This window comes from Bactrocera oleae, chromosome 5, assembly GCF_042242935.1.
Source record: "Bactrocera oleae isolate idBacOlea1 chromosome 5, idBacOlea1, whole genome shotgun sequence".
NCBI lineage: Eukaryota > Metazoa > Arthropoda > Insecta > Diptera > Tephritidae > Bactrocera > Bactrocera oleae.
The window spans coordinates 67,870,145-68,014,323 of NC_091539.1; the positions used below are offsets into that span (position 1 = coordinate 67,870,145).

Here is a 144,179-nt window from a genome sequence, read left to right on the forward strand (position 1 = left end):
TTTGGTCTGCTTATCGCTGTTTTCAGAAGAAAATTTCACCCAAACGACTGAAACGAGCGAAATTCTCACACGACCTTCTTGTAAATATTATTTATCATTGTCAGGTAATAATCGAAGTAAGAAAATTTTTGATAATAATTTCCGTTTTTAAGCCACTCTAAAGCGTAAACTTTTAGAAAATACGATTTTTTTTTGAAAATCGCCATTTTATCAAACATCGAAAGTTTTACCAGTCCTTCGATCATTAAGAGATTACATGGATTTCACGGCTTCAAAAAACAAAATTTTTTTTATTGTCATATTTAATTCTATAGTATCTCTAGAATATTGTCCTAATTCCTAAAGTTGATAGCAGTAATAGTTTTAGGGGCACATAGTCATTTAAAAGTTAAACGCGTTTTTCTCGAAACTGTGATTTCATAGTCGGTTGTCAAGATTCCTCATGAACTACTCCACCGATCTTTATTATGTCTTGCACGAAGGATTTTTTTTTTCAATTACAACTGTTAAAAAAAAAACAAAAAAAAGTCGAGAAATTTTCACCAAAATTTGCATTTTTTTTGTAAAAACGTCTGCCAAAAATACAATTATCACTTTATTTGTTTTTTCTCCGTCCAATACCTAGTTAATGGTCTTAGTTCAAACACGTATTTTTTTCTTTTTGATGATGCTGTCAGAAATTCTGCTGTCAACGCGGAAGCACCTTTTTTCCGAGCGATTAACGGAAATGACGCCTTAATGACCAAGTTTTGAGTATTTTCCTTTGAAAATTTCACCAAATCTTTATCAAATTATATGTTTGGAATAGTAAAAAGTTTGAATAAAAAGTTTAATTTTTTATATGAAAAAAAAATTATATATAATATAAAAATATAAATAATAAAAATATTTAACTTTTATATAAAATTTGTTTTATTGAAAATAGGGCGTTGTTCTCTCAACGAAACCTATGTAACCCCTTATTTGCATATTTTATCTATTGAAATAATTATTTTTGGATTTTAGCTGAAAAATCGTTCTCACTGCTAGACACCATTTTTCATATGTCCTCCTGGAGATCGTCTAAAGGTTCCAGAAAATCTTAAATATTTCAGATTAAATTATCGATTATTAAATACATTAAATCATACAAATATACATTTTTATTTATTTATAAATAAAATGTTTTTTCAAAAAAAATTCAGAAAACGCGTTTTTTCTGACTTGCAATTAGTTATAACGCCTTAAATACGAAGCTAAATACCAAAACTTCATACAAACCGTTATACATTTTCCCGAAACCAAGAAAATACTGTGCTTTTGCTTTAAATAAGTTTTTCATTTATTTTTGTTGATAAATTTTACACGATAATTCATTTCAAATGTTCGCTTTCACATTTTTTAATGCTTAGTATGCGCAAAACATGTGTTTGAGTTCATTTTCACTAATTTTCTTGTCTTAATTCAATACAAATTGCATTTAGTTCCATAAAGTTGATACTGTGCTTACTTAATTAAACTAAACGAATGCAATATAAAATTGTCCAGCTTAAATACATTAAATACATAAAAAATGCAAATACAAAACGATAACAGCAATTACCGTTAGTCGAAGAAATAAAGTGAAGGGCAGCATATATATGCCTTTAAAGCTAGATATTAATTTATAAAGTAGAAAATATTTCACAAAACTAAAAATTAAGACTTACTTAATAAAGTATACCAGGAGTATTATGTATTAGTATACATAGTACATAAACTGTTTATTATAGAATATATGAAAAATATACATATATTTATAAAGCTAAATGTTATCAACCAATGAGTGAAGACGAACATGACTGGAGTAGAGAGAGTCTGCTGTGTGAGCTAGTGAACGTGGTGAGTTAGCGTAAATGTTGGAATGGTGGGTAATGTTGTTGTTGTTGTTTTGCTGCTGTCATCGAGCAGCCGTTGCCGCTACACAACTAAATGCGACTTAATTAACGATTAATATTAATATTAAAAATATATACGAGTATATTTATAACGACTAAACGAAAATGTAGTTTTATTGCTATGCTTGTGGGTGTGTGTATGTGTATGAGTGTGTGTGTCTGTCGCTTAAGTAATAACCATCACCGTTGATTGCACAATTAACCCGATTATTTCAAATAAATTATGATTTGCGTAAACTGTGCGCGCGCATGGGAGCGACAGAGAAAGAGAGACGGATTGCTTGGAAAAACAAATTTTCGAAACAAGATTTTGAAAATTTTCCTCTTTTTGAGAAAACAAAAAAATTTTTTTTTGGAACTGAATTTTAAACTTTTTCGCTGCTCAGCTCATCTCTTTCGCTTTTAATATCCAGCTCGCCGTTTACTGTGCGCTCTCTTCTGCACTGCTGTCAGCGCGCTCTTGTTGTTGCTGCTCATAAACGAAATTTCTAGTAAATAAAATAGCGTATATTTGACTCAATTTTTTTTTTGTTTTTAGCGTAGATAAAGCCTTTATTAATTATACTCAGTATATTAATATGTGTGCATAAGTGCGTGTATGTGTGTATGTTTAATTACCTTAAACAGCTTGTGTGTTGGCTGTGTTCTCTTTTCAACTTAAAATTAATGCATTACTAAAAAAGAAAATTAAACAAAAACAAAAATTAAAAAAATGTTCTAAGCAAAAAATTATGCTAACACGCTTCTTATATAAATTTATATATATGCATGTATGTATGTGTGTATGTATGTTTGTATGTATAAGTAAGTAGTAATTAAACAAGAGATTCAAATCAGTACAAATTGGTGGTTTCACTTATTTTCGTTTACTTTCGCAAATCGCTTAGGCGCTAAATTACAAAACTAAAAGTTTGCTTTTTTTTATTAATTAAATAATATTTATATATTAAAGCTTAGCTTAACACAATTGCAAAATTTGTATGCTACTTTAACGCAATTGCCTCATTTATGAGCAGCAAAAAGCAGTGCGCCGAATATTCTCATTTTTTTTTTTTTTGCTTAGCTTGGACTTAGAACTAATAAATCTAAATGTGCGCCATCAACTGCAGAAATTTACAAAGAAATTAAGCACAGCTAACGGTTTTTGTTGCTTAATATATCTTTTTTTTAATTGTAATTACGCCTCTTTACACTTGTTGTTGTTGCTGTTTATGTTCATTAATTCATTTATTTGCAATAAATTAACTTCAAATTGAAATAAAAAAAATTTTAAAGTAAAAAAAACAAAATAACAATATTCTTTATAACTAAAGCGAACGGTATTTTTGTAATATAATATGAAAAATGTGAAGGAAAAATGTACATGATACTTTATAAGGCTAATAAACTGGGTGTTCAACTTGCAATTAGTAAAGAAAAGAAATTTTAATTCAAAATCTATTAAAGTTCGAAAATGTTTTCATTGCTTTGCCATGAGATAACTAAATGGTTTATAAGAAATAACTGCAAATGCGTAATTTACCGCAACTGCACTAACACTAAGCTAAATTAGCGGTTTAAATTTCTTTACGAAGCATAATTTCGTGTTGTGCTTAGCTCTTAGTAGATTCTAGTAATATAATATATATATACACTTTTATGTTTATGCTTAAGGCAGCGGCAAATGCTTTATGCGCGCCAAAATTACTTGTACAAACTTTACAACGTAAAAATCCCAATATATTACAAACTTAAAGGTAATGAGAATTAGTTACGCAATGTTAGCAACTTAAATATGACTTCAATTTATCTAATAAATATACATGAGCTAAAAGTGTGCGCTAAAAAGTAAACATTTTGCCTAACCGTATGTCTTTCTCTTTCAATAAATATGCGAAAATTCTTAATGTATATGTATATGTATGTATGTTTGCAATGCAGACGCATTGTGTTCACTCCAGCGCAAGTCAACAATGCAGAGAAGCCGTCACGCAGCAAGTTTGCAATGCAAACATGTTTTGTAGTAAATTTAAAGTATATGAAAAAAAAATTCACAATAAAAAATGTAGCCAAAAGAACTTAAATGAAATACGCGCTTTCAATAATGTTATAGTACAAGTGGTAAAAGGTAAGCAAAATATATAATAATCTCCGTTTATGGGCAGTTTTTCGAAAACTCAAATGTGTCAATTGATCTAACTACGTTATAAGTATGTATGCATGTGGTGAACCACTTGGCAGAGCACTACACTTAATTATGCACCGGCATTGGCAGTTGACCCAGCAAGTTGTTGGCGAATTGCGAGTTTGTGAACTTAAAGTGACGCTTGTCGTAGAACTTCAGCAAAGCGGGCGAGTATGGATGATTCTCTTTCAAGTGGATGTAATGCACTTCGGGCTCACAAGTCGTGTGACCGCACTCCTCACAAACATACATCTACAAAAGAAAAAACAAAGAAAATAAATCAATTAATTCGAAAAACAAAAATAATAAATAATTAAAAACATAATAATAAAATATACAAAAAAAAAATAATAATAAAATATACAACAAAATAATATACTAAAAAAAATTTATTAGAAAAATACAAAAATTAAATAAAATAAATTAGGAAAATACAAAAAACAAAAAATTTAAATAAATAAAAGTTAGAAAATAAAACAAAAAAAAATAGCAATAAAAAAAATTAAATAGAACATACAAAAACAAAAAAAAAACAACACAAAATTCCAAAAATAAGTTAGAAAACACAAACCAAATTTAAGAAAATACCAAAAAAAAAATTATAATAAAATAAATAACAATAAGAAAATTAATAAGAATAAAATAATTAATAATAATAAGAAAATTAACAATAAAAAAATTAATAATAAAAAAAAATTAAATAAAATAAGAAAACAAATAAATACATAAAATAAGAAAAAAGAAAAATAAAACATACAAAAAAGAACCAATTAGAAAAATACAGAAGAAAATAAATTAAGAATAATCCAAAAAAAAAATAAATAATTAATTAACAAAATAAAATAATTAATTAAGAAAATAAAAACTTAAAATAAAATAAATTTGGAAAATACAAAGTAAAAATAAAAATAATAAGCTTATATGTATACAAAAAAAATATACAAAGATTACAAAAAAAAAAATAAAATAAAATACAAAGAATAATACAAAAAAAAAAAAATAAACTAAAAAACTTCAAAAACAATATACAAAAAAAAAATTAAATTATATACAAAAAACAAATAAATTTAAGAAAATAGAAACATAAAATAAAACCAATTGGGAAAATAGAAAAGAAAATAAAGAGTTAAGAAAATCTAATAAAATAAAATAAATTAAGAATATACAAAGTAAAAAAAAAAAAATAATAAAACTTATATACAAAAAATAAACAAATAATTTTATATACAAAAATAAAATAAAATAAAAAAACAAATTAAGAAAATACAAAAAATTTAGAAAGTACATAAATTGTCAATAACATCTCACTTTTACCTTAGCGCGGCGCTCCTTGTAGGCGTACTGATGCTGTACGCTATGAACCTTGAGGCAGTGCGACTCCAACGAGCAGCGCTGCGTGAAGCTCTTCTCGCACAAGTTGCACTTGTACGGACGCACGCCGGTGTGGGTGCGCGTGTGACGCTTCAAATCGAAGGTATCGTTGAAGCCCTTGCCACAGAAGGTGCACAGATAGCGTTTGATTTCCGAGTGACACTTCATGTGGCGATTCAGCAGGCGTTGCAGCGAGAACGCTTTCAGACAAATGCGACAAACGAATTTGGAGCCGTCGCCGGCACAGCTGCCGCCACCGCCGCCGCCGCTTTCCGAACCGTCAGTGCTGATGTTGCCGCTCTTCTTCAAATCGTCCACGCAATCGATGCTGCGTATGCGGTGGTGACCTGAGTGTGTGTTCTCCACAGCAAGCGGATTCTTAATGCCATGACCGCCGTTGACGAACTCCAGCTGCACCTCTGGTGGCAGACCCAACTATAAATAAGCAGGGAGGGGGGAAGAAAATTAAATTTTATGTAAAAACAAAAAGGTACAACATTTTGAAGAGTTACAAAACAAGTTCGTTGGGCGCACAAAACAGCTAACATAGTCAACGTTATTCATATAAACAACTACAACTAGCAGGATGCCTTGCAATTAGCTATGTACAAGTCTTCAAGCAGAAGATATACGAAATAGGTAGGTATTTACATGTAGCGGTTATTTACAACAGCCTAGAGCCTACAACCGCGTGCGGAGCAGAGGATTAGATACAAGCTAGGCTCACAAAATATGACGTAAGCAGCGCTATGTGCGTGAAGTCCGCGCGTATGCAATCCCTTGCTGCCGCACAGGTTATACACTACGTATGTGTTGGTACGTGCATGAAAAACCGTTATAGCATTCAAACAAAACGTAAACAATCAAACGATAGAACAAAGTGTTATGTTGATTTCTGCTTTTGCTTTGACTTTGATGCTTACCCTCTGCTGTAGCATTTTGCTTTCATGCAGCATAGCGACAGTGGGCGATGGTGGCAGTATGCCAGCGGCAGCTACACTACGCAGTGACGCTGACGCCACCATCGATGCGGAGCCACAAGATGAGCTTGTGCTCAATTTACTTGAGCCCATAACGCAAGAACTTGCATTGGAACTGCCGGTCGAATGTGTGGGACTTACGCTTTGTATCAGCGGCTTTGTGTCGAGCATGGCCGTGCTGGCGTCTAGCAGACCGGAAGTGGAGGCGCCCGACGAATTGCTCGCTGCCGACGACATGCCGTGATGCGCTGACAGATGTGCCGCATTCGGTGAGGGCAGCGACAAATTACTGTTATCGCTGCTATGATGATGATGATGATGTTGCATATGGTGAGGCGGCACAATGTGATGCGGTTGCTGGTGATGATGCTGCGTTGGACCGTATGGATGAGGGTGTTGTTGGTAGGCATGTTGTTGTTGTGGTTGCTGGGCCAACAACATTGGACCACCGTGTTGCAACATGGAGTTGGATTGATGTTGCTGCTGCTGCTGCTGTTGGTGATAAGAATGCGTTTGTGCATGTTGGTGTTGTTGTTGTTGCTGTTGCTGTAATTGCAACAAATCACGTGTTGCATGTTGATAGGATGGTGGTGGTTGTTGCTGTTGATGATTTACATTATGCTGCTCGTTGCTCATATGTTGCTGGTTGCCGTTCAGATGTTGCTGACGCTCAAATGGATATGATTGCATGTTACCATTTTGGTTGCTGCCAATGTGATTGCGCGAAATGTTGTTGGTTATTTGTTGTATAAGACTCTCGTGGAATGTATCGAGATGGTTTGCATTGTTGGTGTCCACAGGCGTTATGGACACCGAGTCGGGCGTGAGCGATGGTGTTGAAACCAGCTCGAAATCCTGTCGTGGACTGGTGGAGTTCTCATCGTCCGCACATTCACGTTGCAAAAAAGAACTGAGATCGACAGCGTCCGAGAGTTGTTCCAGTAAATGATCTGTCTGTGAGCTCAGCATAAGTGTGGCGGTGAATTGTAATGGATCTACCGAGCCGTTGGGACCTTGCGAATTTGCCAAATCGGACATGATGGCATCTTCATAGGCTGCAGCATTAAAATTTCCCGAATTCCCCATAGTAGCCTGGATAATGTTCTGCGCGAAAGCACCGATGTCAATTTTGGCTTCGTCATACTCAATATCCGGTTCATCCTTCAGTATAATGCCGTACGCTGATGGGTTATTGCCATATTGCGGATGTCCATGATGGTGATGATGATGATGATGTTGAGTAGAGGGAGAAGAGTTATTATTATATTTATTATTATGCGCATGCGCAGAATAATTTGTGTTACCCTGGCCATTGGCAAATGTTGTGATCTCCAAACCACCGTTACCACTATCGTTCACACCACTACCCACACCTCCTGCACTGTTCCCATTCGTTGGACTACAGTCTAAATAGTTATTTGTATGTTGCTGACCGCCGCCATTTCCACCTGCTGCAGACATTAAGTAAGCAGCTGCCGCCGCATTTTGTATAAGGAAATTTGAATTTCCATTAAAATTCGCCGATGTTGATGATGATGAATTCATTGTGTTGCCACTTTTTAAACTCTCGTAGAATGGAGGAAGAGCACCAGATGGTGGTGAATTTGGACCGTAATTACTGCGACCGTCACGACCGCCGCCCATACCACCTCCAGCACCACCGCTGCCACCTAACGCACCACCAAAGCCTGTAGGTGAACCTGCACCTCCGCTTGGGCTTTGATTGTTGCCGTTGCCTGAATTATTTCCACCGAAGCCGCTAGAGCCTTGGAAACCTTGACCGGCTCCTGTAGACGATGTACGTCCGTGTCCAGCTGCTGCAGCTAAGATACCGGGTATACTACGTACCAGACGAGGATTAAGTCTCGCTTGGGCAAGCACAGCACGTGCTGCTAATATTGCGCTACGTCTACGAGCTTCACGCAATTTTCGTTCACGTTCTAAACGTTTTGTATTCAACGAATCTGTTTGCTCTTCGTCACTATCGATTGAAGCCGAACGTCGTTTCGGCACGTGATAGTCAATAGGCTCTTGCTGTTCGGGTCCGAGATGTTCAAGAAAGCCGGGTGGCAGTAAAACTTCGTGTTGATTTGCTCGTTGAGGTGGTGTTGGCGCAGGTTTTGGAGTGCGCTGTATAACACTGCACCGTACTGCTGGTTCTGGTGGCGGGGGTGGACTAGGACGCTTCTCTAATGGTGGCGGAGTACTTCGTAAGCGCAATGAAAGTGGTTTATCTTCAGGAACCAATGGTTTTTCATCAACAATTAGTTTGGAGCCTTCCGCATCCGAATCAGAATCACTGGAACTATCTTCTATGGGAGCTGCTGTTAAACGACGATTTACAACTTCAACCGGATATTCTTTACGTTGGGCTTGTGTTAATACAACACCACTATAGGGTTTATTACCACCTAAAATCGAAGAGTAGAAACGTGGCTTATCTATTTGCACCACGTCTTCAGTTTGCTCTGCAGTGTCAATAGATAATTTTAGGTTTTGGATTTTTTCACTTTTTGGTGTTTGAATGTAAGAATCCGCCTGCGAATCCTTTTTACAGTCTTCAGTTTCTTTACCAAAACCCTCCTGGCCCAGCGGTCTGCACGGCGAGGGTGTCTTGTGTGGAGGTGATTGTGGTTGGGGATATGTGATCGATGTGTGGGGTGGTGGTAATGTAGTAGTTTCGGTGGCTGTTGCTTCTGCTGTCAAAGTTGGAACTGCTGGTGATAACCGTTCGGTCCGTGCACTTGCAATACCTCCAACTGGAAAAGAGAGAAAAGTTTTATAAATAAAAATTGCATAATTAATAAAATTTCTCTAAAATTTGAGGTGTTAACTGTACAAAATTTCCTAGAATTAACGGAAACACTATAGCACTGCTTTCCTGGAAATAACGGGAAATTAGAATACTTTCTTTAATGCAATTTTGAAAATATCTAACTTTTTGCGGTCTTTTTGACTTTGAAATGACCTTGTTAACTTAATAACGGTTTTGTATTAATTATATAAGAATTTGTTCAGATATTTATAAACTTTTTAGTTAACTGCGCACTAAACCAACTGGAATTTCAAATAACTGTTTATATGTCTAGACTATGGAAATTGTTGCCACATAACTGTTTCCTATACTGATCAAATTATTTGGACGACTTGCCAGATTTGCGGGTTTAGTGGATTGTTATGAAATTGAGGACTTTGTGAGGATCGACGCACTATTACATTTTTATTGAGATTATCGTTTGTCAGAAAATAAATAAAATAACTGAAAATTATAAAAAAAAAAAAAAAATTGTATGAACAAAAAACATCAAACCGTTAGTCACAACAGTGAAAAACAAAACCAAATGAGCAAATTTTGTTCACTGTTAGTATATTTAATTGATATTTACATAGTTATATGCACTTGTCTCACATGGTATGTCCTCCCGGCAAGTGTCTTTCGAACAAACAAATGTGGTCAAAGACGCACCGTTGAATACAACGTCATAATTTGTTAATATAACACAAAATGGAGTATTTGTCAACATTGTCACTTAAATATTTTCAATTTATATGCACTAGGTATAATTTTGAAACAATTCGAGAGCAATAAAACTTGGAAAATTGCTTTATTAGTACACATTTCGAGCTACGGCCGACTGAAATCACGTTATCACTGGTTAAGTAAACAAACGGATTCGAAAACGGCATCAAGAACTGTTGGTTCAACATGTGCAGCGCACATTTTGAATTGTATTGTACGAGATTACTATAACTGAATAAATTCCGTATGAATGAATTGTAATAGATGAGTTGTACAATCAGCTGTGACGGAGAAAGCACCGGTAGTGAGAGCTTTTTCCAGAGTTGCCGTTTCAAGTTACTCAAAACTTAGTTAAAAATGCGTATAGGTTTTTTTATGGAAAAGTTTATAGATGATTAAAGTAAATATTGTGCTGCTTTAACATTGCTTTTTTTTTAACTTCGCTAGCAATAACGTGCCTTATTTTCGTTAAGTAATACATATTTGTCAATAATATTTAAAAGTTAATAGCGGTAAATTATATTATATTAGTTTTTTGCTTTTGAAGATGAAATGTTGTTAAAAATTAAGGGAAAAGTATAGTTTAGGTCCCCCAACTAAGGAGGCCTCAATAATGAATTTTTTTTTTAAATCGTCTTATTTTTACGCGTAGATTACGAATCCGTGAGCGGAAAGTGAATATTTTTAATATTTCAATTTTTATACCCTGAACAGGGTATATTAAGTTTGCTACGAAGTTTGTAACACCCAGAAGGAAACGTCGGAGACCCTATGAAATATATATATAAATGATCAGCATGATGGGCTGAGTTGATTTAGCCATGTCCGTCTGTCCGTCCGTCCGTCTGTATATATGCAAACTAGTCCCTCAGTTTTAAAGCTATCGATCTGAAATCTTGTATCTGCCCTTTTCTCACTAAGAAGCTACTCATTTGTCGGAACGGCCGATATCGGACCACTATAGCATATAGCTGCCAAACAAACTGAACAATCGGAAGCAAGTCCTTGTATGGGAAACTTTTTTATTTGAAGTAATATCATCACGAAATTTGGCATGAGTTATTTTCTAAGATAATAATGTAATTCCCGAAGAAATTGTTTTGATCGGATGACTATAGCATATAGCTGCCATACAAACTGAACGATCGGAATCAAGTGCTTGTATGGAAAACTCTTTCATTTGACGAGGTATCTTGACAAAATTTGGCATGAGTTATTTTCTAAAGCAAAAATATAATCTCCGAAAAAATTGTTTAGATCGGATCGCTATATCATATAGCTATCATATAAACTGCACGATCGGAGTAAAGTGCCTGCATGGAAAAAAATTTTATTTTTAATTGCCGATTCACGAAATTAGATCTGAATCAAGTTATTGTAAGGAACCTTTGTATCTGTGAAGGGTATTATAGCTTCGGTGCAACCGAAGTTAACGTTTTTATAGCAGTAAATTATATTATATTATTAACAAAAAAATAAAAAGAAAACGTTTTAATAATTACACATACTCTGCATTGTGATGAAAACTATCATCGAGGTTAAGAGCAGCGAAAAGGAGTTTGACGCGATTGTATTATGAACACCCTGGTTTTGGACCGACCAGGGTTATTTTTTTGAAGCGCAGCCGAAGGCCGCCATTGTGGAAAGGAGTTCGACGATCTCCGATATTCGTCCATACCATCAGATCGCGGCACAAAAGAAATTGTGACTGTTACATTTCTTCAGTATATTTTTCTCATAAGAAAATGTTTAACACGCTGAACTCGTAATTACAGCTAAGTGATCTGAATTCTACAGAATTTTGACTTGAATATGTGATATATGCAAAGTGTGTTAAATAAAATTTGAAAAATATACATAAATTATTGAAAAAATTCACTTTCCGCTCACGGATTTGGAATCTACGTGTAAAACTAAGACGATTAAAAAAATAAAAATCATTTTTGATGCCTTCTTAGTTGGGGGACCTAAACTATACATTAACCAAAATAAATGGGGCCCTACGAATATTATTTAAGTGACAAACCTTGCATGAACCATTGTGGGTGAATTGAAACCGCGATCTATGAGTATTAACAAATGCTTATATAAAAGGCCATACATATTTAATAACATGTTAATTGATTTATTTGCTTGCGCCCTGGATCTACCTACTCATTGTCAAACGAATATACATGTAGGGAATGTTTCGCCAAGAGAAACACTTACTAACTTATATACATACATATACATATAATATGTGAGTACGGGAGGTATTGGACCGGGTCACTAAATAAAAAAATGCATAGAAGCTCATGAAGGAGAACCGCAATAAGTTATACAAGTAGAGAAGAACGTGCAAAAAATAATAGCAAATGCAAAAATAGTTGTAAGAACAACAAATGGTGTAATAGTGGATATAATACCAATAAATAATGCATAAAAGCAAAGGCAAGGTTGCAAACTGGTATTGGTGTAATGTGAAACCGTCGCGCTGTGGGAGGAGCTGGTGTGGTATAACAGCAACAACACCAAAACGCTGTTGTTTGCTGTTGTTGTTATTGTGCTTGTACTTGCACCTAGTTATTTTTTTGCTGCTTGTATATTTGAGATCAAGATCAAGGTTTTTTCCCTCAGCCTCATGCAATACCTTGCGTCTTGTGTGCCTGGCTTGTACTGTTTTTTTTTTTTTTTGCAGCCGCTTAAACAACCAGTTGTTCGCGTTAGTACAATGCAATGCAAAGCAACTAACTAAAAAAACTTCTAAACAGTGCAAGTAGCTGCAGACAACGGCAAAATTATAGCTGTTCAGAAATGCTTACAACGTTTGGCCCAGCTGGGATGTGAGAAACAATTCCGTTCGGAGACAAGGATACTCTTACATACATACAGACAAACGTGGATACATGCATAAATTCAATAAGGGGTCCAGGCGATCGTTAGCAAAGCAAATGTTGCAACGTTAAGAGACAAATATAAGCAAAGTGCGCAGTGAAGAAGACTGCACGAAAGATGTTTCCTTCCCGACAAGTTTACGAAAAAATCAAAGCCAAAGTCAGAGTCAATGGCAGAACGAAAAGTTGAGAGTCGTTTGGCGTCGTGATCACGCAATGCTATGCTGAAGCTATTTTCGTACAAAACATAGTACCTATGTACCTATATAAATACCTATATGTATATATGTATGTATATGTATTTTTGGGTATGCGAAGCATTCAAGTGCCAGCCTACCAAAGTTTTTTAAAACCACGTTAAAACGTGTGTATGTGCAGAGAATAAAAAACAAACGCTATTGGTAGAAGCGAAAGGGGCAGCAGATGAAACATATATAAAGTAATGAAAAGAATCACGCGAAACAAAGTTTGCAACTATTACGTCTGCTTGGCTGGGCACGTTTTGCCTGGCCGTTGACTATGACCACGACGGCGCGGCATAGTATGTATGAACAGCCAAAGATAGAGAATGTATCTAGAGGATAAAACTTTTATATATGTACATATGTATGTATAAGTTACGTAGCATAATTACGTGAGTGTGCGCGCATGTGTTTAGTAGTTGAATTTAAAATAGTTGCCTTAAGAATGCCAAAGCCCATGATTACATTGGACTAAGTGCCAGCAGAAGAGCAACCAGTGGTATGAGCTTGCCAACACAATGTAGCGTACACATCGGCGTACTTACGTACATGCATAATAACTAACGTACGTAAAAGATATGTATGTACATATTTATGTGCTTTGTGTGCAGTAAAACCAGTTTTTCATATAAATATGTATGTTCATATTTGTATGTAATTGCAAGCGCACAAGAACCTCACCATTTAAGCCAGCTGAGTTTAGGTGTTGGAAGACTGCGCTAGAGTTGTTGAAAATTAATTATATAGTAAATGGCACGTAAAGTGTTATAATTTCGTTATAAAGGAAGATGCGACAAATGCGCTGGAAATACTGACGAAATCAAAATAATAATAATAATAAAATAAAAGATAAATGCGATGTTTTGGTGAAAAAATTCAAAAATCTACTACAATTTAAATTATGGCATACTAAATATCGCCATAAATAAAAGTACTGTTGATTGCAGCATTTTAATTTGCTTAGCTCATTGGTAGCATAATTTTTTGTTGGAAATTAATTGCCTTCATAACATTTTGAATTAATTCTAATTACAAATTCTAGGCATATCCGTGCTATGGCAGTAATCTTACAGGGCTGTACGTTGACTGGCTGTTTGTTGGGTGCTGTGACAAGTATATAAATACATTAGCGGGCGAAACGCTTTAAAGTGTATGAGCAAATGTTCTCATAAGAACACATACATGATGTACATGTTTTGAAATATATATGAACAGCACTTGCATACTCGTATGTGAGATTCTTGAATGAATTTATTCAAGCCAAGTCCGAAGTGCTTACAAATAAATTTTTCAATAATATTGCATTACTGTGTATGTATATATAAATGCCTCTGTATACTGTAAATATATTTATACCCTAAACAGGGGTTTTTAAGTTTGATCAGCGGCACGAACTGCGTAGATTTTGTCATGTTCGTCTGTCTGCAAGTACACGACTGGTTCCTCAGTTTTAGAGATATCGATTGGAAATTTTGCACATGTCTTTTTCTTCCCAAGAATGTGCACGTTTGTCGGAAACGCCTATATCGGACCACTATAACATATAGCTGCCATACAAAGTGATCGTTCAAAATACAGTACTTGTATGGAAAACTTTTTTATTTGATAAGATATATTTACAAAATTGTACATGGATTAATGTCCAATGTAACGGTAAAATCTCCCAAAATTTTGTTCAGTTCGGATCACTATAGCATATAGCTGCCATGCAAACTATTGGATCAAAATCAAGTTCTTCTATGAAAACAGTTTTTAATTTGTGCAGGGTATTATAGCTTGGTTGCAAAGTTAACGTTTTTTCTTGTTTTTACTATAGTAACATATAGTAGCAAAAATATGCACGTCAGAGCATTGCTCTTTTAGCTTCATGACGCTAAGTAATTTAAATTGAATTGCAAATGTCAATATATCTACACACGTATATAAATTAATTACAAAATGTGCTTACATACAATGTAATAAGTATGTATGTATGCATAAATCTTATTGCTATTTATCTAGCCTTAGAGCTGTTAATATACATATTGAAGTAACTAATAAGGCTACTGCGCTGTCTGCAAGGTAAGTAAACAGATATATATATATATATATTTATATATAACTTCTTTATTGAAAATAATTGACAGCGAGTAGCGGTAAGTAGCATTACATATACATACATATGTATATATATAGTATAAAAAATTAAGTTAATAATAAAAAAATCAGAAAAGCGATATTTTTTTATTAAATGCAAATATATATAATAAGTATTGCCTGCCAGTTTTTTTTATATGCACAAGCTTAAGAGTATATATTTGTAAGTACATATATTAATTACATTTGGCAGTGAGCTTCCCATTACGGCTAGTGTGTAGTATACATTGAACGTTTCCGCTGGGATTTTGACTCGTTACTGCTTGTGTACATAGCATTTAATTCTAATTCTTCCAAGTAATTGCTCGTTAGTTATTATAAACAGGAAGTCCTTTTCGCGCTTGCTGCAAAATTGACAAGACAGCGAAAAGCTTAAGCAGCCGAATGATGTATTTGTTTAGCGGTTATGTGTGTGGCTGGTTAAACAAACATCAAAGTTAAACTTGTACACATAAGTAAACTGTAAAACAAAAAATAATGACGGCAAACCCGTCTTACGGCTTACGTGACGGCTATACGACCGCTCATATCATTATCATATGCACACACATTTAACGAGCTAGGAATGCGCAAAGCGGTTGTGTACATTTTCTGCTACATTAGATTGATTTCTGCAAATCATAACCACGTTTCTGCAATTATGCCAAATCATTTATCACAATTTAATAATACCGCTGCCAGCTGCCAAGAAGTTTGACAACAAGTAAATTCAAAAAAAAAAAAACCTAAAATTGTAATGTTGAATTTCAACAGAACTGCCAAATAATGGCGAAACGGTACAATAATGTTTTGCTTTTTTTAATTATTTGTTATCTTTTTTTTTTGTAACTTTTTGCCTTTTTATGCGTTAATTTTGAAATTTTTTTAATAGCTGTAAAAGCAATTAAATGTAGCAAAGAGAATAAAAGTTCATTTTATTGGAAATAAGATTATACGAATAATCAAATATATTTGCGCAGTAACAACAACCACAAAAACATACACATTTATAAATTTAAGATTCCTTGCATCAGCAATTATGTTTTGGTTAATATATTTTTAAGCAAAAACAGCTTTTGTCTAAAGTCAAAACTAACTGCATTAAATGTGAGTTAGTCTTAAGGTTCTGCCGCTCATATAATTAAGTAAATTTGTACATATATTATTTACATTTATTATATAAACTTATGCATATATTATTTATATATATATTATATAAACTTATACATATATTATATTATTTACATTTATTATAAAAACTTAAATAATTACTAAAATAAAAACCATAATCAATAAATTTGCTTGGCAAGCTGAGTAGCAACAAAAAAAAAATTATTATTCACGCATGTAATTACAGCTAAAGTTGGCAATAAATAACCGTTGCGCGCATACACTTTGCGCGCATCTGAACTTGCAAAAAAAAAAACGGTATCATTTGCATGGCGAAAAAACAAGTTTAAACTTAAATAACTGAAACGCGTGATAATGGGGTAATTACTACAATCAAGCCTTAAGGTCAGCGTTTTGTTTTATGTAGTTAAAGCGCCGTAAATCACAGCCTTAGCGTTAACGAATCTGTAACGGCAACAGCGGCGGCATTGCGCAAATGTAGCACATGCACTGAACTACCAGCACGTGAAGCAGCACATGGCGTATGAGCAATGCGCTAAGCTAGAGTTTGATATGCAGAAATATAAACACTTAAAATTACTTATAAACACTCAAAACTACACAAAAAAAAAAATTAAAATTAAAACTAAATAAAAAAACATACAAACACTTCAAAATAAACACAAACATTTATAAATACATAATTGTGCATTTAATTTGGTTTTTTATTGCAACTCACGCCAATTTCGAACTGTAGTAAGTACACTTTTTGTTATTGTTGGCATGTGTACTCATAAAAAATTTATTAGGAGAAGCATAATTGAAAATTTTCTAGTCAAAAATCATATAATCAAATCCAATCCAACAACAACAGCAGCTGTTCAATTGTTGTGCGAGAAGAAGAAGCACGAACTAAATTGCGTTCGAAATTGTATTTATTGGATTTTATCATTTGTAATTAAAAGTAATAAATGCCAGTTATGTGTAGATATGACACACGCACACACTTACACACACACACACCTGCAAATGGGTGTGTTCAATGCAACAGCTTACAGTGTTAAGGTCAAGGTCGCTTGTAATGTGCAATTAAACGCGTTTCGTTTATTTATTTATGCACAGCAAGTGATTACATTACATTACGACTGTTGCTGTTGTTGTGCATTACTTTTATACATTACATTTATGCTATTGTTTCTAAGTGTTTGAGGAAAATTAAAACTCAACAAAAGATATGGGAAATATATAACAAAGCAAACGACAAGTGTTAATACTGAATTACAAATATATATATATATATACATACATACACGTATATATATACACATACACATATAAATAATTAAAGTCAGTAAAAATAGTAGCTTTTTCGCTTACATTCAAAAAACGTGTCTTTTTAAAGCACATATACACACACTTTTAGCAATCAGTGTATATATATACACACATATATATAGCGATATGTATGCACATATGTATTGTAATTGCCTTACAATTGTTTGCCAGTAAATAATATTTGCTTTGCGGCTTAACCTTCGATGAGGTTTCGTTTTCACATAACGCTATGGCTCAGCTGTCTGTCTCGCTAGCTGACAATCACACACACACATACACACACATATGTATATATACATACATATGTGGCTGTTAGCTGCTAGCTGAAGCGCGCTGCCATTGTCTATCAAGTGTTATACAGAGATAATGGCAAATAAAAATAGCAAGTGGAAACAAAAACAGTGTAAGTGAAGCTTGTAAAGCAAAGCTTTTCAATGTTGTAAAATGAGTGTTTGCGGGCGTCACTTAGTTGTGGGAAAAAATAGTCACGTTATAGTTTCGGCGCATAGTTTTTATTATCGAACGACAGACAGACACCCATAAGTACATATGGATGTATTGTACATTTTTATTTAATAACTGGCTTGGGAGTTCAAACAGTTTTCGAGCGAACATGTGTTTACTTGCATGTATGTATTTGTAAAGGTTAACAGCTACGCGCTTCTAATAACAAATTAATGAGAAATATTTGTTTTATTTGTGGCTGTTTGACAGAAAGTGGGTGGGTCTAACATTGGAGTGAGAAATATGGAAATACATGTATGTTGCTGGAGAAGGAGCAAAAGTTTATGAATTAATGAAATTAAATAAAAAACAAAAAAAAAATTTTGTCAAATTAAACTTAAAATAAAAATATTTTCATTGAAATTTTCAAAAAAATTCTCAAATTAAATTTTCAAAAAAGATTTCAAATTAAATTTTGAAAAAAAAGTTTTGAAATAACATTTTAAAAATGTTTTTGACAAAATAATAAAAACACGTTACAATAACTTTCCATTATGACAACGTTTGACCTCATGTTGTATTCGCCTAAATGTAGGCTTACTTTACGAAATATATGTAGCTTAAAACAGTTATTTCTCAGTGTGGAAAATGTGAATTTATTTATGAATAAAAGCTTAAAAGTTATAAAAAACTATTTATATTGTTTTACATTTTTATTACAAAAAAATTATACTTTTATAAAAAAAATATAAATATATAAGTTTACTCAGCTCAAAATTCTCCCAAGCTAGCTGTGCATTTCACAGTCGCCATTGAAGCCCTTTTGCTAGCCAGATTTGTATATTTACTGGCAGTTAAACCAGAAAATCAACACGCCCAGTAAACTCGTCTCACACACACACACACACACATACACATGTTTTAATAACAATTTTCAATTATCGTTGCATGTGCGATTTTGAATTTCCTCTAACTGTCAGTTGAGCGCATACTAACCGGTGTACATATGTATTATATGTGGTTGTAAGAATACAATTGCGGCATTTGCACCTGTCGACTACTTGGAGTACAGCAGCAGCAGCAGCAGCAGCAGCAATCACAGCAACGACATCGCTTTCCAGCCACCTAAAGGCGACATAAATCTTGGCAGCATCTAAGCGCTGGACTTTTGGCATGGATACGCAGGCGCAGCAGCTGTTGCCGACGCGCCGCAACTTACTTGCGCGCACACACACACACACGTACAAACCATTAGCGATCAATAAAAATTGAAAAATATTGAAAAAATTGTTTGTTGTGCTGCAAGAAATGTGAAGCAACAGGCTGTGGTACGCATGCTCCCCCTTTTTTAGCGCAAGGCCTAAGCGGCTAACGTAGCAATAACAAATGTGTCCGCTGAGCAATGCGGACTGCCTCTATATTTAAGCATATCAGCATATTTAACGTGCCGCATGCATGTGTCTGTATGTATGTGCGTGTGTACACGAATTCCGCGCATAATTTTTCCCTCCAAAAGGGAATTTAGCACGCATACATTTAAATATTCTAGTCTCGACTATTCCGCGCGCTCATTTGGCAAAACACAAAAAAAAAAAAATATGGCGTTAAAACGGTGGCAACAAGCAACGGTGCAACAACAGCCGCAGTAGTTGCAACCGTTCGCTTCGTAGAATTCCTTTGAACGGTCTTTCGCTTTTTCCAACAGCGCTCGTTGCCTTTACGGCTTTGCTTTCTTATGAAAATCTGTGCTCGACACATAGCTGAGGGTATATAAGGGCATGTGATGTGACGGCCAGAAGTATAGAGAAATGCTGACAGCGCGCTGTGAGGCAGATGAAAGGAAATGGCAAATAAGAAAATCAAAAGAGCTGCACAAAATATTGAAAACAAACAGTCGGCGGAGAATGAACGAGCGCGGGGAGCTCGCAAAGACACTTTGGTAGCGCAATGGTGGAGAGATGGGTAGTTGTTGTTAGCGCATGCAGCAGAACATAGCGCTGGTTGGTGACTGGAAGCGCACTCGTATATCATGCCAAAGTGGTGAGTGCACTCACACACACACACACACGCACACACTTTTCACTAAAGAGTTGCCAAGACAGTTGCGAGGGCCTTGGCATAGCTGTACACCGCGTAAAACTATTGCCGACGCGCCAGCGAGCAACCACAGCTTCGGCTAAGCACTCGTTGATGGCGATGCGGTTTTGTGACCGTGAATTGTTTGCTGCAATTGCGCTCTTGTTGTTGCTGTTGCTTAGATTGCTGCTGCTGTTGACTAGATTGTTGCATTGCTTACCACGCACAGCAATGCTGGCTGTGGCTGTCTGTCCGCTTGCATATTTGCTTAGCTGTTTGGTCACTCGGTTAGTTAGGCGGTTGCCTGGTCGGCTTTGAAAAGGGAAGTTGCAAATTACCACTGCCACAAAAGGAGTTGTTGTTGCTCGCTTATGTGCAGTCCACTGTGTGTAATGCATACTGACGGCAGAGATAATGGAGTTGCTTGGCTTGCTGGTTAGTGGCATGCTTGATTGTTAGAACAGTAATAAGAAGAAGAAGCAGCGGCAGGGAGAAGCGGTGCAGGAAATGCAAATGCTAATCACGGCGCGCTGAAAAGGGCATTGCAGCATTTTGGCATTATAAAGGCGTTTCAACGTTCAACACTTGCCACAGAAGGTGGCAATTCTTGTTTCCTGCTGCCCTGCTGTCCAATCAAGTTTTTGTTGTTGTCTTGCATTTTCACGATTTATTGCTGCTTTTGACCGGTAAAAGCTGTGCTTAGTAAGTGGCAGTTAGTAAAAGATACGAACAGCGAACTTGCAACGAAATGTTGCAAGTAGTTGTTAGCGCGCAGCGAGCAGGGTTGTGGAAAAGTGGCAAAATTTGTATTTACTAAGGAATTTAGCATTTTGGGTGCACTTTTACTTTTAAATGTACTTTTAAAATTCGAAAAACTTGCTGTAATTAAGCATAATTAATAGTTAAAAGATAATAATAATTAAGATTAATTATTTAATAAAGAGTTATTAAAAAAAAATTGGTTAAAAATAATTATTTTATTAAAATTATTTAAAAAAAATTATAAATAAATAGTTAATTCAATTTATATAAAAAAATAATTAAAATTATTTAAAAATATTAGTTAAAATCATATAAAAAATTAATTAAAATTAAAGAAAATTGTTTTAAAAATTTATTAAACTATTTTTAATAATCGCAATTCATTTTTTAATAAAAATTAAAACTAATTAATATAAGAAAATTTAATCTATTTAAAATTATTACAAAAAAGTTTTTATAAACAAAGTTAATTATAACTGTCAAAAATATTAATTAATGTAATTAATAAAATTAATTAAAATCATTGAAAAAAGTTAGCTTAAAAACAATTTATATAAAAAAGTGAGTTAAAACCTTTTAAAAGAATGAATTGAAATTATTTAAAAAATTTAATGAAAATTATCTAAAAAAATTAATTAAAATTATTTTAAAAAATTAAGCGCAATTATTCGCAAGTAATTTTTTAATTAAATAAAAATTAAAACTAATTAATATAAGAAACAAATTATTTTATTAAAATTATTATAAAACAAGTATTTGAAACAAAATTAACTAAAACTATTAAAAAAATATGAATTAATGTAATTAAAAAAACTAATTAAAATCCTTAAAAAAAATTAGTCAAAAAATTAAAATATTTTTTTGGACCTTATACTCAAAATTTGAAACTTTTCAATGCATATTACCCCCGAGTTCATCTCTTTTGACCCACGTTGTATTTATGCACTCATTCGTGGAAGCTGAACAATAAAGCGGTCATCCAACTGGCGGGCAAACGTTGCTTCTAAGAATTTTAAAATCTAAAATTCGCAATCTTACCACTATACTGCTAAAATTCCATAGCTAAAGGGCAAAAGCTCAATTGGTGCTGTGCCATTGACTCAAAGGGGACAAAATTGTGCCTACGCACGCACTCGCCAAGTTGAGCCTATTTCCCGTGCTAACAAGCGTTCGGTGCACAAAACAAATTAATAGTTACTATAAACATATAACTCAAACGCCGTGGACTACTTAATATACTATATAATTTTTTCTTTATAGTAAAGCTACTACAATACATTTGTTTACTGGATTTCATGCAAATCACATGTAGACTGTTAAGCTCTAACGCTTAAACACTTTGTTGCTTTTGTTGGTATGTAATAATGTTTGGTCTTAAGGTTAATTATTGTTGTTGGTCTTTTGGCAGTTCTGTGTATTTTTATGTGCCGAAAAAAAATTAATTCACTGGAAATCGTATTAAGCTCGGACTAACGGTCATTTTAAGCTGATTAAACAAAATTTTATGTGAGTATGTAGAAAGAAATTTTTAAAAATTTTATTATTTAGTATTCTTATTTTAAATATAAAATTATTTATTTAGTTTACTAGACTTCCAAAACGACGACTTCATATCTATAGTTATAAGCATTTTACAAAAAAAGAAAATTAAAAATAAAAACTAAACAAACATGTAACCCAATAACTTACAAACAAAGCTAATTGCATAGTAGACACATAGATTAGCCACCTTGAGCCGCGCCAGCAGTTAAAAAGATACTTTGCTCATTAAACAAAAAAATAATAGATAAATGAAAATAAAAAGTACATACCGCGTCTACTTAGATGTAAACTTATACTTAAATATCAGTGCGCACATATATGTACACATACAATTATATATATATATTTATATATTTGTATATATACATAAATTATATTTATTTATTTGTATTTACATTTAGTATACGGAAGCTTTAGTGTTGCGTTTGTTTGCATGTAATTTTGTCAATTCAAATTGATTGCCAAGTGTGCGGCAGCGACATTTAACACCTTCAACTGCTACTTCCGTAATTGCAAATAAAGTTATTTAAAATTCAGTTCAGTAATTTTGTAAAAACAAATACACACACAGCTGCATAAATGTAGAGTGTTGATTGCTGTATAAATATAATTTGCGGTTTGTTGTTGTTAATTAGACGAATGTGAATGAAAGTGCTTTGTACTAAAATAACTGAATTTAGTGGGATTATTATTAGCAAAAACACATTAAATTTCCATAAAGAATTATTTTCAGAGAACACTGATACTCGTGAAAGAAGATTAGAAGATTTTTAGAAAAATTGTGGAAGCTTACATCGAAGTTTTAGTAGCTTAGGAAGTGTTCATATAACCTTAGGAGCATTAAAAAAGTTTTAGGCACAATAGTAAAAGCTTTTAAAGTCTTCATACAACCTTATGAGCTTTAATGAAAGTTTGGGAACTTCCGTACCTTTTATGTACTTTCGTAAAATGTTTAAAAGCTTTCATATAATTTTAAGGGCTTTTATACAAATTTTGGGGACTTTCGTAAATGTTTAAAACTTTTCACAGTTGCTTTAAGGACTTTCCCAACCGATTTATAAGCTTTCATGAAAGCGTTTAGTATTTATATGGTAAGCTTGTGTTTGCTAAGTTTGGGCAGCTTTTGGAAGAGCTATTCGAAAACTTTCATAATATTGTTTTTATAAATTTTGATTTATATTCGAATTTTTTTTTAATTCTCAGCTTGAACTTCAATCGTAAACTTTTATATATTTAGGAGTTTCATTAAATGTTTTAGGTACTTTCGTAAATGTTTTAGAACGTTTTATAGCAGATTTATGGTCTTTCTAATAGTTAAAGGAGCTTTCATAAAAGCTTTCAGTATTAATATGGTTACCTTATATATGCTAAAAAGTTTGAGGAGCTTTCGTAAAAGTTTTGGAACATTTTATAGCAGCTTTAAGGACTTTCTGGCAGCTATAGGAGCTTTCATAAAAGCTTTAATGCTAAAAAGTTTGAACAGCTTTTGGAAAAGGGTTTTCAAAAACTTTTAAATGTTGTTTTTATAAATTTAGCTTCAAATTTTTTTTTTTTTTTTTTAAATCATTAGCATGAACTTTAACTGTGTTAAACTTAAAATCATTTCTTAATAAAATAACAAAAAAATATAGGTGCGTACATATATAATATTATCCGTTGTATTGATTGTGTCAATGAACTTACTTTTTTGTTATTATTACTATTTTTGCAAATTTATTCAACATGCGCCACACAGAAAAATGATAAACATGAAATGAAGCAACAAAGGCAATTAGATACATGCATATAAACATTTGTGTAGATATGTATACAAGTATTTCTAGATAAGCGACTAGTCATTGCGTATTTCACTTTTGTAAGAATAGTAAAAAAAATAATAAAAAAATTTAACTATTTCATTAATTTTTATTGAAAAACGTAGTGGGAAAAAATTAATGTAAAATTTGTTTTTAATAATATTTTTTTATTGTAGTTTTATTTTTACATATAACTGCAACGTTTTTCAACTTTAACTGCTTGGTCGGTCATTAGACCCTTTACACATATTTATGTATACATATGTAAAATAGCCTTTATTTTGCTAATGGACATCCGTCTTCGCAGTAACAATAAACGAACATAATCGACGAATAATCAACTGCGTAAACAAATAATCTAAAAAGCATTGAACCCCAATTTCTTGTGAACTGCTCCAAGCCAGCCAACTGTGCGTCTATCGTAGTGCCGCGATCGCATCCCAACAGACACACAAACCTAAGAGCGAACTCTTTTGCCAGCCAAATAATGCTGGAGACTAAACAGTTCACGCTGCGTTGGTGGATGAACTCTAAAATTTGCGAAGACAGCGCTCACCAATAAATGCGAAATAGAAGTGGAGAAATGAAGCAAATAAACATCCGTGAAAAAAGTAGACGAGTTATCTGCAATTGCGTCGTAAATACAGCCGACAAAAACAAATTCACTCACCCACTAATAGCGAGGGAACACCATGTGGGCTACGAGCCTACAAGGCGCACAGGAAGACTGAAGAGCAATGAAAGTCCCAAAGAAGAAGAGCTGGAGCAAAAGTAGAAGTGCCAACTTGGTATAAAAGAAGATGTAAACAAGCCTTTACCATCTAGGGCGCACTCAGCTTTCCAAATAAATATTTATTTATTTACACCTACATACGTAGGTGTGTAAACATGTGGAGCGGTAAAAGAATTATAAGAAGAGGCATGTACCCCCGTTGTTGAGCCACTAATTTGCATACTTGCAAGTGTTGTCGCCTACGCATGTCAATAGCCTGTATATGATTGGCGTTGTGACAGCGCTGTGGTGAAGAAGTGAAGCTATTGTGGTGAGTGGCGAGGTGAGATGAGGTGAGAGTGGCTGTTGTTGCTTGAGTGAGTTTTGTTATTGTTGGAAGGTGTTAATTTTGTGCTATTTTTAAAATTTGCATTTTGTTGTAGTAAATATACATTTCATTATTTATGTGTATTTGCATGTATTATCATGTTTTCTAAAAGCGAAAACTAGAAAAATTGTTAACACAACTGGTTTTGTTTTGAAACTATTTAACTGCACATAAATACTCACTCATATATGGTATACATATGTATGTAGGTCTAAAAGAATGCTAGTGTAAATGAACTGTAAAATATGCTCTGTTTTCGCAACGTTTGATCTTTTTGGCTTAGTACATAGAAAATATTGACATATGTTCTAATCTATAAAAGTTGCTGTAAGAAACAGCGAATTTGAGATATTTTGTTGTTGCAAGGTAAATTGATAATGTTTTCAATCTAAAAACCGGATTATAATAACATTTTTTAAATATTCCAGTATATTTTTTGTTATGCGAAGTGTTTAAAAAGCAGGAACATAATTTTTAAAAGGTTCAAAATTTTTTTGCTTGCATATTTTCAGTTAAAATTTTTTTATTATACTTGTTGTTGGCTGCTTGAAACACAGTTACTTTAATTTTCGTCATTTTATATTTTGTATACAATAACATCCTAAATGTAGGCAATAGTTCATAATTGGCATGTGCAACTGTAATATATTTAAAAACCTTTGCCTACAGTCAGGCGCTTGTTCTTATTTTTAGCAAAGTCGCACACCCAATATAGCATTAAGCACTGTTTAGAGAGAATATTATGTGTGGTTGTTAATTTTCCATAGAAACTGTATGTAAAAAATCTATAGTTACAAATGTATGTATATACAATACATTTCTGGAAAAAATTTATAACAAAGCCCCAACAATCGTAAACCTTGACATACCTATAAATGACGTTATAATCCCAATCATTATGCATGCTCGTACAGCGAGAGATGAGTTCACAGGCATGCAATTATTATAACAACCTCAAAAAATTTACATTTAACACAAGCACACACAAACAACAACATCGAGCTATGCACACACACACATGCATATAAATTGTATAATAATAATAAAAACAATAACAAAAGCAATAATCTAGCAGCAGATTATATCAGAAATGAGATATTCTGAATGAATCTATAATAATGTCAGTGATATGCACGCATGCGCACCTGTGTGTGAGTGTGTGCGCTTGAAGCGTAGCAAACGTATCGTAAAAATTGTGTAATCATAATTTTCTACGCGAACAACAGTAACAAATTAACTGCGAAAAGCACAAACAAACAGCAACAAAGTGTGACTACTGTATATAGTAACTCTACATAGCAACAACAGCAGCAACAAAACCGCATATAATTTGTGTGGAATAGAACTTTTGCTATGCGCGTAATGGAATTTCAATTGGAAGGCGAATATTTATGAGATCTTACAAACATATATGAGAGTAGTAGGGGAGTAGTGGTTACAAAATGGCTTTGAAAAAGACAGCAGCTTTGGGCAGTGAACTTAACAGTAATTTATTTAGGCATATTGTTTGACAAAAATATAATTTTTTTTGGAAAAATTCTTGCAAAATATTTTTAAAATTCTAATTATGCAAAGATTTTCTACATTTTCAATCAAATATTTTATAGTTTTACTTCGAATGCTTGCCAAATCAATTTTAACTCAAAGCATACACACTCTTCCAATAAAAAATAAATAAAGGAAAATAGAAAAAAAATAACAAAAAAAAAATTATAAAAAAAAAATTGGAAAAAAAATTAACAACAAAAACTAAACACATTTCGTGCAGCACCACATTTTTCTAGAAGCATGCTAAGCGCTAAAGTTTCAATTGTAAATGCCGAACACGTTTAATTGAAGCGGCAATGACAGCGACGACTCCAACAATGGCCGCAAAAGCCGTCAACTGTGTAGTTAGCCGTTGTAGTTGTTGGCTATTCATTGGCCAAAAGTGGTTGCCAACTATTTGCGGCCGTTAGTTGTATTGTTTTGTAAGTGATACACGAAGTGGACGTGCGGTGTGGGCTGTGTGTGTGTACATATGTATGTATAAAAAATATAACTATTTGAAAAAATATCAAAATATATGAAAATATCAAAATGGAGTGCAAAAACTTAATTAGTGGCTAAAATGCGGTTTGCTACAATTCTTCTAAAAAAAATATTTTTTGAACGCACCATATTGTATGGAGTTCTCAGTGTCGTTCGCCCTGTTGCGTGCGTAGCAATAACAAAAAAATCATTAACCCGCAAAACATTTGCATTTCGTGATAATTTCGGGCAATGAATGCTGGTAAAATAGTAAAAATTACAAAAAAGTTTACTGAAAAAATAAAAATATAAAAAACTTTTAGATGCGCATGCACATACTTTTGCTATGTATGTAAGCTTGTATGCGGTGTCAAAAAAACAAAAAAAAAAAAATAACTACCGTATAGCAGCATTGTTAATAGAGTCATTCATTGTAGCTGACTAAAGCAAATGGCAAATACTATGGCCATGAGAGGCGCCGAAAAAGGGTGGTTGACTGATTGGGAGCACGTTTTTCTTGAAAAGAGTCGATGGCATGAGAACATGGATTTTGTACATTAAATAATGAAATTTGTTTTTAGTTTAATATTATTTTTTTTCTTTTATTTAATTGATTATGTTTTTCATGAATTTATATATAAATATTTATTTTTAATTTCTTATAAATTAGCTTTTTGTAATTTTTAATAATTTACTCCGATTTGATTATATATATTATTATGCTCTTATCTACAGTTATTTGCTTAACGCTTCACTACTTTTACACTTTTTATACACTTTCAATAGCCTCACATACACATGTACGCACACACATACATTTAACCATGTGCTCATCATTTTGTCATCGCCGCCACCTCAAGCTAATTTGCGTCTAATACAACAACAACAAAAAAAAACTGTGGTCATTTTATTTTCGCAATAAAACATCATTAACTGTTAATAATAAGCAAAAGCAAATTTACTGCTTTCGATTTTAACTCAAACGCTTGCCTAATATGCATAGATATTTGTATTTGCATAAATTATGAAGTTACGTTATATTTTCGGTTTCATGTTTGTACAGCTGAGATTTATTTTTCATCCGTATACGCTTATGAAATGGCATGGAGCAGATTTAATTTGTTTATCTTTTTTCAATTTTAATTTTTCGTACTTTGTTTGTTTGCTGAAATGTGTTCGCATATGTTTCTTTATTATATGGAAAACACTTTTGCTTTTAGTATTTAAACAGTTTGAGGTTATGTAGAGCGTGACACATATTTGTTGTGTCAATGAAGTGAGTAATAATTGCTGTTATCGATTTGTTGTAAACAAATATTTATTCATTAATTGCAAGAATTTTATTGAATTCATTTAGAAAGCATAACCTAAAAAACGGTCCGATTATTTTCGATGTAAATGCTGCTTTTAAGTATGAATTATTGCTGCAGAGTACTCATTTTTGAGATGAGCTACTGATAGTAATTTCATTTTTAGATTAGAGAACCTATTTTGTATTACGAAAAAATTAGATTACATAGAAAATATATAATATTACAGAAAATTTAAATAAAAAAAAATTGGAATTTATTTCTATAATTTTTTTATATTTATATATGTATCTTATAATCGGATTCAATCTGAAAAAAAAAATTTAGTTTCCAAAATAGAAAATATTAAAATTGTATATGCAATTTTTCTTTAATATTAAAAAATTTTTATTTTTTATTTGTACCATTTAAATTGTTTTTTTATATATTTTTTTTGATATTTTGAAGCTTAAAGTTTTTTTTTAATTTTTACCATTTATTTTTGAATTTTTACCATTTAAATTAAGGAGCTTTACTAAAATGAAAAAATTATATAAAATAAAAGTTTCCTCAAATATTTAACATTTCGTAATATTTATCGATTTAAATTAAAAAAAAAATGTAACCACTTCATTAATTAAGTTTGTTTTTTTATTTTTTAACACTATTTTTTTTTGTTCCTTTAAAGAATTTTATTCACGGAAGAGAGAATTAAATTTATTTCAAAATTATTTAGTAATTATTCTATTAATATTTTTCCTTTTTTAATTTATTAATATATTATTTTAAATTTTGATTTTTAAAATTTTATTGCTATATTTTTTGTATGTTTTTAAATTTATTTTAATTTTTTAAATGTTATTTTATTTTTTAAATTTAATTTGTATATTTTTTCAAAATTTATTTTAATATTTTTGTTATTTTTTTCGTAATTATTAAAGAAAAAATAAATTTTAATCAACTTTTGATTTTATTATTTAGATTACTGCTCAATAATAAATTTTGTTCCATGAACCCTGGCTCATTTCTGGGAAATTAAGCCTTTTACACAACTTAAATAAAAAATTCATTATAAAAGGTAGACTTGCAAATTGCCTCATTAAATAAGCTTCCTAAAAAAATAATATAAAAAAAATTAGAATTAGACCCATTAAATAAACTATTAAACTTCTAATACACAACCAGCGCCAAAATTGCACACAAAGCCATTAAAACAGCTACACGATAAATACACACAAAATTCTAGTTAATAAAGTTGGCAGGCTCAAATTACGCGAGACGACACAACACATCCTGCAGCTGTTTTCAACATGCCACAATTTATGGCAACAGGCAACAAACGAAACAAATTTGGCAAAAGCAAGCAAAAGGTGCAGCGAAACAAATTTCAAAAACAAAAATAAATTTAAGAAACAAAATTAAAAAATTAGATGAAAAAGGCGCGCTTAGATTATATATTAGCTGCCGGCGATTAGAGGGTTAGAGACAAATTTATTTAAACGCAGCCGCCTGAAAATTTATAGACTCAACTGAAACTACCTTTTCAAAACTAAAGTGGAGCAAGCAAAAAAGAAAGTAAAAAAAATGCCTAAATATAAATTAAAATGTTCCTACTAGAGGGGTAAGCTTGGCTTAAAAACTTGTAGGCAGCAGCAAATGAAAGCTGAAATAATCATGTGTGGCTTTGGGGCGTTTGCGCTTGCAGCGAACATCTTATTACCACTAAAGGGTTAAATGATGGAGGCAATATAATTTTATGCACTTGAAACTATTGTTAGAATTGCTAAATGACTTTTAAGGCAGGCACATGTGTTTAAGCTGCGCGCGCAGTGGAATATATGCACACACATACACATGTGCCTTAATGTGAATGCGAAGCGCATTAGGTCATTTGGTTTTTGGCACACTCAAAAAGTGCACGAGAAAGCAACAAATTGGAAAAAAATTGATTTTTTAAGAAATGAAAGGAAATTGTAAAATAAATTGCAAACGAAAAGGAAAGCAAAGGGTTGCCTAACGCCGACTGCTGGCTCGCCAACACGACCTACATATATAGCCATGTGTCTAACTTGCACCTGTTTCGCCGAAGAAGAAGAAGAGCAGCAAGTGGAGGCGAGTGAGAGAATATGCTTTACTCAAAGGCTCAGTTTGCCACGGAGTTAGACTGCATATTGCTTTGACGGCGGATGCATACATCAATTTGGCGTCGCTGCACGTCAATACAAGTAGAGAAAGAAGAAGAAAAGGAGCAAAAAGTGAAAGAAGCAACGTTTGGCATTTAGCATTTGGTGTTTGTGCATATTTTCGGCCAACAAGGAAAAAACGAAATAGACCAACTGTGGCTCAAAATTGGTAGAGCAGCCACAAACTGCCGCGTTTGATAAAGGTTTCCTGCAAATTTCTACTTTTTTTTGGCATTTTTTGTGCTGCGAACACGCATATTTAAATAAATTACCCAAAATGTTTGCATTTTTCGATGTGGTTAGAAAATGAAAAAGCATGTGTTGTGGCGTGTTAAAGTACGCAGAAGCAAAAGCGAGGCTACCAAGGACTTAGAAGCTTTTATTCTTATTTTGCTTGACTAAGGAATTAGCGGCTGTGCCGTAAAAAGCGAAAAAAATTGCGGAAAAAGGTGCATTTCGTACAAATTGACAGTTGAAAGGACTTTGAGGTGCCTTCAGGTGTGCGTGGATTGCAACACGACACAATTGGTGTTTGAAATTCGCAACGCAGTTGTCAGCCGAGAATAGATGAGCTGTCAACTAATCTGTTGTGCGTGAAGGCAGGGTTTTTTTTGCACAGCGACTTAGTTGCAACAGGTGACTTCAGTTCGCGCTAAAAAAAATTTTCTTCGAAAATGTGAAGGAAAAAATATTTTTGGAAATAATTCCAGGCCACACTTGTCGTCTGATGATAAATGAACTGCTAATCTAGTTTCACTGCACAAAGCTGCATAAATTAGTGTTAGTTGCAGTCGGCCGAGATGGCTGTCAGTATATTAGGAGCCATGCAGAAATAATGCGAAAGGAGATTGAGTTGTCAATGGCAGCTGAAAAGTCAGATTAGAGTAAACTTTAAACTCTTTGTAAAAAAAAAAATATAAATATAAAAATTAATTATAAACTTTTTGCTAATTATTTTCTAGAAATTTTAGAATAAAAAAATACTAAAATTATATCGACATTTTTTATTTAAAAAAATTAATCGATATAACTGAATTAGTAAAAATTAATCGATAAAATTTTTTTACAAATCAATTTATATACAAAAAAATTAAAAAATTTCAATTTATATTGATAAATAAATTCATATATAAATAAAATTAAAAAAAATGCATTACAATTAATTTTTTACTAATTTATTTATTTATATAATGTAAAAAATTGTGTACAAAATTTGGATATAAATCATTTTATCGAATAATGCATATCGATTAATTTTTTTATTAAAAATATCGATACTTATAATTTCCAAAAATTTGAAAAATTGTGAAATCTTGTAAACTTTCAGCATTTGCTAAAAGTATGATTCATCAGCAAATAACTTCCTGTCCACTAATTGCCTAGGCACAAAAGACTTAAGCAGCAAACTTCAATAAACTAGACAAGTAATTTCCGCCCGAGTGCAATAAATTAATTAGAAAATTAATGTAGCCGACTGCTGTTTACGCGGGTAAAATATGTGAATAATATCATTGGAATTTTTTTTACAAAGTTTTTATTAGCATAGCATGACTTTTAGCAAAATTACCGCCTTTTTTGTTCTTGTATACTAAGTGCATAGTTTAAGTGACGTAAGTCAATATAATGTACATATGTAACGTATGAAAAACAAATTTGCGTAGTTATAAGTCAGTGATGTAGTGTGAAGGGTGTTTAAGGGGAGGTATGTCTAAAATTTTTATAAAAATTTAAATATATATAAAATAAAATTTTTTTTAAATAAAATATTTATAAATTTATGATAAAAATAAAAATTTATAAAAATATATAAAATTAACATATGAATTAAATTTTTTTATTTTTAATAGAAAATGTTAAGCATAGTTTAAAGTTAAATTAAATTTTAGTTAAATTTAAATTTAAATTTTAGTTAAATTCAATTTATTATAGTTTTTTTTTGAAAAATTTTAACTTCAAACAAAAAAAATTTGAATTACAACTTGAATATATGAATTAGTTTTTGTTTTTAATTTTCGTAGCAGTAATATCTAAATGTTACTTTAAAAGTTTTTTAAATTTTTACATTTGCTATAATTTGTTTAATTTATTAATTAAATAAAACTATGGTTATGATTTAAAAAATTTTATAGTTATAATTAAAAATTTAATTAAAAAAATTCGCTTATTTTATTATAATTAATTGACTTTTTAGTTAAATTTTTTTTATAATAATTAAATACGTTAATATAAGTAAGTTTTTTTATATAGTTAATTAATTATGATTTAATTTTGTTAATTTAATTATAATCCTATAAATTTTACGTAATTTTTCAAATTAAGTTTTCGTTATAATAATTAAATATTTTTATATAAATAAGTATAATTTTATGTTTCTGTTTATTTATTTATTAATTCATTAATTAAGATTTTAATGTGAAAAAAATCTGAAATTCTAAAAAAAAATTCAAAATTAATAAGCCGTTAATTTTATTAGTACCGCCTTGGCCTATTTTGTTAATTGCGTTTTTCTTTAAAGTTTAGTTTAAAATTGTACACTGAAATTTTCCACCCACGCCCTTCTACATTTCTAATTTTGTATTCACACACAGTACAAAAAGTCGTGCAAATTCTTTTCAAATTATTACAGCTACACGACAGGGAATTTAATTCATAAAAGCTTCTCAGAATTTTGCATGCCAGCGTGTAAACAACAATGATGATTCACAGAAGCACGCCACAGCAACGCAACTAGCCATAAGTTTGCACTTGTAAACAACAAATGCAACAATAAGCGAAATTCGACTTCACTACAGTTGCCATAAAATCAACAGCTGGGCACAATTAGATTCCTTTACTTTACAAAAACAATACGCTTTGTAATCTTCATAATACATTTACGAGGAATAGCGCGCACGCTGATCCAGCTGAGCTTATATAATAAGCGGTGAGCGGGAAGAACGCTACAAAAAACAAATGACGAGCGCTTGACAATAACAGTAAAAGTAGCAACCGCAGCTTGGAATATCACACTAATGAAGTGAGTATTAATTTTTAGCAGTTAAAAGTGCTCATATCGCTTACAAAACACGTTAAATGGCAGAGAGGATGCTGCCTGCAAGCTGAAAATGCATGCAAAGAGAAAAGGGGAAGGGCGGAACATACGCTTGGTGCGCACGTTTACGTGTAGTTAAGACACAGCTCACGTGTTGGCGGCGAGCTTTGAGCCAAATGAGCTGCATTAGATATATTTGTGCATATGTATGTAAGAAACGACAACAGCAGCAACAGCAGTGACTATTAGAAACTGCTTCGTGTGAGCTAAAAAGTGTAAAATAACACAACAACAACAATAACAGCTGTGCAAGCAATCGCATATGCAAATATACTGCAGTCACAACTAAGCATATGTGTGTTTTTTTTTTTTTTTTTGTTTTTTTTTTTTTTTTAAGTAGGGGGAAGTATCGAAAGCCGAAGTGCGGACCTTTAATCCGCTAAACCTAACCTACTCCCAACTCAAGACTCTCCTACGGAACCACCTGATTAAGTATTACTTCGTGAGAGTGATAAGACATTTACGTCTCCTCTATAGTACGGACTGACGAACGCCTAATCTGTTCCATATGTCTTAGTTTTGTCATGATTGAAGCTGCCGCTTCGCTGACAGCTTTCCAATTCTCACTTGACTGACACATAAGTGTCGTCAAGTTTTCCACCATAAAACTACCACCGAGTGAAGTTTTAAGTTTTTCCCTTGTACTCGAAAAGCGAGGGCAATAAAAGAATACATGCTCAGAGTCTTCTATGCACTCTGTACACATCGGACAGTTCGGACTAACATCATGATGGAATCTGTACAGGTAGCTTCTAAAGCACCCATGTCTGCTTAATATTTGGGTAAGGTGGAAATCCAGGTCCCCATGTCGTCTGTCTATCCACGGGTGGATGTCCGGTATAAGTCTGTGGGTCCACCGTCCTTTGAGTGAGGTTTGCCACCGCTGCTGCCATATTGATAAGCTTTTGACTCTCTCTGCTCTTTTGGCTTCTAAAGACGACTCTGGTAACTCGTATACTCGCGCGAATTCGTCACCCTGGATGTCAATGGGCATCATACTGGCTATTACTTCCGCAGCCTCGCTGGATATCGTTCGGAAAGCACTGATTACTCTAAGTGCCGACAGCCGGTGCACTGAGTTTATTAGTTTGGCATATGCTTTAACGTTTAGCGCCTGGATCCATATTGGGGCCGCATATAATACAACCGATCTCATTACCTTTGCGAGTAAAAATCGCCGGCTGGAACGCACGCAGCCTTTATTTGCCATCATTCTTGATAAGGCGTTGAGGATTTTGCTTGCTTTACCAGAGGTGTATTCTAAGTGCTCCTTAAATTTAAGCTTAGAGTCTATTATTACTCCCAGATACTTTAGTTGTGGCTGTGATTGAATCTCACACTCCCCTATGGTGAGAGATATTCGTTCCTCCACTTTCCTAGTACTTATTAGCAGGACTTCTGTCTTGTGCTCGGCCAGAACTAAACTCCTTGAGGAGAACCATTGCCGCAGACTATTGACGCATTCATTGCATTTGCTCCGGAGGTCATCAAGATGTTTAGACACTGCTACCACTATAAGATCATCAGCGTATGCGACTAATTTAACGGCTTCTTGTTGGTTTATTCTTAGCACCCCATCATACATCACGTTCCATAGAAGGGGGCCTAAAACCGAGCCTTGCGGTACTCCACTCGTAATAGTGTAGGTCTTGGTGCCTTCATCAGTGTCAAATATTAGTTGCCTGTTTTCAAAATAACTTGTAATAATGTTTACCAGATATTGAGGAGCGCGTATCTCATGCAGAGCTTTGATTATGTTTGCCCATTTTGCTGAGTTGAAGGCATTCTTCACATCCAGGGTGATCAGGGCGCAGTATTTTTTAGTCCCGCCTTTCCATCTTTTTCCACTTACTGCGCATTTCGCGGTGCCAACGACATCGTTTAGTGCGTCAATAGTGGACCTCTTTTTTATAAAGCCGTATTGTCTTTCTGATAATCCGCCGGCTTTCTGGATTGCTAACTCCAAGCGGTTTCTTACTATGCTTTCGAACACTTTGCCAATCGTGTCAAGCATGCACAGAGGTCGATATGAGGAGGCTTCCTCCGGAGGCTGATTTGGTTTAGGTAGTAGAACCAATTGCTGAACTTTCCATGGGTCGGGGAATATTTCTTCTTTTAAGCATGCATTGTACATTTTTACGAACACATTTGGTTTTAAACTTATGGCTTCCTTTAAGGCTCTATTTGGTATGCCGTCTATACCAGGCGCCTTGCTGATTTTAATTTTTCCCGCTATGGCCAATAATTCTTCTTCACTAACTAGTAGCGGTGGCTCTACAACTTCGGTTCGTGGTTTACCATAGGTAATCGGATGATGTTTAGGGAATAATGTTTCCACGATATTCTTCATAAAAGATGCGCTTTTGGGTTGTTGTGTCTTATTCTTGAATTTTGACATGCATATTTTGTACGCCGTACCCCAGGGGTCGACGTTTGCTTCCTCACAGATCTTTTCAAAACTGTTCCTTTTGCTGCGGGCAATGGCCGACTTTAGAAGCTTCTTTTGTCTTTTAAAAATTTCCCTGAGAGCGTTTGAATTTCCCCCGCCTTGGTTACGCTGTAGACGGCGTCTAGCTGCATTACAGAGCTTTCTGAGCGTTGCTATTTCTTCATTCCACCAATAGACGGGCTTTCGTTTGTTGTGGTGTACTGTTCTGCGCATAGTTGCGTCGCATGCTGTGACCAGTTCTTTCCGCACTGCGGACACCAAGTCGGTGGCGTCCCCGCCTGGTGTTTTTGCAGAGCTCCAGACTATCTCAAAAAGGTCGGCATCAAACTCCTTTTGTTTCCAGCTTCGTTTTTGGCAGCTGCCCTTGCTGCGGGGTTCCGTCTCTCCGGAAAACGAAACATCAGCAATAATAGCCATGTGGTCACTATTTGTGAATATATCCGACACCGTCCACTTAATATGCCTGCTTAGAGCATCGTTTGCAAACATGAGATCGATTATGGAGCCTTTGTTTCCTTTTTGAAAGGTGTTTTGCGTTCCGCTGTTCATTATAGTAAGGTTCGTTTGACTTAGGAATTCCAGTAGCAAACGACCACGATGGTTTGTGTGCCTGCTACCCCAAGCAGTTGACCACGCATTGAAGTCGCCTGCGATTATGACTGGCGATTTGCCTCTGGTTTCTAGAGCAAGCTCCAGGAGGAAGTCTTCGAAGTCTTTGATTGAGATGCTGGGAGGAGCATAGCAGCTAACAAAGTATATGCCACGTATATTTGCCCATGTGTAACAGTTATGATCTTTGGAACAAGATATAAAAGGTTGACCTTTACAAGACCATATTGCAGCCTTGCCGGATATGTCTGTGGCCCATGTGCTTTCCGAACGCCGGGAGTATTGCTCGCTAAGTAAGGCGACATCAATGTTATTTTCAAATACTGTCTGTTCGAGCAGATCTTGTGCTGCAGCGCAATGGTTTAAATTCAGCTGTAATATCCTCATTTCCCTAACGCCTTTAACATTTCCAGGTACTTGGGGCAAGTCGTACTCAAAACTGTGTGTGCTCCTTTGCAAAACATGCAACTAGGATCATTGGTGCATGACTTCGCTACATGTCCACCGGCTCCACAACGTGTGCATAGAGACGATCTGTCTATTGGGTTGCAGCATTTGCGTGCCATGTGCCCTAGGTGGAAGCACCTATAGCAACGGGGAATAGGGGAGTATTCCCGGAGGCGGCAGACGGACCACCCTACTTTAATTTTGCCTACTTTAAGCGCAGTCTTGGCATCCTGCGCGCGCAGGCATATGATAGCTATTTGGGTTCCGCTTCGGGTCTTTCGCATACTTTTAATATTAATTTTCCCCAAATTTTGTATTCCGCACTCCTTTTGTAGTGCCTCGCATATCTCTTCGGGTGTAGTTACCTCATCCAAATCCTTGCACATAATCGAGACGTTGTGAGTTTTGGGCTGTATCACGGCCATTTCCCCGACCACTCCCTCTAAAGCGCTTTGGAATGAGTCTGCTCTCTTTTCTGCTTTACTCTTTAATTCTAAAAGCAAGTCTCCTTTCAAGGTTTTCCTAATGTAAGTGACACTTGAACCCAATTCTTCTAATCCGCTGTCACTTTTTATTTTGCGGAGAATTTCAGCGTATGATACAACATCCTTTTTGGTAAGTATGATGGCGTCTGGCCTCGATCTGATTTTCTTTTCGATCGGTCTTCTCTTCTTAACGACGTCCACCCATGTTTCGCCTCCGCCAGGTATAATCGTGGTTTCTCTGGGAATTAATTCCGCAGCCTCGTTGCTGGTGGGTTGCGCCGCTTTATTTGTATTTTTCGGCTTTTTTGTGGGTGGTAAAAAGCCTAAAGCCTCACGCATTCTTTTCTGGGTATTTACATCTTTACCCATAGGGGATACCTGAGATGCTTTCCCTACCATAATTCTTTTGGGTGGGTTCCCACCTTTCTCAGCCTTCGCATGTAGTGTTACTATGCTGCTAACTAGGTCGCGCATTGCCTGGTTTATATGCCTTTGGCCCGCCATCATGCTCTCCACTTCTTTTATTTTACTACCCAACTGGTTAAAAATTCGGGTAGCTCCACTACTTGGTAGTTCCTCAGAGAGTGTGCCACCTCTAATTGTATGGATGGCATTTTCGCATTCTTTTGTTGATCCAGCAGCGGTGGATAACTCATTCTTTCCATTAGGAGGAGTTCTCATAATTTTTGAATTCCTTCTAAATGGATTCTCTGGAGTGTTCCCACTACTGTTCTCAGAGGCCATACCTCACTGAGAAAAATAGTTGGAAACTCTTGGCAGTATGTACGTTCAGTCAGTGCCACTAAAAACCTTGCGTATATTTTTGTGGTTGGCAATGCCAAATTCAAAGGGAATACGAAAGAGGAGAAACAAACAGGAGAACAGCTGAGCGATCAAAACAAAACGGTAGAACAAATCAAGAACACGTTTTGTTTGGATTGCTGTTCAGGGGAAATATAACAAATTTTCAGCAAAAATTGCAACTATATGCAGGTAAGTGCAAATGGATTTTTATTTAAAAATACAAGTTGTACTTATCTTTCTTTATATATTATGTGTCCTTTTGGATAGATTCGGTTTACGAAATTCACCGGGAAGCAACTGAACTTATTTGGTGTGGAAAAATAGGGATTCAAAGAAATACCCCAGGACCGCACCTAAAACACTACCACTTCACTTGAATATCGCACTATTTCAAGCATATGTGTGTGTATCGGTGTGTGTGTGTGTGTGTATCGGTAATTATTTGCGCAAGCAATTGTTGTTTCTAGCAACTTAACAGTTCCCACATTGCAATAACACTTGCTGCTGCAAATTGCAGAAAAACGAATTGCCACTACATATATACACATAAACACACATATGTGCTTGTTTGTTTGTATGCAAGAATATTTTGACGCTTGCGCTGCAGTTTAAATTAATTGTCTACAAGCGCTTGGCATTAGATTTTTGCCATGCAAGTTAATTTTTTATGCAAAAATTCCATGCGCTTTTTGTTATTATTGTTAATTGCGCGTTTGATGCAAAGAAAAAACTACAAAGTTTTTTTTTTTTTAAAATCGCATGCCACAAAAAAATAAAAATAAAACAGTTGCATGCTATAAAAATTAAAAAAAAAAATCACAAAATTAACATTTATCCTAAGCATGTTCTATATACATCTATATAAATATGTGTGTGTGCGCTCTGTAATTATGACGTTGCTGCCATTAGAAGCTGCAGTTATTGACCTTGCTGCTGCTGCAACACATTGTTCACATTTAATTGCCAACCATGAAAGCGCGCTCAAGCACTTGGCATTCGCAGGCAAAATGTAAATTTTACAATTCATATAAAGTTCATGGCAAATAAAAATAAAAATAAAAGAAGACAATAAAAACTAAAGACTTTGATTGATATGCCTCCGCTGAACCGCTGTTGCAATTAGCGATGGTGCTGGCAGCGACGCGCTGTTGATAACGTCGTCAAAACATTTAATGTTTGTTTGAAAGTGTGTAAAGCGTCGCCGAAAAATAATCAACAGATGCACGCTGATAAGCATAATTGAAAAGGTGTTGAAGGCAGCGAGTGCCGAGCAACTGCTGTATATACTTGTATGTATGTATGTAGGAGGGCGCTACCGAAATATGCATAAATTAATTTGCCGTAAAATTAATGTTAAATTAAAGTTGTGCGACTTGCGAAATTTGCGGGCTGTCCGGTTAATGTGAAAAAATCTCATCAGCTTGCGCCTGGGAAAAATTTTGCGATAAGAAATTAAACGCCCAGTGATATACGCTAAATGTAAGTGCCAGCGTTTAGCATGTAATTAAAGCGAGACGCAATTTTTCATTTATTTAATCATTTGTTGTTGTGGGTGTTGATGTGCGAATGATTGAGTGTGTTTAAGAATTTTAATTTTAGTAGCAGGAAAACGTATTCAAGGTTTGAGAAGGCTAAGGTGGCGTTTACACTGTGTTTAATATTAATCAGAACCCACTTGTGCTAAAAACAATGATAAATGAGCAGATAAATTACTAAAATATAATTTTATTACATTTTTTTCACTTGCTAAAATGATTTATATTTTTTATATATAATTCAGTTTTAACAAAATGCTTTAATTAGATTTGTAGAGCTTAAAGGGAAGTCTTCTGTTTTACTTGATTCTCTGCTTGTACTATTGCCTACATTTAGGCGCTAATGTGTTTATCCAAGATGCACACCAGCCGTGGTGTTTTGAAAATCATTGAAGTGTTTATGAATGTTAACGAAATTTTCTCGAAAAATATTAAAAAACTAAGTGCTACAATATAATTTGAATATGTATACATTTTTAAATTGTTTTGTTGGTTTGAGTGGTTTAAAAACAATCTAGATTTTAGAACAAATATAATTGAGAGTAAGAATCTCTTCTTACCTTTCTCCTTTCAATTAAATGAAGCTCTCAATTTCAATTTTATATGTCTCTGACTATGTAAAGTTGCCTACATTTAGATGCTAATATGTTTATCCAAGACGCACACCAAGCTTGTTGGTTAAGAAATTAACAAAGCGGTCCGAATTTAAATTCTTTGTTCGAATACAGAAAACATTATTTTCTTATCGAAAATTATTGCCTTATTTCTCTCCAAAAATATTAAAAAAAATTAATTGATATATTTTCTGACTATTTCTTATGCTGTAGTCTTGGGTTTTTTAGTACTTAGCCAAGAAATCAGTTATTAAGAGATGGAAATTTTTTCGTTTTAATTTGAACAAATGAATTTCTTTCGTAAAATATTTAAAACAGCTTAGAACTTTTTTTGAAAAATAATTATATATATATATAATTTTTTACATTATTTTTGTAAAACATATATTTAAAATATATTTTGAGGCACTAAAAAATGTTTGTATATACTTGTATTCACAAATATAGGTTTTGACAAAAAATCACTTGATCACAAAAAAATTTAAAAATTTGTAAAAAAATAAAAAAAAAATTTATCAAAAAACAAAAAATGTAAACTTTTTTTCATTAAAAATAACACCTAATAGTTTTTTTGCTCGAAATTCCAAAACCTAACCTCCAAACCGACCCACCACATACGAGTAGCGGCAAATTTCGAACAAATTAAAGTTGATAGCTGTCATTTCGATTTTGGGCAACAAAAGCCGAAAATCATATCAGCATGTTAAATATAGCAAAAGCAATAAAAACTACAACACTAACCAAAAAACCAAGCAGGCCACAGCGGCCATGTAACCATTCTGCGCACAAAGAGCTAAAAGTAAACTAAAAATAAATTCTATGCATTTATTTGCTAATTTGCTTGTAAGCCTGACAAAAATGTCAAAAACGTCAGCACATTTGCTGTCCGGCATATTGCAGCCGTTGGCGCCAAAAAATCTCAACAAATTTGGGCAAAAGCGCGCCAAAGCGTAAAGCTGTAAACGTCAGCTAGCATTGAGCGTGCACATGGCGAGTGGCAGCCAGAAAAGACTAGCGAATATTGGTCATGACAATGCAAGCGCTGAGTGGAGGCTGAAAAAAAGCACAAACAACGCCAAACAACGGCGGCAGAGTGTGCGCCAAATGTGTGTGTGTCTTTAACATTAACCTCGAAAGCGCGCGCGCCAACTTGACGTCATACCAAGCGGCAATTAGAAAAACTCCAAACACACACGAATACTCATACACATATGTATTTAAAAATGTTTGTGTGCATGTGTGTGTGGTGGCAAAGTCCCACAAATGCTTTGGCTTGGTCAAAGTCATTTAGCCGCGCTGCTTTTGGCTTGGTGCTCGCGACGGTCCAGTCACCAGCGGCTGTCAAGACAGATAGCGGGAGAGACGCGGCTGTCACAGAGCGTTTGAGTTTGAAGTAAAAATCGCAATTGCAAAGAAAAGCGACTAATTCATGTCGGACAAGAAAATTACACAAATTCAAGGTCAATAAATAGCAAATAGCAATAAATGCTATGTAACTGCGCACTGACATACACACACACACACACCCACCTGCCACAATGAGACAATATTCATGAGCGTTTCAGTGTGTGAGACTTGTGCTGCACTATTTGCTTCAATGATTGCGACCAATTAAGTGCAGCAAAAATTTATCGTTATTTCACAGGCACATACACATAACACACACATACAAGAGCAGATTTAGTATTTCTTTAATTAAATATACGATTAAATTTATTAATTCACAGCGTTTGCTCTTAGCTACCAACACTTTATTTGTAAATGTGTGTGTGTGTGTTTTTTTGCGTTTTTAATTTAGTTTTTCGATTTTTCTCGCACCTCGCGCTGCGTCGGCAGTATGGCCCCCTGCTGCATGTGGCCTCGCTGGCAACCGCATTGGTAATCTATGCTTTGGTTGACACTGCGCTAATATTTGCAATCACACACACGCATGCACATGCCACACATACAAGCGCATGCGCGTGTATTCTTAGCGACCATCAGCGGCGCATAATTGCAGGCTGCAGTTTTGTGTTTCATACTTAATGTATCTAGCACGCTCGGCTAGTAAGCGAGTATTCGATTCTGAAATTGGTCTTGACATGGCTTTGGCTTTTGGTTTTGGTTTGTTGTAGTTCGCTTATTGCCAATGTAAAGTAGTTGGCGCTTAACCTTGTGCTGCTTTGTGTGACTTTGCTTGTAGCAAAAATGATAATGCTTAGAAGTATTCTATGGACTTGGTGCGGAGACTATGTCATGTAAAAGTTAACGCTTTTATTCGGAAATGTGCGTATAAAGTTAAGTGTGCGGAATCGAAAAGAAATGCTAAACAATAATCATACTAAAAAGAGTGATCAATTTACTAAAATTATTTATGAAGATGCAGCCAACAAAAAATTGTTGTAAACTTAAAAAATGTATTCTTTTACAATTATAAGTACATAATAATTTTAATTAATAGCTACAAATATGGAATTTTATTTAGAGGCCTAGTAAATTTGAGCTGCGCTAAAATGCTTAATTTTGCAATTTTGCAGCCTTTTATAAAATTTTTCGCATTTCGTACTTTTATTGTTGCTAAAAATGGAAAATTTTTATTAAAACATATTTTTGTATAAAAATATGTCATATTAAATGCTGCTAATGAATATAGCACAGGTTAAATTAGATCATTTTATTGATTTGTAGGTTTAAAAAATATATATTTTTTAAATTTGGTAATTACATAAGGTTTTCCGAATAAAATATTTTTTTACCTTAAAGTGTGTATGGTGTTTTAATTTTATTTTCCAATTTTTCCAATAACAAAAAAAATTTTTAGTACTATAAATAATTCGAAAATTTTTAGGAGAGATTATTAATAAATTTTTAGAATTTTTTTTTTAATTTTGGAACTTCTTTGCAAAAATTTCTACTCGAGTGTATTTTCGAAAACATTTTTTTTTTGAGTGAATGTTTTAGAACTTTTTTAGTACATTTTAGAAAAAATAGTTAAAAAGTTTTAGAATTTTTTTCAAAACTATTTATTGAATGTATTTTCGAAAACATTTTTTATTACTGAATTTTTTAGAACTTTTTAGTACCTATTTTAAGTACACTTTCGAAAAAATTGTTTAAAAGATTTTTGGAATTTTTTTCAAAACTATTTATTGAATGTATTTTCGATTTTGTTTTTAGTACTGAATGTTTTAGAACCTGTTTAGTACTGAATAAAAATTATAATCTTTATCGTTTTTACGTCCATATTAATTTTAATAAAAAAAAAAAATATATATGTATATAAATAAAGCGTCCGTTGCATTTAACAATATACACAGCGGATGTTGGGGCAAACTGCAGATAGGCAGATGAGGCAAAAGCAGAAACCAATACACGCACGTACAAGCCAAGCATATCTAATGCGTTAGCAAGCGGCAATTATATGTATGTGAGCTGCATAACTTTTAGCCTAAGCTAATACTAACTTCAATAAAAAACACATTTCCATACACCTTTACACACATAAAACACACACACATCCGTAAATGCAAATACAAACACATTGTTTGCTTATTTCATTGACTTATTTTTGTATGAACAACTGCATTTGCTTATCTGTCAGCTGCAAATTAGCATCGCCATCGCCAACACCATAGCCGGCATAGAACGCTCGCCGCGCTCGCACAGCCATTACTCATATATACTTTTAGCTGTGTACCATAGTTGTAAGCTAATATAAGTGCGGCGCGGCGCGGCGTTTGGGCGGCGACTAATCGCCGGGCGATTGGGGCAGTGGACGCCGAGAAGGTTGCTTCCACATGCAACAATGCATTTCATTAGAACTCAACGCGACTACTAATATGTATTTTTAGCCACACACATATGTGTTTATGTGTATGTGTGTGTAGGCGCGTGCATGCTAAGCGACTAAACTGGCCTTTTGTGGTGACATGTGCGCGCGCGTGCGCCAACCAAATGCAACCGCAACGGCAGCGTTCCAAAAGTCATTCATATGCAAAAGCGCACGCATACGAGTATGGTAATGCGCTTGTTGGTGTGTAGCGCGCGTTAGCTATGCGCGCGTGTGTGGTTGTGTGCGTGCATGCAATACCCTGCCGCTGTGCAAAAATCTCTAGAGAGTTAGCGCGCGCTTAACATTGGCTGCGCCGCCGCGGCACTTTTTTCGCTGCACTTTTTATTTCACTGCTATGCTATTGTCTTTTATTTGACAGTTTTATTTTCTAAGCGTTTTTTGCTTTTGTCGCAACTATTTTTGTAGCGCTTTTCAGTGTTATTGTTAATATTGATTTTTTCTCGAGTTTTTATTTTGCAACTAAATTGCAAATAATATAAAATTTAGGTCAACGCATATATTGTGAATTTGCTGATATGCATGTGCGCCTCGGTTAGTGTGTGTGTGTGCACTTAGCGCTCAGTTAGCGGCGATTGCAACTAAGTAAATATGTGCAAATGACTGTGTCGCTTACTGTGTGTGTGTTGGTGTGTTTGTACAACCATTTCACATATGCCTGTTAGATGTTGCATGTTTTGTCGCGATTCTTATTGCATGGCAGCGCTCATTATTGCCTCGCTTTTGTTGTATTGTTGTAACAATTGCTCTTTGTTGGCATGGTGGCAAAGCAGCAGCAACAACAATGAGTAAAATAGAGCAAAATTCCAAATGTCTTTTGCCGTTATAGTTTTTTGAAAATTTATTTTGCAAATAATTGTTTTATTTTTTGTTGTTGCTGTTACTTAATGTGCAATAGCGGCCGTTATTGCCACATTGCGGCAATTTGTTTTGGCTTTTTAAATGATTTTTGTTTTACACAATTTTTTTACTGCAAAAATATTAGCATTTTTATTGTCAACACATTGTACGCCGTGTTGTTGTAAAATATTTGCGTAAAAAGTTTGCAGTTGTGCTTTTGTTGTTACTTATGTCGCTTTGCAGGACATTTCCGACTGAGCGCACTCGGTTTGGTAGGCTTGGCCGCATTAATTTAAACAGTTTATATGGAATATTGCTGTAGGTGTGTTTGCTACTCTGTTCTAGGGGTTTTTCAGTGCGGCAAAGCGTGCGTAAGTATGCCATTTGAGTGATTTGTTTTTGTCAAGATTTCAGACAGGCTCTGAGTTTGTATGCGTGACTCATTTTCAGATAAGAAATATTTTTATGGAATAAAACAATATTATTTGTGTTAAAATAAATAAAATAAATCGAACAAATTTTTTAGTATTGAATGTTTAAGAGGATTTTTGGTTTTCGAATGAATGGTTTTTGAACTTAATTTGAAATTATTTTGTTGCATCATTTGTTGGAGTGTATTTTGGTTACTAATTGTTAGAACAAAATGTTTTAAAACATCTTTAGTATACACTTTTAGTACACATAATTTTTGCAAACAATTTTCTTTGAAATATGTTTTTGCTAATGATATATAGTGCTAAAAATTTTTAGTACAGATTTCTAGTACACTTTTAGAACACAAATATTTTGAAGCTGTGTGTTGAGCTACCTTCAAAAATTTGATAATTTTAAAAGTCGTTGAAAACAAACGCATTTTTGCAGGAAATTTTCCTATCTCAATTTGTGCAGGAAAAAATTAGAACATACTTGTACATATGTATTTGGAACTACTCTGCGAAGTATTGTTGCTATGAATACTTTTAAAAATGTTTGTCATACATATGTTAATACTAATTTGTAAACAATTTTGAGTACAATCACTGAATTTTTTTTTGAACATTTTTTAGTACAAATTTTGTAATAAAACTTTGAACAACAACCATCCTCTTAAAAAAAATCTCTTGACAGCTTTTAGTGCTATAAGTATACTACAGCTTCTTGGAAAATACTTTTAGTACTAATTTTTAGTAATTTTTTAGAACAAGTTTTTAGTAAATACTTTTAGAACAACTTGGCAATTTTAAAAAAAATTTTGTAAAATTTTTTAGTACGAATTTTGTGGCTCTGTATTTTTGATAAAATTATTTAGTAGGCATTTTTAGACCCATTTAGCCATTCTCAGTAATTTTTTTTTCTTAAATTTTTTAGGTTAAACCTTTAGTTCAGTTTGTTTGGTTATACATTTTTAGTACACATTTTTAAAACAAAATTGTAGTATAATTTTAGGTGGTTTTGGAACGACTCATATTTCTTTCTATAATTATATATATATCTATATTATTGGAAATATTTTTGTAACTGCTGCCAATAAATTATTGAACATGAAAACGAAAACGGTACATTAAAAAGACAGCTACAAACAAACCTCTACAAAGTTGTTCAATCAAATGAAATGCGGTCAGAGTATAACCGATATCTTTCAAAATTTAAATCAGCGCAGAGCACACTTCACTGAAAATGATCCAGCAATAACAACAACAAACCGACCCAATTGCCCAACGATGGACAAACTATAATCCCACACACACACACACACACTCGCCGGGCGGTTAGGCAAACACCCACTTTTTAACACACAACAGCTTAAAGCGCACAAATCGAAGTCGGCTATTTCGAAAGGGCAAACGAACGAATCGAAAAATATTTATGTGTATGAGTATATATGTAAATATGTATAAGCATAAGCAATATTGACCAAATCGATGCTGTGTAATATTTGATGACCAAAAGGTGATGTTGTAAGCTCGTTAATGACATACACATACACACATATTAGCAAACGCAAACAGAGATATGTAGACACGCGCGTCATTAACAACAATAACAAATATTCAATGCACAAACTTCGCGCAGTACTGTGCATTCGGCGCTTGCGAAACGTTTGCGCACCGTTTTTTTTTATGTAAATTTGGTTTTGAAAAGAAACACGAAAAAAAAATCATATGATCATATGTGTGTTGCGAATGTGTGTGCGTGAGGATATTTTGTTACACATGTGAAATTATGCGTGAAATATTAATGCAGCGGCAACAACAAACAAAGCAAAAAGAAGAAGCGATAAAATTGGGAGCCAAAAAAATATTACAAATTATTGAAAAGCAATAAAACAAAATAAAAACGGAAAACCGCAAAATGCACAAAAACTCCGAAGGAAAGAAAAAAAGCTAACCGAAGTCGAGCTTAGCTATGTGCTACGGGCTACTGCTATGTAGCGATGCTGCCTCACCAGTTAACCCGCATCGCATTTGCTTGTCAGCTGCGCTATGTAACATATTATAACGCTGTGTTGTTGTTGTAAGTGTTTTTATTGTTGCTATAGCTGTAGCTGTTGCCTTTTCGCCAGCGTCATTATAGTAGACAAAAGTGACGTAACTTTTTTCGGTGTCGTCGCTGTCGCTGTCACCGGTTGACCAACTTTACTTCACCTCAAGCCGAAGCAACAACAATGTAAATACAGTTAAATGAAATGAAATATGTAAACAGCAGCCGTTAAAACTAAAAACTGAAAACTGAAAACTAAAAACGGCAAATGCAACAACAGCAGCAACAACAACAACGCTAGGCAGCTTAGCTACAGCAAGCTGTGATATTTGCTGATTAAACATAGCGATAACCTTGAAAACCGGTAAATATACTCATTGCGCCGACATAGCGGCAACGTTGTTGTTGCTGCGTCTGTAGTGATTTTATTTTATTTATAATTTTTGCTTTTTTCACAAAAGGGATAACGAAATCTCGAGCTTGCTCGCTGAAATAGTTGCAGGTGTAAATAGCTGATGGCACAGTTGATCGCGTATCAGCTGGAGGAGAGCGGTTATTTGGTGCGACAATTTGACTGCATACCTATAATGCAGTTATGAAAGACTTATGCAACGAACTTGGTGTGTGTGTTGGTCGGAGCTGGCGAGCAGGCAAATTAATTGCAGGCTGGATTTTCGTAAATTTTGAAGAGTTGCTGGATTTACGGAAATAATGTAACTTTAATATAGTAAATTTGGTTAATAATGTAATATATGCATGTTTGAGCAAGTTGTTGGCAAGAAAGAAAATTTCGAAATTTGTGTATAAATTTTTATAATAATTTTATTTTTTTTAATTTCATAAAAGTTTTAGTTGTTCTATATTTTGGTATTTCAACTAAAGCGCAAACAATTTAAAGCGTTGAAATTATTTTAAAAATTAATTCTTTACACGCATACATTCTGATATGTAGTTGCTGCAATATTCAGACATTTCATTTATTTGGAAGTTTAAATATTTTTTGGTTGTGGTTTTAATATTTCTGAGTGGAAATAATATTTCTTTCTATATACATATACACTAAAATATGCAATTTAAAAGACTTAAGACGCAAACTCCGCTCATACATAGGCATTTTATTTACTACTATACAAAAGACTTAAGACACGAACTTGACAAAAAAAACCCATCAAATTCTCAAAATTGTAATAATGTTTCATTTATAGGTATATGTATTTATAGGAGTATATACGAATTGATCACAAAAATAATTAAATTTTTATTAAAAATAATTTTTTAATATTATAAAACTATACTGCCAGATTTTTCTAAAATATTGTTTTATCACTTGATTTTCTCTTTTAAATTTTTTATTCCATTCCAAAAGTAATTTTTTGAAAAAAATTAGTTTTAGTGTCAAATTTTAATGAAATTTTTTTTATCAATTAATTTTTATATATTATTTTTAATTATACTCGAAAAATTAGTTTTTTAAAAATTAGTCAAAGATATTTGAACTTTTATTTATTATATTTTCCAAAAAGTATTTGTTAAAAAAATTAATTTTGCTGTCAAAGTTTTATAAATAATTTTTTTAACACTTCATTTTCATATATTATTTTTTGTTTATTTTTAAAAGTTATTATCTGACAAATTTGTTCATTAAAAATTTTTTTTTAATCTTAATTAATTTTTGAAATTTAACTTAATTTTTTCTTTTATTTTTTGATGCTTGAGTTTTATTTTTTAGTTTTAAAAAGTACAAGTTTGGAGCATAAACTTTTTATTAATATCTATTAAATAAATATTTTTTATTTAGTTCTATGTGAAACTTAGCGCAATTTTTTTAATATTTGCACAATTTTATTTCTATAATATTATACATTTTTTTTAATTAAAATTTTTACTCAGCTGCATTTCAAGTATATTTTGCAAGTAAGTAGCTCGGATAATAAGCGACTCCCATTGGAAAAACAGAATTTTGCAAAAACAAATTTAAAAAATTAAACAAAAAAGTTGCAGTCATTGCAATTTTCTAATTTCCTGTAAGTTTTCTAGATTTTCATGGCTTGCAAGCATTTCGCTTTTGTAATTTTATGCCTAACACTTTTGTTTGCCGTTTGCGCGCAAAAGCAGCTCACCCTCGGCGCTTAAACCGCCTTCAACTCGCATCAACACACAGCCAATATTGCAGTATTTTCAATAATTTAATGCATACATACAATAACAACAACAGCACACTACAAATGCCATATAAAAGTGCAGTTATGTCTCGCAAGCGCTTTTACTAATATATATGTAGTAATATAAAAATATACGTATGCATGTGTGTGTGTATTTGAGCTTTTGAAAAATCATGCCTATTCATTAAACGAAACACCCATAAATGCGCGCGTCAGTTTCAAAAACGCATTTATCACTTGTTTAATGATGCCATCGCAATCAGGCGAGCGTTGTGCAAATTGCTATTTCAGCAACAACAACAATCATATACGCATACACACACACACATGCAAGCGACAGTAGCGGTAATTTTGCACTGCATGAAATGTCTGAAAGCGCGTGTTAAAATGATTAATGGCAATGCGTTTGCTTGGAGGCTCCCTCACATATTGTTGTTGTTAAGTAGCTGACTGCTCTGCTTTAGTATTCGAGTGCGGTTGCGAATGAGAACGAGGCGTGCTGGCGGGTATTGTTCGCTAAAAGCTGCAATTGGCGGTTATGCTTGATAGAATTTATAGAATTGGGTGCGAATGCGTTTTTCGTTTTGACTGAAGAGAGGTGGAGGGCTCACTGTTTTTCAGAAAGCGTTATGCGTTATGCGAATTCAAGTGCTTATTGTATTTTATAAATTTTTTAGAAGTTTTGAAGCTCAAGCTTGCCTTTATCATTTGCGACTTTTAAATATTATATATGTAAATTTTGAAAAATATCATTCATAATTAATTAATTTGTTATTAATATTCTACAGTTTAAATAAATTCAGAAATTTAACAAGAATCATTTTATTTTAATAGTTTTTTAAAATTTTTGTTAATAATAAATGTTCACTTTTATTTACAAAAATTTAATACATTTTTATTTGTAATTTTTTTTTGTGAAAATTTTTAAATTTTATATTATAGATTTATCTTTTTATTTTTTATTAATTTTTTTAATGAAATTTTTAATGTTTTTGTGTTATATTTTTTTGTTTATTTTAAATTTATAAATTAAGAAAATGCAATTTTAATTAATTTTGTATAATCTTATTTTTTTTGCTGTGTTTTATTTTAAAGCTATTTAAATTTTGTTTAATCTTAATTTGTAAATTTAAAATAATTATATATGCATATAATTAAACATGTAGTTTTTTAAATGTATTTTTTATTTCTATTTTTTGTTTTTGTATTCATTTGAAATTTATTTTTGATACTTGTTTGTTATAAAATTTATTTGTTTATTTTTAATTTAAAAATTTATAAACATTTTTTTATAATTATTTATTTGTTTACTTTAATTCTTTATTATTTTCCTTTATTTTCGTTTTATTGCTTAACATTACTATTTTATTGTCCAAACTTTTCATTAAAAATTATAAAATCTAAGCTTTATTTTATTAATTTATTATTCAAATTTTAAAAATTACAATATTTTCCATTAAAAATTCTCTCATAATCAGTTTTACAACAATTTTAGCCAACGATGATATCACATTCAGCGACAGCGCCACAACGCTAGAAGTCATTAACTTCAAAAATGCCAAAAAATCAAAAAAAAAAGAAAAAATTGCCAATCAACTAGCCGGCGTTGTCAGCTGATATAATAAATTAAGCCTAAATATTTTTGCAGCACTTTTAAGGCGAAATAAAATTTCGATACATAAAACTGGCTGTCTCGCTTAGAATATGCCGTTAAATTTTTCGCCACGACTAAGCATTAGCAAGTCGATAATGCTAAATTTATACAAAACCAACAAAACAAGTTTTTGGGCGACTCTTTCCAGTTTTCATGCAATAAGATAATTAAAATTGATTTTTTTTCGGTTTTTTGCCAAAACTGTCAAGCAGTGTCAGCACATGCCATTGGCAGCGGAATAACTGTTTTTTTTCGGTTTGTTTTGCTTTGCGTCAACGAGCAGATGCGATATTTTAAATTTAGTATTTCAAGTGTGCAACTCGTTGTTTTTGTTATTGTTTTAACGCCGATAAATTTTTACGCCAAACGAGTGTGTGGAGAAACGGGTTTGCGGAATTTTTGGGAATACTGGAAATATATGCATAAAAATGAAATAAAAGTACAAGTGAAAAGAAATAAAATCGATAAATAAATAATTAAATATAACCACAAAAAATGTTTATGAAATTATTTAAAAATATCAATATTGCGTCTGCGAGTTTCTGTAAAATTTGCAATGTAAATGCTCAGTAATTATTACTCAAATTTATAAAACTGCATATTTCAAGTACCGTTTTTTTCTTAACCTACAAACGCTCTTGACTTTAGCACATACACACACACACACACACGCGCATACAAGTATTTAATAGTCGCAAAATTTACAGCAAGCACTTGCCAACCAACTCGCTGGTAGTGGGTAATCAACTTGGCAACGCCAACTCCCAAAGCAGCCGCCGTCAGTTCTTCAGTGGCGGCAGCTTGGCTGCGCGCTTTAGCATTAACCTTGGTCTTGGCATAAATTCTTGGTGCTGCGCGCCTCGCTTCACTTGGCTTCGCCTGGCCTGGGTTGGCTTGACGGGGTTGCGCCCCCTTATGCGCAGACATTTGTCAAGCACACACATGCAGTTAATTGCAGTGCTTTGATTTTTATTTGTATGGCTTGATTCACTGCAATTCAGTTTTGTTGTTTGTTGTTGTTGGCTTGTAGCGTGGCATATTTGTTTTGTAATGCTCGACGCCGCCTTCGTGGTTGAAAATTCGCTATTATTTGCCATATTGTGGCATTAATTGCCATTGCTTGTTTTAGTTGTTGTTTAGTGTTGGCATATGTGGTGTTTAATATTAGCTTCGGCGACGTGTGGGTGGACTTGTTTAATTTCAGTGGCATTTTTCTCCTTATTACAATATTCTTAATATGTATTTATAAATGTTTATTCAAATGTTGTTTTTATTATAGTTAGTTGTAATTATATGAAATCATTTTAAACTAAAACTTGGTTACTAAGCACGTGCGTCTCAGAAGGAAACATATACTTCTTGATTTATTTACATTATTTTAAAATGACTTTTATAATAGTATCAGTTATATAGCCTTCTTCTTTCTAAAGAAAAATAAAAATTTTCGTATAAAATAACTAATATTTTAATGATAAATTAGTACTGGCTTCAATTTATCAAGTGAGATATGTAATGCTTTCATTTCATTATTTAATTTTTTATTTATGAATAACATGTTTCGAATTGTACCGTAAATATACCGAATATGTATCTAAATTGTACCGTATTTGTACCGAATATGTACTTTTATATTATTTAAATACCTAAATGATTTATATTCAATATTAGCTTGTACCGTACTCGTACCGTATGCTCATTTTTTGTTAATACTTACACTTATTTTATGCAATTTTAATTGTTTTATCGCTTAAAAATGTCAGTTTAAGAATTTAGCTACTTGCGGACCTAGCTTATAAATTTATGTAAGATATGTATCGTAATTGTAACAGCTTTTAACTGTATTTTTCGTATTTCTATTGAATATTTATTTCAATTTCTACAGTAAATGTACCGCACTTGTAACGCAGTTATACCGAAAACTGATGTTTTATTGATTTACTATATACTTCACTAATTTTATAAATCTTAAAGCTTAAAAATCTTTCAAAAAAAAAAGCAAATTGTAAAAATTTAAAATGCTTAATAAATAATATTTCCCTTTCAATGCCAAGGAAAAGGAAATCAAACAAAATATTGCCATATATTAAAAAAAAAAAGTATAATAAAAATGTAACCAGCGTGGGCGTGAGTGTGTGTGTGTAACTGTGACGAATAGCCGCAAAGTGTTTGCGCCACATGAAACTTACACAAATAAGAGGGAAAACGCAAATAAAAATAAAATAATAAATAAATAATAAATACCGAACGATTGCAACGGCGAGTGCAACACTGCAACGCGGCGACGTCGGCGGCGACAATGTGAAAAAATTATGCCTTTTCAGGTCAGGGTTGACTTGTGTATGAATTGCATAAAAACAAATAAACACACACATACACACGCATGCATGCAATCACACACACGCATACATGCGAAGCGTCGGATTTTAAAATAAACACCGTAGCAATGCAACAACAACAAGAAAAACAGCAACACTCATAACTGCAACAACTCCAACTGTAAAAGCAACCGCGAGTTTGCGGCTGCTGCGGTCGCAAACAAGCCAAAAGCAACAAAAAACACCAAACTAAATAAAAATAATGAAATAAAATAAAGCTGTGCGAGTGTTCCGTTGAGTATTTGCGCTACCACACGCTTAATATGTGAGCGACTGTGTGATGCTGCTGTCTTGCTTTGCCCCTCCGTGTTGTTGTTGTTGTTGCTGTTGCTGTGTGGCGTAATTTTAGCAGATGAAATGGAGCGTTGAGATGTGTTAATGCTTTTTAGCATACTAATGTGGTTTTATATATGTATGTATATGTGTGTGTGTATATATGTCAGGGCATATCGATGCGAAGGCACTTTTCTGTATGATTTTGTAATACTCGCGTTGGAAAAAAGCGCATGAGTTAAATATTTGTATTAAAAAAAGACCAATAAAAAACAAAAACAAAAAAAAAATATGGAGTAGTGCTTATAACGTGTCTCAATGTTGACGAGCTGTTGAGCTGCGGCGCATAAGTTGGCTGCAGAATGCACGTGCTGACTGCCGTTGTGCTAAGCGGCTTGTGCGACGATTACGACAACGGTAGTTTGCTGTCCGCACGCATGCGCAGGTGGCAGTTTTTACATTTTATAAGCATTTTCGAGCAACTGTTAGGTTTATTCTTTAATTTTTCAGTGCACATTATATAATATTTAATATTATATCTAAGGTAATAAAAATAATTTTACAAATGCTTTTGTTTATTATTAGTATTATTCTGTACATACGCTAGTATATAACTAGTCTCTCAGTTTCTGAGATATTGTTCTACAATTCTGCACACGTCCCTTTCTCCACATGCCGCTGCTCATTTGTCGAAACTGCCGATATCGGATCACTGTAGCATATAGCTGTCATGCAAACTGAACAATCAAAATCAAGTTCTTGTATGGAAACTTCGTTATTAGTGAAAGGTATTCAGCGGAAGTTAACGTTTCTTCTTGTTTTTTTTTTTTGTAAATTCAAAAGTAGCTTTAAAATATAAAATGGAAATAAATATTAAATGTTTTCACGGTTTTAAGGTGTTTTTGTTCTTAAATGATTTTTTTTATATATATATAATTACTTTTATATTGGCAATTTTTAAAAATAGCCTAAGTCAACTTAAGTTATTAAACACAATTTCGCATATTTTAACCAATATATTGGAAACTCAATGATATATTTGATTGTCAATATTAATTTAAAAACAAAAGCTTTAATTTAAGAAAGAATTGAGATAAAGATTTTAGAGAGGTTTTTCTCTAGGTTTTCAAATACCGAGCTAATACGAAGTCGACTGAAGCGTGTTTTTACAATTATGTTTGGTATATTTTAAAATTCAATTTTAATTCTTTAATTAATAAATTTTTTATTTATTAAAATAATCGAAACCAAAAAATCCGTGTTTTGCGTGTTTCAAAGCACTTGGGAAGGACTCTGTGGCTTATGTGCACAAAAAATTCTATATTTGAAGTCGAAATTTTACTGTTTGTATTTTATTTTTATTTTTTGTGTGCATATAAATACAAAAAATGCAAAAACTATAAATTTCATTAAAATGTTTTGAAGTTCTCAAAATATAATTGATTGCTCCTGCCACCAGACCAGCCATTTGTGTACAAAATGCATTTTACCTGTCTGCCACATACAAAACAGACTGCTTTTTCACTCAATATCTGACTGCCTTTGTACGAAATGTTGTTGATGATTCAGTGATTTTTAGATAAAAAATAAAATAAAAAAATATATAAAAAAAAATTAAGAAAACAGTAAAAAATAAAATGAAAATTGGGTCTACTCGCTTAAAGACGCTCCCAACTTTTATTTTTTACCTCATTATCAACTACAGGTTTGTTTGTTATACACACATACGCACATTTGATTGTGTGTCGTATGTAAGTATGCGGCAGGATTCGTGCCACAATTTCAGGGCATTTGTTGTGTTGTTGGAATTTCTGTATTCCTTTGCTATCAAATTTTTACCCCAATGCGCACTGACAAAGCAAAGGCCAAAGCAACGAAAATAAAAATTAAAAAGCGAAATTCAGGCACGGCAAACCCCCAATGGGACACACGAATGCAGGCGTTTTATGATTTTTATATCTTTTGCTGCCTTTCTGCTTAATATCGCACCGTGTCTCTGCCTCAATCACTCGTCTGTTGCTTTGTTCCTTACTTTCAATTAAAGCATATAAAACAAATTGGAAAAAATAAGAAATTCTTCTACCTGTCTGCATCGTCGCAAACGAGTTCTGCTTGCTTGACATGACGCGCATGCGCTTATTTGCTATGCGTGCGTGCGTGTGTTTATAGGTTTTTTAAAAAATTTTTTTCGTAATTTTCGTGTTCTATGTTTGTGCATGCATTTGTTTGCCACACATAAATATTTTATTTGCTTTGTTTCGTATTTGCCGTAGATAATCAAATGCAATCGGGTGATGGCTATGTGGCAAGGCGGCAGACATACGCAGGAATCGACAGGTATGCCACAGGTAGTGGCATTGATTTTAACTGCTAGCAATAAAGCATAGAATGTGTGTGTGCATTTGCCTCTCTATCGCTTGTTACGTCAACTGCTTTCGACTGCTAGCGACGTAGGCATTTTTATTTCCATTAAGACGCCTTGAATTTCCGTTAAATCTACAACGTAGTTACATTCGTTGCAAATACTGGCATTCCATGCTGCTTTATTGAATTTTTCTAGCTGACTTTTTATGCAGTTTCTCTGCTACAAATTTCTATGGCGCTGTATCTATGCTACGACTAGTGTACTGTGTTTTTTTGCTTTGGTTCGCTTGGCAATTGGTATTAAATTAAATTGATTGGTTTTCTTTTGTTGAGATTTTTTTATTAAAGGAAAATTGATAAGTATGATTAATTATCTGGATTTTATTTTATATATTTTATTTTATTTTTATTTATTTATTATATTTTATTGTCTACATATTTTTTTATTAAATTTATTTAAAATTTTACTTATTATAAAAGCCTTATTTATTATATAAACCTTTTTTATTTTACTATATTTTATATTAGTTTCATTTTATTTTATTTTTTATTAAATTTTAATTTATATTTTATTTTATTTTTATTTTATTTTAATTTTATTTTTTATATGAGTTTTATTTATTTACTGGTTTTGTTTCATTTCATTTTACTTTATTTTTATTTTTACTTAAATTTTATTTTAATTTTGTTTATATTTATTTATTTCATTTTATATTATTTTTATTTTATTTATTTTTATATATACTTACTATTTTTGTTTCATTTCATTTTATTTATTATATTATGTTATATTATTTAGTTTTGTTTTATTAATTGCCTTCTTTTTTATATGTGTAATTTAGCATGTTTTTTATACTTTCGGCGTTACAATTCGCAATCTAAAAATTTTTTCTTGAATTTTATAGCCTTTCGAGTTAATTTTTGGCTTTGAATAAACAAAGGCTTTTAATTGTAACAATCAATATATATATGTGTATGTCCAATCAGAGTTGAAAGAGCGTTAATAATAGAGGTGATTGTGCTTTCAGTTTACACTTTATTTGCACATTTATCGCAAGAGTTTAAGAGAAGTATTGTAATTGTAAAAATATAAAAAAATTGTTCTATTAAAAAGCTGCAAAGGAATCGTTGTAGAATTATGTATGATTGAAATTTAATTTTTTTTTGCAATTTATTAATATCTTTTTCAATTTTTTTTTTGATTTTATGTGTAGTTTTCGATCAGCATATAAAAAATAAATCGATCAACTGAGTTATTGCATTTTTAAGTGAAAGGTGTTTTACAAAACGTAAGTCTCAATATAACTTGGTCTTATGTTAAGATAGAATTATGATAAATATTTTGTTTGTGTCTAAGAATGCTTGCAAACCTTCAATCAGAATTAATAAAATTTTTATCATCCCATTTTCAAAATATAGCTTAAAACAAATCATAATCTGGAATTTCATACAGCTGAAATTGCCAGCAAGTTAACACACACCAACTTATTTTGCTTTACTACAAATAAATTGTCACAAATAAGAACATATAAGATTTTTGAATTGAAAATTGCTCATATGTTATATATGTTAAAGAAATATTTTCCAAGAAATCGCAAAATATATTAAAATTTATATCACATTCGTAGAGAAATAAATAAGCATTCACTCATTAATGTGCACACGCAACGACTTTTTCGCACAATTTTCGCCAGCCGAAGGAAATTAAGCAGAAAAAAACGCTTTTGAAGTGTTCTTTCTACAGCGTACGCTACTCGTTGTTGTTGTTCTTGCGCTTGATGAGAATGATGTCATACATTTAATGATTCGTCGAAGCCTTTGTAGCATGCTGCGAATATTGGGCAAGCAGCCGCGGCAGGCGATATGTTGGCGTGACGCTGCCAACACTGGTGAGTTAATGAACTTGGCAAAGTGCTCGCTTAAGTGCTGTTGCTGTTTGCTGTTGTTTTTGTCAGCGCTTAATGAAAGCTTCCTTTTATTTAAAGTGAAGCGAAGTGAAGTTAATTCGCTACTATTATTATTATTATTATGTGTTGCTATTATTGCTATTTTCGTACTACTAATGCCTACATTTGAAAGGTTCTTTCAAGCATTTGCTTTTGTGCTGCGGCCTGGTGAAGGAAATCATATTTGGTTCAGCATGGTGAATTAAGTGAGTAAGCGGCGAGAATGAGAGTGTGAATGTGTGTGGAAAAGTTTGAAAAATTTTAATTAAGTTTTAGTGGGCATGTGTTACATAAGCGATTTTAAAAGTTATTTAAAATTGAAAAAAAAATAAAATAAAAAATAAAATAAAGTAAAATAAGCAAATTTGTTAACAGATAAAAGTATTTAGAAAAAATATTTTCGCTATTCATTTCGTTAAATTTAAAGGGCTTAAGCCTTAAGTAAATTATTTCTATGTATGTTCTATTTTAATGTTACAGAAACTTGTAGAAAAAATAATAAAAATTTATTTTTCAGAAAAATATTATTTAAAAAGGTTGTAAAATAATGGATATGCACCAGAAAAATAGTTCCAAAAATTTTAAAGAGTCCTAAAAATCCAAGCGAAAACTGCTTTTAAAAGTTATAAAAAAAGGAAATAGTAACAAAAAAAAAAAACCAAAAAAATGTAAAAGAAAGCAATTTCATATATTCATTTTATAAGCCAACTTTTGCAATAATTTATTACCGACACATGCGTGCCAAAAAAAGTTTCGATATACATGCGCTGTAACCTTTCATTTTACCTGACCAAAAAACATAAAATTTTACAAACGAAAAAAAATTTCAAAAAAGTACCGAAAAACATTTGCCACACGCGCGTATCCTTTCACATCCCTTCCGCGCTTGCCAAATCGACATCGCCAACTTAACAACGGCCTAACGGAAGTTTTCGGCGGCGTTACTGCGTCAAACCAAACGCTTCACTAGAGCATTTAGATAGTTGTCTTTGCTTTTGTTTAAGGAAATGGTATGAAATGAAGCGTAGTAATAAAGAAGCAGGCAAAATGAGAGAAAACACTCGATAAAGCAACAACAGCGTTGGAGAAATGGCAAGCGTATGTATGTAAGTACCAGCAGCGGCGGAAGAATTATTAGCGGATGTGGCTAACAGTTAACGATCAAACGCAGCAAACGCAACAGATGTGCCAAACGAAAAATTGGCGGGCGAGCGCAAAGTGCGCAAATGCCGACTGGAGAGGGTTGCCAGAAGGCTTTGGCAGTGAAATTCGCAGCGCGGCGGGCAATTTGAAAGACAAACACAATTTTTATTTTACTTTATGGCAAATAAGCAACTGCTGCAGCACTTTTTGTTGTTTTATCTAAGCTTTTTTTTTTATTGCAGTGTATTAAATGACAATTAGAGTGTTGTTGTTGTTGCTGCTGCTGCTGCTCTGTCTACAGTCATTTCGATTTCCGTTTACATGGTGATTTGCAGAAATTGGCTGTCAATTTTTGTTGTTGTTGTATTTTTTACTAATTTATTTATTTTATATTTTTATTTTTATTTTTCAAGCAATCGCTTTACTCTTACGTTGTACCCTTGAGCCCCGTTTAAGACTGTGAAAAATTGCAACTTCATCATATCATCACCTGCTCATCAATTTCTGCTTTCGCTGCTGTAGTTTTGCGCAGCGTGTGATCGTTGGCGGACACTTGTTGTGCTGCGCTTCTGCAGATTTTTGTACAAGTGACTTTGCATTCGAATATGTATATAAATGTATATATATATATGTATGTATGTCCGTAGCTATAAGCGGTACATATGAGTGTGTGAATACATAAATGAAGCACATAAAACACTTCAAAGGTCCGCTCTTTGGCTGAGTGCTAGTAAAAGTAGTGTACACTTCTAGCACTTCTAAATTTATGTGAAAAAATTAATATTTCTTCGTTACTTTTGCCATAAGGAAGTTTTGCTTTTATGGCAAAAATATGGAGAATTAAATTTTTATTTCAATTTTTCAAAGTGTTCGCTGACTAAGCCAATAAGAAGCAATTATGGCGACCAAAATGTAGTTAGACTCACAAATTAAAATTATAACTTGAGCAAATAGCAGTAAATTAGTATAGATTTACAATTAAAAATATATACACCTATCCAAAAAGTACCTTAACTGATTGCCAAAGCACTTTTTTACGAAGAAACCGCACATTAAATTCTAACACTTTAAGTTGGCTGCGCTTATCGAACATTAGCAAATCGTAAAATCTTGCACAGATATCAATAATTTTCTATAGTTAAAGAAATGGAGAAATAGAAAAGCCAAAGCTAGAGAAATTGTAGTCGGCCTGTAAAAGCGCCTATACAAATAGACACAGCCTTATATATCTAGATACACACATACATAAATATATTTATATTGTATTTAGCAAAGCATTGAACTTATCATTGCCGCTTTATCACCACACGCCTAAGCAAATTACAGCACAGATAGCGCTCGTGATAGCCAGCACTGGCGAGCGTGTGTTTGCCTGAGTGTTTGCGCATGCGCGCAACTAAGACTTTGCGCTAATAAAATGCTAGCATTGTGCTTTGTTGCGAACTCGCCAAATAACATTATTTTTTCGTAGCATTAGCGCTGCTCAGATCTTGATTGCATTCTGTAATTGCTGGTTCAATTTTTTCGACTATTTCGTGCAATTCTCTCTACTTTTATTTGCCTGTAAATGGTTTACAGTTTATTGCCATTTGTTTGTATATAAGTGTGTGGCGATTGTTATTTAACTTCTTGGAAGTGTTAATTTTATTACGGTAATTGTTTTTGTTGTTATTGACGCACGGCTATTGCTCGATTCTGTGGTTAAAAATGCTAGTGGTTGTTGATATGCTAAATGCTGAAAAAAATGTTCAATTTCAAATGGACAATTTGGCGCAGACTGGCAAATATATTGATTTTAGCTTATGGAAATGCAAAGATTTGAGAAAAAAAAAAAATTCAAATGAAATTTGAGCAGTGAAAAATTAATAAATTTGACAGGAGACTGTTTCAATTTTAAATTTGTTTGTAAAAACAAATATTTTTAAGATTTTTTGTTGAAACAAAATATTTGAAATTTTATTTTTAATTTTTAGTTCGAAATTTTTTATTTTAATTACTAAGAATTCAATTTTAAATTTTAGGTTTTAAGTGTTAGGTTTTAAGTTTTAAGTTTATGTTTTAAGCTTTAAGTTCTAAGTTTTAAGTTTTAAGTATTAGATTTTAAGTTCTAATTGTTAAGTATTAAGTTTTATGTTTTAAGTTTTAAGCTCTAAGTTTTAAGTTTTAAGTTCTAATTTTAAAATTTTAAGTTTTAAGTGTTAGGTTTTAAGTTCTAAGTTTTAAGTTTTAAGTTTTAAGTTTTATGTTTTATGTTTTAAGTTTTAAGTTTTAAGTTGTAAGTTTTAAGTTTTTGTTTTACATTTTTTTATTTGGAATTTAGGCACATACATATATATATCTCAAGTATACGAGCAAGAAAATTATCCTAGAACAAAAAACTTAAGCAACGAACTTCACACATTTTTGTTTTTCTCTATTCTGAGCATATTTATGCTAAGAAACAGACTATGACTTTCATATTTTACCTTTTTGTTTTTGTGAGTTTTAACCTTCTCATAGAGCAGACACAAAATCTTCGCTGTTACCACCCAAGAGTCATTAGGCCGAACCTGAGCAGAAATAAACTCTGGTTCACACTTATACATATGTATGTATATTTCTTAAAGCTGGCTTGGCCGGTTTCCAGTATTAAGAATCTCTTTCAATGCTGCTGGTAGGCGTAAAAAGTTGGCTTAGCTAGCTCGGTAGTGAGTGTGTTGCAAGAGCCATTTTTCCATTATCGATTTCCTTTTGCCTATTTATAAAAGCCATTACAGAAGGCAGCAAAGAAGGCGCTGCCGAGTAGGAAGAGGAGAGCGCAGTGTTCTTTGCATTTGCCATTTGCGTGGCAGCTAGGGACGCTGCGGTATTACGTGTATAAGCGCGCGCGCACACACCAACAGCGCTTGTGGCATGTATGTACATATGTAAGTATGGGTGTGTATGTGTATGTGTGCGTGCAATGTTAATGTCGATGATTAACATAATGGCGTTACTAGTTGCTGTAACTTGGAATGAAAATCGCAGCGCAGCAGCAAAACCGCGCTTAGCGGAGGTGAGCAAGTAAATATAAGGGAAGCGCTACGACTGCTCGTGGTGGCAGAAGAAGGAGTTGAAGCTGGCTGCGAGTGGCCAGAACGTTTGTGTGTTCGTAAACAGTGCAGCGCAGCGTAACTCATTCACCAGACCGTGGCGCATTAAGTGCTTTGTTTGTGAATACAGAATGCTTATTGTTGAATAACAAGCATACAACAACAAAAAAATATGACAAGCACTAAGCGCTCGGGTATCTAAAATAGGCAGACCGCAAAGCCAACTGCTTGGGAAGAAAACTCCGGCCGAGAAGGCTGTTGTTGGCTAAAGAAAACTCTAAACGAGGTGGCAATGAAGTTGCGTGTGTATGTCGGTGTGCTGGCAAATGTGGAATGCGACATAGAATGGTGAAGATGCGGCGCAAATTCTGAGTGCCAGCGAGAGCGCCCAGCGGTTAGTGAGGTGTGCGTGTGCGAAAAGTATGCGGTTTTAGTTCTTTTCTATTTTGTTGGAAGGGCTGAGACAAAAGCAAAAATATGCGAAAAGCGCAGAGAAAATTATTTAGTGGTAGCAAATTACGTTGTTAACAGTAAAGTGGGTAGAAATGTTGGTAGAAGAGTTGAAATTTGTTTTTTTTATAATTTTTGGTAATTTTAGAAACATTTATAAGCGTTAAATATTTTGAAAATTTTACTTGCGAACTTAAAAAAACTTAATAAAAAAATAAATTAAATTAAAGTAATTTAATTAAATAAATTAACTTAATTTTTTATTTATTATATACAATTATATGTATTCATTGAATGTTTTCAATTATGTAAATTATTTTTATTTAGAAATAACCTTCTTGCAGCACATTTAGGCAGGAATCCCAAAATCGTATACACACACATACATCCACACAGCTAAAGCGTTGTCAAAATGTGGGAAATGTCTGTATCTTCAAAATCATATGCAAAAAATGCAAGCCGCTGGCGTGAAATTAGACTCAGTCTAAGCACGCAAGCCGTGCAAGTTGCTGTAGAAGTTATGGACAAAGCTCACGCTTGATGATTCTTGGCGAACTTCCAAGCTGAGTTGGCTGACAGGCATAACTAAGAGACTTTAGTGCCACCACTCACTACTCAGGCCTCTGAAATCGCACACACACACAGCTATGTGCATATGTAAGTATGTGTGTAAGTGAAGACCTATTCACTCATAAATTCCTACTAATCTTTTCTGCTACCCTCAGCCTTAATAAGTATCTACTTTTATTCTTGTATGAGGCTTATTATTATATTTTCTTCTTTTTATGCTGGCATTTCTCGCCGGTTGTGTGTTTTGCTTAGCGCTCGGCTTAATTAATGGTGAAATGAAAGAAATAATTAATTATTGCATGAGTTTTAGATATTAGACAGAACAAAACAGCGGAGTTAGTATGAATGGGAAAATCAGTGAACGGCGACCAGTGAACGCACAGCAGCAGACATACATATATATACGCATATATAAACTTCTATGTATATATGTATAAACATATATGCACATAATGGCTTAGCTGGAATTTGCGCTAAAGCTGGAGTAGGGGTCAACGAGGCAAATGAAGAACTTCACATACTTCGTACATGTATGTATGTGCTAAACATATGTAGCTTCTGCTGTGGCTGCTTGCCCATTACAAGAGGCAACTTAAGCAGTTTGTGCGCATGCGTGTGTTTCGCGCAAAGTCTATTTTATGCGAAATATTTTTGTGTGAAAATTACACTCCCTTCTGTATAATTTCTTGTCTTTATTATTTTCGCAAGCAGACATTATAATTATTATTATTATACTTGTATGCTGCTTGCTGAGGGTAAACAAGTGTACGAGCTGCCAGTTGTGTGTTTTAATTAATTAAAGTGTTTATTTTTCCTGACAAATATTTAAAACAATTTTTTTTTGCATTAAATTAAATACTTGAGTATGAGTGGCTCAAAAGAACACTTCAGCAGAGAAAAGTATTAGAATAACATAATATTAGATTAGCTGCCTAAATTTAGGCAATAATTGTAAAAAATTTTTTTTTGTTTATGTAGAACAAATTAGTACAATTCTTCCAAAAAAATTTTATTTTTCGATTTTTAATAAAAAATTTTAATGTAATTACAATGTAAAATCAATTTGTAGCCTAAATGTATACTACATTTTCCGATAGAAATAACTGGTCGTATCATGACATTCTCATACCAGTTATAGGTAAGTCAAAAATTTCTAAAGCATTTGTATTTAGAACTCCCCAAATTGTTAAAATTAAGAAAGTTGTCAAAAATATGTTTAAAATTGATTTGCTACCAATTTGAAACAATTTAGAACTGCCCTTGCATACTTTTAGGCTTGCTAAGCAGTTTTATTTAGATTTAGATGCTCGGATAATGAACTATTTGCTAAGAGTTTATATTATTCTAAGCCTGTTTCTAAATTTTTAGCAGGATTTTTAAGATTCCGTGTGTTTAGCATACTTTTAGGCTCGATATAATAGAAATTTTGATAATAACCTTTATTAAATTCAAACTATCTGGCGAAATTCTATTTTTTTTATTATAAAAGTATATTAGAAGCATTTAAAAATTAAAATGATAAATATATGTTACATTTGTTGCATACCTTAAGGCTGATTAAATTTTAAATTTAATTTTGGTGTCATATATTGGGCTGTACTCTCTTTAGAATCTGCTGTTGTGATTTCTTTTTCACTATTCATACAGTAATATGTAATATTTGTACTATTTAAGCTTTCATCCGGCAACACCAACTGAAATGCAGTAAATTGCCCAGAACCCCCCAAAAAAAATATATAGCGATTAAAGTGTAATAATTTTCCACTCAATTACACTAATATACAATAATGTACATAATTAACAAACCCATTCAGCAACGACAGAGTGGTCAAAACAAGCCATTTAGATAACAAGATTAAGCTAACCGAATGGAAAAAGCACTAAAAGTTTACACACCATTCATTAGCATATTTAGACTCTTTTCGGTGAGAGGAAAACTATAAGATTCCTAATGTTTCATTCATAAGCTCCACAAAGTCATTTGTACAACTAAATTAAAATCAACAGTGCGCGTAGTTATGCTGACAACTGAGAAAAATGATGACCAAAACAAAAGCGCGGCTGAGAAAATTATAATATGCGGCCGAAGAAAGCACAGCTTTTTGGGGGAAATTAATGTTTATAGCCTGCATATATAATTTGTATTAGAATCTACGCATGCGTGGCTACAATTAAGCTATAAACGAGTGAGATAAGCGTTGGCGGCGGTTGCAGAGCAGCGGAGTCGCTGCAGACAGCGTAAGCCAAGTGAGCTTGGGGGCTTTGATTAAATAAGCCGATGAATTCTGACACTTTTTATTAATTGATTCCACTTTGTTTACTTTTTATTGTAATCGCTTGTGGCTGGTGCTACATAGCAGCAAATAAAAATATCAGAAAGTATGGTAACCCAATTAGAAAGGGAAACAGTTAAAAATTGACAGTGAAAAAAGTTCACGAAAAGTTCGAAAGCATTTAGCATTTGAATTGTAAACAAATATTATTAAACTAGAAGTCTGCGCGCTGGCTACAAGCACACACATACACACACATATATCAGCTCTTACTGAAGCTGTGCCAGCCAAGCGTTGTTGCTGTTGTTGCACGAGACAAGCTTACTCTGAGGTAACTGCGCCATTACCGCTGCTACTTTCATTCGAAGGTGAAAGAGATTACGTAAGCAAGCACAAAAAAAAAAATAAGTGGAAAAGAAGTATTAAATAAAAAGGTAAGACACTTAGAAGAATTGCTGCCACAACAGCCGCGTGACGAGGCAAACGTGTAAACAGTCATGCGGCCAGTCAGGAGGAAAGAAAGTCGTAAACAAGTAAGAATGCTAAGTAAGACGACAACAGCAAAAAAATACATAAACAACAACAAGTAGTACATATATGGCAATAGTTGGCTGGCTGGCTTGCTTGTTGTTATTGGGCACGCTGGAATGGCGGCGAAAATTCTACTGAAAGCGCTGTGAGGCTTTGACTTTTTTGTTATTTGTTTTGTTTTTTTTTTTTAAATTTTTGCTTTCACACACACACGTACATACATACCTCATGCTAGTGTAACGAAACGTTAGACTTAAGTAACAAACAGGCTAACTGGCTGTCTGTCAGGCTGAGTGCCAGCCGCGCACGCTGAAAGATTGACTTTGGCCGGTTACTTTGTGGGCTTGCGATGTGATCGCCGCGGCATTCACGTACGCGCTCGTGGTGTTTCGTATCTGTGTGTGTGCGTGTGCATGTGTGTGTTTGCGGCCATTTCGTTGATGGCGTTGATTAGTTGCGCTTCATTCTTCATTCTAGCCGAGGTGGTAAAAGCGCATTCACATTTTGTTGTGTAATCGCACACACACACGCACATATGCATACGTGTCTGAATACATAATAATAAGCGACAAATGAATGATTGAACGAGAAATGTTGTTGGCTTTCAAGTTGCTTTTCTGGCGAAAAATTGATTTCAGAAGAAAGACAAACAAAAGTTGCGTAATTAAAATTATACGAGTTTAGTTTTTATGAGTGCGATTGGAGATGATGGGTTATAAAACTTCGAAGAGAATTTTATGCGAAAAATTGAGTGTAGAGTGTTTCTAGTTAAAGTTGGTTATCAATATTTCGTGACCAAATGGAAAAAAATTAAAAATATATTATAAATTAAAAAAATTTTATATAATAAAAAACACCTTTATATTAAGTAAATTTTTTAGTGAGTTGTTCATTTAATTGATTAAAAAAATTGTTTTAAAAATAAAATATTTTGTTGGAAATAGTATTCTATAAAATGTGTAATAAATTAATTTTAATTAATATGTAAAAAAATTTTTTTTTTGATTTTTTTTGTTTGTTGTGAAAACAGCAAAATTTTTAATGTAACAATAATATTACGCATAAAATCTTATTGAATGTTTTTAAATGTATGCTATTTTTCTAATTTTTCGTATAAAAATAAAAGTTACTATATTTCTAGTATTTTTTTGAATAAATTTACAACAACAAATTTACAACAATATTCATATTTAACAACAATTATTGTGTTAGACATATGTTTTGGCTCAGAATGTTTTTTATTAAGAATATTAAAAAATTAAAAAATAATAATGTTCGTGAATAAAAAAATATTGTTTTTTAAATTTTTTAATTTTGTTTTAATTCTGTAATATAAAAATACTTTTTTTTAATAAATTAAAATTAAGACAAAACATTTTTTTAAAGAAAATAAAAAAAAGTTTTTGAGATTTTTAAGAAAATAAAACAATAATTATTTTGCGTCCATTTTTTTTAGTAGATAATTTTTATTTTGTTTTAAAAATTTAGATATATATTTTTGGTAGAAAAACAAAAAAAAAATTGTTTATTTTAAAATTTAAATGTTTTTAATTCTGTTCAAAACGCTGTTTCTTTTAAACAAATTAGAAATTAAAAAAGTTGTTTTATTAAGAACAATAGTAAATATTTTGTTAATGTTTTTAAGAAAATACAAATTTTTTATATTCTCTTTTGATAGTATAATATTTGGTTTGGCTTAAAAAAAAAATTTAAAGCAAATATTTTTTGGTGAAGAAAATAAAAGTTTGTTTCGTTTGTTTAATATACTTTAATTTTTTTATATGCAATGCTAAAAAAATTTGCTTTTTTAACAAATGAAGGCTATGAAAAATTATTTCTTAAGCAAATTAAAAAAAGTTGTTTTTTATTTAAATTTTCTTTATTAAATAATATATATTTTCGTTTAAGAAAATTTAAAACAAATTTATTTTTTTGGTAAAGAAACTCAAAATGAAGCAGTCAAAGCTAATTTGAAACTACAATAATTATTATTAATTAAAAAATTTTCAAATATAATTTAACATTTTTACTTTCTATCAAGCATTAATAAAGTACGGAAATATACTTTCAATGCAATTTATTCACTTTTAAGAAACAAAATATCTGCTTCAATTTGCCTTTATTTGCCAAAATAGCAAAGAACGCTTTAATTTTTTGCAATAATTTTTATAATTAATTAATTAATTTACATATTTATGACATAAAATGACGTTATCGCATAAATATAAGTATATTTTTTATTGTAGAAATCCATTATGGCGTATGAATGCCTCAATGCAATGAATGAAAATATAATAAATCGCCACATTAAACGAATTTATTTCAGTTCACAATTATTTGCGAGCACAATAAGTGCCTGCACTAAGCAAATCACAACATAAATGCAAACAAAGCGCACAGAATCAAAGCGAATGAAACAGAATGCAAAAGCGACATTTAAACTGTCGTTGACAATCACTCATTTCGGGCAATCACTCAGCGGCAACAGCATGCACGCCTTTTATTGAGCGCGACGGTAGCCATTCAAATAGCAAAATGCGCAAGCATGTAAGCGGAGCGTGTAGGTGTGTGGGTGCTGGCAGTCAATCAGGCCGGAGTCAAGCGGGCTGGCCGTCATTCATACGGTTAATGCGCTTTGAAACATTTGCAAATTTTGAATTTTGCATTGTTTCGCTGGCAAAGCGATAAACAATTATTCCAGAGCTAAATTATGGCACTAACACAAACAAATACACATATATGTATATAGATGTATGTGAGTTGTTGCTTGCTGGCAATATAAGGCAAACACACCCCCATGCAAAGCAGCTAAATGGAGTGCGCTGAAATAATAATGATCGCAAGAAATTAAATGAGCAAAAAATTACAGAAAAACGTGCACAAAAACAACAAAAAAAGTTGAAATGAAAAAGCAGAAATAAGAGATCATTACATTTGCGCAGCTTCAATTGTTTGTTGTCGCTACAATTTCATGAAATTTGCATTTGTGCACCCTAAGCTTTCAAGTCTCGGTTTTTTTCCCTTCTACCCAGTGGTGATTTTTTGCGCCAGCGCGCTTCTGAGGGTGTGCTTTTTATTTGCGCACTAAATTTCGCGAGGGCAAATGCTGGAGTAAAGTAAAATAAAGTGATTTCTTGTTGTATGTATATATAGATATATATAGCTCTTTTGTCACTTTTGAGTTGCAAGGGGTTTGCATGTGTCAAACTGTCGTATTTGTTGTCAAATTGTATGCGCTTAGCGACGGCGAACGCGAGTAAGCGCGGCTCATTTGTTGGCCAGCGTTTAGTTCTCGGCTTTAGAGATAAATATGTGCGATACAAATAATAATGTTGTGTGGTTGTTATTGTTGTTTTAACAAAATGGGTGTTGACCAATTGTTGTTTGCTATTAATTAGTTTAGATGGTTTTTATCGCCAATTGGCAATCGGACAGACTGTGATATACACATGTGGAGTGCGGCAATGACTTAATTAAATCAGTAAACAAGCGAAATTATTACACAAAAAATAAAATAGAAAAAAGTGCTTTAATGCTTTAATGTATACACAACAAAGTGATAGTTAATTAAATATTTATTGCATGTAATTATATTATAGAAGCTTGCAAATGAAGACTAAAAATGTTGGAATATATTTGAACGAAAGCCGCTCAACTCGATTTTTTTTATATATTGCTCTTCAAAAAAAAAAAAAAACTAAACATAAATATATACCATATATGTATATTTTTTTGAACATAAGAAAATATTTTCATTAAAATTAATTTTAATTAAAAAATTTTAATTTTTATTCAAAATATATTTTTTCACAGTTTAATTTTAATTAATTAATTTTAACTCAAAGCTTAATTATTTTCAATAAAAATTAAAAAAAAAATTTATTAAAATCAATATTGGCTATGTACAAAATGTTTTTTTTTTAAATTATTTTTTAACATATGCGTATACAGATATCTAACTCTTACTTATAATTCTATAAATTCCCCATTTATTAGCAATTTGTTCTTTATTTATTTATGTGTCTTTTTTTGCTAATTTTTTTCGTGTTTCTGCATAGACAATTGTGTTCTAACAACGTGCTTTTATCATTGCTCTTTAAAATAGTTGAAAATCTATTTTTGTACAAAAGACTTAAGCAGCGAACTTGTTTAGACTCGTAGTATTAAGCAACTCCTTATATAAATATATGATTAGAAATAAAAATAAACGGTATATTTGCGTAATAACGAGAGTGATACGCATTTGAATATTTTTTCAACTATTTTTTGCTAATATTCAGAAAACTAAAAAAAAAATCTGTTTAGAATAATTTATGGTTATTGTAGTGCAGCAATGGAAAGTATGTATATGCATTAAACAGAGTAACTTCACTGGAAGTTAATTTAGCACTAATTAGTTAGAATGAGTATAGAATTTAAGAATGTATTTATATTTTGCAAATAAAATTCAATTTCGCTGTTTTCGAAAGTTCTTAATTCTGATTTAAAAGTTTAAATACTGGTTTATGGATTTTGAAAAATTTGTTTGCCTTTTTTTGCGTTTAGTTTTAATTGAATAAATATTTGAAGGCATGCTTAAGCAAAAAATAGTTCAGAATTGAAGCAAAGATATAAAGAATTTATGAAGATATAAAACCAATATTAACATCTTGGCTTAAGAAAAGTAGTTTAAATAAAAATATTTTTTGAACATAAAAAAAATATTAAAAATATCGATTTTTTATGGATTTGGAAAAAGAAACTGCCGGATTTACGGATACTTTAAATTTTTTCCTGGAACTCAGACTGGCAAACTAATTATGCTTGTTATCAGAAAACATAAATGCGTTAGATATAAATATCCATCGCGAAAAAATTAAATATTCCACCAAACACCAATTCTTTGATTCTTTTAGCAAATATAGGTAAGAGAAATATAATATATTGCATTAAAGGTCCATAAAATTTTGCTTAAAATATGTAATAACATTTTCTAAATTTTTCATATATCCTCATTTACTGTAGAATTTATATTTTAGTGGAAAATTATTATTTTAAAATTTTTTCCATTCGATAAATATGTGTTTTTTTATATTTCCATTAATTTTACTGTCGAAAAGGTATTCAACAACTTAGTCAGAAAACCAATATACTTTTTTGTTGAAAAAAAAATTGCTTTGATTGTCCGAAAGCCAGATAGAGAAAACAACATAAAAGACTTTAGTCACGAACTTGCGCGGACTTCTTTTGTTTATAAATTTTTAATATTTCATATTTTTTATAATTTATTTGCTATTTAAGTATTTATTTCGAACAATTTTTCACTGTTTTTATTGCTTTTGTTTAATTTTTATTGATTATATTAAATAAAATGAAATTTTTAATTTTATATTCAACGAAGTTCGTTTCATAAGTCTTTTGTATTTTTTTATATGAAACAATGTCAAATGTTTCCGTTTCAACGCAGAGCATAACATACGCATAAGAAAAGAACCCTACGCTACATAAAATTCTATTTCTTCTTCTTCTCTATTCTATATTTATATCTAAATTACACAAACACTTCACAGAGCAAAGCAGAAATCGAGCAAAATTGTTGAACTTACCTTCAGCAGCGTCAGCAGCGTTATCACTATTATTGAACTTCTTCTCTTGCTGTTGTTGCAATTGTAGTTGTAATTGTTGTTGGCCGAAATAGTAACGTCGATGATGGAAGCGCTTGCGCGAAAGCGGCGGCGTATTTGGAGCTGTGGTTTCTGCTGTTTCTGTTGTTGTTGTTGCTGTTGCTTGTGCCTCTGTTGTTGGTTTCACCAGGAGATTCACTGGTTCTTCACTTGCCACATTGGCTGTCTGCGTGTCCTCGATATCTGCCGACACGGTTGTTGTTGCTGCTGTTGTTGGCGATATGCTGCGCTTGGCTACCAGCAAGGGAGTTGCTGCCTCCGCCTTGCCCAACGGCTCAGGCGTCTTGGGTGGTTGCACCGGTGCCGGTACAAGTGCTGGTGGTGGCGGCGAGGGTGTGGTGTGTGCTCTAAAGCCACTATGTAGGTCGAGTTGGTGTCGAGCTGGTGGCGTGTACGAGTGTGTGGCACCGGGCGTTGCGTTCGACTTGCCATTGTTCACCGGTGGCGAAGGACTCAACGGTGGCACCAAGCGATCATCTTCGTTTTTGTCCTGCAACAGATTCTGTGATTCCAGCAGGCGTTGTTGCTGCTGGTGCAGCCGATTCTTGATGAGAAAAATTTTCGGCATTTTAAGGGTTGTGTGTTCGTTTCGGCAAAGTGTTTATGTTGGTAATTTTTTGATAACTTTATTTATCTTTTCACTGGGTTTGAAATATTGTAGTCATAGTTACTACCAGCAAAACACTAATCCACGCTGTGTGTTTTTGCTGGAGCTACGTGCCACTGTGTTGTTGTACACAGTCGGTGTGTATTTTCGAAAATTCTTTTTGGAAAATATTTGATTTTTTAATGCGTTCACTTATGTGTAATTTTTATAAAAATTCACTATTTGTTGACTGCGCGCATGCGCCATTTCGTACACTGCACAAAGTATTCCTATTGAAATTTTATATTTAAAAAAAAAATATTTTTTTTAAATTTTATATATTTGAAAAAATTATTTTTTGCCTAAAAAATTTTTTTTTGGACTAAAAATTCTTTTGGTCAGAAATTTTTTACTTAATTTCTTTTTCATGCAATTTTTTTCTGGTAGTTTTAACAATATATTTTTTGCTCAAAAATTTATGAACACACTTTCAATGTTTTTTAATTGCGTCTTTTTTTTTCTTAAAAATTACATTTTATTTTCCAGTATTTTTTGAACACAAATCTAGTGTTTGATTTTCTGTACGGGCAGTTTTTTGTTTTTGAGAACAAAATGTGTATATATTCGTATTTTGAATTAATCTTTTTTTAAATTGTATTATTACAGGATACTTTCTGTTTTTTCAAATATTTTTTAAAAAATATTTTTAATAATTTGTTTAATCAAAAATTGTTTTACATAATTTTTTAATTCATTTCATAATTTTTTTACACAAAAAATTCTTTGCTAACCTCGAGGCTAATAATCCTTTGTATGCGCGTTAGAACCACAATTTTCATATAGAATTTAATATTTTGCACTTCTCACAAAATTTCACTTCACTTCGCCTATTTCAGATTTTCAGCCTTTTGCTTAATGCCTTAGAGCTTGTTTCTGTTTCCTTGCATGTTTTTCTGGCAGTAGGAAAATTCTATGCTATAAAAATGTATGGACACTTATATGTGTGTATGTATGTGTTTGCTTTTCAACTTAGAACTTCAGCAAGATCAAGTGGTGATACACTGTTAGTTTGATTATTGCAAAACGACGAACGCGATATGGAAGCGCTACACGCGTGTATCCTCAACGCTGGATCGTCTCTTACTGTATTCCAGCGGTACTCGCGCACAAGCAGTTAGTCCAAAGTTAGCCCGTTGTGCGGACGCTGCCGATGCCGTCAATCAGCAGCAGCGGTTCATCCAATACCCACACACGCTCACACACAGGTGTGTGAGTTTAGGCGCAAGTGTGTAAAAATTATAGTTCAACGCCGACAATGTCGGGCAACGGTGGCGCATCGGCACTTTTACACGGCCGCTCGATCGTTGGCGTTTCGCTAGCGACCGTCGTCACTTCGTCTTTTCAACGAACACTCATAAGAACTAAGCGAGTGTGAGTGTGTGAGTGCCGTTGTTAAAAGTTCTTACTTTTGTCACTAATATATTTTCATAGTAAGTTGTTGTTATTGTAAATGCAGAAAAACACCGTAAGCCGCAGTGTAACGTACGAGCAGCGTATGCGGTTAGAACTGAGCGCGACACTCGACCGATCAGCGTTCTAAGCCACTTTTCAAGCGCGCGCGCTCTCTCTGCCAAACCTCGATTGCGTGCCAAAGTGGGTTGACGCAGCAGAGTGCCGCGTGTGTGTATTGGTGCTGAGTGAAGGTGATCTTGGCTCAGGTGAGCCCACAACTTCCCGCTTGCAAGTGCTTGGGGTTGTTTGCTTGCCGCGGCCTCAGTGTGAGCTACTCTCTGCTGTTGCTCTCTCTGCGTTATGTATGTGTAGTTGACTATGCGTGTGTTTGTGTTTAACGGTTTTAGCATTTTACCTGTCTTTACTGTTTCTTCTGATTGTCACTATGTTATTGTTGTAGAGCGTCAGTCTCTGCACGCAAACACTCGCATTTCAAACTGTCTCACCTGTTGGCCGGCTTATTGGAGATTTTCCTAACTGGCGCTCTCTCACTCTCTGTGCAGCGCGCTAGTGCTCTCGTGCTGCTCACTGTTCATTTCATCGCTAACAGTTACTCAGCTGAGCGCACGGTCGGCTCTAGCTGTAATGGCCGGTAGCTCCAATGTACGGTTGTTTTTTTGTTTGCTCTTCAACCACATGTTTTTGTCATACGCTTATAACTCTTCTAGTACCCTAATCCCCTCGCTGTGTCTCTGGTTTCTACATAGTCTGCTTTGAATTTGTATGCTTGCTTAGTTTTTCTTTCGTAGTTTTGCTTTGGTTTCTTGATTTGCGGCTTTATTCCGACTTGAATTTGGCTTCGCCGGCCGTGCCGACAGTCAGCGGTCGCGGCTTCATAGTTCAGAGTCAAGGTAGAGGTAATACTTGTATTACCTTTGTGCTATGTTTTTTGATTTTTTTGTTTCAACTGCTGTTGTTGTTGTGCAGGTTGTACGTTAGTATTCAGCTTGTAGCTTGCTGGTCTTCTTCTTCTTCTTCGTTTTTATCCACACGCTGTGTCTCTATTATTGCCGGCAAGTTGGCGTTGCTGTGTTGTTGTGTTTTTCTGCATTTTCGTCGATTTCGGCCGCAATGGTGTCTCGGCTATTACTTCATACAATACTTTTCGTGTTGTTTGTGTGTGGTGGCATATAACTCTTGCTTTAACGATGTTTTTCTTGTTATTGCTCTTGACTCTGAATTTTAGCCACATGCGGTCTTTTTGGTGTTTAGATTTATTTTTATTTTTGTTTTTATTGTTACTCCTCGAAATTGTTTTTTTTTTGGCCTTTTGGCTTGTTGCATGTTTATCGCTGCAGTTCTTGGTGGTTTTTCGCTTTTGGCCAAATTTAAGGTAGGCAACGTGTGGTTTTCCATACTCGTATGTGTGTATATATCCGATAGTTGTTGTTGTGCAAGAACGATTGGAAGAAAATTGGGTGTTTGGGAGTCGGTAGTACTTTTTTTTGTTGTTGTTTGTGATTGTATGTTTGTGTTTCCATAGATAATAGGTTAGTTTTCTTCAAGTGAGTTCAACGTGGTTTCGCTTTTCGATTTTTTATTTAAGTAATGAAAGCTTATTGGAAGAAAGAAAGAAAATTTTACTTATTGGCTTAATTATCCTTTATTTTCTAAAATATTTTAAGGTTATGTACTTCTATGTTATATGCTTTTGAGGTGCTTTTCAGGGAGTTTGAATCAATTTTGCCTCAACAATATACTTTTTCGACGTATTAAGACTTTTTGAGTATCGTCTTATTTACTTGTTTCTCCCCTTAGAATTCTTCTCCGACTAAAAATAATTTTATATAAGAAAATAATAGGGGTTTGTCGTCATTTTCCAAGACTCTGACACTATTTGAAAGAACTTCTTCCCTAATTACAGATTCACCGCAGGGTAATCACATTTTCAACAGTAATGGTTCCTTAAAATGGTCTTCATTAAAAGATCTAAGTAATCCATTTTAAAATAAGTATTGAAAGTGCTCTAGAACTGATCCCTGATTCACATCAAGAAGTCTTTGAAACATTTAGAATTTACTCGGTATTCCTGAGGATCGCTGTTACGTTCGTAGTCATTATCTCATTCTCTAAGCGTAAGTGAATCGATGTACGCGATCCTTAATTGAAGGGGTTTAGTGGCCTTTGCATTTATATTTTTAGTTTTTGGAAGACAAGAAGTAGCTTTAATAAAAGTTGAAAAACACTTAACAGTTTGAGTATAAAAAATATAACGATGAGGTTTCGGCTACCAATCACATACGAGTATTTTATAACTTTGACAAGCTCAATCATAGCTTTTATTTATAAAAATATAAACATTTGCATTCTCGTTAGACCAGTTCAGGCAGTGTAATTTTTGCTGAGTTGTAGATCTATTTGATTTTTCGATTTTTCATTGTGAGTAGTATAACTACTTTAAAGCAGAAAATTCACTAAAAGCTCTATGAAAGCTCTGCGAAAGCTGGTTAATCCAGTTCAGGCGGTGTAATATTTGGAAAATTGTAGCATTCAAATGATTTTACGATTTTATATTAAAAATTGTTGGTAGTAATACAAGCCGTAATACAAGATGAAATGTACCTCTAGTAAACGGCAGTTAGGGGTTACTTTGGTTAACTGACGCTTCCTTACTGAAAGCTTTTACTAGATTTTCTGAATATAAAATGAAATTCTACTACACAAAGCTTTCAACTCAATCACTTGAAAATATAAAAGAAAGGAGTGGTTGTTATATGATGAACTAGGAGTGTCATATATAATTATCTCTAATTAAGTAGACTATTAAGTAGCTATTAATATTTGCATTTATTATTCATCTCGATTTCAGATCGAAATGTTATAAATCAAATATTAGTCACATGACGTGCGTTTGTATATTTCTATTTATATATAAAGAATTGTTGTTATGAAACTTTGAATAAAAAGCAAGTTGGCAATACTATTTATTATTCAGAATCCACAAAAAGTCGTGCGAAGAAATTACAATATCCAATAAGAATGTGTGATAGAAATTCGAAAGAACCTCACAGACTACGCAATAACCCCACTTGTTAGGCGCTCTGACGCTCTCACCTCCGACACAGAGAGTGAAATAAACCAGCGATCGCGCTTGCATTATACTTGAAGCAGCAGCAGCAAATAAATGTGCGAATGTGTAGCATTTCCTAGCACTCTCACTTAACTGTCCACTGTGTTTATTGTGTTTACCTATTGACTCAAGCGTTCGCCGAACTAACGTTATTCATGCAGAGCGCGCCACCGGTACGGAAAACACACTGACCTACACATGCGTACAGCTGTCGGCCAACATGCACTTGTGTGTTTTGCGGCGAATTCACGCACACACACGCCACATCGATCGCATTTGCGGCGAACGAGGAAAGTAATTGCATGAGAAGCTCCGCTCTGCGCTCAGCTCTGCTGGAGATGAGCACGAAACGCCTGCCACCTGTGCGCCACCGGTTCACCAATAAGCCTCGTTGTAGTGGTGGTGGTGGTGGCCGGTAGTTTGGACATTCGGCCAACAGCAGCGAGCTGACCAGCCGAGTGACGACGACAAATTTACAGCTATAATTGCCGATGTATGCGTGCGTGTTTGCCTTCGGAACACACATACAGTATATGAGTAAATTTGTCTGTATGTATGCTTCTTGACCACTGATTAGCTGTGATTTTATTTGGTTAGCGGAGAGTAATGATTGAGCGTGGTTTTGTTAGCAGAGCGAGCGCGAGAGAGAGCGTCATGTTTTTTGTGAGCGCTGGTTTAGTGGTCATAACAAAACCGGTTTGCTGGCCCATTACATGATATCTAACATTGACTCTGACTTTGATGCGATTACAAAACAACAAAGGCAACAACAGATACGAACGTGTATAAATGTATTATTAGTAAGTGCTCCTCGCTTGCCGTTTTGCCAACGGCGCTGTTGCGCCTGCACACATCCCTTCACAGGGGTATTGGCATTTGCGGTGGGGGCCGCTACGTCGTTTTGATTTTGAACGATTCTTCTTTGCCAATTGCTTCTTCCCTTTCATTAGTGCTTCATCTTCGTTCCTTATTCTTGAGGAGTTAGGTTCTGCCTGCGTGCGTTGTGACTTTTTCACTTCTTTTTCGTTGTTTTTTTCGTTTCTTTTTTCTTTCGTTTTTTTTTTGTTTTGGTATGTTGAAGATACTTGGCATTCAGTGTCGTCCGTCGAACGGTACGAATGAAATTAAACTTCACTCTCACTCATCGAATATTCCGTTCTGCTCAAATGTTTTCACATATTTGTTTGTGTGTATTAGTGTGTTTGTGTGTGCACGGAGTGTGCGTGAGTTACGACATACTGCAAGGATTTATAACTGAGATGTGGATATGTATATAAGTTTGACAAAAAAATAATATATATGTACATATATACTTACGTGTACGTAAGTACAATATATAATAAATATTGATCTCAGCGGGTTGGAAATTTGGTAATTAACCTTTGTGCATGTTTGTTGTTATTGCTGTTGTAGCAACAGAAAAGATCCCCGAAGTAATTTGGAGGAATGCTGGCGAGCTGACAGCGCTTGGCCGAATAAAAATCCGCGTCCGTTTCGTATGCGTACCACCGACTATCGTGCGAAGGCAAATATTTTTAAGAACGCTACCAAAATCTATAATTTGTCCTGGTTTATACTCGCTCCCTTGAGGAAAATAGTGTAAAATTTTTCTATGTAATATATGTACCACCGGAAAATACTTTCAGCCAAGGCGAATAATTCTCAAGTTAGCATTACAAATAGTATTTTTTTCTTCGATTGAACAACTGACTATCGATATTGATTGAGATTAGATATTGTGTGATTAGGCCAGTCTAGGGTAAATAACATTTATTTAAAGGATGTATTTATTTAAAGGTAGAGTAGAGTGAAAAGGGGTATACAATGGTCATAATATTCATTTATATTTATTTGAAACAAAGAACATATTTGAGAAATATATACTTTGAGGGTTTCCAAATGATAACACTTTTTTGTCATTTCTTTCGCAGATCAATTTTCTGGAGTTTGCAAAAAGCGACTTCTAGCGCCACCAGTTAAAGATTCCAGATGTTTTAGCGTTAACGATGTACTTAGAAATTTTAGGGGAGGTAGTTTTGTCTTTTTTTAGGAATAATAGAAGTTGTAGTGTGTACTTTCTACTTTTTTTTTAAATCTTCAGCTTTTGTTGTTTTAGTATCGATATTACATGCGACTCAAAATTCAACTGGCTCAAGGTAAACTTTATCCGTTCCATATTTTAATGATACGTCGTACGAAATTTTTATTAAAAATTAAGAAATAGATATAATAAAAAAAGTTAAAAAATATATATATTTCCTCTAGATTGCGACTCTCTTCAGCGCACAACTTTTGGAGTTGCATGCCAGAACTTTGAATATGAAGTAGCACGGGTTTTTTGAAGCTCAAAAAATGTTTGAATTGTCGAATAAAAAAAAATATTTCTTTTGTACCGAAAGCGAGAAATAATTAAAAAAGTACTTCTTCTCTATCACGACACTTTCATGCATTACCATTTTGACACTTCTATATACATTTTTTTTTTAAACAGCAAAAGTCACATGAAGACCACAACGTCAGCCGCGGTGATTACGAAAACTCTGTTTTGTTGCTCGGTGGCAATTACTTTCGCCTCACGTTTCACTCGTTACACGTAGCAACAATCAGCGATGTGCAACAACAACCACAACAACACCAACATTAAAGCCAAGAACTGTAAAAATGTTAAATCAAAAGTACTTCAATTATATCTTTATATGTATTTGTTTTGTTGTATATAAATATAAAAGTGTTTATGTATAAATTATATATTCTTCATAAGAATGGTTAGAGTGAAGTTTAATTGTCTAGTTGTGCTGAAGAATGCATAGATATATGTTTGGTGTACTTAGCATAAGTGATGAACAGCCAAGTGGTTGCATAAACAGCAACTAGTAGTACGAAGTGATATAAATACATATACATATATATGTATATGTAAGCGCCATTTGCTGGTGTACAGTTTATTGGCAAAGTAATTGATTTCGAAAATAAATTAAGCGCAGTTGAAGAGTTTTAGAGGGTAAAATATTCTAAATGCATTTGTCTCTGATGTCCCTGATATGTATTATTTCATAAAAAACTGCATGGTTTTACAATTTATTTCTGGAGTATAAATGAAACCACACTGAACGTCTCAGTTATCTATAAAAAATTATTTTCTTGGATATTTAAGACATTTTCAAAAAATTTTAAGCCGAAAACCCACTAAGTTGAGAAAAATTTGATGCCTGCAATATGAATCTTTTTTTTATAATTTCTCTTAAATTTTTAAACAAATAATTGTATGTATGGAAAAATAGGAGCTAAGTAAGTAGAAAATTTAAAATAAAAAGGTTTATAAAGCCTGTTTTGCGAAGGTATTCTGTTATAAAGTGATAAAATATTCCTTATAGTTAGTCTCTGGTGTTCATCATGACGATTAACACTGCTTTTATATTATACAACATTAGGCTATCGGTAGTCTGAATAGCGGTAATTTTTTTCTTCATATGGAAGACTGTATCTTGTTGAGTCAATTCCCTAAATTTCACTAGTTTACCAAAGCAAGTTAGGTTTATAACTATATACGTTTGTATTGCCTATCTGAGGCTAAAACATTTTTCCATCTTTTTGACAATTTGTACATTCCAATCCATACTAACTGCGCCAGCTTTGCGGCCAGGAATGAAGCAAGCAATCTTTTGATACAATGTTCTGATGTAAAACCTTGCCTCGACCGAAACAAATGGTAGTCAGAAGAGGCAATGTCTGGCCTATAAGGCGGGTGAGGCAAAATGTTCTAACCGCTGTTTTCTAAATAGTTTTTTTTACTGGTCTTACAACATAAGAGCGGGCGTTGTCAAGCTGGAAAATTATTGCCTCGTGTCTCGTCGTAAATTTCGTGCGTTTTTCGACAATCGCTCGCTTCAATTTGTTATCGATAGCGTTACACATTACTGGTTTCACCCGGTTTTTGAAGCCCATAATACAGCATGCCCTTCTGAACTCACCAAATACAAAGCATTATTTTGGCGTGATGAATATTCGGCTTGACCGTTCATTTGGTTGGTTGCCCTGGTTCACATATGATTTTTAGTTGTTTACGCTGCAAATAAATGTTATATACCGAAAAAGATACACAAGGACAGTAGCTTACCAACGCATGTTCGAAATATATGAAAAAGGCAAAAATAATCAAGTTGCGCTATCTCTTGGCAAACCGCATGAAATAAATAGTTGTAGACGCAATAATATTAATATTATATAATCAGAATCGCTGTTAATGAATGATACATCTTTCACAACTCACTAACAGTGAAAGTAAATACAGTCAAACCTACTTAACCGAAGCGGACTAGAATTTTGGCTGTAAAGAAACTCTCAACATGGCAGTAGTCAACAAAATTATTTGGCGACATTATCCTACAGCCTACAGAAGTAACACAATCGCATAAAAGTACCACATGAATATCACATTGGATTTAGCATTTTCTAAACAAGTAAACTACATTGAGATACGAACACGGTTGGTTAAACTTTAACAGATTAACAGAAAGCACTAATTTTTTGTAGTGCTGTGGGCAGAGGTAATAAATACAAATTATATTTAAACCAATTTGTATATATAACTCATTTATGAAACGTACATATATAATATATAAGTATTGCTGCAAGTATCGTTACTGCAAAAAGTAGTTTATGAAAGCAAACAACCAACTTTTTGTTGCACAAACAACCATCAAATGTCTAAGAATAGTTAAATTTTATGCCACAATATAATCGCGCATTCATTAAACACTACATACTAAAATATTACAATTATTGGCCAGCTCTTCACTGAGCTAGACAAATACTTGCCGGTCTGCTTCTTTCTACTTCACAACCACTGCTTGGCACCGCGAGCAAACGTTGGGCCCACAGTGCACCATTCTTTGCTTTAGCGTTCAACAGTTTTTTCCCGTTTCCACTTTCAGCCACTTGCAAACATATCTACAAATATACATACATATATATATGTATATGTTAATATATTTACAAAGCGGTTTGCATTTTGTTGCTCATTTAGCAGCGACGTCTTCACTTGTTCTTTCCTTCCTGTGTCTAGTTGTGGTTGTTTATTGCTGCTAATATCCGTAACTGCACATACATAACTATATATATATATGTAGTTATGTGTGTATATACTTTAGTGTGGGCATAACTATTATTAGTTAACTCTATGTGTATATGTGCATGTTTGTATGTGTGCATGTGTGTCGGCTTGCCTTTTCGTTTGTTGGCTCGCTTACACTTTGTATGTATGTGTCGTGGTGTGTTTTGCAGTTCGTACCTCAACAACCGCTGTTCTATGCACTTCGCCTCTTCTTCTTCTTCGTCTTCTGTTTCCTTTCGCTCTTCTATGCGCCTTATTGTTGTTTCTATAGTTTGCCTAGCCCACCATATCGCCCCCTTTTCTAGGTTGGCGATCGCAGGTTCTTCGCTTGCTGCCTTTACCTTCCTTTATTCTTTAATATATATTTATATACTCGTGTATCTCTGTGTATTTAGTTGTACTCCCGGGAGACTCGTCCTCTGCTGCCTCTTTGTGTTCACTCATTGAATTCTTTATCGCTTGTGTTTCGTGTGTGCTTTCAAGCGTTCTGTTCTTGACTTATCATTTGTTGTTGTTGTTGTTTAATTTTGTTCTTGCTTTCTTGGGCTGCTTCTTGTTGCTGTGTTGTTTATTCTTATTGCGTTTAGTACAATATTCACATTTGTATGTTTGTTGTTGTTGTTATTGTTTTTGTCTCCGTGATCCGGCAATATTTTTGCTAAAATACCAGTTTTACCAGTTTCCACATTTATTTATACATAAGTACCTACTAACGTACTAACACTGTTATAGCGGATTCATTGCTGGCTCCGTCCGTCCACCGATAGCGGCAACGGCAATGTCGTCGTAGTCTTCTTCGTTTTGATGGGCTCTTCGACTGTCTGCTTGGTGGTCGGCAGCCACATTGCTTTGGCTCTGGCTCTGCCGCACATTGTTCTTGCTGTTGCTGTTGCTGAAATTACCGAAGGAAGCAATCGCTTTTTGTTCCTCTTCTTCTTCTTGCCACTCTTCGTTGTCGCATCGCTGGCGTTTAGATCTTCCTTTGGTCGGCTGCTGTAGCATCTTATTCGATCTTTGGTACAAGTTAATGTTGTTGCATCGCTTGTTGTTGTTTGTTAAGCCTTTGTTGTTGTTATTGCTGTTTTCTTGTTTATCTTTGTGTTGGCTCTTTGGCCGATGGCCTTAAGGATCGTTATCTGCATTTGGTACGAGCGCTTGAAATGAGCTTTTGTGTTGCGGCTGGATTGTGTTCTTTTGTAATTTCCAACAGAGAAGATATAAGGTTTCAATGGAATTTCTGATAAAATTGTATATTAGATAAAAATTGGAATATTTTACTTTAACTCCTACGGAAATTTTGCTTGGAATGATTTAATTTTTTTATATCAGGAGGAAGAGTGCTCATTTACATATATGAAACGAGTAATAATTTAGGTTTCTCAGTGTCGCCTAAGCTGCAGCTGGATTATTTACTATTATAATTTTTTTTTTGATAAGTGAATGAAAGAAAATTACGTTTGCCCCTAGACAGTTTCATACTTTTCAAAGTTACCATTACCAGCACAGTTTTGAAAAGTTCTGAAACTAGTCTAGCCTTACTGTCACAATGTAAAAAAGCCAAGAGTTGAGATTTTTAGTTTTAAACTCTTCCGGGGACTTCTCAGCAATGTTGCTGCTAATGACGAGAGTAAATTAGGTTTCATACAAGCATTAAATAAGTAACAAGATCTGTTAAGTGTATGAAAAGAGTCTATAGCTTGTGTCTATAGTAAAATATTCACGGTGTTCCAGCACACTTCAGTAAAGCCACTGCAAGAACGGCTATACTTAGGATCTATTGTTTTTTTTTAATACTACCTTAATACTAGGTTAGTTTCAGAATTTTTACTTTTTACTGAGAGTTACTCATTTAAGGTTTCTCAATAACCTCATCATTTTATATTTCACTGAAGCAGTAAGAAATAATAAAAGTTTAAATCCGAATGTAAGAATGTAATGTAAAGAGTTGCTACATAATATCTACAAAGTAGGATTCCTAGCGAGGATACCTAGAATAGTCATGCTCCAATATATTAGGTAAAGTAAAAAGTTCGTTCGGTTTTATGGCGTTTTGTCCATAGTATTAGTGTTACGTGTTGCATCATGTCATACTCTACGGCGCTGAAAACGTGTTTATTCACGCTAAAAGTTTGTCTTTGACAGTTTTTCCATTGATTGACTCAGTACGTTGTGAGCGCTCGTCAAAGATGGACACCAGCAAAGAGAAAATTCTGTAAACGAACGTGTAGCACAAAAGTGGTTTGCTAGGTTCCGTTCCGGTAATTTCCATGTCAAAGATGCACCACGCGTCGGGAGGCCTGTCGACAATTGCGATAAAATCATGAAAATAGTGGAAACAGACCGTCACGTGAGCACTTATTTAATTACTGAGGAACTAAAGATAAGCCAGAAAACCGTTTGGAATCATTTGCATAACCTTGGATTCAAAAAGAAGCTCGATGTTTGGGTGCCACACAAACTAACGCAAAAAATGATGGACCGCATTTCCACCTGCGAATCGCTGCTGAATCGCAACAAAATCGACCCGTTTCTGAAGCGGATTGTGACTGGCGATGAAAAATGGGTCACTTACGACAACATCGAGCGCAAACGGTCGTGGTCAAAGCTCGGGGAAGCGGCCCAGATGGTGGCCAAGACCAGATTGACGGCCAGGAAGGTTTTGCTGTGTGTTTGGTGGGATTGGCAAGGAATCATCTACTACGAGCTGCTCCCCATGGCCAAACGCTCAATTCGGCCCTCTACTGCCAACAACTGGGCCGCTTGAAAGCAGCACTCATCAAGAAGAGGCCATTTTTGATCAACAGAGGCCGAATTGTGTTCCATCAGGACAACGCCAGGTCACACACGTCTTTGGTGACGCGCCAGAAGCTCCGGGAGCTCGGATGGGAGGTCCTAATGCACCCACCTTATAATCCAGACCTAGCACCAAGTGATTACCATCTTTTCCTGTCCATGGCGAACGCGCTTAATGGTGAGAAGTAAGCCTCAAGAGAGGCCTGTGAAAATTGACTCTCCGAGTTTTTTGCCAATGGAGACGCAGCCTTCTACGAGAGGGGTATAATGAAGTTGGCATCTCGTTGGCAACAAATTTATGAACAAAACGGCACATATCTGACTTAAATCGGACAAATGCACACAAAGTTATCATATTTTGAAAAATCAATAAAAAAACTTTACCTAATATTATACAGGCGGTTACGAAAATTTAATTGAGATATTGTTCTGTACTTTCATTACCTTGTTATACCTTCTGAGTCCATGGCTCAACAGCTTTCGATTAGTATTGAGCTTTTGCTACAAAAGCTTTTCAAATATTCTACTCAAGCCTTGCAAAGCAGACATTTATAAATACTTGATCTGAAGTTGTGTGATTCCTTGTTGGAAAGAAAAAGTAAGCTTGATCCAACAGTATTACAGATCAAGATTCAAGTTGAAATAACTCCTTGCTTCAATAGAAATACTTTTCTGTTGATGACCTGTATTAAAAGAAGCTTTCGAATTACCCTTAAAAGCTCTCAAAGCTTTCTCTTCTGTGTTGTGTCTTCAAAGACAAAGCTTCTTCATGTTTAAATCAAGTAATACAAAGTCGAAAATGATGCTTATGTGTAATGTACCTTTTTTGCTGAAAACTAAATAACTATTTTAATCTTGTTTATGATTAATTAGTCCATTAAAGTGCTGAAGTGTTGTTATTAAGCGATCAGCATTGTTGGTAGTCTTTTAATTTGCTGATTAACCAAACAAAGGGCAGCTTTAAACTCGCTACTCGTCCATAATTACAGCCTCGTGCAATCAAAGCTCACCGAAATGAGTATCATTAAATGTTCGAAAACCGATCAAGTTCACTTAGATTTGGTGCAATAAAAAATTTTCCAATGAAATCGATTACTTTTTCATCATAAGCGTATCTCCTAAGAAAATCGAAATGTTTTCAAGCTTCAAGTTGTTGTTATTGCATTTAAGCTGATGTAATTGCCTGCTGGCTTTAATGACTTAACATTATAAAGGTGTATGTGTGAATATGTGTTCTTTCTGTGGCATAGTAACGGAGGCAAGTGCTGGTTTTAGAATTGAACTGCTGGTTTACGTAATAGAGTTTATCTACATATTTATGTATGTATGTGTGTATGTGCGCTTATAATTAGAGGATTAAAAAAAGCTAGAATAAATGTTATAAAAAGTCACAAAATTACTTCAATTCGCCTTCAATGCCAAGGTGAGTGTTCTAGCTGCCACCCAGCACCTCTAGAAATACTAACAAACACTAACACACACGCGCATGCGCATACGCAAACATAAAAATTCATTGCCAGTGTAATGAGCAGTAATTTTAATTAAATTTTAACACCTCAAACGCACACGGAAATTTGATAAAGCCACTAAAACAGCAACAACAAAAATATAACGAACGGTCGAAAGAGGTACAGAAATAAAAACAAAGCAAGCTGCGAGTAAAATACGCCCTTTTCGACACATCGACTTTAAGCTTTAGCTAAGTATGCGTCTAAAAAATTAAAAAAAAAATATCAAGAAACAACGTTAACATCGGGTGAACCGAAGCTCTTCGGACGTGCATTTCTTATAGCATATAACGGTATACAAAATTGTTGCCTTGATCGTTCAGCTTGCATGGTAGCTATATGCTATAGTAATCCAATGGTGGTTCCGACAAATGATCAGCTGAGGGACTAGCTACAATACTATACATAATTAACCGACTTGCTGGCTTATTCGCTAACATAATTAGACTGTTTAGCCTTTGCGCTGAACTTCCGAAAAGTTTAAGGCAACAACATTTGTTGTTGTGGCAAATTTTTGAGAAGCTAACGTTTAACCTTAAAAGGTCTTGGAGCTGGTTAAAACGCAGGCTAACGCATTTGCTTACATTGAATTCGTATGTGTGTGTATGTGTGTGTGTAGTTGGGCCCGTATGTTTGTGTATCTTTTGCGCGATCGCATGGCAACATTTGGCAGTGTCTAACGCAGTTGGTAGCCTGCCGTGGCAATTCAATTGTTGGCGTCGTCTAGCAAAGTGTACACACACTCACACAAGCACACACTAACGTAAGCGCTGACGCATGTAATTAGCCGTAACGAAGTGCGCACACTGTAAGATAACACAAGCATACAACTGTATGTGCGTGTGTGTGTGGCGGAAATAACTTGAATAAGGGCAATACATTTCGGGTTCATTACTGTTGCCATTTCGGGCATATGTGAACTGGTGAACCGCGCGATTACATTTACAATAATTCAAAATCAAGGACTATGCAAATGGTTAGGGGCGTCGACCTGGCTTTTTTAAGTATATATTGGCGCCATGAAAGGCGGGTTAATGATCGTGCATTCGGGGGTTTTCCAATAGGTATTTTGCATACTGATTTGTATTTTAAGTTCGTGAATACTTAAAAGTTCAAAAAACTCTATAAATTTATTCGACCTATTGCGAATCGAAAAGGAAAATTTTCTAAAAAATCTATTAAATGTACAATTTTTCTTAACATATGGATCGCTCAGGTGAAATCAAATTCCTATTCGATTATTTTGCCCATTACAATTATGACATCTATCTTGTTATATAAATTGTAAATTTCTTCGAGAACGAAGCAGCCTATTTGAGTTCTTCTCACATCTTGAGGAGACGAGAAGAAATTGTGGTTTCTTTACCTCAATGTTAGAAACTGCAAAAATGATTTGCTGGTTGACAATAAAAATAGATATGGTAGGATGAAATTATCGCGGTCAATTAGTATAATATTTAAGAGTCGTCCGCTCAATTAGAAAATTGCGCAAGTAGCGCCATCTGTGGCTGACCATTTTCTTGTGCTATTCCACGTTACTCCTGAACAACTAAGCTGCTGCCATGTCCTTCTTGACTGCCGCATTTCTTTAGCTTCTGATAAATTTTTGTTAAGCAAAATTTTAAGAAACACACCAAAAAATAATTTTTATCAGGCGATAATTGAACAATTTATATAATTTGTGCTAACTAGTATAAAATGGCACCTGTCTCTATATAATAATAATTAATATATAATATATAAATAAGCTTATATAAGTACCGGTAAGTACCGGTAAGTGCATTCTACACGAATAATGTAGTATTATATATGCATGGGTGTATGTATGTTAAATAATAATTTGAATGTGTATTTACGCACACATTTGCTCAGCACACGCGCAACCAGTGCTAATTGAGGCTAAAGGCGATTAAGTGTCATTAACGCCAAGAAACACTTTTCTTATCGCAATTCAACAGAACCAAAAACGAGAGAAATTAGCAGAAAACTAGGAAACTAATAAAGCTGTCAACTGATTTCGGAAACAACTTCGTACACGACAAGTCGGAGATTAGAACAAAATATATATGAAAATGCATATAAAAACGATTCGCAATCTGTTAAATGTAAGAATTATAACAAACTTACAGACATACACATACACACACATACAATTTTTATTTTCTAGTAAGCAATTAATTATTGAATTTTGCATACAGTTAGTCGCACATGAATAAAAGATTGAGCGCAAAGCGATATCTGGGCATTAAAGTGTCTCTATTACGTAAGTAGTTACATATGTACATACAAACTTACACCTGCGGTTATATCGTACAATAATTTACAATACCCAAATGAGGTAAAATCCATCAAAATAAACACGCCAATCTTTGTTTGCAAGACAAATCAGCTTCAATATTGTTCTTGTTGTTGGCTATCAATAGCAGCTCAGAGCTCAAGACATTTACGAGCAAGCACAAAATCAAACGCTATCATTCAAACACATGCAACACATACATACATATATACATACTTACATACACGTTGACATATGTACTACTCATAGCTCGGCGCAACAATAGCTGGAAGCGGCAGCCGAAATAAAGTTCAAATTCAAATCGAAAAATTCAAGTTCATGATGAATGTCTCACGTGCGACCGACAGCGCGCTCCGCTGGCAATGACAGCTATTTCGGAGGCGCTATACAAACACACATACAGCAATGCAATGGAAATAATAGCAGAAATTGAAAAAAAGTGTATAAATAAAAAACAACAACAATAGCATTAAAAGCGCTACGAATAGTCAGCTTGCGGCTGAACAAGTCGCGTCGGTGTATTTTGCATTTTGGTTTTTATGCATTTTGTTGTCGTTGTTGTTGTTTTTTTCATTTTGAGACTGCTGCTCGCTGTTTTCGACGATAAATTTGACTGTGATGACGATGATTTGGCTGAGCCGATAGCTTGAGGCTATTGTTTTTGTTGGTGTTTTGTGGTTTTACTACTGATCTAGAAGATAGTGGATAGTGTAATCTAAATTGCGAGGAATTAAGTTAATTAAAAAAACAAGATAAAATTAGATTAGAAGTTTCAAACAGCATATTTTTAGAAAATTAAAATTTTTTTTTGTTTTTTATTAATGTTAGTCAAAGTTTTCCAGAACTAAAGTTTAAAGTTCATTATAAACACTAAAAGAATCTTAACAAACAAAATAAAACATTTCCTCTTCTACAAATGATATGAAATATAGGCAGACTGAGTACTTCAAAAAACAGATTTCTCAATGAAATCTGTTGAAATTTCCTTTTCGTATTTTCTATCTCACTATTCTTTACTATTTCCACTTATAACCGCATACTTTTTGCAAGATTAAGCAATCAAGCATCTCTAGCCGTATGTTTGCAAACAATAGCTGAGCTACCAACTAACTCGACATAAGATAGGTAACATCAAAGGGATCAACTCTACTCAGCAGTTGTTTTTCTCACATGCCTTTATACTGTTGCAAATACGTTACGCCAATTTGACGAGTCATCGCTTACCTGCTTATATGGAAAATGCACTTCCTTGAAGGATAAATGCGTTGACAGCAAGTGTTAGGTGATTGTTTTAGAATCTTAGAGTTCAGCGCTACTCAAGCGGCAATTTCCTTTTGAAAGGATTAGAATATTTTTAAGGAGGCCGCCCCGATTGTATGTAAAATAAATTCATGGTACCCAGAAGTAGGCTAACATAAGCAAGATTTTTGAGGGAATATTACAAATAGAGTGTTATAATACATGTTGTTTGAACAAAGGTGAGATAATAAATCAATAAATAAGGTGAGGTTGGAATGCAATAACGGTCACAAAAATAGTAATACATATATAAAAATTTAGCATAAAAACATCGGGTTAAGGAATTCTAGAATCATATAATGAAATTAATTTGATAATTGGAAATGAGCGCACAAAATAAGCAGATAATATAAAAAAAGAGCCATTATTCTTTTATTTGAAAATAATTCTTTGAAAAAATCTGAAGTAAGTACTTTTCTCCATATAATAAACCATTAAAGCGCGGTTAAGATTTTCCTTCTGAACATATGAAATTGGCTTTACACCTTCTAAGTGGCCATCGTATTAGTTGAACATTTTGCAGTGCACCAATCACCCGAAGGGAATAACCTTTCTGTTAAGGAATTGCAAAATCCAGGTGCACATCTCCAGATCATGGTCTTTAAGATATAGTATAATTTGAGCTCAGTTAATAATTGAGTATATTTATAGCGAGCCACATTCTTAAAACAGACACTCGATGTAAACTTTTATTTGCTCATCCCAGATCTTTAAACTGAAAACTGTGTGGTTTAAGCAATTAATTCTTCACTAAACTAGGCGTTGAATTGCGCTTGTATTTCTCCTCTATTTTACTATTTTATTATACGCCTTAATGTAGGCAGTGATGATTTGAAGTTAAACGTTGCCTACTTTTAGGGTAGTTTATATTGTTACTAATAACACTGGTAAATAGAAAATGACTGAAATATTGAGTACGAATCGAATCAAGCTCGAAAAACCCAGGTCAAATTAAACTTACTCACTCTAAAAGCCTTCAAAAGAAAATATTTGAAAGTTGTATAGCGTTTTGTTACAATGTCTGAACAGAGTAACTAATTTTCGTTCAAAATTTTCACCTATCTGATTAACTAAAAATAAATTTTGTAGTTAATTCAAAGCAAAGAAAATAATAGCAAAATTAAAAAAAAAAAAAACAAATTTCGACCACTCCACGCTAATAGGAAAATGTGAAAAATTAATATTCAATTCATATTTTCGTTACACCGAAAGCTTTTAATGATGGAAAGTTTGCTTTTCGAAAATTTCCCACTATTGAAAACTAAGTTATTTTCAAGTTTATTGCTTTTTTTGTATTCGGTATTAGTTCTCTTTACAATAATCAGTTACCTTACCGTTAATTTAACTACAATTTGTAATAATAATTTGGTATTGAGGCAGCAACGCTTCAATGATTAGCTGTTTGGTGAACGTGGGAGCAACAAAAATGCAGCAGCTTTTTTTTAAGTTTATGTATATTTATATATGAGATTGTAATGGAGTGACCAGCATTTCGGAAATAAGCTGTGAATATATATTATATTAATCTTTTTCAGTGAAAATAGTTTAACAAAGTAAGTATAAACATAATAACAAATACCTCATGGCTTTTGTATTTGTTATTGAAAAAAAAGAAAAAAATTCTTTCTATTTTTTTTTTACTATTTTCTTTCTATTTTTTTTGTTTTTACACTAAAGTCCACACCTCGCCCACCGCTCATTATTAGAGTATTAAGCACACACCAGACATCTTCCGCCTTCGAAATCCTTAATTTTCGCATTAAATCCCAGTAGAGACGGAAGCTGTGAACAGTTAAGCCAGCTTGTTGCTTTGAAAACGCCACAATTTGTATGCTGATTTAATTGCAGGCATAAAGTAGCCTACTAAGCGTTAATGGACGCTCAAAGTCAAAGCTCATACAAATATTATTTATTTCTAAACAATCAACGCCTACAGGCTGTACCTTCATATTTATGTGTGTCTGTGTGAAAGCTTAGTAGGTGAGGCTTAAATTTTTCTTTTCATTGAAAATATAAAAAAATGCACTTAAAATGACGCTAAGTATTAGAGACGAAGCATCAACTCTTTAAATAGGCGATCAAGTGTTAAAAGCTTACACATCACAAGTCCATAATTCAAACACGCATTCAATAGCCACAGCTTTACTAAAGACGCGCCACGTACAAATTATTATGACACGCCGCAATGCGATGTGTAAATAAAATGGAAATGTTTATATGCTTCGCAGTGCATAATTCCAACATAAATGACAACAACAACAGTTGTTGCAACAGCGACCAGCACCAGTAACTCATCTCTGCCAAGAAACACGCTCATCAAATGCAGCATGCAGCGCAGAGCGGCGCAGCGTTGCAAGGCAAGAGGTTGGATCGAACGAGTTGTCACCGATCTGAATTGCATTAAATAGCCAACGAAATGTGATAATGAACGAGGCAGTTAACATAAATATGTAAAATTTATACGAAGCACTTGTGTGCATTTCCGCTGGCGGTGGGTACTCTTAGAGCACGCAAGAGCTGGTGAATGGGCGATGTGTGAAGTGAATGAATTTGATGGGCGAAATAAAATCGCTTCAAGTGCCTCTAATTAACATATCGGCACACACACAAACACATACGCAAATCGAACGAAACTTCAGCGATCGAAATTGGATGCTCTTGCCACACAGATACACACTCACTTAACAGCCGGCGGGTATTTGATATAATAATGAGGAGATTTGAATAACAGCATTATGCTAATTGTAATTTACTCGGAAATTATGGTGAAAAGAGCTGGGGAAAGGCCAGCAAAAAGATATGAATTAATAATTTTTAATAAAATTGATAATTATAATGCGGCAAGCAGTCACATCAAAAACTACTACAACGGTGTAAAGTGAACGTAAAGTCGCATCAGTTGAAAATATCACCTCGGCAAATAATTACTGCGTAGCTGTCGAGTGGCGAGCGGCTGCTGCCTAATCGCTTAAAGTAGCGACGAAGATTCGCGATGTAAATGTACCAAAATTAATCTGAGTTGGCGTAAGCGTGGTAGTACTTAGTGGCATGTGAGATGTGAACAGTTCGAAGCAATGGTGTTTTTTTAATAAAAGAGAAAAACGCAAACGCTTTCTTAAAGTGATAACGGTTTATTTAATAATAATCATAAGTTTTAAATTTTCTTCTCACTTACGGAACTTGCAGCATAAACATTTACAAAATATTTTTTTTACAGATCTACGTCGGATTTATACTTGCGTCCTTTGTGATTGTTTTTGCTTTATTTCAGTTTTTACAATTCAAAGGTTAATCGACCGAAAATTCCATTTCGATCCACCACTACTTTTCAACACTTCATCAGTGTAGCAGCTTCAACTTAAGCTTCAACAAAAAACCACGTGACTTCGTTGCCTACAGATTCTCGAAAAGACTTTAATTGTGCTGAAGTTCAAGTAGTTATCCATCAACTTGCTGTTGGGGTTTCGTCACACATCACATGCTACCACGGTGACATGTCCAAGTGGCACACAGAGTGTCAGCATGCAACAAGCTTGTTTCCCCATTGGCAGTATACCACTTAGATGTTCACAGACCATGCGTGGATTAGCACCTACGTCCATCTTTCCAACGAGTTATTAAACACAAATAGTAAGTTGACTGGCTTATCAAGGAGGAACATTTAAATTTTTCGTGCTAACAGACACAAACGAACACGTGTACTCTGAAACTGTACATAGTTCTACACAAGTTTTTCCATCATACTGCATTCATCAGCAAAAAAGGAAAATACTACTAACAATCGCAATTGTTCAATTATCTAAATACTAAGTACCCGCTTTACTTGAATTATCTTCTCTGGATATATCCTTATATAACGCGAAGTACTAAAACTTTAATTTATAGTAAATTTGAATAATGATTAGTAAGTCTACTTCAATTTCAAGTTCGTGATATGTATGTATATATTATATTTTTTAAAGTCGTCGTATAAGATTTATAAAGAAAACTCTATCTGGTATTTCCGCTTATCCATAAGTTCTCCAACCGTCGCACTAAGAAATCAAGTCAGTACACACTTGAGTAGAAACAAGTTAATAATATCAGAGGTTTATGAACCTAACAACATAATTAACGGCAAACTGACAATTTATTTTCTAGCTGTCACTTTACCACTACATAGATATAATACAATTTTGTACTTTATTTTTGCTTTGAAGCGAAACTCTTATATTTTATTTTAAGAGGCTTTGAAATGCGACAATCTAACGCTAGTTGCCTACTCATCGGCCAACGCAAGTGTCTTTTTATCAATCAATACATATATTTATATATTTGTATGAATATATCTATTTATATACAAATATAATATATATAGGTATGTGTCTACGAGCTGTTCAATAATGTACTTACATTCATGCGTTCGTAAACACTCGGCTCAATTGAAGTGCGTAATTTGTTGGAAAAGATTAGCAAAAAGCTACGTGTAGACATGAACATATCCGACATACCTATGTACATATGTACCGACGATAGTACAGTTAAAGAAATTGTATACATATTTTTTGAAACCAAATATGCTCGATTTCTTGACAGTTCCGCACTGTAACTAGGCAAAGCAATTCTCAACGGGCTTATGAATAAAAAATACAATACTACTTTATTCAAAATTTTTCCACTGTAATTCTTAAACACAATAAATTAAATGTTTTCATAATTTAATATATAAAAGGGTTATTTAATATTGGAAATTTGACATGAAATGCAAGAATGGTTCTGAGGAGTCTATATTATTGGTGAAGAGACTCGCCTAAAACTGTGACGCCAGAACTCAATCGTGTTCTATGAAAAGGTGATTTCATTAACATGATTTTGATTTATATGTGAATGATTTTGAGTTATAATGAATATTGTTTATACCACCAGAAAGTATATATTTTAAAAAAATGTGTTTTACCTGAAATTTTACCCGAAATAAAAGAATGTCTGCCAATTTCCCTAACAAACATAACTCTCACTAAATTGCCAATTTTGTCATTCGTTCTGGACGGATATTTTAAGGATCGGCGAAAATAAAGAGTGAAAAATGAAGTTTATACCTATTCAAGCTAAAATATTTAACCGGCTAAGTGCTCTTTAATCGGGATATAAATGCGACTTTTAGTAATAAAACGTCGCTGCGACACCTATCGGGCATTTGTTTAAAAGTTTTTGTTTTACACTTGGATATATGTATTTATATCGTATAAGAGCGAAATCGGAAGACGCACCAGATTTTTTATAGAAACGAGGATTAGAAACCATCCAGAAAGTTTAAGGTTCATGGGAAGTTTTAGGTTTCCATAACACAAACCCAAAATACTATTTTAGGACAATGTTTTAGAAAGGAGGATAGTTATAGAATTGAGAATACGAGAGAAAATGTTGTAATCATTTTATTGTACTTCTAAATTTTTCATATCAGCTAAAGAGTTGGAATAATCTCGTTCTTTCAATTTAAGAGGGATTTTTTCTGAGTGTATTTTTGTGGTACATTTGTAAAAAATATTATCTAATTAGCTTTTTGCTAAGTTGTCAAAGCCAAAACTGCGTTAGGAAAGACGCAGAAAACATGCGTTCATTTAGACAGACACACATACATACATATAAATACATACAAACATATACAGGTAGTACTTACATGAAGCTAGATAGGTAGCAAAATAAATATTAGAGCTTAATGTGTCTTTTTTACAGCTTACACATTTGACATATGTATGTCTACATGTGTATGAGTATTTCACAATTTGTGGATTCGTAGAAGGGAAGAAGAACGGAAAACAAAGAAATAGAAAAAAAACGACTTTGCGGAAGAAACAACTCAACCGACGGACCACCGCGCCGATGAGCGGCGCTTTGTAATGGACACGCAGAATTCCCATAATGTCAAGCGCGTTTGGCGCTTGAACCCGAACAAAACCTGAGCGAACAGTAGCGGTTTTTACAACAACAACAATAGCAAATGTAACCATAATGGTCAAATGATTGAACTCGTGTGTATTTATACACATACGAGATGGGTGTATGCGTGTGTGTGTGTCACAAATGAGGGGGGTAACAACAGAATAAAGCTGTTGGCGTGACCGGTGAGTGGTAAGTCCAAGCTACAACAATTCTTCGCCAAGTAGATAACAAAAACAAGAACAAAAATATAAAAAAAAACAACAACAAAAAAGTTGCAGAAGTGAAAAAAACTTGCTCGCGGCGTTAGAAATAGCAACTAATTTTACAACAACAACAAAACTGATGACAACAACAACAATAAATACAACAAGAAACATGGCCACTAAACTGCAATTGTAATAAGTATTAAATGCCAACGACACAAGCTCCAACGTTTCACGAAACAAGTTGAACGCTCCGCGTGTGCTTGTTGTTGTAGCTTAGCAATCGCTCATCTCGTCAACTTCACTTCACTTCACTTCAAATAGCTGTACTTAATGCTTGGGAAAATTTTCGAAATGCAAAACTCATTGCTTCTTATTGTTGTTATTTTTGTTTTTGGTTTTTCTAGTCAACTTAGCCACTTACATAATATTTATACGCGCGCAGTTTTATTGCTTAATATGAGTAGGCAGCGTTTTTATTGTTGTTGTTGTTTATGCGCATGATGACCGGCGGTGTTGGTTCTTGGTGACGGTGCCATATGCGTTTTGTTCACATGCCATACGCCGTTTGTTGTTGTTGTCACTACTAGCGCTTCTGCTTGACTTCTCATGTTGCAGTTCTGTGACTCATTTGGGGCAATCATCGCTGGTTTGATTCGTTTGGGCATTACGTCATAATGTGGCGACTAATGAGGGAATTTGGATATCGCGTCCTCGGGTGCCGAAAATTTCAAAGGTTCTTTGTGAGAAAAAGTCGATGTTCATTGAAATCGTGAGGTATGGAAAAAAGTGGTGTGAAGAGAATTGTAGTTGGTTTACTTTAAGTTTTCACAATTTTATTTTCAGATTGAGAATGTATACTCCTCTCTTGCATTTAGCTTCCAGAATGTTAATTAAAAGCAATATAAGCTTTAAGTTTTAATTTTCAAAAGCCTCAACCGATTCGGTGGGACAACAATCAGTGTTTGTTATTTGAGCGTTTGACTATAACTCAGTCCGATACTTACTTCATTACTGCTGCCCTTCGCGTCCTTTTTTTGATTTGGCAAATTTTAAGCGGCATAAAATTGGTATAAAAAGGTATACTGGTATAATCAAATAGAGATAGAATTATAGGTTGTTAAAGCACAATAGCAGAATGTAAAGATTGGTTGAAAAGTGAGTAGTGCTCACCAAGAAATAACACTACTAGCTCCAAATTTCTTTTTTCATGTGTTAGATCTGTCGTCAGAACACATGCAAAGTTACAAGTTATTCTGCCAACTAATTCTTTGTTTACAAGCCATTTGCAGCTGACGTGTCAAAGTATTTTTTTAATATGGAAAAACTTCAATATCGCGATTCTTTTTTTTTGGGGTTTTCTTTCTGTTTGGTATCAAATAGGTTAAAACGTTCGCATCGTTTCTATAAACACCTTTATCAGTTAAGCCTAACCTTCAAAAGACGCATGTATACATTTCGTAACAGTTGCTGTTGCCAAAAAGTGGCTTGATGACTCAAATCTGATAACGAACTATTTTTTTCCACCTTCACATTCTGAGCAACAGCTGCCTTTTTTTAAAAATCCCCGAGTATGACACTGGAGAACTCTATTTTGGACACCGATGAGAGAATAACGGATTTCAAAATCGATTGTCATGTTATAGTAAAATGTGGAATGTGTGTGTGAGTGGAACATCCGCCGCCTACCTTGTTTATATTTCTTTAGGTTATGTTCTATTGTTTTAATTCAATTTAGTCGAGATACATATATTTGACTAAGCACACAATTCCATAATTCTAATAAAAAAAAAAAAAATACTCAGGCTTGATTGGATAAGTATAGCCTACAGTTTATAGCCACAGAAAGTCAGAGAAGGCTTAGCATAAACAAGAAAGACTGACAGCTATTTGCAATAAATGTAATTTAATTTAAAGAGCTGTACTACAAACTTTTTCAAAATACGATTTTGGATCTTCATTTGGTGTTTGGGGCAGAGTACAAGCTGTAAAGAAATAAACTCACTCCTTCTTCTTTTGGACTGGAATTGCTCCCACAAATGTACAGAATAGCTCTCATTCTTAGAACTCAAGAAACAAAAGAGCGAACAGTTTATTTTTTTAGAGCTTTGTTAATTTTTTCCTCATTTGATATAAAGCTCATTTATATTTGCTATTATAATTTTTTTTTTACTTAGAGAATTTTTTTCAAATTAAGAGAAACCAAAGTGATAGTTTAAGAAATTGATATTAAAAATAAGAAATTCTAAAAAATGCTTTGACGCTATGCAAACTAGGGTGGGAGAAACATGTTTTTTTTTTTTGTTTAGGCTGAGGGTAAAATTTGAAAATTATAAAAAAAGAAAATTTTTAGAATAAATAAAAAAAAATTTTATTTTTAAGATAGATTATCTTTGTCCAAAAAAAATTTTAACTCGAAATTTACTTTAAAAGTGAGTGGGTGTAGTAGTTCCAAAAATTTTCTTCTTTTATAATCTACAAACTTTACACTCAGACTAAGCAAAAAAAAAATTGTTTTCGCTCCACCCTAGTGTACACGGCTTTCTTTATCTAATCGAAAAAATTTTACTCTGTCTTTCAACTACCTGTTGGCCGGCGTATTTATTGTTAAAACGTCAAGAAGATATTTACCTGTTATTCTTTGTACTATTTTGTCTTATTGGAATTATAATTGATTTTTGGAAAACCAACAGCAAATAAATGCACAAATTCCCACGATCCTTCGATTTCCAAGTATGCAAACCTCTTAAAGCCGCAATCATTTATGGTATAAATTGGTCTAGTGGCCTAAATTTGTTGTTCTAGTCATATGCTATATATGCTCCTACGAACGCGTGTTCATCAGCGACATATAAATTTTATATATATATTTACTAGTAATTATCTATAATCTTTGCGATGCCTTGTAAAGTTATCATTTAATTGCCACTTCTGCGCACGCTCGCCTAGAATCTTAACAAGCAAACAAACACATACACACAACACCATATGTGTAAGTGCGCAGCGAGTTCAGGAGGCGTGTGTGCGGCGAGAATCAATCAGTCATCAAGATGCGCGCAACTTTGTGGCGAAATTGCTCGTTCGTCATTTCAACTGAGACTGGTTGGTTGCCGCCACAGGAACTCACACATTCGCTGCTGCGCACAAATATGGGTCGATAATAACGCCCACATTGCAGCGCAGCAGCATTACAACAACAGCAATAGCAACAATAACAACGATATTGATATTGCAGCGCAAATGATCGCACGGGCGCAAATTCCTAGTTTGTAGTCTGTAATGAAATGCTTTCTGCTGTTGTGGTTTGTTGTTTGAGATTTTCCTGTGGGCGCGAATTGTTAATCGGTTTATAAAAGAGGCAAAATACCGCATATGATCACAATTCATCACGATTGATATCGTGCGTTTGAGTTTGTGTATTTAAAGTGGTGCATCATTGCGTATGAGTAATTTGCTACTTTCGTGTTCCGTGCACCGCCGTCTTTTCATTTCGTGTTTGGTTGAAAACAATTGCTGTCGCATAGTTGTTTAATTGTGCTAGTGCACAGTGTTTCGGTTTGTTTGTCTTCAGCTAGAAAAACCTTACATTTTGCTACTTGTAGATGGAGGTTCATATCGTATTCCCAATTTCCATGCTGTCTTGAAAAAAACCAAAAAGATTTTTTAATACTTCTGTGTGAAGCTTCCGCTCCACAAGTCTTAAAAATTTATATCTCATATTGCTAAGAAGGACCTAAGAGCCCTTAAGTAATATACATATAGCTGTAGTCACACGGAATTATACTAAATTTTTTACCTAGAACCATAGATATATGATTGATATGGTTCTTATTTCTGATGTTTTAACACTTGTGCAAAAGTTGAAGCGTGTGTTAATTGCTATTGGACGAAGGCTATGAGTTCATTGTTTATAGGCCTGCACTTCTTTTTGGGAGCATTGGTGCTGGTATTCCATTGAATATCCTTAGCCCTTTTCCCATGAATCGTTGCTGATATTTTTGTTGCAATCATGCTACATGACAAGGTATGAGATCTCTAGTCCATTTAGATTTATTTACACAAGTTGCTTACCCGGCGGAATCTCTTAATTTGTAGATATTGCTCCGTATTGTTTTCTAGTTTTGTTTTTTGTCGGATATAGCAATCAAAACTGAAACCTTGCATGTGATTATTTATTCGAAGACAATCCCATAAGTACTTAGCTCACAGTGTCCGCTGACGCCACTAGAGCAGTAGAAATATACTATCTGGTAGTATATTGTCGTAGGCTACTGTCACTATGGCAATAAGTTCTGTTACAAGTTCAGTCCGTTTTAAAAATTAAACTATAAATTTTTGTTAATAACTAATTTTATTTGATATTGCATTATTATGACAGTGATGTACAAAATTTTATTTGCAATGGTCATCTTTTGCTTTTTCACAAGCCCAAAATTGAGCCGTTGATCAATGGCGGCACGCACAGTTTCTATTGGTAAGGATGACACTGAATTCAAATCTGGTCTTGCTTCAAACGTTTTGATAGAAGATGATCAGTTGGCCGACGGTATATATATCAAATAATTCTTGACATTGATCTGGTCAATATTCCATTCCCTTTGACAAAATTTCGGCGTTTTTATAGCTGAAGACGACTACTTTGCTTTTTGTCATTAATTGCAGACGTGTGGGAAAAATGAATAATAGTGCGCTAAACAAACATTTCCGAAATATTATGTTTATTGAGAAGCTCATAAATTTAACTTACGCTTTTTCCACACTTATGCAAAGCAATCACCGCAATACCATTTGCTTTAGCATCCCACTTTATTGTTAATGAGCAGTAGCAAACACTGAACTAAGCTCCTTTTTCATAAAGTATCTAAATCCGCCGAAAGAGCTATATCAGCTCACATGTTAAGCCGACGATGTCACAAATATGCCAAGACCCAAATATCATACATACAACATATTTTTTTGTTTCTGTCTTCAATTCAATACCGCAAGATTTGACATAAAATAATAAACGCAAAAGACCAAGAACGTGACCTTAACGAGAGCCAAGTTGGGTAATTAATAGCAGCTGCATTATTTCTGCCACATTTTTCGGTGCGTTTAGTGCAGCATTTGAGTGACTGACTCACCGAATGTTGACGAGTGCTTTTGTTGCTGCCGCAAATCTTCTAATGCAACCGTGTGACTTTGTGCAATCGTCACATTGACATTGGCATTTCAGGCGGGCGATTAAACTTCGCCACTTGCCGACTGCCAGCACCCAAAAAAAGCAAAAACAAAGAAACTGCAAAAATTAAAAGAAGTTGCGAGAGCAACTGTTGCACTTTGCGGCGCTTAGCCCCAGGCGCGATCCATCAATCGGCGTAGACAATAAGCCGTTGATAGTGTGTGCCGCAGAGTTGCTAAGCGCGCATGCGAACAGCCGAGTAGACGACTGATGAGTGCCGCACTGATGGCGCTGATGGACTTCTAAGCCACTAAGCTGCAGCGGAGTTTCTTTTTTGCATTCAAAGCGGTGAAAATGTGCGCCTGCGAGCTCGCGTGTGTGTGTGTGATGTGAATGCGGCGGCTAATTTGCTCATGTCGTTCGCGTCAGCGGCCAATTAGCTTTTCGCTCCCGCGCGCCACGCTTGACGTTTGGCGATTTGAAAAATGCGCGCGTGCAACTGCAGCAGATCGGAGGCGGCGGCGATCAAACGATCGGTGTGTTGTGATACGCCAGTGGGGCGAGTTTGGCACATTTTTAAGCTCGTGTGTGTGTAAGTCGACTTGGTAAGCGCAGACGTTTTACAGGTTCTTTTGGGTTCGTAATGAAATTTCTTTTACCATCTTTTTTATTTGTGAAGCGCCTCATCGTTGCTGACGTAATGACTAGCCCAGTGACGTCTGATTTCACCGATGACGGTATATTTCTTACTTTGATGAATTGTGTGCAGATAGACATGCCGCTAACTTGTTTACCGCGTTTGGTCTTAATAAGCAGTTGTCGGAATGTTATGAATTGTCGATTAGCGATAGATTGCGGAAGATCATCTTTTGTGAGGCGGATTTGAGGCAAATTCTTGCATTTTATATTGATAGCTCTATTAAGATGAGCCATAGAATCGTTATGCCTTCAATTTGTGTATCGACTTCGTCAGGTTAGGTTTGGTAAGGAAACAGTAATATGAGAATGAAGGATGCTAAGACGCATTGACCTTTTAAAATGCTGAGTATGTTTTTAAACAAAGGTGAAGTAAAGAATTGGATGTAATAAGAAAGAATCATGAAGCTTCCCTTGCAGAGATAAAGTTCGATTTAAGCTTCGTAAAGCGATTGCCGCTTCACAAGCACTGTTAAAGCTTCGATACTTCTTACTTTATACAGAGGCTTCACACAAAACTTGTGTGTTCCATTATTTACCGAAAAATTTTATTCTACAAGTCATAGAGAACATTAGACAGAGATCGAATATATTTTGATAAATATATCTTGGATGGGGCCGATGCTGGACAATCTTATATTAAAATCGAGAACTGAAAACTCATCACTCTGAGTAGTATTTTCTATTTCCGAATTAGGCTTTACTAATAATTTCGCGGTTTCTTTATTAGCTAACCGCTGACTAAGCTCAATAGGAGGAAGATGTGTTAATATTTGGACTTGAAGATATGTTCTGTACTCTTATCCCTATACTCAAAACTTCCAGGCATAGTGATGTACATATGTATACCCATTTTCTTGACTTTTTGGTTCGGTATAAAATAATATCCTGCCGTAATTCGAAAAAGTAAGTTTTCTAAAGATTAGTTTAGAACTTTATAGAAACTGATGGTATTTGCTCATAGGAGCAAATTTAAATTTTTTTGGAACATAAATTCAGCCTTTTGTATGCTTTTTATAGTAAGCGCTTTAAAAGCTCTAACATATATTGGGCGTTTTGCTTTGTTTCGCATTGTAGGGGCTATAAATGTGCGGGAAAAGTTTTGAAGAGCTTTGCTTTGAAAGCTTTGCAAAAATAACATATCTATATTGTTTTCATTTTGCCTTGTATAGTAGGGACTTTCCAAATTCGGGTAAACATTTCGAGGAGCTTTGCTTTAAAAGTTCTAAAAAGTTTCGAGTGTCTTTTTTGCTTAAGTTCCTCAGTTTTTAAACTTTGAAAAATATGAAATATGAAATATATACATTTTTTATAATTTTTTTTTATTAATTAGTCGTTCAAGCCTTTGCTCTTGTTGATTGATTAGTAAAATTACTAACGTTTACACTCTCCATCGCAAACGATTACATTTTTCAATAATTAAAGATACGAAGAAAGTGGCTGTAGTCCCAGACATTTAAAGAGATAACCCCCAACTCCCACTACCTAAGATCCTTTTTTCGGTAGCAAACTTGAATTATACCGAATACTTTCAACTCCAATTTCGTTGTTAATGCTCAAAAATATTTTTTTTTATTTGTGAAGGTATAATTATAATCTAGATTTTTCTAGATTAACTAGTAAAATCACAATTCTTTCGCACCTTAAGGTTGAATATGTTAAAATTCTTTTCTCTTAGAATGTATAATATTGTAAAAAGCCGCTAAAACTTGGCTGTTGTTGTTGCAATCATTGTTAACGGCTTTATTTAGTTAAATAAATTTGAAATTCTACCAAAAAAATGCTATAGCAGTTAATTACTTCAAACACATTTTACTTGCTACACGTGTTAAGCATTAAATTGCTACTTTTGTACTCAATCAAAGCAACAGCAAAAAAAAATCGAAAGCTAAAAAAAGATTGAGTCCATGCGTCACTTCTACTTTTGCTCGCGTTTCAGCCGTACGAAAGTCCAATTTGAAATTCGCCACAAAACCATGTGATTAGCTGAGTAACTGAATTTGATTATGCGTCGAGCGGTAAACCGACAAGCGGCCAACAACCATTGGCCGACAAACAGCGGCTTGGCTTAATCAGAACGGCAGCGGGCCAGCCCACCACTCAAACGTCTCAACCGCAAGCCGCTAGTACGAATAAGCGCAACAAAAGTGCGTACAACTGCCACTGAATTTGTTGGTGTATGTGCGAGTGTGTGTGTTGGTGTGTGCGAACAAACATTGGCCTTGGCCTTGGCAGCGGTTGTTGGCCAAACAAAAGCTTGCTCGGCGCGCAAACTCAAACGCAACGGCGAGCAGCAACTGAAAGCAAAAATTAAGCAAATGAAAAGTTGAAAGAATCTGTGAAAAAAAACTTAATGGAATAACAGGCGTTTAAAATTGCGTTAGATATGATTGCTAAGCGCTTAAATTTGTGTTTATGTATGTATGTAGGTATGTATTTGAAATGGTAAGTACTAGCTACTTGACGGCGCGCGCACACACATTCGACTTTGAAAAGTGAGTAAGTAACTGACTATTAAGAAAAAAAAAAATACAGTAAAAACGTTAACTTTGGCTACACCGAAGCTGTAATACCCTTCACAGCTGCATTTTTTATAGCATAAAAGGGTAAAAAATATATTTTTCTTAATTTTGATCGTTAAGTTTGTATGGCAGCTATATGGTATAGCAGTCCGATCTAAACAATTTTTGCGGAGATTATAGTTTTATTTATGACAATAAATTATGCCAAATTTCGTGAAAATACCTCTTCGAATAAACATTTTTTCATACAAGGGCTTGGGTTTGATTTATGTGGCAGCTATATGCTATGGTTCCGACAAATAAGCGGCTTCTTGTAGATGAAAAAGCGTGTGCGAAAATTTAGAGCGATATCGCAAAAACTGAGGGACTATTTTAGTATATACAGACGGACAGACAAACGGAAAGACAGACGAATTCGCTCATCATTTATATATAGATATTTTATAAGGTCTCAAATATCTTCTTCTGGCTATTACAAACTTTGTGGCAAACTTACTGTGCAGGGCATAAAAATAAAAAAAGTTAAAATCTAAAAACTTGCCGCCCAACCGCCGCTTTGTGCGTGAATATGCGAATTTGATTAATAGCAATTGTTTTCCATTACTTTGTGTATTTATTTTTTTCTCAATTCTTAATTTTGCTTAATCACTTTTGCTTCTAATTTTTGCGTCGAACGCATTTTGCTTGGCGTTTACGTTTGTTTATAAACATTGCTAAGTGTTAGTTGGCAGGGTTAAGCGGCGCTGTTGGTTGTTGTAGGCAGTTCATCATTACCATTTACACACACACACACATACATACATACCTATGTACATAAGCACATACAAATACACGCAGCTAAACTTCCAGTAGTCATTGATTTTGCCTGAGCAAAGCTCAAATTCATAAGCTCGGCGAGTCCGCTAACACCTTGGCTCAGCTTGCTAGCCGCGCTGTTCAGCTAACGGGGTTCGTTAAGCGGATATTCACACGTGAATTGCTTAATTAAATTGTACTAACGGATATGGTGGTTTTTAGTTTTATTAACTTTTTATTCAATAAATCCATAAACCTTCTTGTTGTGAGCATGTGTGTGTGCGTGCGTGTGTGTGTGTACTTGACTACAAATTGTGGAATAATGACACCAATTGACTTTGGTTTTTCGTTTTGGGTGGAGTGAGGACGTTTATTGATGACACCCATAAAATAATAAACACAAATTACTAAGTAAATACTTAATTATTAAATATATCAAGCGATTTCATTTGCATGAGTGTTCATGTGTAAAGTATAGAGCTGCTTTCAAGCTCACCCTTTCATCATCATAATTTAATGGCGCAAATAGCTCTTTAGCTATATATGTATATAGTTTTGAGCGACTAAAATTTTTATAATTTTTTTATGATGTGCGGAAATGTTAAAATACTTTTTAAACTGCCTTTTACTGATGAAAATATATTTGAGATTTCATATAAGTAAGTCTATATAGAGACGTGACTAATAAAATATTTTCAAAGGTTTGAAATGGAGTAAATTATATGTGTTGTAACACTTAAATTACCAACTTAAATCCTGAACCCATAAGAGGTCACATGCCGATACAAGACTTAACCTCACAAATAAAAGAAAGAGTGAAAATTAGGATGGAACTTGTAATAAGAAGCCATAAACGTAATGGGAGTAAAAGGTAGTAATGATAAAATAATGGAGATATAATAAAAACAGAGTTAAAATAAAAGTTACTATTAGTTTCATATAAGGTGTTCTCATTTATTTAGTTGATTGTTCTTGTCAAAATTTAAAAATTGTCTTTTATTATTTCTTACTTCTTGGATCCTTTCGTATTGCATATTTCAATATATTACAATATATGAGATTAAAAACACTTTTTTTTTGTATCCGTAATAATGCTATTACATTCCGCGGATTTGACTACTGATTAACTTAGCTCAGTTTTTAAACCCTCTTAACCATGAGAAACGATTCGCTGTAATAAGTTGAGTGCGTTTAATGCTTTTATTATTGTAACGGTTATCTAAACTATATTTAGTTGCAGGAAATTAAATTCTATACTCGATGCTATCTAACGGTGATCACAGAACTCGAGCTGTTTCGATAGGGCTGTATGTAAGTCGATGGTGTTAGACGAGTGAGTTTAAGGGGCATTCATATTCGAGACTCCCAAAACAACAATCGTGGTAAAAAAGGGGAAAAATTATTTAATAGGCACCAGGATGCAACTTTAGGGTTTGAAATCATGTTACTCTACTCTACTCTACTCTAAGTCCTAAATCGGTTGATCCTTGTGCTGGAAGTAGCTCACATCTAACTTACCGCTGCACTGCGTTTTGTCGTGGAAGGCGGGGTTTGGCAAGTGGGTTGCAAACCGAAATATGAGTTTATGAAGATGAAGAGTCAATATGTGGCTCACCAAGCGCGTTTGGAGTATGAGAACATTAATGCAACTATATGTTTTAACTACAGAGTAAATACAAGAAAATTTAGTCAACAATAAACATTTATGTCAGTAAAGCTTCAAGATAATATGTCTATTCTAACGATATACTTCAGCTTTATGAAAAGAAATACTAGATATATATACCTCAGTAGGCTTTTCTGACGAACAGTATCTATACCTATACTATAATAAAGTCAAGGCATTGTGACTTCCAGGGATTTATTAGTTGTACCAGAAAAGCTCAAAAGTTCGTATAGTTTCTATGAGAGGGCGCAAAATGTTTTTAACGGCAGATATGTGAGCTCACAAAAGACAGATTAACCTTGAATAATATTATTTATTCTTCCTACCTGGTTCCAGCGGCTTTTTCTTGTTTTAAGACCTTTAAGTGTCTAGAAAGTAGCTTAGGGACAATGCAAAGGTAACTGCCGAAGCAGACATTTATTTTGAAGCAAAAATTGTGTAGAACTGATAAAAATCCCTGTGAAACACTCGATTAAAACTCGAATAGTAATAAATAACTCCAATAATAATAAAAAGTTTATAGTAATAAAATCTAGTTTTGTGTTTTTATACTCTCGCAACCTGTTGCTACAGAGTATAATAGTTTTGTTCACCTAACGGTTGTTTGTATCACCTAAAACTAATCGAGTTAGATATAGGGTTATATATATATAAATGATCAGGATGAAGAGACGAGTTGAAATCCGGGTGACTGTCTGTCCGTCCGTCCGTCTGTCCGTCCGTCCGTGCAAGCTCTAACTTGAGTAAAAATTGAGATATCTTTATGAAACTTGGTAGACATGTTTCATGGTACCGTGAGACGGTTGGTATTGCAGATGGGCGTAATCGGACCACTGCCACGCCCACAAAACGCCATTAATCAAAAACAAATAACTTGCCATAACTAAGCTCCGCAATAAGATACAAGACTGTTATTTGGTACACAGGATCACATTAGGGAGGGGCATCTGCAGTTAAAATTTTTTTTTAAAAAGTGGGCGTGGTCCCGCCTCTAATAGGTTTAATGTGCATATCTCCTAAACCGCTAATGCTATAATAACAAAGTTCACTGGAAGCAAATGTTTTTAGCACTTCTATTAACGGTGTGAAAATAGTTGAAATCGGGTGTCAACTCCGCCCACTCCCCATATAACGGTACTGTTAAAAACTACTAAAAGCGCGATAAATCAAGCACTAAACACGCCAGAGACATTAAATTTTATCTCTGAGATGGTATAAGATGACTTTATAGGAACCGCGTTCAAAATTAGACAGTGGGCGTGGCACAGCCCACTTTTAGGTGAAAACCCATATCTTGAGATCTGCTTAACCGATTTCAACCAAATTCGGTGCGTAACGTTATTTTAATGTTTCTATGTCATAGTGCGAAAATGGGCGAAATCGGATTACAACCACGCCTATTTTCCATATGACACCATTTTAAATACCACTTGATTCTTTCACTTTCCACTATGCAAATCAAGCAACAATGATTATATCGGCGTAAAACTTTGCGTGAATAATACGTTTCAAGTATGCCACCTTGTGACCAAAAATTTTCTAAATCAAACCAAAACTGTTCAAGCCCCTAGGTACTGAATATGTGGACCCCAATGCCTATAGTTAACCTTCTACCGAAAATATCAGTCAATCCACAAAGAAATCTCAAACGAGTATACCATTTGACTATGCGAGAGTATAAAATGTTCGGTTACATCCGAACTTAGCTCTTCCTTTCTTGTTTTATTATATTGTCATATTAAATAAAAAGTTTTCTTATCAATTTTACACTATTTTCATAAAGAGAAAATATTGATTTTAGGGGGAGCCATATTCTATATTTGAGGTTAGAAAATTTTTGGTTTAGAGTTTAAAAACCTTAAGCACTATATATAAGTTTGTTTCATCATTCATTTCGATTATTTACCAAAAAACATAAATATTCAGAAATCTCGTTTTTTTTTTACAGTTTCAATATCAATTCATGCAAAAAGCGCTACGACATGAATATTTTCACTTCATTTTCACTATTTGAATAGCGATTTGCTAATGATGACTTATTATCGATATTTATACCGCCAAAAGCAAAACGATCAAGTTAACGTTACGTATTGCACAATAACTATGGTGTTAACAAATTATTGATGTTTGTTTTCGCGCCTTTTTCAGCAACAACAACTACACAAAAGTGAGTTCATTAGCAAATTGCATTTGAATACCATTTAACATGCTTGTTTTACCAGTAATTCGCCAAAGGTATTGATTTCAATGCTTCGCCAAAAACTATTAATGCAAAGGCACACATACCGTATACCTATACATACATATATACCGTATATACATATTTCTATTCAGTGGATACAGCGAATCAAATGAGCAAACAAAAAATTTGCGCTTGCAATTTATCTTTGATCTGCGCGGTTCATTGACTGCAAATGATCAAATGTTGAAAAGTCGGGGAGCTTGCAAAAACAAAAGCAACCAGTAGGGAGACTAATTTCTTTGTAATTTTTTGATTTTTTAATTTTTTGCGTTTCATAACAGTTTTTAATAATTGTTTTAAATTCCTTGCTCTTCTTCGCTCGCCTGCGGCACAAGCCACCGATTTATCAAGAATATTTGTGAAAATCGTATATATCGAAGTTATGATAAATGGAGAGTTTGTCGAGTTAAGTGGTTGCTAATTTTAAGCCTCAAACACTATTTAACTTAGCGTTTGCTTTTACTTATCAATTAAAGTGTGTTTTGTCAAAAGCTTTTTACTAGCATTTCTTTGCTTTAACTTTGTATTTCTGCGCTTTTCGTAGTCATTCATTAAATTTGTTTAATTTTATATTATTGGTTAGGCTTCCTATGCGCACGTGTTTTAGCTTGCACCTACCTGTGTAGTTAAGCAGTGGAGATTTTGTTACGCAATAGCTTGAGTTCGAAGCAAATTTACATCTATATATTTATGGAATATTATTGCTGAAGGATCGGAATCTATTTAAGAATTATCTAGTATCTTTCTATTAGTCTCAGAGGTACCACCCCCCCTCCTTATGACCATTCTTGTAGTTTTCAATACTACGGGATTGACGGGAATCTTTGTATAATTTAAAGTTTCTAATAAAGCAAAATATATCTCTAATACATATTTCGGTTGATTCATAAGCTACTAAAGTTCAATTAAAATCAGTAATCCAACCAAATATTGAAACGCTGTATTCACAATAACTGATTTAATTTGGTTTCATTACGGAGGAATTACTAATTAATTGTATTTGGAAATAATCAAAAGATATGTTTTTACGACAAGTCTTTAAAAAATAATGACATGTAATCAAAAGTAATCAAATGTAATCAAAAGTAATCTAGGTACAATTTAATTACTTTTCGATTGCATTTGTTTATTCTGGATAACCTTTGTAATATTTGCTTGAAGTGTGTTCCAAATTTTAAGAGTAATCAAAAGTATTTTTATATTTTAATTACTTTCGATTACTTTTCGAGTAATCAAACTCTTAATTACTTTTAGCATATTTAATTATTTTCTCAATTTCGAAAATAATCTAAAAAATTTAATTTATTAAAATTACTGTTTAAAATAGTTTTTAATGCCGCTGAATTAATAATAAATTCCTAATGCAATAATCAAATAACAATATTTTTTACCAGTCTTTAAAAAGTATCGGCAAGTAATCAATAATAATCAAACAATTATTTTAATTACTCTTCTTTTGTACTTGATTATTCTGTGTTAATTTTATTATTTTCTTAATTTCGAAAGTGATCAATATGTTGATTGATTTTAATTAATATTTAACAGTTATAATTGACAAGGAGTTAGTAATTAATGGCATTTGGAAAAAATTAAAAAATTTTTTTTTTACCAGTTTAAAATCAAACGTAATCTAAAGTTAATTTAATTACTTTTCAATTGCGTTTGATTACTCTTAGTTATAGTTATAGTTTAGTTATTTACTCAATTTCGAAAGTAATAAAAAATAAATTATAATTACTTTTTGATTACTTTAGATTACTTTCATTACATTACATTTTTTTTCGATTTCGCTTCTAACAAAACGATTTTCTCATTAGCATAGTAATAGTTATGATTATAAAGAAGAAGAAAAGTTTTTATATTTACGATGAGCAAATAATTTTAATACAATTACATTTCTCAATTGTGCAACTCGTTGTTGAAATAACATATTTAACAGTAAGCAGCCAAAGCTTCAAAAGCACAGGTGATTGTACTCAAAGAATGTTCTTTCATATAAATGCTAACTAAGAATTGGTCTACAATACTACAAATACAAGTACGAATATAAGTAATGAAACCGTTAATTACTGGAAGCACAGAATCATAACAATTAATGAAGTTCTTTGCACTAATTGAAAATCCACCAAAGAAAATCGCACAGAGCCGCTTAGCAGATTTACTGACAATTGATTGGCAAGAGTATTTGTTATTAAAATAAATTATGAAAAAAATAAATAAATATTCACTAACAAAAGTCTCAAAAGCATAAATTACGTCAATTACTTCGGAATACGGGTAAAAGGTGCGAATAGAAGGTTGGAGACATACACATAAAAATACATATATGAGTACTTACTTGTATATTCATTATGTGAAGTATTGGCACATATGTAAGTATGTAGGTATATCTGTGACTAAAGTGTCAATTACTTGACGTTTTTTGCGCTCTTCACAACTTTTTACGCTCGCTTTAATTGCAGCAGCTTTAGTACTTTACTGTTTCCAGGCTTAGAATGCCAGAAGATGACTAAAGATTTCATTGTCATTTGATGCTTGTGGGGTGCGTGTGTGGTTTGTGGAGCTGCGCGCGCTTCATTGTTATGGAGTTTAGCTTATTTATGTTGTTGTTGCAACCCGATTATTTTGGTGAGCTGGAAATTTTCGCAGAAACACAAGTGACTTTCACTATTGCGAGAGATTTAAGCAAAGACTTAGTTGCACATGCTCGCTGACAACGGTATTTAGTTGTTAGTATTGTTACGGTACATGCAGCAACAGCAAATGCGTGGGCGGCAATTTCACAACTTAATTGAACCACAATAACAAAATTCCATAAATATCTGTGGAAATAAAAATTTAAGCTTAAATTAACAATAAAGATGACTTCATTTATGACGCGTTTGTTGCTGTCAATTGACTAAGCATTTTGTATAAGTTAAATCGCAAAACGGTAAACAAAAGACTTAAGCGACGAACTGTGCAAACTTAGATTCTGAGAAGTACAATGCCCTTTTGTACTTAAATGGAGATTTTTTATTTTCAGATGATGCTTATTTTTTATGCTTAAATAGGTTTCAGTTTAATAATTTAACAACATTTATAAGTATTAGCCATATTATAAAATATTTTTTAATCAGCCTTTTTGTCATTATATAGAAAAAGATATTTTTGACTTAAGTTGTTTTTTATTTAATTTTGAATTAACTTAAGTATAATAGATATGCTGCTGATTGTGCTCCAAATATTTGGTATGGAACAAATACCTCCGTTTGGTACAAAAAAACAATATGGTGTTATAATATTTTATTTTTATTTTTATTTTAAAATTTTCCGAGTTATGGATAATATTCGAAAAATTATCAGAAACAAATTATTCTTATATATATTTTTTTAATGTATCTAATATATTAAAATTTTAAACAGACGGCAACCCTTCGCAATATATTTTCAGCCATAAGCCTTTCTAAAGCGCTTTAAAATGATACCCATATTGTAATAATTAGTTAATATTAGCAATGTAATGATTTGTAATTTTTAACATATGGCAACCCTATCCAGAAAATAAATTCATCTTATGCTTTTTTTTTTTTTCAAATTAAAAATCAGTGGCAATTTTATTTGTTTTATATCGAAACATCTGAGACCTACACCATACCTTACACTTACCCTTAAATTTTTTTATAAACTCATTATCGGTTATATCTGATAAATACGGTTCCAACGATCTTCTTACATTCAATCTTCATCTGTACTCATGGTAAACCAATTATATTTGTAGTTGCAACCTTAAGAGTATACTACCTTTTACGCTTAAAAGTTCATTGATTAAATTACTCGCAAATTTCCATAAACATTTAAACTTTTACATTCACGCAACATGTTGCGAGAGTGTATAAAAGATTTTTGTCGCATTTTCTCACATCAAAAAGTCGTGCTAACACTTCCATACAAATATTTTGAATAATATATAAATGTATTTAAATAATAAAAATAAAATAAATTCATTGCTGCTACCTGCTGTGCTGGCCAATTGCTTGCAACTTTGGCGCGCACGCTCATGGTACCGTGACAGACGAGCGCGCGAGAAATTTCAATTTTAAATGAAAATAGAATAGAATATTTGCTGCTTACATAACATAACATTATATATTACTCTATATAGTGTAGCATTATATTGTATATGTAAGCTCGCATCAAATACATGACTCAATCAGCCTTTTGTGGTTGAATTCTTTCTGTTGCGAAGCAGCGGGGTGTCGTTTGCTCTAGCCAGGCAGTGCGGAACAATTTTCCATTGTTTTGGGCAGCAAAGCACAGCGCCAAGCCAACAAATCGTAAAATAGCCAACAACAATGCACAAGTTGTTCTATTAAAATAACAACAAATACTGTATACTATATAGATGCCATATAATATATGTGTGTATGTAATCCAAATTATCTTTATCCATTATAGAGTGAACTGGCAGGAAAAAATTTTATAAATAGGTTAATTATTCGATAGTGAAAATACTCAGTAATATTTATGATATTTTTTTGGTGGATTTGCATTAGGTGCTGTTGCTTTTCAATATAGGTTTATTTATTTTTTATTTAAAAAAAAATTTTATATCTCAAAAAAAAATTTTAAATCTCAAAAAAAAATTCAACAACTCTTCAAAAAAAAATTTTAAATCTCAAAAAAAAATTTTTTTTGAAGAGTTGTTGAATTTCTAAAGCTTGCTAAATATAAAAAATCCTCTTCAATTAATATCGGTTCATGTGCAAGTCGTATGATCGATAATATGATTTTGAAAGAACTTCTCACAACATGTTCTCCAAATGAGTTTTGTTATGTTCTACAAATCTCTCGAGCATTTCAGAACAAAGTTTCTCAAATTTTTTGTTACTGAAGATTTAGTTAGATACTCGGACGATTTTACAGGGGGTTAAGGGGTGATATCTAACGTATCATATCATACCCCAAATTGTTTCAATATTGTAACATTTCAAATAGCTTTTATATATATTTGTATTAAACTGTATAAACATGTAGAAATCTTCCAAAAAATATTTAAAATATCCAACAGCTGGCAACCCTTCATAAATGGTTTTCTTAAAATTTTTAGTTTATAGTGTTTATTGTATATTGTATATTACGGTGTATTCTTTACATTTATCAAATACAATATTTAAACAGGTGGCAACGCTAAAAAATTTTAAAAATTTAATATTGCATGTATCTTTTTAGTTTGTAGTATTTCTTCGCTATACAATTTTTATTTAAGATTTTTGAAGGAAAAAATAAATTTTCAGTCGTTCAATCCTTTGCTTTGCTGATGATTACCTTTCAATGAGGCTTTTTTAGAGGCAGTCCATAATAATATAATACAATTTCTATGTATCTATATTATATTTTCAAAAATTCAAACAATACAAGCAATTATGATTAAAACATGACGCAAACTGAGTAATTAAAAAAAAAAAAATTCAAAAAATCATACTAACTAAACCACACATATATTACGTGCTAATAGTGCTATAAAAAAGTCTCACAACACTTTTTATAAGCAACAAGCAAACAATAAGTATGGAAATTTGCTGTTTTGTTGTGTGTTGAGGGATGAAAAGAAAAGCTAAAAATGTGTACTATTCCACGACGTTGCTCGAGCACCCATCGAAAAGTATGTGCGTATGTGACTATGTGGGTAAGCAATCAACTAGTTGGCTGGCTAGTCAAATCAGCTAAGCATAGACACTTAAGCCACACTTAAAACGCACTTAGGGCGATTGGTTGCGGTTGGACGACGCAGCCGACAGCCGGCAGTAGACCGCAGACAGTGGGAGTTTGATTGCTTGTCGTGTACTCTGCTTGCTTACAAGCGTTGGCGTTGGTGTTAAGATGGGAGCTTTTGGTGTTTTTAGTGTTGTTGTTGCTGTTGCTACCTGATGGTGAATGAAGAGCTGCAGCGCAATCAGTGAAGCAAACACTAAATCGATGAGGAAGTAATTAGAATTTTTGTGGCTAATGTTGTTGCTAGTTTTTGTTGTTTTCCTTTTTTGCCACTGTTGCTTTGATTATTTATGCTAGTTAAATTGCGCCGCGCTTGTATGAAAACGAAATTCTGCGGTTATTTGTTGCTTTTTTACTAGCTTGCAGATTTGCTACGCGCGCTTCCTCGCTATTAAACACACACACACACACAAACACACACACAGGCAGGCATGCGCAGTGACATTGAAAGCTGCATTCGTTTTGCACTTTTTTCACGCTTCAAGGCATGAGAATCGTTCTGTTCATTGAATTGCTTGCTGCCAAGTAGAATCCTATGAAGAATACTTTGTTGTTGTTGTGTAAATTATTTGTTTTTGTTTTTGCATTTTTTGCTTTTTATTCATAACGAATTGGTGGAATGTAGGAAGTGTGCTTTGGTTTGTAAAAGAAAAAGTCAAATCAAATATTGTTTCCTTAGCTGAGCGCCTTGCTTTTGTAAAAAATGTATATTTTTTCGACTATAAATATATCATATTTAGGTGTATAAATGATGAATGTAAATAAATTTCAGCAAAGTGAATGTGCATCAAGTTCGAGAAGCTAGACAATTAATGCAGCTTAGCTGGGCGCTGAGCGAAAAGGAAATATATATACCATATCTGCAAAAGAATTTTCTCTCATCAATAATCAGGGCTGGCACATCTACTACAACCACAATATTAAAAAAAAAGTATAAACAACAACCACAAAACCTCAGTTAACATATAGCACAGAAATTTATAAAATTATATTGCATTTTGCTTTTATTATTTTTAAGTATTTAATTATGATTACTTTTATTCCTGTTATACTTTATTCATTGCAGATAGAATGCGCTTAATTCTAGCTCTTTTAGTAATTTTGTTCACCAAATAGTTGGAACTCCTAAGTGAAAAGTAATATTAAATACAATTCAAAGAAAATGCTTTCATTGATGATTTTACTGAGTTTGGTCTCCCTTGACGAAGCGTCTAATCCAGCAGCCCTCCCAATCGAATTCGGCGTCGTTCAGTTTCTGCATTTGTCACTGTTGTTGTTTTTTGTTTTCTTGCCTATTTATAAATTCGCTGAGTGTACCGAGAGGTTCTGATCATTATTGTCTTATAAAATCGTGCTTGCTCCGGGGAACTGAGGGGACTGCTCTAGGTCGTTAAGGGGTTACATAGGTTTCGTCGAGCAAAAACGTTCTATTTAAAAAAAAAAATGTTCTAATAAAAAATGAAATATTTTATTCAAACTTTCTATTGTTCCGATGATACATATTTGAGAAAGATTCTTTTCAAAGGAAAATATTCAAAAGTCGGTCCTTGGGACGTCATTTCTGGCAGCCCCTAAGAGAAAAGATGCTTCCGTGCAAGCAGAACTATTGACAGAATCATAGCAAAAAGAAAAAATATGTGCGTGAACTAAGACCATTAAGTAGGTATTGGACAAAGAGAAAACAAATAAAGTAAAAATTGTATTTTTGGCAGACGTTTCAGAGAAAAAAAGCTAATTTTGGTGAAAATTTCTCGACGTTTTTTTATTTTAAAGTATTGTAAGAAGATAACTGTAGCTGAATTCAAGACCTTGAAAAAGATATCTTAAAGACCTGTGTAGAATTTCATTAAGATCGGTTGAGTAATCTTGATAACTGACTTTGAAAACACAGTTTCGAGAAAAACGCATTTAACTTTTAAGTGACTATATAGCTGACCTCGAGCGCGAAACTTTGCAAAGCTGTGCATCTAAAACTATTACTGTGATCAACTTGAGCAATTAGGACAATATTCTAGATATGTTATAGAATTAAATAAGACAATAAAATGTTTTTATTTTTTGGAAGTCGTGAAACCCATGTAACCCCTTGAGGGGTCACTTAATGTGACAGCCTTAAAACATGCAATTTTCGAGATTTAAAAATATAGCTTTTAAATTCAATTTGTAATTTTTAAGATATAATAAATATGAAAAAGATAAAAAAATATTTTTTCCAAATCTCACACTAGGTGTGCCTCTAAACCATTTTGTTGGAGCCTTGAACCCCTGGAAAAAGTCAATTTAAAAGTTAACACTGTGAACTAATATGTAAAAGTATAATGAAAAATCGTAAATGATGGCGATAATTTGACGTTTCAAAGCACGGAAAATCGCTGCAAGTAAAATGTACTTAGAAGTCAGTCTAGAAATCCCACACATACCTGTTGGGTGCATAGGGAACTAAGCAAACGGCATGAAGAGCATGCAAAGCGCTCATTTGCGAGCAAAAAATAGAAACAAAACACGGAAACTCACGGGCCTGCACGTAATTATGCCATGAACTCAAGCGAGCGCTTCTACTTGACGCAGGAAGTAAAGCAAAGCAAGATGCCATGAGCATGAAAAACCGTTCAGCTGATGACCTGTACGTTAGAATACATTTGTAGAATTGTGGAATTTCGTTTTTGCAGCAAGAATAAGAGACTGCAGAGTGGAACGTCAGCTGAGGCAGGCAGCAAGAAGTTCAAAAAGAGATAAGAAATCGAGCATAAACACACACACACACAATTGCATATATGTTGCCAATATATAGACCTTTATATGTAGATATATTCAAAGGCAAAGACAGTGGTAAAAAAACCACGCGTTGCATCTACTTTTGGCGGCTTCAGCCCTTTTTTGGGTGGCTCGCGAACCTTTCGTTTTCAGTTTGATGGAAATTTGCAATTTTAACATTTGCCGGAGTCCAAAAAGCGCACAACGGCCGGCGGCAATGCAAATGAGCGGAGATTTGTTTGTATGGGCAGAGCAAACAAAAGACTTAAGTAACGAACTTGTTTTGCTTTTTGATGTAACTTTTTGTTTTGTTTTTTGTTTTGCATGTAGAGGCATTGCGACAATGTAGTATTTGCATTTTTATTGCATCGCGATGTATCTGAATATGTATGTATGTGTGTGTGTGAAGTAAGGCGTTTTTACTTTTAAATGGTTGGTGATTTTTCAGCGCTCAATTTGGGTATTATGGCCAGCAAAAAGGCATCTTCGTCAATATGCAAACAAAAAAAACACACACACACACATATATATGTATATATCGACAAGTATGGCAGCAAGTGGCATACACACATACACACACACGTTTAATCACCTTTTTGTTGTTGCCATAATGCGTTCCTTTGTCTTCCTGCCTGGCCTGGCTGTCAGCTAACAGTGCATTATATGATACCCACCTACAGCGTCGCCGGTGCCCAATCATCAAGACAGATAGCCAGCAAAAAAAAAAGTTGCTTGCTTCTTTTTGCGTTTCGTAAAAAAGTTAATTTTTCAATCTTGGTCCCGAAAAAATTTGTGCAAGAAATTAAGTGACTACAAAAAAAGCAACAAAAACAACAGTGTACATATAAAGGTGAGTTAAAAATGCGCATAGTGAAAAGGAGCAATAAAAATAACAACAATGCAATTCATTTTGGCAATGACTGAGTGGACCAGATTTTTTGCGACGTCTTTCTTGTTTGTTTCAGAAAAAATACGAAAAATCAGCGCGACCAAACAGCAATGTGCCAAATTGTTATTGTGTCTGCGCCGTTGTTGTTTTCAACGCTTTTGTAGTTGAGTCACTCCTTTCGCTGAAAACGGTAAAAAAGTAAGTTTTTTCTGCGCCGCAAGCGATTCCACACACCAAAAAGGCAGCAGTTTGTACGAGCAAATGTGTATACTTGTATATTTCTATATATGTACGTGTTTGTATATAATATATGCATGCTTGTAGCTGACTTTCGTTGTGAAACTGTTTATTAAAAGCAACATTATTTGCAAATTCCATTAGAACCTTTTGCCGCCTGATCCAGCGGCTGGCCTATTAACTGAACGAAAGTGATCTCCTCTGCGGCGTTTGGCAATAATCAGGTATGCGGGCCTAATATCGCATTGGCATGTGTGTTTTTTTGGTGTTGTAAAAAATTTATGATTGTGAAATATTTCAAAGTTTTTTAACTACAAATCAGCACAAAATAGTTTGCCTTATCTTGAATTTAAATTAATATGAATTTTTTTTCGTATGCAAATCACGTAGGAATGACTAAGTTCAGGCGCAGCCAAGGTTTGGATCGATTCTACTAATTTTTATTCTAAGGAGGGCTTTTATTTAATAATTACATTAAAATACAGTACATTTACAAAATTTATTGTATTTTGATAATCGACGAATCGTTTTAAATCGTTTTGGACTCCCTTAAAAAATTCAAATTATTATCTACAATCGTATTCCGTATTTCGAAAATCACAACTAGATAAAACTCCTAAGTTGCTTTTTACATACAGGTATATGATATTATAATATTAAGGCTTTAGCTCGTAGCGAACCGATTTTATCTTTACTTGGCACTAGACCACATTATTATCGGTACGATGTGCATTAATTTCATTGTAATTATTATATATGAAGAATTAGCAATATTTTCGGTATAAAGTCAGCCGCAGACAATGAGGTCCTCATATTCGGTCATGGTAAAATTACGATCAATTATTTTAAGAGATGTCACATCATAAAGGTACTACTTGTGTAAAGTTTTACTTACAGTGGCAAAATCTGATTGAATTTAATATAAAGGGTTTCCAATAAGAGTGTATGATTAAAAAAAAAAACACACACTAATTGTTTAGGGAATTCAAATAATTTTTATTTAGTGTGAAGTACAATCGATACAATTAAGTTCTGAATATAACATCATTCAAATGGCTTCCACGACTTCCATTGCAGCAACGAATTCGATGAACCCAATTATCGAGTACTTTTTCGCCTAAATCAAGTCGTATGTCATGAAAAACACGCCCAATATTGACTTCTAAAGCTTGAAGAGAGTCTGGTTGATTGCTAAAGACCAATGACTTCAAATAACTCCACAAGAAGTAGTCTAATGGTGTTAAACACAACTAATACAAATTTGTAAACGTTGGTCTTGCGTATATCTTTTCATAATGAAATTGTAAACATAACTGAATGCATTGAAAAAAAAAATTCAGATCATGACATATCAAAAATGGCCGAAATGACAGTTAGTCATATCATCACAATTGGGAAACCCGATAGTATTATATGAGAAGTAGGCGTGGTTGTAGTCCTGCTTCGTCAATTTTCAAGCGGTGGAATATGGATGTCAAGATAATGCACTAAATTTGGTTCATATTGGTCAAGTGTTTGCAACATATGACATTTCATGGAAGAGTGGGCATTGAAAAGTGCTACGCCATTGAAAGTAACGCTTCCACCAGGTATTTTTACACCATGAACAATGTATATTTAATTTGTCACGAAGTTTGTAACACCCAGAAGGAAAAGTCGGAGTCGATTTATCCATGCCGCTTTTACTTTCTGTCTGTATATACGCAAACTCTTCCCTCAGTTTTTGAGATATCAGTCAGAAGTACGTATACGTGCTATAAGAAATGCCCCTATGAGGAGAATTATGGCTTCAGTGTAGCCGAAGTTAACGTTTTTTCTGGTTTATAAATAAACTATGTTTTGAAATTGTCTAATTACATTTGTTTGTATAAGTTTTAAATGTTAGTATTCATATAATCTAAAAATAAATAAACAAAAACAATTTGTTAAAATAAATTATTTTATTTTTATTTTATTTGACTATAGTTAGCAACGACAATAACAGGTAGCCAAGAATCACCAACACTTAGACGATAAGCCGATAAGCTCTAAAGCTCTAAAAATACAAACACAATTTGGCTCACAACCTCCTCATCCCTCGTAGTGGCGACAGCACCTTTGCGTAGCTGCTTCGCTTGCGGTAGTGCGCGTACATAACGGTAACTTGCGTTAGTCACACTATAACTCACCGAATTTGCCGACGAGCTAATTTATAAGCAAACAATTTGCCTCTGCATATATATCAATACATGTGTGTGGATGTGTTTGTGTTAATGTTTTCTTCGTGAGCTCGACTTGCGTCGGCGTTCAAAGTGAGAATATCAACGAAAATATTTACAGAACCTTAATGGAAAGTAATCAACTTTTTTATTCACATACTCACTCACATTGACATTTAATTATTTATGTGTGTGTTTGTGTATAGCGGTTCTCATTCATGTTGCTGTTGAATTCGTCATGATGATGAAATCTTTGTTTACATATTTATATATTTGTACTTTCTTACACATATTTACATGTATATATACATACATATATAAATATAAGTAGACTTATATACAATATACATAGTATGCTCATATGAAATACCACATAATTTAATGCGTAAATACGTCGGAATTTATTCTAGTAACTGGGTTAAATTCTTAAGTTGTTGAAAGTGCCTTAGTAAACGCAATATCTCACGTAAAATGGTGAAATTTTTATGAATTTATTTTTATTTCACTATGTTTGTTTGAATGAATTGTGATATTTTTTAGAAATATATGTATATATTTATACATCTACTAACTGATCAAAATTGACCCGTACAGGTCCATTTAAACTGCGCGCGTAAGCCGAATCGATAAATATTTTTGCCCTAGATTGGTACATCCTTATTTATGTTGCGACGTTTGTTCTCCATATACAAACTACTGTGGTTCGTTTTTACTATTGAAAAAAAATTTGAACAACGACATTGCTGAAGTTTTATATTTCCACGAATTTGGACTAAGAAATAATTGTAAATATTGCAGAAGTGTTTTTTAGAGTATATTTTATCACGAACATAAATATTTGAGTATCAAAAAGTATTCAGTGAAGGTCGCGAAGTCATCGAAAACTTGCCCCATGGAAGTGCCCCATCCAGCGCTGTTAATGACGATAATATCAAAGAACTTAAAGAAACAGTGTTAGAAAATTGTCGGTTTGGCATCAGAGAGAGAGCGAACGTCGTTTAAAAATTGTCGAGTTGGCTTCAGAGAGAGAGAGAGCGAATGATCTCAACATCTCTTCTGTATCGACTCGACTCATTTTGGTTAAAGTTTCGGTTATGAAGCGCGTCAGACACGTACCAAAAGATTTGAATCTTTTGCAAAAACGACGTCGAGTAGAGGTCGGAAAAGAGATGCTTGACAACGTAGCTATGAAATCTACAGTCATAGAACGCATCAATACTGGTGACGAGATTTGTATTTATGAATATGAATATATTTAGAAACTGTTCAAGTTCATATTTGCTTCATATATTTATTACATGATATAAAATATTCGGCCAGAAAATATTTTTGATGACTGATGTTGAAGTCAAAATATTTCTAAAAAGAAAGATACTTTCGATTGCGCAGATTTATTAAAATACATCCGATAACTGGCGCTGTTTAAATATTTCTTAAACTGCTTTATTTTCTGTTTATGAGAATCGTAAACTTATTATATGTGCGTGAATTACTTACAGTCTAATGCACGATTTTTATCAAGTCAAAATTAATGACGCTAAACTGACAATGTTACAATTTAAATGACATGCCATTGACGTGATATATTTTTTACAAATTTTGCAATGGAAACTGTTTTACGTAGTTATCCAGGATTGCTTGGCAACGCGTATTCATAAATTTCTAACCAAGACAAGCAACAAACTTTTTCAATCATTTTATTATGATTGTCATTAAATTTGACGTAAAGCACACTGTGCCTAGTAAGAGAACTGCACCACTAGCCAAATTCGTTAGCGAATATTTAAGTGTTACGACTTGAAATTACAATATAACATTATTCAACAGTGTCACACATGAAGTACAGACGAAGTTGTTATTGTGTGGTAAGAAAATGGGCTAAAATAATATCAAAATTTTTCGAAATTTTTTTAAGGTTTTATTTCCTTTTCAACATTAGCTGAGAAGCCAGGACACTACATTATTTCAAAATATACTTTCGCTCCGCATAAATATATATACAGGCAAATATTATAGTATTATATGTAATACATTTATTATTCAACAGCCACACGTAGTTACGAAGCTACCACTTAGAACTCATTTTATTAATATAAGTATGTATATATGTAGCTATATGTATATGTAGTAACTCATGCACATATAAAGGAAATCGGGACGCATGCCATTTTAGGGGAAGCAATCAAAATAACCAAAAACAACAAAAAATCTAAATGCAAAACAGTGTTTAATGAAACGAAAAAGTACAAATGTCTGCCGAGTTTAGTTCTAAAATGTCCAACCTTTTGTAAAACCATAAAAAAAAAATTATAAAATTAAGAGAATATATATAATATATACATTTTAACGCTGAAGTTGTTTACTTATCTTTTTCGCTCTTTTATTTTTTGTTGTTTGGTTCGATTTTGTTTCGTGGTGAGTCAGTAAACAAAGCCGATGTGGAAAATGAATAAAAAGTATATATTATTAATTTGCTGAAATTAATATATTTGAATAATATTCGCCAGAATGATTTTGTGAAATATTTTGTAGTGTAATTGCCATATAATTCAAGTGAGTTTCTATATTGGTAAAGAGCTAAGGGCTCCCACTACTTTTTAACACGTTTGTGCACTCTTGAATTTGAATATATTGACACACAATTTAATATAAATAACTCCGAAATATTATAATATTTATATATATATAGGCCAGTAAAATATCGAGAACCGTAACTCAGCTGAGTGTTTGTTTCATCAGCACTTGAGACTCCTAACTCCACACTTTAACTAGCAATAATGATAATATAGAATTGAGGAAAAAACCTCTGGATACTAACTATACAGGGTAAACTATTACAATAGTGATAAAATATATATAATTCCTTTAAATCGATGTTTTTCTGCTTTAATATTCTAAAAGATATACGCTCAAAAGTTCAGAAAGGTGAACCGCCTTGACACTGTTTTATTGCGGCACAATAACTTATTGGAGAAATTAGTCCCCATTTTTATATACTTAACAGTTTACCCAGCAGAAAGCGTTGAAGAGCCTATAAAAAATATATATAAATGATCAGCGCGTCGGCCTGAGTCAATTTAGTCATTGCCGTCTGTTCATCTGTCTGTCAAGTTATATGCGAACTAGTCGCTCAATTTTTGAGATATCGTTCTATGAGTTCTATAAGTATATATATAATATAATTTTGCAAATTATAAGGTATAGCTGTCATACAAACTGATCAATCAAAATCAAGTTATTATATGGAATTTTTTTTTTGGCTGACAAGACTTTAGGCCAAGACAACTCTGCAATCTGCGAAAAAATTGTCCAGATCGGGCCACAATAGCATATAGCTGCCATACAAACTAACCGTTTTAAATCAAGATAATTTTTTATACCCTTTTATGTTATAAAAAATGCACCTGTGAAGGGTATTTTAGCTTCATTGCAAAAGTTAAAATTTTTTCTTGTTTTGATTTTATTCTTACCACTTGTTTAATGCTCTTGTGACACGTTAAAATTACAAAAAAATTTCGGAACCACCCTGTAGCTTTTTGTCACTCAAGAACAGGCCACTTTTGCTCGACAACAAACATTTTTTTAAAAGAAATTTCCATAGCAATTATTCTTTTGCTAATAACTTTTACGCAGCTAATTGAAATAAATAAGCTCCATACAAATATTAACACTTGAAGAAATAACTCTAAAGAACAAATAAAAAATTAATTTGCTTGAACAAATGTGCACGCAGAAAAACACAAACAAACATATACAGTCCTCATATGTAAATATGCGTTCACAAATTGCTCTCTCATCACCACTTACTCACCATATACCACTATACGCCCCTCCACCTTGTACCCTCTACCTTGCCAGACCCAAAAAAAAAAACAGTACCAAAAACCATTTAAAAAGCGTCGTGGGCTCTTTAACGTTTACTTGCGCATTGTTGTTGCTGTTGCTATTTTAAATTACTTCACTTTTTATGGCGTCTGCGTGCACATGTTTTGTAAATTCGCGAAATACCCAGTTAAATGGCAATAATATGAACAAGAACAGGAAAACAAGTCAACAGAAGGTATAACAGTAGAAAATAACAACCACATCACCAACAACAATGTGTATATTATGACAGCGGTACGTGGCTGTAGCGGCGCAAACGAAAATGAATTGATCACTTTTATTTATTTACCGTAATGTACACAGACGACGCACAACGTCGGACAGACACTGGCACATATATAAGTACACATGCATATATGTATGTGTGTGGCTATAAAAAGCGTTCGACCGCCGCTATTTACATACATACATATGTACTTCAGGTATATTTGCTCACTTTGTTGGCCATAAAAATTTACACTCACTCGTCGTCAAAAGTGCTTATTACGTAAATGCTTGTATGTGTGTGTGCGTGTGCGCTTGGCTGTGCATGTTTTTGTAGTGAGCATGGCAGGGCTCTTCGTTCTACAAGTGATCGCTGAGCGGTGGTGGCGAGTGAGTGGGTGGTTCACTGCTAACTGTTTTTCAGCGAAGGCGAAGGTGAAGCGCGTTTTTTCTCCGCACTTCAACGTGTAATTTGCGCTCATACATGTTGCTCTTAGCACTGTCTGCCAGTCGAACAAAGCGTCTTTTTGGCATTTTTCGGCTGCCGAAATTCATATTGTACATGCAAATTCTATTATTACTTTTTATTGTTGTTCATTTCTCAATTTCTGCGCCGTGCTCCTTCGCTCGGCGCCCTTAAACTGCGCATGCGCCCGCTTCTTCCTATTCTTCTTCTTATTGTCATTCAACACTTTATTGTTTTTGTGTTGTTGTTTGTGACCTGAGTGAATGCGATAAATAAAATTACAGTCAGTTTTCGGCTCCGACATTCTTTTGTGGGTGTGTTTTTCGCATTGGTCACCAAATCTGAGTCACATTCCAAACTTTATGGTGATCAATTATGATTGCTGCTTTATTGTTATTGTTCTGTTGTAGCGTTGCCACAAACAAAGAAATATTTTTTTTCGGCCGCCAACTGATTAATGAAGTTGTTAAATATTTGTTATACAAAATTTAATTGCGAAAAACGCTTAATAATGGTTATGAATGTAAGCCGTTGTTTGCTCAAGATTAGGGATCTCACAGTAATGAGTTGCCATTGATGGTGCTTAAAGTGAGCGGTGTGGATTAAGGAGGTTTATTTGCATTTTTGCATGCTGTTTCATATCTTTTCCGAAAATCCTTTTATACTAAATTAATGTTTACACTGAAAACTGATATCTTTGTTGCAAGTTTTCCATAAACAATATTATGTTTTGATTATTTAAGAATAAGTAAAAACAAATCAGAGGAAATGGAGGTTAACTCAGTTGTCCGTGTTTATAATAATGTTCAAGTATTACCTGTTGAGACCAAGCGTCACAAAAACTGTTTTCTCTATAGTTTAACTATTAAGGTCCTGTGAATCTATGCTCCTCCGTGCGTTAAGTTTAAGCAACTACGCAAGGGTGTTTATAATGCTATATGAAAGTAGCTTGCTGAGTTTTTTTTGGTGGGGTTTTGGTTTTGTTGGAATCTGCTGACTTCGATAGCTGTAGTCTCTCAATAACAAGGACCGAAAGGATATTTAAAGATACTGATGATACATAAAGATGGGCTTATTGCGGATCAGTTGCCATTGTGAGAACGGATCATTGCATTTTGAAGAAAATATCATACAGACAACTGAGACATCACCAAGCACTTATATCAGGTAAATGATAGTAAAAAGAAATCTAGCATTAAGGTTTTATTTAGCATAGTTAGAATGATCTGATTTATGCCAAATATGCACCGCTCTGTTTTATAATTTGCTGAAAATAATTTCATAACATAACTCCCAGAGATACCCTCATACATATTGTCAAAAACTGGTACAGTCGATTTTCACATTTATTTGCACTTGAGGCGAACTTTTCACCAGCAAAATCATTAGTTATAGTTAGGAATAGGTAGTAACCACGTGATACCAATTATTAACTATGAAGTGTTTGTATAAGAATCTCCCAACCAAGCTATCGGAGCTTTTTTGCGAGTCCCTATCGATGCTCCACTCCTATTGCTTCCTTCAGACAGATTCGAATGAATCTTTGGTGCATCTTTCCCATTAAAATTTTTGGAAGGGAATCGACGAAACCAACATCTACATATGATTGGGTGTAACAGTATTCATACTTGTACATATTATTCAAAATTTTCAACTGCCATACTGCTTACATTTTCGCCTTTTTCGAAGAAATTTTTCTAAGAAAAATGTGGCATATTTTCTCTTTGCTGGTTTCCATCTTTGACGCCTGCTCCAACAATATTGTGTCAAGCTCCCAAAAAACTAGATGTAATTGAATAATTTTTTTGTGAGAAATCTTCTCAATCTAACGCCTTATAGTGTTTTCCGATCGACTACTATTGGCGATTAATGTTAAAAGTATGCTTAGTAATGCAAACATCAAAAAGTATAAAAAACTCCTCAACAAATAAAAGAAAGTGAAGTTCATGACCTTTGCTTATGCGACTACTTTTTTGCACTTTCCCATTTGCACAAATCGCCGCAGAGACGACCGGATATATTAAACACATCTCCTTCGAACACAAACATGTAACTGGCAATTTTACTGTCTGCGCCCACCAACCACATGGAGGCACGACGCCCTAATGTACGCACATTTGCACATGCCATGCGTCGGCAAAACTTTAATGACAGCCATTTAATTTCGATTTTGGCCATTTGGCAATCAGTTTTTACATAAGAGTATCCGACAAACAAACAACCGAAATTGCAGTTCCAACACGCCAAGCTGTTCTGGCAACTGCACAGCTTTCAGAATTTATGCGTTTACATTCGCGCAGCTGCCACACGGCGTTTGATTACATGCTTTCAATAAGCACACACACACACGCACGCACCGCCATACTTATATGCAGTGCATTTGCTCGCAGTTGGTAATCTCGGTGGATCGTTGGCGCGCCAATGGTGGACACGCGCCCAGCGCACAAATCAGGTTCGCTGCTTAAGTCTTTTGTTTGCAGAAGTGCTATTGCCACAAAGTGCTAACTCGCCAAACGCGTACCTAATAATTTTTGCCATTGTTTTTGTGTTTCATGCGTTCTTTTTTGTTGTTTTCATTGCCACAGCAGGAAGCAGGAACATGTAAGTGCAGCATCTGCCACTTGCCACTTGCCACAAATGGCATCGCGCACTTGTAAGCTGAAAGTGCATTTGATGATGCACCTTGTGCTGCAATTACGCCCCACAAACAATCAGTTGCACGTCGTCGCAAGTCGCGCAAATTACATAATAACGATAAGAGGCGACTTTTTTGCAGTCGTCGACATCTTCTTACCTGCCACGCACAGCTTGCGTCTGCTGAAGCTTACAATTTGGTATCGATACCGCGATACCGAGTAATTGCCCTTATTTGCCGCAATGACATACGCAATTTTTTCGGAGCTGTTGTTGTTATTTTATTTAATTTTTTTTTGCCAAAATCTCTGACAGCGCATCCTTCTGCTTTTGGGTTTGTTGGCAGCTGCCGGCAAATGCTTTCTTTTATGTTGTTGCTGTAAGCCCTCTGTAACGCCAGCTTGCCTCTGTGGCGACTTAAGACGAAATTATTGCAACACATTGCGCTTGCAGTTGCCGAGCAGATAAGCAATCATAAAGCACGATTTACGGCTGCGTCATTCCGAGCATTCAGTCATTAGCCAAAGCTGCTTGGAAGTGCGTCGCTGCAAACGCGAAATTTAAGTTGTACTAAGGATCTTGGTTGGCAGGTTCTTATGCATACATCTTACACAATCCATTAGCACGATCATAGCACCAAATGATTACTACCTGTTTCTCTCTACGGCGAAAGATTTTGCTGATGACATATACCCACCAAGAGAAGCTTGTGAAAATCGAAAGTGACTGTCCTAGTTTTTGCCAACACGGACTAGGATTTCTTTGATGAAATTACCCTCAAAATTACCATTTACAAGTTATCGAGCCCAACAGTGTATATTTGACTTTAAACGGATCATTTTAACTATGCTGAATGAAACCTTAAACTAAATGCAAAAAAAAAATGATTTCGGTTTATTAGACTTTATGTTTTGGAAATTTTTATATCTAATAGTACAAATTTTGACAAATTTCTATTGATCTTAGAAATTTGTGACTCACACCGCTCTAATGTATGTATACATAGCTTTTGAAACATAACTAACGCTTTGCTTGCATATAAAAATATGTATGTAAATTTGTTTACCTAAAAACTTAGTTTTATTATCATTTACTGTGAAAAAACCTATATTGCGTTTAAGTTAAATTTTAAGAATTATTCACAGTGTTTGAATCCAAATTTATACACTCATAAAGCGCATACTCTTTTAAACAGCTAAGCTTTCGCCAACACATACGTATGTTTAAGTGCATTTCATTGCACATGGAAGAATATTTACGGGCTTTTATGTGTCTTATTTACTTTTAGTTAAATTATGTTTTCAAAAATAAATAAGGGTGTTTACGACCACACCCACGACGTTGGTGGATAACCGACTTAATGGCTTATGAATTTTGGCAAAAAATTAATAAAAAATTGAAAGAGATGGAATTTTGCTTAACACTGGATGAAAGGTATAAAGTATCAGTTAATTTGGGGTAAAACTATATTTATGGTAGATATCAATTTGTATGACCTCTGTGTTGAAGTAATATATATTCAGTTAGAATTAATTTTAAATTAGCATAAAATTATGTACTGTTTCCAGACAATACGTATAAAAAAAAATCTGAAATTTATGACCAAATCGCTGCTACAAACTTTCTTCAACACTTAATTGGTAGTTAATGTGAATCAAATGTTAGAAATTTGATTGTTGGGCACCTTTGGGCATCTATTTTTGCGGTAAGGACCTCAACATATACAAAGGAAGTGAATTAATGTAGCTAAAGTAAAGACAAGAATTTTCGATCAAAAATAAGAAAAACAATTCAAAAAAAAAAATTATAATTTTGAAAGAACAAATGGAATTTTTTTGAAATTTACCAGCATATACCACAATTCAATATTGGTTTAAGTATTGTTTTTTATTGTAAATAACAGATATCTACATATATCCAGTTAAGTATACAAAACCCGAATGCACCTTAAGCTTATTACTTAGCTAATAATTCCGAGTATTTAAAATTCAGATAACAACACTTTTTGCAGCTTTATTGTTTACGCTTATTACCACAAGACAGGCCGGCAGTGGCGCAGATGCATACACACATGTTTCATTCAATTGTCACGAGTGTCAGTGCCCAACTTTGGTCACGTCAATTCACGTCAGAATCAAGTATATGCAAATCTAAGCATTTCTGCGGAAAGTCAAAGCACAAAAAACGCGAAATGCCCATACATTTTTTTTTATGACGCCGCTTAAAAAATCTAAAGCACTTCATTTAAATTTATGTTTTTGCAAAAATGCAGTGTTCTTTCGAAGACTGGGTGATCAAAATATTTAAGGAGTTAGGGGTAGTCAGAAGCACGAAAAAATTAGAATTTTCAGTAATTTTTTGTTTGCTAATAGATCATGTTATTTTACAAAAGTAGTAATATGGTATTATTATACAATGTTTAGACTTGAAGTCACGAAAATTAAAAAAATAAAATTTTTAATTTCCAAACTTATAGCTGTCTGTGTGGAACCAGTTCCAAAAATAAGGTACTTTCGGTGACAATCATAAGTCCTTGGAGATTCATATAAAATCAATCGGATAGAAAAAATTAGTTTTATAAATAGATAATCCTGGGCCTGATCGAAGCTTTTTTTCAAAAATTAACAAAATGGCGCCTCAGGAAATTTTTTTCTCGATTTTTGTTAGAAAATCAACAGATCTTTGGTCTTAAAAAATCGAAATTCAGGCCCGAGTTTATTATGTATTCTAAAAGCTGTATAAATTGCATTAAAATCTATTGAGCGATTTTCGAGTTACAGTTGTCCCCAGTTCAAAAAACATAGTTTTAAGAAAAACGCATTTAAAGTTCCTTGCAGCTGTCGCTAGCTACCTGCTCCCGAGCGCTTTGAAGTGCCCAAGCACTCTTTGTTATTTGTCGAATAACTCAAAAAGTAATTATCGGATCAACTCCAAGTTTTCAGATAATTTTTTTAAAATATTACACTTGAGGAAAATGCAAAGAAAAAATTGAGTTAAGAAAATTCTGACTACCCCAAACCCCTTAAGAGACATTATTTTTTCCTTCATGCAAGTAAACAGTTATGTGAAAGTAAATAGCAGAATCACAGAGAAATCACTGGCCTGCTGATAACTCAATTACTCAATTCTAATTAGAAATGTTTGTGGCACACAAATTGTGGGGCCTTAAATTAAAAAAAAAATTTATGTACCCGAAAAGACTGTATCTCAGATTTTACGATGCTATTATTGTTATATTCATAGCCACAATAACAACAAACACAGCGGTCTAAGGTTAATGCTGGAAAATTTTGCAAATAAAATAATAAGTACTTGAAAACACAAATTGTATAAAGTTATAAACAACAACAAAATAAACAAGCTATATCATAAGCATGTTGTATCTAACTGACTAAGCTAATTTTTGTTATTATCTCTGCTGCTGCTGCTGTTGCTTCTGCATCACAACTACTTTTTTGTTCATAAAACTCTAATTGCCTGTGTTCTAGTATTGCGTAGGCTTGAACTCTGCAAAATTTCTATTTACATTCTTTTATTTTATCTTAATATTTTTTTTATTTTATACTCCTAAGTATGTGTGTGGTGAGCGAGTGTGAATTAACTGGATTCCGTTGGGTTTCTTGTTGTAATCTCCTGTGGTGCATATTAAATACGCTCTCGAAAGCTGGAATGACGACATTTTTTTCCTTTTCTGCAACAGAAAATAATTTATATTTATACAAAAAGTGGAGTTGTGAATCTATTATTTTTATTATTGTACCAATTATTCTTACCATGTCCATGTAATTTGTATATTAGAATTTCTCCGCAAGAAGTTGCTCATTTGTCTCAACCGCCGATATCAGATCACTATGCGATATAGCTGTTATACAAATTGACTGTTCAAAATCAAGTTCTGTATGGAAAACTTATTTATTTGACGAAATATCTTCACGAAATTATGCATCCATTATTTTCAAAGGCAATGCTACAATCTCCATACATATGGTTTAGATCGGACCACTATAGTGTATAGTTGCCATACAAACGGAACGCTCCAAATTAGGAAGAATATATTTTTATACCATAAAACTGCACCTGTAGAGAGTATTATAGTTTCGCTTCAGCTGAATTAAAAACGTTTTCGTGTTTTTTGTTGTTTTTTTTGAAAGAGTTCTTATCCATGATTTGCTATTTTCATATTTATGTTATTTGGTTTCTCATCATTTATAATATTTAAAAATGATGTACATTATTTATTATAAAAGCAATCATATTTTTTTAAAATTTTGGTACCAATAAGAATATATCAAAGCCTTCACGTATTTTGTTGCATATACATTAGGGTGGTGCGATAATAATTTATTTTTTGCTTAGTATGGACATAAAATCTGTAGATTATAAAAAAAGAAAATTTTTGGACAAAAAAAAACTTTGTTTTTACCATCTAGAGGTTTGTTTTTAACTCAGTTTTAAAGTAAATTTTGGAGTTAAAATTTTTAGTTCGTAAAAAATGTTTGATAAGTGTTCTAGAAGCTGTGGATAGTCCTCTTTCTGGCCAATTAAAATTTATCAACTTAAAAAATTTTTTTCTTGTCATTATTGGAGTTTAAAAAAAAAGTCTTAAATGACCACATGCTTTCCTTAAGCGTTAAAATACATTTTAAGTCAAAAACCGTTACATTCGGTGTTTTTTATATAAACGTGAAGAGTTTAAACCAAAGATTATTTTTTTTTGTCCAAAAATTTTTATATTTTATAATCTACAGATTTTACCTCCAGGCTAAGCAAAAAAAAAAAATTTTTTTTTTCGCTCCACCCCAATATACATAGACAGTCAACGAAAATTTCTTAGAAATGCTTTCGGCCACAATAAACTTATTTAAAAGAAACATATTTATTTGCACTTGGACATATTCGCATAATTCGTTAACCCCACAGAAATTGTTCTTAAGCTTGCATTTGACTTTGAAAAAAAAAGCAAAGAAATGCTAAGACTCAAAGAAAGAAGAGCAACAAGAGCTTAAGCGACGAACTTATTTGGTTTATTTGGCTGCCACCGCGAGCGCGTGCAAATTTGTGTGGTGAAATGCTTACATTGTGGCTTGTTTGCCACCGTTGAGTTCTCACTCAACATATCTATACCTAATTATATGTAAATATGTACGTATATATTATACATATACCATATTTAAGTATAGTATTTAGCCAAACATAAATGAGTAGTCTAATGCATGTGCGAAATTCGTTTGTTCGTACAAAAGACATCTACTGTCACTCCACATCCGCTTCCGCTGCTGCGCTCATCCGCTATAATCGGCCACATGTGCTGGTTCAAGAATTACGGCGATTTGTGTCAATTATATGCAAAAAGTTGATTAGACGATGATTTCATGTTTTACTGAATGTGAAGTAGAATATTTAATTAATAATTCTCGTGGTACACATAAGTACCGTTGGCACATAAAAACATGAATTGCGTAGTTTGTCAACGAAATTTTTATGATATACCTATATAAATACTTGTATATTTTATGAAGAAAAACGTAGCTGTTTCTTATACCCTAGACTTTCACTGGGCTTTCTTTCGGGATAATAATGTTATTATTTTTGTTCAAAAAATATTTTTTTTTATATTTTCGCTCGTAAAAGAGTGATAATTTCTGAAGGAAATATGAGCCTTATTTTAAAAAGAAATGGAGCTGTGTATTATTTAACAAATAACATAGAATCTGCATGTAAAAAAATTGCTGAACATTTTTGGGAAGTTCGAAAAAAGCAGCTCTATGTTCGTCATTACAAATGTTTAAAAATATTGCACCATAAAGCGATATCGTTGACATCGGCAGATAGCAAATTAGGCAAAGCGCCGTCACACATACAAACATAAAGAGAAGTGACATAATTGTCGTTGACTCCATTAACTTGCAGACCAACTTTATGGGTGACTTATAGTAAAAAAACATATTTAGAGATAGCACTTTGGGCAAAGTACAAAAGCAGAAGAACGCTATATTACCGCAACGCACAATGATCTTCTATGCATAAGCACAAACAAATACGAAAATATATCTTACATACATACACATATATTCTATAATAGCAGCAGTTGTGACAAATGTAATTCGAGATAAAACCAAAGCCAAACAACGGCATAAAAGTCCATTAAGAACATTCAAGCAGATAAATGTAACCGCGCACTTGACTCGAGACAAGTCAATGAATGACACGGGACTTATGAGGAAGTCAAAAAGAGCGCCACTAAACAATTAAAAAAAGTCGAGACAGACCAAAGCAAAGTTCACAAAAATGCGAGTAGTCAGTATTTGTAGAATTGTCGCAGAGAATTCTAGATTAAGTTGTTGTTGTTGGTGTTTTAATTGTTGCTGCCAAGAAGTTAAAACTCAAACGAATGCCATTAAGACCGAAGCGGCGCTTTAGGAAGTAAACAAATTGCGTTTCATTTGTGTGAGCGCGCGCCACAAGCTGCCAAAAACCAATAAAAAAAATGGTAAAGCTCGCTGACAGTTGTAGAAAGAAGAAGAAGAGTGAGGCGAAAGCACGGAAAGTTCACACAAAGTTCATAGACGCAGGCAAGCGAGAGCTTAGCCGCTTGTTGTTGTCAACAAATTGCGCAATTTTCAGCTGGCAGATAAGTGATATTTATATTAGAAGTAAAAAAAAAAAACAGAAATAATAGCAACACAAAAAACGTAAAAAGAATCCGTAAGCAACGAAAGCAAACGGCAGCGAGCGAATTTGTTTATAACCTGAGGTGAGGAAATTATGAAATTCTAAGCTTTCTGTTTAGAAAATTATGATGTGCTTACAATGAAAATTAATGCTTTTTCTGGTTTTTTAATTACTTGGTGTACACAATTAAGCCAGCACCGTTATGTCAGCGCTGTGTGAACGATGCCTTAATTATAAACACGAAAAGTGTTTCGCTTTGTTTGCATTTCGCTGGAAACCTAAACTAAATTCAAATTTTTTGTTTGTTATTTTTTAGAGCCTCAAACGCTAAATTGTGCTAGAGCTAGCAAAAATGGAGGAAATGTTATATATATGCATAAATATGTGTTAAATACATAATTTTTTATTTGAGGTGAAATATCAGTTTATTAACCTTGGCGAGTAAAAGATTATTGTAGTAAAATTAATAAAAATCGTTATGTTTTTAATATTTCATAAATAGTACTTCGAAACAAGTGTTTTCCAATATAAATATGATACTTCAAACTTATGGAGATGCTCGGGTATAATCTAGCTTACTTGATTTGACTTAAAATTCTTATTAAAATTATTCCTTTATATAGAATTATACTGAACAGTATTCATATAGTTTTAAATAAATACATAATAAAGAGAAAATAAGGTTTTATTTTAACAATGACAGAGGAAATGCTCATCTTTGATTTATTTCAGTATCGTATTGTAGTTTCCCTAAACATATTCCTATTACACCTAGTATTATATTAGTGATTGCTTGCTTCACAGTCTTTAGAGGTTTTTTTGTACTTTCTAATTAAACTGCTGTGATCGAAACTTATTGAGAGTATAATATTGTTAGGAACGCCACATGTGAATCCATAATTTGTATAAATTAGGCAGCTGCCGTACACTTTTTTCATGAGATGTAGAATTTCTGTGAAAAAAGAAATTGAACAAGAAGAATTTTGAATATCAATGACCAACAATTTTTTGGATTAATGGAAATTTTGTTGATACTAAAAAGTGCTTAGATGAGTATTAACCACCCCAGTGTAATTCGGGACATATGAGCACATAAATCGTAGTGTTCTTCCAAAGGAAGTAAAAATATCAAAAAATACGTATACACTAAATCAGGCTTGTAGTAAATTGTTATATGTGTTTAGATGATATGATTTTTTATTTTTGATTATTTAAACAAAAACATTCTCCTTATATCGAATACTTTTCCTGGTTTTAATCGAATACTCACAGCGTTTGTTCTGCCTGATTGTTGTTGCTTTCAAACATTTCCAAAACAGTGTTGAGGCACTTTGAAGAGCTGAAATTTGACATGATTCCCTAAAATCGAAATGGATTCTGTGTTCACTATTATGACAGATAGTTTAGCCAGAGCTTTAAAGTTAGTATGCGTAAATCTTACTCAAATTTCAATGATTCTCATTACTAAATACTTCTGTATTTTTTTTTTTTTAGTTCTTATTGGTCTAGAAGGATGAATACGAGCGTTGCCTTTTATATTTCAGGATTAGAGAATAATATATATAATATAATATCATCGAAAATGGTTTTTAAAAAAATTCTCCATTAACATCTATACACTTTTGCATGCGTTTCAATCAATTGTCGAAGTACTTTTGCCAATCTGATTAAGGTGAAAAGCATAAATCCTAACTGAGTATTAATGCTGATTCAAAATGATAGGAAGGAGTTAGTTAAGTGAGTAGGGAAAATGTGCAAGAATTACTGACAGTGCGCTCAAAACAAAATACGCATCAGAACTTTTAATTAATTTACATTTACATACATATGTACCTGAAATCATATACATACATATACGTATGTATCTCGGAATCGTTCAGTTTCGGGAAAGCAGCCCTGAGGTATGGCATGGCAACATACCCACAGCCTGTTGCTTGTACAAAATTACATACGTATTCTAATTTAATACATAGAAGTGAAAGACTTATTCCTGACAAATGATTCTTATGTTACACACTCATAGTTTCTTAGAGACGAAAATATTTTTTAAGAGTATTTTGCGCTTGTTAATCGTAGTTACTTAAAATTAAGGGGATGGTGTTAGGAGTTGCTGGCGGGTCTTCAATAGAGACCTTTTCCGTTCCACTACTACTTTTATTACTACTCAGCTACTATACATCGCTGTGAGCTGGCGAGGTTTTTGAAATTGGTCATTCATTGGGTCCATTGGCTAACTCTACTTCCACAAATAAAACATATCAAGTGTCAAAAGCTCGAGAAATAAAAAAAAATACTTCATTATTATTTAAAAATGCAGCAAATTATAAATCTTGACAGTCAATCAAATAAGAAGCGGAAACTTTTTGCGGCCTTAATTCACAATGCGAACAACAGTTATATATTTAAATGCAGGCAGCAGCGATACTTAGCAAGCGCTTACAAGATTCTTTGAATTCTACAAAGTACGTGAATGCAATAATAACAATCGATAATAGATAAATAGACGTGCAACAATAAATTACGACTGACACATATCAAGTGCAGCGATTAATTATGGAATTACAATGAGCGCAAGAAGGAGCTGCACACAAACGGAGGCGACGAATGAGCGCAGAAGAAATGGCCGCAAAATTATGCAACTCAATTAGAAATGCAAAAGAATGCCAGCAATTGCAAAAAAAAAAAAAACCATGAAGAAATGCAAAAAGAGTGTATCTTTTAATAATAGATTCGTTGAGAGCGTCCAAGTGCACGGCGGCAACTTTTGCGTAATCGCGTCAAACCGTTGCGTGCGTCGGCTGCGTTGTAGGCCGCGCGCAATCAGCGGCAATTACGACAATGAGTGGTCAATGGCCCGTTCAACATTGCATGGGTATTAGTGTGGAGCAGTCTCAAGCCGGCGGGTGCAGGCAACTGCGAATGCAGAATCAATGGTGCACAATGGAAACTCAATTCATTCATGCGAATTGCCGATTGCGAATTAATATGCCGATAAAAAAAGTGAATAAGTGGGTACTTAGTGTCGCGCTAAGCAGATATTAAATGTTTTGTCAATAATTGCTCAGCTCAGTTGCCGTATAAAATGCTATTGTCATAGTGGTATCTGTGAGTAAATTACCAAATTACCACGTGCTACTCTCTCATTAGTTGCATTCGCGTTCCTGTCGCCTTTGGCTGCCAAACTCTTGCGGTCACCATGTCAATTGTTATTTAATTAAAGCAAAAACATACAATTTTTTTTTTTTAATTAATTTGAAAGTAAATACACAGAGCTTAAAAGTGGCGAAAAGCGAAGAAAAATAAAAATATTTTTATCAGCTGAGTACAGCCCACAGTTGTGAAGAGTCTTTGGAGCACTGTCAGTGGTATTCTGTGGACTAGTCTCTTTTGTGTGTGGGGGATTCGGCAGAAATCACTTATATATCATATATCACATATCTTATGTAAAATAACCATCGATTCAATATGTTATCCATATGTATCGGATTTACTGGCGAGATTAAAACCATCATTCACCAAGTAGCAAAAGTGTAATTTCCGAAAGAAAGCTAAAGCAAACACCGTCGGTATTAATTTACTATAAGCTTACAGTTTACATCCCAGTCCCCCTGAAACAATTCCTAATTTTTTTTGGTCGGACGTGATTTCACAATGTTTAGCCAAACCCAAATATTTATGATTGATGTGTTCCAAACCTTTTTTGATATCTTTTGATCGTCGGAGAAAGTCATTTTGAGAATATTGGCTGCTTTCTTGATTAATATAGGTACAATATCAGTTAAGGCAAAAAACGCCCATTTTCAATAATTTTTTTTTTGCATATAAAAAATAAAATATTCAATCAAACTTCATCAAACTTTTTATTATTTTGAAGATACATATTTGATAAAGATTTTGTAAAATTTTCAAAGAAAAGTATTCACAACTCGGTCATTACGACGTCATTTCCGGCAGTCACTCGGAAAAAAGATGCTTCGGCGTAGAAAGCAGAATTTCTGACAGCATCATCAAAACGAAAAGAAAACGTGTTTGTACTAAGACTGAAGGGTGACTTTTAGTTAACGTGATGACAAATTCAAATACTATTCTCAACGTCAGAGCCATCGCGTAAGCATTCTGGTGCTTCACGACTCCTCAGAAATGGCATTTCTGGTAAACCTATTTACCGTTTGACTCGCCACAGTCCATGGTTGTTGCTTCTCGAGAAACGCGAATCAATTTTCGACTTATAAAATGTGGGTTTCCGGCTTCGTTTTATATTAGACATGCGAATCGTTAGATTTTGAAATCTTTAACGACGACGCATTTATTATCCAAGAGTATTTTGAAACATTCCAAAAGAAAAGTAGAGAACCTACGTTACCTTTCTAAAGCTAAACCAATGATGAGAGCGCAATTATATATACATACCATTATATTCTATTCTAACTCTAAAATATATGAAAAGACTTGCATGCACAGCTATCATGAAACAACTCTTTTATGATTTACGATCCTCACTGAATATTTTAAGTCAAGCAAATACTTGCATTCTAAGTATAATTTCAGTATAATGAAGTATAAATTTCATTTCTAGCTGGAAACTTGAGTTAATATTACAAGTGCCTCACTACATATTCTAAATGTATGAGTGTTAGTTGAAGACTTCTGCTACTTTTTGAAAGTAAAATTCACCTTACAATTCAACTCAGTCCATCCACTTTGCAAATATAATTATATACATATGTCCACGCTTATGTGCAAATCGCCGATGAGATGATAAACTTGCAAAGTTAATTGTGCAAGAAATAATAATCAAGCGAATAGATTTTCCCACGACTGAGCACGTTGAGACGATGTGAAATGATAGTGTTATATATGTATACATGTGTGTATGTATGTATGCATGTGCAAATGTATGTTAAGTGAAATAGAATACAGTAAGAGCACTTGACATACGAAATGAGTCTAAATAATTATTATAAGCACCCACACATGCGATTACGGGGCGAAGGTGCACAAAATTGTATGTAAATATTTTTGTGAAAATAAGTGTTGCTGCCGCACGAGCAGCACGTAAGCGCAGCGCATATCTACCATATTTGTGTGGCTGTATTTGTGTGTTCTGCTTAAGTGTTTAATGCGCATGCGGCGCAGATGGTATCGAATGCCTGCAAAAGCAAGCTGCATAATTACCAAAGCGATTTTGTGCGACTTTGTATATGTATATATGTATATAGGTATGTATGTATATTTGTAATTTGTGCCAGCCAGTGGCTGAGGGTGGGCAATAAGTGTCTTTTTTGCATTTTCTCACAATTAAAAAGTCATAAGAATTACTTTTTGCAAAACTGCGGGCAGGCGAGAGCGCTCACATGTGTTCCAGAAATGCTGTGATTTCAATTTATTCTATTTGTACCTATGTGTGATGTATAATTGTACAATTTTAATTTATTACTCGTTTAAGTTTATTCAGATTTTTGATGTGCCGAGCCAAAAGGCACACCCACCACCACTCATTACGCTTAGAACAATTTATAATTGTTGCTTTGCCACTAATGCCACTTGAAACTACCAAATAAATTGTTTGTTATTGAAGAAAAAAATATTAAATATATTTAAAAAGCAAAAAAAAACTTGAATTGAAATTAATACAGCCTTATTTGGCAGCTTCTATAATGTATTTGTAATTGATTGCGTTAGTAGTAGTTTTTTATATTTAATTTTTCTTATTAATTTTTTCTACTTCTGCAGTATTGATTTCACCGCCGCGTTTGCTTCGAAAAGTTTAAAAAAAATCCAAAATGTTTTATGTGCTTTTTAAATGTCAATTCGCGTGTCTGTGCGCGTCCACTCAATCAAACTTCACTCTCTGCTTCTTCTTCCTTTTCTGCCTCTTCGATTTGCTTATGCAAACAAAACATATTGTTTTCATTAGATTTCATTGCAATTTGTTGTTGCTTTATAACGTTAATTCATAATTGTAAATTTCTTCGCTGATTTACAGTTGAAATTCATAGTTCACTGCTTGCTTGTTGTTTTTGTTCTTGCAGCAGTATGCTTAAACATATAAACTAACACACATACATATATGCACTGCTCAGCACACACAACCTTATCTGCCATCAAATATATATAAGCATATAAAAATTATGCACATTATTAATTAGCCGAACAAAAGACTTAAGCCACAAACTCTTTTTGGCCAATTTCACGCTTCATTAATTAAGTCATAAATAAGTACTTCAATCATTTGTTTAACTTGCATTTGAGCTGCTTATTTGTTTATTTGATTTGCATTTATTGCTTTCTGTTTGTTTTGTTGCAACGTACTACCGTTAGCTGCCAATAGTTGCGAATTTTTGTGCTGATTTTGCCAATTATAGTTTTAGCTGCGAAAAAGTAGAAAAAGAAGTACTTGCCTTGGTTGGCTTAGCGTCTTTCCTCTTTGTTGTAATTTCTTCAGCTAATTTGCATAGAAATTCTCGAAATTCCTTGCGGTTGCTTTGCATTACTTCGGCATTGCAAATAGAAAGAGTGAAGCAAAGCACGTGCAACGCATAGAGAATTAGCTGAGCTGCTTGGAGTTGCTCGCGTTTTGCGCAGGGTACAGTAAAGTCTGGGCAAGATGAATTGTAGCGTATAAAAAAAAGTATATTTGTGTTCATTTGCATGTAAAAAGATGCCAATGTTTTAAAAAAGAGACGCGGTAAGTAATATTAGCAGTGCTAAATGTCAGTGAGGCCACTATTAAATATTTAAAAAGTAGTCTGACTGCCCTCATAAAAATTTCACTTACAGTCTTAGCTATTGTGTTAAGAAGCACACCTAGTGTGACCGCCTTAAAAAAGGAAAGGCAACTTTTGGAAACTATTAAAAAACTATCGCTCAATTGTTTTAAAATTTTAAGGCTATATTAATACATAAGAATATACAGTAAAATGAAAAACCGTTAAGGTCTTCAACTGCTATATTGATTCCAGCCTTCTTCCTCGATGAAACTTAAACAAAAATTCGCTTCGAGAAAATATCATCCGTAAAATGACCTACGAAAATTTCAATTTTACCCAAAATTTTGGTGGTTTTCAGTCTGTCAAAATTCAATTTTTGATTAGAGCACAAAACTGGTATGTGATTGTTGTAAATTATTCATACATACGATATACAGAATTGCGGAATAAATTTGAAAAATGTAGATTTGTGAAACGCGTTTAAAGATGAGCCGATGGAGCTGCTTAAACTGAACAGCTACATTTTAGAAGGTTGTAACTCAAAAACTATTTGAGATATCTATTAAAAAAATTTCTATTTTATTTTAAAAGATTTTCGTATAAACAGTTGAAATATGAAAAAATATTTTTTATATATTTTTTACAAGAAGTGTGCTCTTTAAGCCAGCATAGAAAGACTTTTATAACTTCGGTTGGCATTAAAGAGGTGTTTAACGACAAATTCTATATCTACATATGTATAGCTACCGTTTATCGTACTTTCTTGCTAAATTATACTGCTATCATAACCATACCATACCAACTAAGAGCGGAATACTGTACATAACGTTACCACGATTGTGCATATTTGAAATACAAAAATTCTCGACTCATGCATTAATGTAGTGTAATTTAAGCAATAAATACTAAAATATATGTAGGTATATACAGTTTGTAAATGCAGAAAAAAATATTATCAAAATCGTTCTTTTTTAGTTCAATAAAAATAAATATTTGTTAATTTCAAATTCTAATCATGAATGATGTATAATGACGTAATTAATATGAAATCAAAGCAAAAGCAAAGCGGCAGTCAAGTGAATATTTCATTTAATGGAACTAATAAATTCGATTTTCGGTGCAATTAAATTGTTTAAGATGCATACAAATCAATGGCGAATTGTCTAATTTAATATTGCAATTCAATAAATTTCATTCAAAATTCAAATATTTCATGCGCAAGTGTAATAAAAGCATTTTTTTTAAATAAAATTTGCCAAAAACAAATTTATTTAAAAATCAAAAATATTCTAAAATTTGGGGCTGCAGTAAGCAGCATTTTACAAATTAATTTAAGGGCTCCTTAGAAACTTTCAACCAAAAAAAAAAAATATAAAATTTCAAGAAAGTGTTTACCAATAGCTTGCGTCAACTAAGTTTAAGTGGTGCGTATATCCAATAACAAGGGGAGGATATAATACCAGAGTTTGTTTAATCTCTCTTAAGCTGCTGCTTTAAAGGTTTCTTAACGCTTGAAGAGGTTAGACCTATTTAGAATTTACAATATATCAAAAAAATTTTTTTTTTAGCTTAAGAGGTTACATAGGTTCCGACGAGGAAAAAAAGCTCTATTTTCAATAATTTTTTTTTATATAATAAATTAAATATTTTATTTAAACTTTTTATTATTACGAAGATATATATTTGAGAAAGATTTTGTGAAATTTTCGAAAGAATGTATTTAAAACTCGGTCATTACGACGCCATTTCCGGCAGTCCCTCGGAAAAAAGGTGCTTCCGTTTTTGTTTTAAATAATTGTGATTAAAAGAATATAATTGTAATTGAATTCAAGACCTTGTAAGAGATATCTTGAAGAATTGTGTAAAATTTCATTAAGATCGATTGAGTAGTTCGCAAGAAATCTTGACAACCGACTTTTAAAACAC

The 144,179-nt window shown here is 33.6% G+C and overlaps 1 protein-coding gene across 3 annotated transcripts; it reads right to left on the reverse strand.

The window, feature by feature from the left end:
- Positions 1 to 1,297: 1,297 nt before the first annotated feature.
- On the reverse strand, positions 1,298 to 73,314 carry ovo (transcriptional regulator ovo). Of its 3 annotated transcripts, none has more exons than XM_036362481.2 (5): positions 72,389 to 73,314; positions 7,736 to 9,190; positions 6,375 to 7,612; positions 5,395 to 5,886; positions 1,298 to 4,332 (listed from the first exon to the last, which is right to left on the reverse strand). In XM_036362481.2, the coding sequence occupies exons 1-5, from the start codon at positions 73,032 to 73,034 to the stop codon at positions 4,147 to 4,149; spliced, it is 4,017 nt and encodes a 1,338-aa protein (XP_036218374.2). In that variant the 5' UTR covers positions 73,035 to 73,314; the 3' UTR covers positions 1,298 to 4,146. The 3 variants fall into 3 exon arrangements, with proteins under 3 accessions (XP_036218374.2, XP_036218375.2, XP_036218376.2); XM_036362482.2 differs by having other exon boundaries at positions 6,573 to 7,612; positions 72,389 to 73,313; XM_036362483.2 differs by lacking the exon at positions 72,389 to 73,314 and adding an exon at positions 9,841 to 10,100.
- Positions 73,315 to 144,179: the final 70,865 nt, after the last annotated feature.

What these genes read in the sequence shown, in the direction of transcription:
- ovo (XM_036362481.2), bottom strand. Translation starts at nt 73,034, where the DNA reads ATGCCGAAAATTTTTCTCATCAAGAATCGGCTGCACCAGCAGCAACAA. An exon ending in CGCTGCTGACGCTGCTGAAG is followed by an intron (nt 9,191 to 72,388) that starts GTAAGTTCAACA and finishes TCTCTTTTCCAG; the next exon opens with TTGGAGGTATTGCAAGTGCA. An exon ending in GCAAAATGCTACAGCAGAGG is followed by an intron (nt 5,887 to 6,374) that starts GTAAGCATCAAA and finishes GCTTATTTATAG; the next exon opens with TTGGGTCTGCCACCAGAGGT.